This window comes from Staurois parvus, unplaced genomic scaffold (assembly GCF_062004578.1).
Source record: "Staurois parvus isolate SC_StPar_1 unplaced genomic scaffold, SC_StPar_1.0 ptg000001l, whole genome shotgun sequence".
Lineage (NCBI taxonomy): Eukaryota > Metazoa > Chordata > Amphibia > Anura > Ranidae > Staurois > Staurois parvus.
The window spans coordinates 6,915,196-7,059,374 of record NW_028317797.1 but is presented as its reverse complement, the minus strand read 5'-3'; positions in this window follow the sequence as shown (position 1 = coordinate 7,059,374).

Genomic DNA, 144,179 nt, shown 5'->3' with positions numbered 1-144,179 from the left:
CACATTTGCAAATACATACATAAGCCACAGTCCCGCATCAAGCATCCTCTGTATACTGTGAACCTAACTCTAAAATTTCCAAAGCCTCCATAGTAGGAGCATATATATCAATGGATAGGTTAAGGGCAGGTTTTGCACAAGGATGCATAAGACCTTGTTTGCCTGGACAGCCTGGTGGAAGCCTGGGAATGAGCATATCTTCTGGGAGTGTGCCTGCCTGGGCAGAGCTATGTAATGGACATTGGAAAGAGACTTTTATACTAATGAGAGCACCTTGATCTCCCCTCACCCTCAGCTGTGAGTCCTGTGACTTGGTGATGGAAACTAAATGCTGTGGACTTAGTATGCATGGGGAAGTGGTCTTAGCTCTGTGGTGCTCCCAAGAAGAGGAATGGAGGTATAGAGGAAAGATGGCTTAAAAGATGTGTATTTGGACTGTGTACTGAAATGACTACTATAGAATGTCTAACATTGCATGTGGCATTCTGTGCCGAAAATTCTGCTAGTATGTCAATGTGATATGTCATGGAAGATTAACAGTAAAGTGTGGAAAATGCATTCATGTGTGGACATTCCTTTATTCTCGAATATTAAGGCCTCTGATGTTGTAATATGGCAGAGAGTTTAACTCAACAACAGGTGGGTGGTTGTCCTGTCTGAGAAGAAGTGGGGGGGGAGACATTTAAAATTTGGCACCACCACCTGTCCAATCGTAGACTCCCTGTGCATGGTTGAGTAAAGGAGTAGAGACTTTTTACAGCAATATTGGTCACTTTGGAAACTCAAAAATCCACTCAGGAATCAAAGGGGAGGGACAACTGTCATTGGCTACTGAAAGATGGGTCCAACTTTCGGGAAAAGTGAAAAACTATTTATTTTTGGAATTCATTTTTTTTACAAGCTGACCATTTCTGTTATATAAATAACAAAAGAAATTTGAGTGATGAATCTGTCAGAGATTTCCTAATCTTTTATATTATAAGGCAGCTTTACTCCAGATGCAGATGCTTTTTAACCATTTGTAATTCAGTAATTGTTTTTTAGATTTTGCCAGCTTCCACAATATGTGCTGCTCTTCTACTTAAAAAGTTAACAGATAAATATTATATTGGATAAAATAATTTTAGGTTTCAGGTGAAACGGAATAGCTGTTTGTTAACTGTGATAATTGCAAGCTTGGTGTTTTTACCTGTCAGCTAACAGACAATAAATTACCACTAGGAAAATCACATATCTGACTTTGATGAATTATTTAGATTTACTTCTTTTAGCAGATTAATCATAAACCTATATTTAGTTTTTTTATTCAGGAGCTAATCATGTTTTATGTGTTTCTGTGGTTGGTTTTTACTATAATAGTTATTATAATATTGTATGTAATATTGTGATTGTAGTGTTCCAGCTAATGCAAGGATTTATTGATGCACTGAAAATATAAATACAAATCCTGATGCTTCTTGTATGGTTTACTATTCCCTGTTATTGGCTATTATATCCAGTTTAATTTTTTATGAACAGTGTTTAGAGTACTTTGTGTTCTCTTGGGCTGTCTTAATAACTGTACAAAATGTCAGACAATCTCACATTTATTAATATTACAATGAAAAGTCTTCCCAGATTACATACTCATGGTGTGCCAATTTAAACATTGTGATTAATAAATAGGGCATCCCTTTGACCCTTCCAACCAAAGTAGATACATATCAAAGTCTTCAGTGGTAGCCAACTCTGGTCTGCAAGGGTTGCCAACAGTGCATGGTAACCTCAATATCATAAAGAAAAAATAATAATCTCATCCTAACTATCCTCCCCATTCTAAACATGAAGACCTGGATGGATTGTACTGGAACCTTTTGTTGGTTTTGACAGTCAGTAACCTGACATTTTTCCTTAGCATACATACCAACCTTGTCTATGGCCAAAACAAACATTCCCTATGCATCAAAACTGATTCTTATAGTATAATGATAGCTGTAACATGACAGGCTGTTGTTGGCAGCACATAATTATTCCTCTAGTTCAGAAGTCTCAAACTTTCTAAAAAAGGGCAAGTTTACTATCCTTAAGACTTTAGGGGGGCTGGAGTCTGGCCATTGGGAATAGAAAAGGTCCCGATCTCAGTGGGAAAAAACAATGCCCCATCTTTGGTGTCAGTGCGAAGAATTATGCTCCATCGTTAGTGTTACTGGGAGGAATTGTGCCCCATTGTTGGTGTTATTGGGAGGAATTTTGCCCCATTATTGGTGTCATTGGGAGGAATTTTGTCCCATTATTGATGTCATTGAGCCCCATTGTTAGTGTCATTGGGAGAAATTGTTCCCTATCATTGGTGTCTTTGGGAGGAATTGTACCCCTTCATTGGTGTTAGTGGGGGGAATATTGCCCCATAGTTAGTATCAGTGGAGAAAATAGTGCCCCAAAAGCCAGATAAAAGCAAGCAATCTGGCCCCTTGGATGTAGTTTGGAGACCATTGCTCTAGTTGAATCACCTCCTCTATTTTTATACCACTCTCAGCACAGTAACTGGTGGGTACCAGAAAGCTCCCAATGCATACTTGTGATCGTGAGCTTTCTGATCATGTGTCTACTGTGACTGCCAATCACAGTGGTCATATGATCAAAATGCCCGTTTCCACCGCCCGGCATTTAGAACCTCATAAGGGGCTGAGAAGCGGTTAATTTTGCTTTTAGTGCCCCTTTAAGCTGAAATCTTATCTCAATAAATATCTAAAATGATTAGCAAATGCCATATGTACAGTCCATTTAGTGTTTGTGCTCCTGGATTTTCATAGCTTTATCTAAAAATCCAGAGCAAGGAATAAATGCTTGCAATCAAAATCTTAAACAAAATATTTCAGAATATTTTCTTGTATCCAGTGTTCTCTTGGTGTGTCAATCAAGTCTTTGACTGCAAGAAGAAAGCCTGAGAACAGGCACGATTTGAATGCCCCATCATTAGCTTGGACTCATGCTGATTCCAGAAAACCTTCTGTTCAGATAATACGCAGTGATCTAATATTTGACTGATCATTTGACCACCCAAACCTGACTTCAAAGGTTCAGGTGAGTCAGCTCTATTTAATGTAAATGTCAAACAAATTAATCTGAGCTGAGAACTTTAAAGGTGGCATTTTCCTTTGGTGGTGCAGCTGATGTATGAGAGGTTGTAATTTTCACTTCCTGACTCTTTCACAAGAATATGGGCTCAGCTCATGGACAAACACAAAATAAATGATGCAGTACAATATTGGGAAATGAGTAAAAGGGAAAAAAATGTATGATGGGTGCAGCTATGATCCTGTTTCCCATAAAAATATGTTTGCATTCAAAAGAGTGTATATTGTTCAACCTGCGCATGGTCTTCTTCAGGTACAGCTGATATTCTCCATTTTTTAATCTTTCATAAAGTGAATGTATAATTGTTTTCCAGGTTATCAACAGTTTTGCTAGAAAAAAACTTCTGCAGAGCTTAGTAGCTGAAGCAGAAATTGATGTACCAAACTGAATGAACCAGCACATTGATTACATGCTCTTTGGCAAGTCTCTTTACAGCAGACCTCAGACTGGGAGAGGGAGAGGCAGCACAAGCTAATCGGTTGTGCTGAAGTGATCATGTGCTAACAAGGAATAAGTTGATGGAAAGAGAAAGTACAGTGACACAGGTGAGCTCTTCAGTGTTCTGCTTCTCCTTCACTCTCCAGTCACAGGCTGGTAGTGGAGACAAGACCTAGTTGCATTACTGCAGGGCAGTGCTGTGTTATGGAAATCTCGGAACTGGATAGATAGAGATACAAATCCTTTGGCAGGTAAGACATCTCCCTTATATGTATACCATCTGTGTATTTAGTTATTTATCTGAAGTTGTAACATTTTAGATTAAAATAAAATACCATAAACTAAAGCCAGGCCCCATCCAAGATGCTTTTTTTTTTAATTGCAAATATAAAAGAAATGTTTATATTGTTGTGTTTTGTGCATTGGAGATTTCCCCTCAGTTCATGTCCCAATTACCAACAATCTGTCACACCCTACCACACAAGACAAGTGAGGGCAGAGGAGACAGCAATAATAATCCTATAAATAGAGAAAGGCCTGCCATACCAAAATCCAAGATCATTTTAATTGTTGGTAAAAAAAAAAGTCATACAAATACAACCAATGCATTCAGGGGCAACACAACTCAGCAGTTGCTTAATTGCTGCTCAGCAACTGCTGTCAAGTTGTTACTCCATGTGGCTAGTTCAATGCTGGATCTAATGTTGATCTGTGATGTCACTGGTTTCTCTCCATCCAAGTTTTAAACTATGTTGAGCCCTGATTAAGCAGGAGAGATGTTGCCCTTGAAACATGTTGGGGTTCTTATTTGACTTTTTGCAAACACCTAAAATTTTATTGGACGCTCTTATACAGTTTCGGCTTTCCTGTCTGTATTTCTATGGTTTGAGTTACTGTTGTGCCCACTGAGGGAAGTCTTGATGTGTGGGAACCATCTATTGAGCTTGCCTTAAAATAAATTAAAAAAAAACACTTACATGCTCATTTGTCTTTGAAGTTTGTAAATCATAAGCGCTGCTGGTGCCGACTCCAGACAGGCATGGGTGACATCAGCACAATCTCCGCCCAACTCCGACCTACGTTTTATCTTAATAGACGTTGTCAAGGCATCTGTCTGAAGCCAGCATCAGCTGCATTTATGACATACATGCTTATTTGTCTTTGAAGTTTGTAAGTGGTTTTTTATTTACTTTAATAAATCATTTGTACCTTATCACACTATCTAGAGTATTATCCTTTTTGACCGAGCACTCAGCATTTCACAATAAGGGAAGAAGAGAGGAGGAGAAATCCTGAAATCTGTGACATCTCTTTTCCATATAGGATGTTACAAGCAAGATATATTCAGCATCATGCTCTGTTAGAACACCTATAATCTGAGGTCTAACTATTCCGTAAGAAGCAGTGTATTTTTTGTGCTGGTGGGCACGAAAGTCTGTTTCACTACACACATGGAGGGTTATTGTGGACACAGCTGTTCATCATAATTGGGATTTTGTCATCGAAAGTCTTTTTCATTGTTTGGTGCTTCATGCATGTTGACCTAATAATATTAATGGTAGGAGCACATTTAAAGTACAAGTGACTCCCTATTAGCATATTTTTTTTATCAATAGCACAACAACAAAGTAATTAACTGTAAATCTCTTTCTTAAAGCCACAAGAGAAGATTTCCTTTAAATAGAATATTAGATGGACAAAGCTCTTCAGGACACCAGCTGGTGTCCTCTTTCACTAGAACCACAGCTGACTCTCTAGCACCAGAGGGGTGGCAAAAACAAAAACGTTCAGAAGATGTCTTAGAAGTGTCTGTACTCACACAAGACCCAAGGGAATGCTGGTTGCCTCCTTAGAATTGCCAAGCTACACCTTACTCGGGTGATACCAGACCAGATCTTCAGCAGACAGCCCCCCTCAGTCAGCTCTCTTAAGTTCCAGGACCTCAGCATCTAGGCCCTTGGGTCCCCACCTAAGGCCTCATGACAACAGATGGAGCAGCACTACCTGCAAGAGCAGCATGCCCCCTCTAGACTGGACTAATCCTACCCAGGAAAAGACCCTGAGCTCAGTGTGATCACTGAATATACAGTATACAGTCTCCCAGCTGCCTCTCTGAGATAGGCTGGGGCTGTATCAATATTCATGCTGCCGTCTGCATAACTCCACACCTATAATCCAGAAAGTTCTCAAATTCTCTGGATGCAGAGGGAGCTGTTGAACTGGTGGCAGCTGAACAGAGGGAGCAGACCTGACTAGCTGAATACAGCTTCACTCATTACAGTGAGCAAACTATGTTTTTACCTAACAAACAATCACAGTCACATTGACTACAGTGTGGGAACTAAATGTACCTATCAAAACATATTCTAAATCTATCTAAACCCAGCAGCTATCTAGGAGGGTGCTACAGTAATATATATTATTTTCATGATAAATTTCATCAAGGGCAATTGATCAACTGATTCTGTAAAGACTGAACCACTCAACTACAACAGCCACAAAAATATGAATGTGTATGTTGTATAATCAACATTATAATTATAATCAACATTCAGACTGATAGAAAAATCAGGCAGACAATGTCTAAAATAATTTTAATTGTTGGTAAAAAAAAAAGTCAATTAAATACAACCAACGCATTTCGGGGAAACACCATTCAGCAGTTGCTCAGTTGCTGCTCAGCAACTGCTGTAAAAACTGCAAAAAATGATTTTGCTGCTCTTTTACAAATTTTTTTTTAAAAAAGCATTCTGGCTTGATTTTTAACTTTCTGCAGGTGAAAACCCCAATACGGTAACACCTACTATCGCCTACCTGTGTTTTTCACTGGACATACACATGTTTGGCAGAAAAATTACAAAACGGTAATCTACAGTATATTCTTTTCATCATAAACTTCTCAAGGACAATTGATCAATTGATTCTCTATAGACTGAACCACTCAACTGTAACAGGCAAAAAAAAAAGAATGCAAAATCTAATTCACAGTTCAAAAACCAGTTTTCCAGCTACTAACACATATTTTCCCACAGAGTGTATGTTGTATAATTAACATTACAAGTATACACTGCTGGAAATATCAGGCAGGCCTATATTATTTCATGGCAATGTAAAATCTCCACTTTATTAAATTTAATAGATTCAATAAAGAGGGAAAAGTGAGTCAGAGTGACACTGGACAAAGGGCATAGCGTGCAGTCATCATAAATCACATTTTTTGCATCTTATGAATAATACATTTGTAAATATGTTTTTATATTTGTTGAATTTTTATCCTTGAGTGTTTTCCTTGAACTGTGGCCCCCAAACTGTGGACTGCAGGCTGGATGCAGCTCTTTGCTTGCCTTAATCCAGCCCTTGCAGTACTATGCCTCTCACTGATATGAGGCACTATTCATGCTACTGACAATAATGATGAAGCACCATTCCTTACGCTGACAACAACAATGAAGCATAGTTCCTCCCACTGATACCAACAATGGAGTACAATTCCTCCCACAGACACCAGTGACGGAGCACTATTCCTCCCACTAATACTAATGATGGGATACTATTCCTCTCACTAACACCAGTGATGGGGCACAATTCCTCCCACTTATACCAATAATGGAGTACTATTTCTCCCACTGACACAAATGATGGGGCATGATTCCTCTCACTAATACTAATGATGGGGTACTATTCCTCCCACTGACACCAGTGATGGGGTACGGTGCCTCTGACTGACACCAATGATGGGGCACTATTCCTTCTACTAACACTAGTCATAGGGTACTATTCCTCCCACTGACACCAATGATGAGGCACTATTCCTCCCACTAATACCAATGATGGGGTACTATTCCTCTTACTGTCACCAGTGATGGGGCACTATTCCTCCCATTGACACCAATGATGAGGCACTATTCCTCCCACTAATACCAATTATGGGACACTATTTCTCTTCCTACTGACCACAGGCACTTTGTCATTTTTATTACTCCCACTGACCACCATTTAACTTTACATTGGCTCTGGGGCATTTTCTACTCCCAATGGCAACAGTCCAGCCTCCAAATATCTGAGCGATGGTAAACTGGCCTTTTGCTTGAAAAGTTTGAAGACCTCTGTCCTAGAAAGGACCTGGTTTTTATCTTGTTGTAGTCAATCTATTAAATTTGTTCATGAATATCTACCCAAATATAAGCCTGAAAAAGACACATTAATAGTTCACAGATAAGAAAAACGAAGAGTTAGAAAAAATTATTTGTCTCACAGCCTCAAGATAAAGTACACTGTATTGTTTGTTTCTTTCTGAATCCCCTTTGCAACTGTCCTGCATAAATTATCATTTTTATTTTAGAGAGACAGGATGGAAACCACTCTATACATAGAAAAATTTACAAATTATTCTTCCAAACCTAGATTTTTTTTTATAATATGCAATCTTTACAAACAAGTCAAGCATTATACCATTGCTTTAAGATGACCAGCTGGTACTGCAATGAACAACTGCACAAGTCATGAGCTGATTTTATATTATTTGTGCTTCATACCTGAGTCTAAAATAAAATAGGAAGTCTGTTTTCATTTACCGAAGTCCTGCACATCACTCTCCTGCAATAGGAATTTGAAAAATGGTGAACGGGGAGGAGGATATGCTTGGAAATGAGATCCCACAACTTCCTGCATAGAAACACGGCAACAAGAGTGATGATAGAAAAGGACCAAGTGGTCCATCAAGTTTACCCCTTTAATCTACAGGACGGTTGAACAGAAATCGATTCACAGATCAACTCATGTGCAACTGCAGTGGCCACACATGGATTGAAATTCCCTGCTGAATTGGACGAACTTCAATTAGCCTATGACAGGGGTCGGCAACCCGGCAACCACAGTCTACCTGTCGACCGCTTGCAAGTGACAGGTAGACTGTGAACAGGTTCCTGCACAGCCAACCCCAGCCTTTTAGGTTGCCTAAGCAGCCTTATGCTGGCATCCAGCATAAGGCTACTTAGGCAGTTGCCTTAAAGCACCAGGGTGGGAGGGGGGTAGAAAAATTTCACTCCTCAGCCACTTGCTGGGAATTCAGGTTTTTAAAATACCTGCCTTCCGATGATCCCCTGTATTGTCTTCCTGGAGCAGCTGAAAGCTAGCATCTCCTCTTTGCCCTCCCACCAGTTTACAGCTGCTGCAGGAGGAAAATCCAAGGGATGAGTTCTAGTAAACACCTCCCCCGCTGCCCCTCCCATCCTTGTTCCTCCTTTTTTCTACTGCTCGGCCCCTCCCCCAATGCTCCCCTGTAAACAGGGCTCCTAAAAATAATTGTGCAAAATAATAAAAAATAACATTGTAAAAATAAAAACTACTGACACCATCTACTGCCCTACTGACACCAACCTCTGCCCTACTGACGCTATCTACTGCCCTACTGACTGACACCATCCGCTGCTCTACTGACACCATCCACTGCCCTACTGACTGACACTGTCCATTTTTAAGGTAGGCTAAGTTTCTATTAACATAGTGACATTTGTTTTATTATATTTTTCTACATTTTCCTTACTATTTAGTTAGGCCTTGCTAGTTAATTTCTGGGGTTTTCTCGTTTTTTTTGGCGCTGAACTGCGGTGACCTTTGGTCTCTTTCATGTTACTCAGATAGACCTCCACCTCTCAAAGGTTGCCTACCCCTGGTCTATGGCCACCTTTAAATGCAAGTGAGTGGGGTTGACTGTTTTTATGAAGTTTTTTTTTTTAAATTTAAATTATCTTGGACATTTTCATCTGGTTTGGCCTTGCTCTCCTTTCACTGTTTCTATGATTAGAGATACTATTGGGTGCCCACCAAGGGAAGCCTTCCTGTGTGGGAACTGCCTCACTAAAGCTATTGAGCTTGTTTGAAGTTTTCCTTCATGTGCTTACACGTGCAAGTCTAAAGTTCCCAGCAACCTTATTGAGTATGTAGTTCTGGAGGTCTTGTGTTTTGAATAGTACGTACAGTATAGTGCTCCCTCTACACACATATGCTTCATTCTAGTTATTTATACATTTATTGAGCAATTTGCCATTTTCCCTTTGCACATATCCCTGTTCATCCTGCAGCTTGCTGGACCTCACCTTTTCTTTCAGAATAACTGTGTTAAGTGGCAGATTTATGCTTCTCTATCTGCAGGGTTTATATACTTATTTATCTTTGTTACTTATGGGGTTTCGAAAGACTGGGTTCTCTAATGTAGGTGTTCTTTAAGTTTTTCAGTTACTGGAATCCATCTACCAGAAGTGCAGCCTCAAGGATGTTTAACAACACTGAAGTCAAGATTAAAGAAAATGAAAAAAGTACTGATGGATTAAATGAACAGCTTCCTGGGACATCTGATAAGGATATCATTTATACACAGCCTTAGATTTGGCTGTCTAAGCAGAATATTTTTGCTGGCTGGAAATATTGTGAATATGTTGTGCCAAAGAAAAATTAAAACATTATCACACATCTGCTTCAGGTGGATTTCTATTAAAGAAACAAAGATCTATGTTAACTATAATCCGTTTATGTTTAATATCCAGACAAATTGGCAGGAGGTAAAGTAGACTTTGCGATTCATTATTGGATCAGATTACTATGTTTTTTCTAGTAAAATATTTCCGAATATGGCATGACTCCTCATGTTACAATGTTGTCCTAGCTGTACTCTTCAATACAATTTGGTGCCTACAACATAGATGAGTGATGCATACACTCAGGACCGTAGATAAGGGGGTACCACCAGTCCTCCTGTAGGGGGCCCAGGCCAGCAGGGGGGCTCAGGCAGCTGGATGAACCAGATGTAGTCAGGGACGGTGATCAGAACAGCGGAGGGACAATTACTGATACTCCACCTGTATGGCTCTTTCTGCAGCAGCTGAAAGCTGACCTCTCCCTCTTGTTGGCTTTCAGCTTCTGCAGAGAGAGCCATACAGGGGATCAGTTCCAGTAATTGCCCCTCATCACCCTCCTTGTGCACCATATGTTTTCCCCTGCTACCCAGGCCCGTCACCCGCACAGTGCTGTAGGCTACCCTCCTCTCCTTCCCATCGGCAGATGCAGGCACTAGGACAATAGGACCCTTCAGGATGGAGAGTGGGGGAAGGTTCCAGTAAATATGTCACATTTACCAGCCCCTTCCTTTCCTAAATGAACACAATGAGTAATCGGTACTGATCACTTGCTCTGTTCATTCATAACTGAAGTATAGTAAACTGTGTTTTTTTGGAGGGGGGGCCTGTCAGGTTGGCTGTATAGGACCCCATGGTTTCCAACAGCAGCCCTGTATACACTTCAAACAAGAAATAATCAAAAAAGTCAATCTCTGCAAAAAAATAAAATAAATAAAAATCTGCTATACATCTGCTCATTAGTGATTGGTCAGTTTGATGAGGTACTTGAAGCCCACAGCAGATTCCCAACTTGCTTATCACTAGTAAACGAGTCATCTGGAATAGATTCCTTCTTTTAAATAGGATATATATATATATATATATATATATATATAGTGTGCAATGGCTTTCTTTATGCTACTTGCCACCCTAGGCCTACTGTACAGGGCTGCCCACTCCTTTCTTGCAGATGCCCCTATCTTGCACACTGATGGCTGAGAGAGATACTTTCAATTTCTCGAAAAGCATAACAAGCTGTCATTTGTGTTCACAGTTTGCTTCCTTTCAGAGACCAGATCCCCTGCCCATCAACTGAATGAATACACTAATGGGCAAGCCTGTATTTTATCCATGGATCAGCACATAACCTCATGGTGGTGTCATGATATAAATACCTCGGACTTCACAAGTTCACCATAAGGACTACACAAAGTCTGATTTCATGATGTCTGATATGTCATGATTATGAACCTGTTAACTACCAAAAGGTATGGGGAGAAGCCATTGTCCACAGCATGGATGGGAAGTAGTCCCACACTTTTTTCAGGATACAGAAATAGTATGCTGTTGGGGGCTTTACAGAAAACTATATAAATAAAAACATTTAGGGCAGCATTTTAATTGAAAGTCATTCATTGGGTTTATACAATACACCTAGGAAAATCTATAAATCTATAGAGGTAGAAAAAAATGTCTGTCCATATCAATCCAGACTTCAGCTCTAAACAGACATGTGAACATATCATAGTGAGCTTCCTTCAGTGGGAAAAGACTTGTGGACAGGCTAACTTCTCAAACTAATGAACACTAAAGCTGGACGAGAGTATTCGTACAAAAAGTCGTACGAAAATTCTTTGAACATTTGGTGAATGGTCGAATGTCGTTCGAAAATTGTCTTGTGCTTTTAACATTTGAGTTTAAAAGGAATGTAATTATTTGAAGGATAACCACATATACTGCTCGAAAATTAGTTTGCTCGGGAAAGGTTTCCTTCCTGCCCCTTCGAAATTTGTCACTGCGGTCGAAAACAAACATTGATTTGACCCCAGTAACGATTATAAAATCAAACGAATATTCTTGAAACTTAAATTCTTGAATGAAAATCTATACATGTATGGCAAGCGTAAGGGGGGGATTTACTATAACTGGTGCTCTCAGAATCTGGTGCAGCTGTACATGGTAGCCAATCAGCTTCTCACTTCATCTTGTTCAGTTAAGCTTTGGCAATAAAACCTGAAAGCTGATTGGTTTCTACGCAGAGCTGCACCAGATTTTGTACTCTCCACTTTTAGTAAATAACCCCAAAGAGTCATGCTACATATGTACCTAAAATCATACGGTGTGAACAAGCCCTTAAAGGATAAATTCACCTTTTGTTACATGTTACACCTATATTCAGGGTGTAACATGTAACATGGTACAATCAGACCCACCCCACCACCAACCCCCCCCCCCCCCCAATCAGTGTTGTGACAGCTAACAGGGGATCTTCTCCTCCCCGCTCCTTGATAGCTGTCACAATTTTTAAAGAACGCTGCCGTGCAGGAGTCAACCCACCCACCTGCATCTCTCATTCGCAGTATTCTGTGAATGGGAAAACTACGAGTTCCAACAGACTTGTCGGCTTGTAGTTTTCAATGAACTTCCACCGCGCTCCACAGCGCCATGGTAGTTCATTGAGTCTTCTTGTCAGGAAGTATCTGCTTGCTTTTATGGGATGTAAGCAAATATACTGACAGATCAGGGGGCGACCGGCATGGCACCAGTGATCTGCTGATCGCTGATGCAATGCTTTAGAGGCTCCACAAACAAAAAATAATAAATGCACATTTTTTTTAGCTGCAAAACAATATTAATTTATTATTTTTTGTTAAAAGGTGAACTTATCCTTTAAGACCTCAGGCACAATGGGTGTTTGGCCCTGGTGCATTTAGGTGTGAACAAAAGGCACAGATGCAATGGATGGTGCCGGCACCCAGGGACAAATACCTCGGAGGCAAGAGTTCTGCATTCTGGGCATTTGTCCCTGAAGGCTTACTGCCCTAAATATTAAAAGAGCTTGATGGACCATCCAACCTGCAGCTGCCAGCCTCTCATAGGATTTAACAGGCTGACAACAGCAGGGTTGGACGGTGCGCCTGTGCCTTTTGTCCACATCTAAACGCTGGAGCCTCATGCAACAGAGCTAAGTGACCAGTGTGCACGGATTTACCACATTTACAAGCATTTCATTGCATTAGCCACAATTAGAATGTTTAATCAGAACTTCTATGCACAGAATTCTAGTTTCTTTAAACGCAGCTAAACTGACCTCACCTAAAAGTAAGTAAAAGCACAGTGTGACTTGCACAATTGAAAAAAAAAATACATGCATTTATATATGTTTAGAAATGTAAAGCCACTCCCGTAGAAGCCATAGGAATACTGTAGAGGTCTTCCCTCCAAGCTCTTCCCCGCAACCAGGCACATAGGATCATTCACACATATCTTCAATGACCAATCTAGGAGTGTTGTTTTTACTGTTTTTATTTTTAGAGAACTTGGATAGGGATAAGGAAATGAGAAGAGATACTCCAAAAACAAAACTATGCGCAACGGGAGGACTTGGATATTCTTCAGAGCAAGCTATATTAAAGTATGTGCTTGTAGCAAACAGTAGACTTCAGCTTTAACCGGTTCCCACCCAGCCTATGGCCAAATGGCGGCCAGCAAAAACCCTCGTCCCTCCGGGTGGACTCCATATGGCGTCCTTTTAGGCATGTGCAGTTTGCATGCCAGCAGAGCCACGCAGCAATGACAGATCTGTCTACTGGCCCCGTTGCCAGTACCATGTGACCTGCTGTGACCAATCACATGACAGGTCACATGATAGTTGTATATAATGGATGGCTTCCTATCATGCCATCCATTGTATACAAGTGTGGCTAGCTGTGAATAGTCACAGCGATCACATGCACAAGCTGGGCCAATCACAGCCCAGCTGTGTCATGTGATTAGCTGTGGCCAAATCACAGTTAAAAAAAAAAATCCTGAATGAATCGATTTCATTCAGGTAAATGCTTGCCTATAGCAAAATAATTCTTTGCTATAAGCAAATTACTATTGTAAAATTATACTACTTTGGTCATAGTGAAATATGAAAAAATCTTAAAAAAAAAGAGATAAAAAGGTAATAAAAAATAATAAAAATGTAAAAAAAAAATATCATTTTTTTTTTCATACTGTCACCAGTCAGTGTCCCTGATCACCGCCATGCCAGTTATATGATGACGCTGTACTGCACTGGTGACAGTATGTAAAAAAAAATAGTGAAAATCATTTTTTTTATTTCTTCATTTATGAAAAATTATGCCAAAAAAATTACAACTTCAAAAAACTCGCCATGCCTGTTATGAAATATGTCAGACTGTCTACTTTGCAAAAAGGGGTCATTTGGGGGATATCTGTACTGTTCTGATATTCTTGGACCTCAAGAAATTAGATTGGCTGTCAGTACTTCAGGATTGATCAATATTCAGATATATCCCATAGTTTGTGAACTCGATAACTTTTTTACAGACTAAATATTAAATACTAATTTGGGTTATTTTCACCAAAGACATGTAGCAGAATACATTTTGGCCTAAATTTATTTATTTGCAAACTTTTATAACAGAAACAAAGAAAACGTGTTTTTTTTTTTTAATTTTTGGTCTTTTTTTGTTAATTTAGCAAAAAATAAAAACCCCAGTGGTGATTAAATACCACCAAAAGAAAGCTCAAGTTGTGTGAAGAAAATGATAAAATTTTAGTTTGGGTACAATGTTGTATAACCGCGCAATTGTCATTCAAAGTGTGAGAGCGCTGAAACCTGAAAATTGGCCTGGGCAGGAAGGGGGTAAAAGTACCCTGTATGGAAGTGGTTAAGATAGTAGTAGTAGGTAATTAAGGTGGTAATTAACTGTAAATCTCCTTCTTAGAGCCACAAGAAGAAGTAAAATATTAAATGGACAAAGCTCTTCAGGACGCCAGATGGTGTCCCCTTTAGTTAGACCCACAGCTGCCTCTCTAGCACCAGAGGAGTATTAGCAGCACAAAGTGTCTAAGATCCTTCAGAAATGTCTGTACACAAGGCCCAAGGACAGCTGATTGCCTTCCTCTGTGATACCAGACCAGATCTTCAGTAGTACTCTGTTAGCTCTTTGATGTATCCGGGTTTCAGCATTCAGGCCCTCAGGCCACCCATCTGAGGCCTTGTAATAGCAGATGTGTGGCAGCAATGCCTGGAAGGGCAGCATGTCCCCTCCAAGCTGGACTAATCCTCTCCAGGAAAAGAGTCAGAACTCAGTGTGCTCACTGAATATATACGATCTCCCAGCATGCCATAGGAGCCTGCCTCTCTGGTATAGGCCAGGGCTGTATCAATATTCATGCTGCATAACTCCACACTTATCATCCAGGAACTTCTCAAGCTCTCTGGATGCAGAGGGAGCTATCAAACTAGCATCAGCTGAACACACTGAGCAGATTTGGCAGCTGCACAATGCAGTACAGTACAGTACAGTGAGCAAACTAAGCTTTACCTAACGACAATCACAGTCACACTGACTACAGTGTGGTAACTAAATGTACCTATCAAAACACATTCTAATTTTATTTATCTAAACCTAGCACCTATCTAGGAGGGTGCTACATCAATGTCCTCTAAATTGATTTGAATTGGTTGAGTAAATGAGGCCTAAAGAATAGTTTGGACTGGCAGGTTTTGGTAGATTGTTGTTGTTTTCCTTTGATATGTGGGATGTTAGTGAATACCTTACCCACTAAACACATATTCATACATATATGCATTGATTCCATGTATCTAAGGTGACATGCTGGACCCTCAGACAATGTGTGTGCTTTATGTACTTTCCTACTTATAAATACATGAAAGCTTGCCTTTGACAAAAAAAGTTTTTTTAATTTTGTTAATAGCACTCTCAGAAGCTTATGCATGCTACTAAACATAAATTTGTGGTAAGGTTTCTCATACAAAACAAAAAAATAAATGTAAAACCTCTATATTAATAGTGTAAGCTCCAGTTACTTTATGACAAAATGACAAAGCCTCTCCACATAACACCAGCAGTAAGTGAAGAAAGAGGAGGAAGACAGTACTGTTTTAACCACTCTGGCTGAGAAAACAAGCTGTGAAGTAAAATACGATTTTAACAAACAGTTCCGAAGCTTGAAAATCCAACAAGTAAAATCATTCAGTACATCCACCTCCAGTAAAATTATTATTATGTATTTTGGTACATTAGAGTAGCTGGACAGTTTTATATTTGCAGATTATATTTACTGTGAATTGCAGGGATTTATGACAAAATATAAAAAAGGATTTGCCTGCCTGTAAATTTATTTAAAGTGAACCTGTGTTCAGTGGAAAGCTCTTAAAACTGGCAGCGCAAACATTAGTCATCCAGTTAGTGGATTGAACAAAATAAAATGACCTTATTCACCATCCACACATTACTGGTGGATAACGGAATCACTCCTGCTGAGCTATTTCATATTTCTATACGCTGATCAACATTGCAGGCTACAGTCCGCTGTGCGGATCAAGCTGCATTTATTTTACAGGCTGGTTGTACAGAAGTCCAAAGATAATTTAACTTCAACCACTGTCCTCATACATGGATTGAAATGTGATCTGTCCTACTGGACCAGCCAAATTTCGATCCCTGTATGGCCAGTTTTAGTCAAATATGTAATGCAGACATCCAAAGATCATCTCTCCCAACTGTCCCTCATTTTTGAGGGACTGTCCGTCTTTTGAGACCAAATTCCTCTGTCTCTCATATGTCCTGAATTCTCCCTCTTTTTGTTCTGATAAATACATCCTTATACAAAATGTATTTTCTACCCAACCTCTATATTACCGCATTTGTTATTTTGAAAAGTGAAAATAAAGGAAAAAGGCACTTATTCTGCATATTAGATCTTGGCCATGGCAGGGACATGTCATTTTTCTACTGTACATACTGTTTGTTAAAATTTCAGAAAGTTGGAAGGTATGAAAGATACATTCAGATATAGTATGTTTTTATACCTAATCAATCTGCCAGGGAACTTTGATATGTATTGTACACAGTCCCTGTAATTCATAACGGGTGTCATAGACACTCTTTAGAATTGTGTTGCGCCTCTGCATGATGAATGTTGGTGCTTGCAACAGATTTATGTATCTGTTGGAAAAAAGAACATGAACTTGTCACAAAAGGCATAGTGGGGGCAGCACCGAAGCCAGAGTGTCCATCCTCAGTGTAGCTCAGTAATGCTGGCTCACAATTTCTCCCTGGCCAGTCACTGTCTCTATCACATGGAGAGGCACATTGGTTATGGAGTTGGGTTGCTGGCTCACAATTTCTCCCTGGCCAGTCACTGTCTCTATCACATGGAGAGGCACATTGGTTATGGAGTTGGGTTGTTGGGTGAAGAGAGCTGATGGAGATACTGGGAGGTTAGTTCCCCATCATGCCCTTCTCCCTTGTAATTAACATCAGATGGCAGTAGGCTAATTCCATAGCCACTAGACAAACCAATAGTAGGCATGAGTTTTGACCTCTGTATGCTGTCAATCACAAGGGAGTTGGACCTGATGGGGAATTTTGAGAGAGTAGGCACATTTTAGCTGTCAGACAGAAAATTCTTATTCTAAATTGCTATTGTATTTGGATAGTGACATCAACTTTCATCTCTGACCCATGATGACCAGCTTCATTGACCAACAGTGAGTTTGGGGATAAACTCAAATGATCTCTCTATTGGTTTATTATAGCTACCCAGTGAGCTCTAAAAAGTAAGTGAGAGTGCTGTATATGTGGGCACCCTATGTGCCAGCTTAGCATGTCATCTGATGGTTTAGAAACATGTGAGAGCTTACACAGGGCTATGAACTCCTTCCCCTTCCCCCATTTAACAGAGCTGGATCAGTCACAAGATGCCAGCACCATTATATTAGAGAGGGAAAGTGATTTAGATACTCATCCATACCCAGAAGTGCCTTTTATACATCTTGTTTTTAGATGATTGTACAGAGCAGCAGATGAGTGAAGAAAAGGTAAGTGTATGCTGCTGAGGTGTGCAAGTGAACCTTTTATTGTGTCCTGCATGTATAATGGAAGAGTCACTTTAAGTGTTTATTCACAGTGATTTCCACATTAATTTGCTGGGACTGTAAATTTCAAACCTGTAGCATCCGGCAAGAACCCATGGCAGCAGTGAATCCAAACCTTATCCCTAGCTATGAGCAGCAATGAGTTGCCCTCATATCAAGTCTCTGACAGACATTAAAGGAAAAGTGCATAATGAAAAAAAAAAACAATATTCATATACTGTATACGGCTGCAGCATTGGTCCAATGCAGTTATTGCTGGCTCTAAGACCGAGAACCGAATTACCATATGACTACTGATTGCTCAGTTCCTGGTCTTCACTGAACAGGGCAGTAACTGTCAGTCACTGGCTGTCTGCTGTGACCCTCCTGTGGAGGACACGGGAGAAGCTGGCATAGGCTCTTAGCAGTGCACTGAGAGGCTGATCCTACTACCAGTCAGGCATCTGGGTGGATCCAGGCATTATTGTCAGTATACATCCAAAGATTGGAGTAGCTCTGTGATGTCAGCCAACAGTGGGCTTTAGCCTGCTGTCAGCAGAATCTAGGTAACTGGAGTACAGAAATAAGTGTACTCCTGTGACCCAAAAGAGAAGTACAGTATGGCCAAAAAAGTTTGGCCATACTTCTCTTTTAATACATTATTGCATTGTAAATGACTCCAGGTTGTTGTCCTGTTTGCTAGAGCTATAAATCTGGGTTCTTTGCACTTATGTAGCACAGCCTGTGTTTATTCCTTTGTGGAATATGCAAGCTAGTCAGCTGGAAAAGGAGGAACAGAGCAGGACATCCTAAAGGGCAGAAGGTACTTAGTATAAGAGTACAGTACATTGTGTCCTTATGCTGAATATTTCCCTGTGAATAGGGAAAAACTGTCTACTCTTCTACTTTGCTGGGCATAAAGAACAAATTCGATCCCAACTTCACTGGAAAGCAATTACTACATCAGCATACAGGGAACACCATCTACATTTTTTTATGTATCTTATATATCACCTCATAAACTCTGTTTGATTAAAATAACTTCAATAGCTTTCTGAAACGCAGAAACCTAGAAGTCAACCTTCAACGTAATTGACAGAATTGTCATTTTATAAAACTAGCAAAAATCTGCTGGGATCTTGAATGGGATGGAATTGGACATGCCACTGGTACAAATAACATAGAGCACAATTGGCAGAATAGTGCAGTGTGAAGTTCGTAATGTACTGCACAGGGGACAGAATCAGGCAGATTAAAGTTTACAATGAATGGCAAGGACATTCATCCATTCACCCCAGTACACTCAGCACACACCCACTATGTACCCTATAAATGGGCTACATGGTTCAGAAATAGAGGACGGAGGTTGAAAATTGTATCAAGGAAAGTAAAAATTCAGCCAAGAAAATCTTTCTTCAAAATAGATTCATACAGAACATCTGTCATCAGTAAACTGTATTTTGGAGTTTGGAAAAGTTTTATTTCCAAACAAAATTTGCATGTGAAACAGAAAGGAATGATTTGTTTAATTCAAGCCAACATATGTCTAATGAGTCAAATGGTCAATGATTGTTCTATTTTTGTTGTATATAAGAAAGATTTAGATTTTTCTAAATTCCTGTTCCCAATGTGCAGTCGTATCTCTCCATAATGGAGGAATCAGTGGTGGAGAAGGATCTGGGAGTTCTGGTAGATCACGAGCTTAATAATGGCATGCAATGCCAAGCTGCGGTTTCTAAAGCGAGCAAAATCCTCTCTTGTATTAAAAGAGGTATAGACTCCAGAGAGAGAGATATCATACTACCCCTGTACAAATCATTAGTAAGACCTCATCTGGAATATGCAGTTCAGTTTTGGGCACCAATAAACAAAAAGAACATTGGGGAACTGGAGAAAGTACAGAGAAGGGCAACCAAACTGATAAGAGGCATGGAGGAGCTCAGCTATGAGGAAAGATTAGAGGAACTGAATTTATTCTTTCTTGAGAAGAGGAGATTAAGGGGAGGGGATATGATAAACATGTATAAATGAAAGGGCGTACTCTCCTCGTACATTACCGTGATAAAAAGGAATTCAGCTCTGAAGAAGGGAGTACATCTGAAATGCGTTAGCATACCCTATTACTAGACTACCGTTTGCCCAGACTGTCACATTGGTTCCTAGCTTGTTTTATGAATCTTGGTTTGTGAGTATATACTTTTGTCATATTTAAATAAATTCCTTTTTATCACAGTAATGCACGAGGAGAGTGCGCCCCTTCTTTGCTTTCTTCTAGTATTATCAAGATTCCCCGATCTTTAGAGCGCTGCACCTCAGCGAGTGACTGTTACTGTGGTCCTGGGGTGCTCACAGAGTGCTCGCAAAGTGCTGTTTTTTTTCTCTCTCAACATGTGTAAATACACCAGTGGTTCATATAGTGAACTCGGTGTAGTTATTCACCCTGAGGTCATCACAGAGGACAAGAGGGCACTCTTTACGTCTGGAGGAAAAGAGATTTAATCTCCAAATACGGAAAAGTTTCTTCACAGTGAGAGTTGTGCAAATGTGGAATAGACTCCCTCAAGAGTTGGTTCTGGCCATCTCAGCTTTTGGTGTTTACTTCTAAGTGCTTTGCATCTCCTGCTGCTTAAAGGGGAACTACACTGTATCTGAGCACCACACACCAAAAGCACTATTTAATTAATTTGTAATATTCAAAGCAAACTCAATCAACCATCCATACCTCTATGCTTTATTTTGCTGAGAAATCACTTAGAAAAACACTCCTTAGCATTTCTGGCTGTGGCTATCTTGAGGGAGGGCAGACGATTTATGTAGCAGTTACTTCCTTGAATCCATCTGCCCTTAGCCCATGCATGCAGGAATGAGGGTCTTCTTAGGTGAGAAAACCCCTCCTGAGGATTCCTGGGATGTATGACATCATTTGCCTAGGCATAGAAACTGGGATTTAACTAAGGAAATTTAAAAAACAGTTTACACCAAGTAAGTATGACATACTTTCCTATCTACCTTCCAGTGCTAGCAGCATAAGAATTAAAAATAGTAAATGTTGATTGAGAAACTGAATCTTCACCTTAAGTCTATTTACAACACACAGGTGAATACGTTGCAGGAGGGAATTACACATTACACATTTGCTGGTCACATGGCCCCTATAATGATTTTCAAATACCGTGAAGTAGGTATCATTTGAGCTGATTGTTCTAGGTTTTCCTTTAAAACTATTTTTGTTATGTTTTTAGACATATTTAAGACATTTTTTAGACCAAGTGATTCTTTCATTTTAAAAAATTTGATTTATCCTAGGTCCAGATTTAATCTGAAGCAAATTGTAATACCAGGTATTTTCAAGTAGCAGTTTATTTCTAAATAGCTTAGGAAAATGCAATACATAAGATGTTTTGGAAGCAATGGTATCATAAGGTAGTTTACAGTGTCCTCTGAGTGCTCTTCTTCTCTGGGCTGGGAGTGCTTTCAGCAAAGGGTCAACATATCGATGGCAGGCAGAGCCTTAAAACCTGCAAGGATTTTAGTCAGTGAGTTTCTGGTGAGTGGCACTCTCCCTTTCCAGGCCCTTTCCAGGCCCGATCCCCTTGTAGAAAAATCCTGTACTCAGCTCCACAATATTCCCAGGTCTCTAGGCATTCCACAGCTGAGACCCTGCAGAACAGCAACTCAGTCAGGGGCAAGCACCCCCTCTGAGGCTCTTGGAACCTTCCCTGACAGGGAAAAGAACAGTCTCCCTAGGGCTGCAGACTATTTACCACCTCCCAGACCACCTTCTGGGCACACCTCTCCATGATAAATATTCAGCCCAGTTATTTGAATTTCCCACCCTAAGCTCTGGAAACTTCTTTCAGAGACAGGGGGAAATAATCAAACTCCCAGCTTGTGAAACTATGGGCAGACCAGAGCAAGTGATTACTGTTCCCTTCATTACAAAAGGAGTCAAAAACCAGATTTACCTAGCATCCTACTCTAGGAGGGTGCTACATCACCAAAGAGGAAGAGTCCTTTTCTCCATAACTAAATGCAATCTAATCTTTCAACTTCAGCCCAGCACAAATAATGGCAATGGCAGCCACCATACCTTAGTACATGTTTCTTTGAAATGGTTATATTTAGCTGCCACTGCTAAAGAGTCTACAAAGTAATTCTTCAATTTTCAACCTATATAGTTATTAATCAGTCGCTGCATTAGCATCTCTGATCAAGTATTCCATCTCTTATTTACAGGTATGTACTTGCTTTTTACATCTTGCTTATATGACAAATTCCCTTTAAAATAGCTTTTCAGCATTCTTCCTCCTATCCTAATCACATTTCCAAGCTATGTCCTTGACTTCTTCTGTCTGCTGCAATAGTTGGACGTGATAGCTGTTGTATAATTCGTCATTCCTTGTTATTATTCATAGCATATCATGTATAAAATACCTAATCTTGATCTTTCCAGGGAAAGATGTTGAAAGTGTTCCTTGAGAGCAGGAGAGTGTATACCTTCCTGTTGGTTTACCTTGACTTTCCCTTCTAATAAATGAATATGAATACGTTAAGGTTACAGGCATCCTGATGATTTAGAATTAGTTTTATTAATAGCTGAAACTCATTTTTATGTTATTGCCATGTAGCATGAGAATGTTACAGAAACCTATTAGGTATATTTTTATAGACGGTAACTGTGGTTACATTTAAGTGCCAACTAGACTTTGCAGAATGTTTACTACCTTTACCACATAAGGAGCATCAATGCAGCAACTAAAATTTATCTACAGCCCAGAGCAACTGTTCCACTTGGGGATATTATTGTACAATCGTAGCTGTTTCCAAGGACCTCTGTAAGATATAGTGCCTATTTGGGATCTTTTATTGCTAATTGACATTATTTTAGAGCCCCCCAGACAGCTGTAGTTCGTACTCGTTGGGAAACAGTAAAAAAGCATTTACAGCATCGACTTGTGCATGTTACCAGATGGGCTCATATATCTCAGGCACCCAAGTTAAAAAGTTAATGAAGAAAATAAACTTCTATAAATACGGCCAGAAAATCCAAATGTATTTACACGTACAAAGGAATTAATTAAATCGAGTGACTTGAAAGATGTTACACTCAAATGAATAATTAAATCTCAACCAACAATGTTCTAAATAACCATAAAATGGAGTAATGGGTTATAGCTGAATCAATGATGTGTTTGACTTGATATGTTAACTAAAATATTAATTATGTTGTAGAGAAGAAGCCTAAGCAGACTGCATGTTATAAAAAAAAAGGGGTGCCCTATATTAATTACAGACCTGAATTTTTGGAAAAGCAAACCAGTCTGGTGCGTAGGGTAGAAATATTTCAAGGGGCAACAGAATTTTTGGCTGCAATTAATTAAGCACCTTTTCATCAATTGTTCTCTTGTCTCTTATGGAAGCCTTCAAGGAGAAAGAAGAATATATTAGTTCACCAAGTATAGAATTTACTCTCTTACCAAGATTTGTGGTCACAGTGAGAGGTACAATAAAACTAGCCTACGGGAGTATATAATTGGATTCTGGCCCTGACTGCACTAGAAAGTGGCAATAACTACAGTAGAAATGTACGTAACATTATTTAATTTCACACTGTAAGGAAACATAGATTTCAACACTGCTGCTTACAAAGCTCCAAAACCTCTGATGCCATTGTCTATTTCCTTCTGTGTACTTTACATTTTCCTGAACCCCATACCAAAGATTGTTTTCTTCCCAGCTGTAAGCTTTGTTGACCTTATAGTTTTGGCCACGCAGTGGCGTATTTCATAGTAACTAATCAGAAAAAATACAATGGCTCTCTTATAAAGCTGATCTCCACACAGAAATAAAAGGCAAATACGCAAACTAATGCAACTCTATATTCAATGATACATAATTAAAGTATTTTAACCACGTTACCTTCAGAAGGTTTTATCTCCTGCACGACCAACCAGGGCATTTTATATTATTCAATACTGTGCTACTTTAATTAGCAATTTCATTTAACTGTCATAGAACATTGTACTCTAATGTATAAATGTATAAATGAAATTGATATAATTTTTTTCACAAAAATAGAGCTCTTTTTGGCAGCATTTAATCAACACTGGATTTTTTATTTTTTGCTATATAAACAAAAAAATACAGACAATTGTGAAAAAATCACATCTTTCTTAGTTCGAAAATGTTGCAAACAAATAATCTTTCCTCATAAATTTAGTCCAAATTGTAGTCTTCTACATTTCTTTTGGCAAAAATAACACAAATAAGTGTAGATTATTTACTCTATGTGGAAGTTATAGAGTCAACAAACTCTGGTATATATTGATGAATTCTGATGTACTGAAGGTATTTAGTAAGAGGCATGGTGAGTTTTTGAAGCTGTTATTTTTTGTCACTTTTTTTGAAAAATTAAGAAATTAAACAAAATTTTTTTTTTCACAAATTTTTTTATTACATATTGCCACAAGTGCAGTACAGCGTCATCATATGTGCGGTGATTAGGGATACTGACTGGTGGCAGTATGTATACAAAAATATAGTTTTTTGTTCAATTTTTTAAACTTTATTTTAACAATTTTTTCTTGTTTCCTTACTATTTGTTTCTACATACTGTCATCAGAGTAGTCACTACAATGACACTGTACTATTTGGAAGGGGGGTTGGAATTTTTTTGTATACACTGTTATTGCTTACAACAGTAATGTTCATTGTTATAAGCAATAGTCTTAATAGGCTTTCATTCATGACTTAGTTTTTACTATTATGATTGATCACAAGTGATCACATGGTACAGGGTGCTGTGATTGGCACAGGCACCATGTGATCACTTGTGACCAATCACAACATCACAATAGTAAGCAAAATGTCATGAATGAAGGTCATTCATGACAGTTTTGCTGACATTGTAATCATGGGATCGCTTTGATTGGTCATAGCGATCACATGATACCCTGGCTGATCACAGTGGCTGGGTACAGTGTACCAAGGTCCACTGTGTCCACTGGGCATAGTGATCACGGTATTGTGCCGCTGAGCTCCCCAGGGGACATGCCAGTGCGCATGTGCACCACGACGTACAAGTACATTGTGGTGTCTACAGCTGCCAGCCACTCACGGTAAAAGTACTGTGGTGGGCAGCAAGTGATTAAATGTGAAGAAGTGTAAATACCTGAATTTGACTTGGTATTGGTCTTGTGCAGTCCTTTTACAGCAAAACTCGAACTGGGAGAGGCACAAGAAGCAATCAGTTTTGCTGACACAGATCATGCTAATAGGAAGAGAAAGCAGAGTGACAGCGGTCATCAGTCTACTGCTTCTCTTTTCACTGTCCAGTCACACATAATGAGACAAGACCTGTAAGTGTTACCTAACTGCAGCAGAGAAAAGTCAGGTCTTCTGCAATACCAGATAGTCCTGTGCTGTGTGACAGATCTGTGTAAATCTCAGATGTGGATGGACAGAAATACAATTCCTTTGGCAGGCAAAACAGCTCCACATAAACTATATTGCCAAAAGTATTGGGACACACCTCTAAATCTTTAGATTCGGGTGTTCAAATCACCTCCATGGCCACAGTGCGCAAAAGTCACCAACTGTCTGCAGAGTCAATAGTTAGAGACCTCCAAACTTCATGTGGCCTTCAGATTAGCATAACAACAGTGGGTAGAGAGCTTCATAGAATGGATTTCCATGGTCGAGCAGCTGCATCCAAGCCTTACATCACCAAGTGCAATGCAAAGCGTCGGATGCAGTGGAGACGTGTTCTCTGGAGTGACGAATTATGCTTCTCTGTCTGGCAATCCGATGGATGTGTCTGGGTTTGGCAGTTGCCAGGAGAACGGTACTTGCCTGACTGCATTGTGCCAAGTGTAAGGTTTGGGGGAGGGGGGATTATGGTGTGGAGTTGTTCTTCAGGGGTTGGGCTTGGCCCCCTAGTTCCAGTCAGCATATCAAGACATTTTGGACAATTTCATGCTCCCAACTTTGTGGGAACAGTTTGGGGATGGCCCCTTCCAGTTCCAACATGACTGTGCACCAGTATTTAGGCCGTGTACTGGGGTGGGCTTCCCAGGATACAGTGAAGTCACGACCGAGGAAAGCAACCCCAACACCAGCTTTTGCCACAACAGAATTTTACTTAGATGTGGCAAATAAACACAACCACAAATGCTGGGAACATACAATAAATTTACATACACCCAGCCCAAAGGCTGAGACCCTTGTGCTGCACAGCACGGTGCCTTCTGATGATGAAGGTAGAAAGTGAAGTAATTTACCTACTGGCGGGCACAACTAAGCTGCCACACCTTACCTGTTATTACCCTAAATCAGTGTATGGGTGTATGGTATGGGCTAGCCTGCGGTGCAGCACAACAGCTTACAATCTTACACAAATCTACAGTATTCCTTCTCCCATAACTGGTCCTGTAGCACGTGCATGATTATTCCTTCTGAGCAAAACGCCAGTCTGGCTTGAGTTTGTAGGATTTTATCAGCTCTCCAATGTGAAATGTCACTTTAAGTTGTGGAGTCTTTCCAATGATCAGTAACAACACTTGTGGCCTGACACAAACTGTCAGGAATGGACTTGCCAGTAATGGTGGGACTCACCTGCCTTGTGGGCTGCAGTACCAGGGCTGGCCAGCGGGTGCTCTCAGCAATCAGAGACTCAACCCTGCAGTCAGCCAAACACCTGAAGCTGATTACGGAGGTGTATTTAAGAAACGGCCAGACCTGCAGTCTGGGCCTTGGTGTGTATTTTTCCATGGGCCCCTGTATCTTGTAACCTGCGTTCCTGTTCCTGTTCCTGTTCATGTTCCTGTTTCTGTTTCTGCCTCTGCCTGACTTGTTGCTGACCCTGCCTGATCCTGACCTCTGCTGACTTCTCCTGTTTGATCCCTGGCTTGTGACCCTGACCATTCTCTCCGCCTGCTCCTCCTGTGCCTACCTGCCTGATAGTTATCGACCCGGCCTGCCTGATTACGTTGTGCTCTATATGTGTATGTACCTGTGTATCTGTATCAGTTTAGGTTTGGGTTTGTTTCACCTTGTTGTATGTATTTGTGTTAGCTTGGGGTTTGGTGCACTGCGTTATGTTTGTATTGTTAGTCTTTAATAAATTATATTGTTTATAACATATCTGAAGCCTGCGTTTCCCTGCGTCAGTTCACATACCTCTGGTCACACCCGGAGCCCTGACACAAACAGAGACCTTAACTAACTAACTATAGGCCTGGGCTCAGTCTCAGGGCGCCAACACTGAAATGAGGCGCGATCTTACCGACCCTGGTCTGCTTTGCATCCGCTGGTGACTCTGAACAGAACAAATGTTTCTCCAACAAGCATGCGTTCTCGCCGTATATGTTGCTTAGTTCCTCTGGTTTCATCAGCATTCCTAGCAGCAATCTCATCAGCATTCCTGGCAGAAATCTCATCAGCTTCCTGGCAGCAATCTCATCAGCTTCACTTAGCTACAGCTCTGGTTATGGAGGGATGCTCTCACACCTGGATGTCATCAGATTCTCAGCTCACACGGCCCCCCTCATTCACCATTCTCCAGAACATGGTTGCTCTCTCTTCTTTCTGTTCCCTCTCAACTCTGTGTGAAAACTCCACCTCTTCATGAATATAGAAATATTTATGCAGTCTGAGGCTGTGTTAGGAAAACAGTGACATCTTGTGGCTAAACTGCAGAATGTCAGTCAAAACATTTAATTTACTCCACACAAGCAGTATTCAAACAATGAGAGCTGTTTCCCCATCTCACAAGTACACAAAGCAAGGTCCTCACCTCAACCCAATAGAACACATTTGGGATGAATTAGAGTGGAGACTGTGAGCTAGGCCTTCTCGTCCAACATCAGTGCCTGACCTCACAAATGCACTTCTGGAAGAATGGTCAAACCTTCTCGTAGACATACTCCTAAACCTTGTGGACAGCTTTCCCAGAAGAGTTGAAGCTGTTATAGTTGCAAAGGGTGGGCCAACTCAATACTGAACCCTATGGACTAAGACTAGGATACCATTAAATTTCATGTGCATGTAAAGGCAGGCGTCCCAATACTTTTGGCAATATAGTATATGTGGTTCAGCTGTATTTGGCTGTTTGAAGTTCAGACTCAAGTCAAATCACCTGAATGGCCCAAATCCAGCTTACCTGCAACTGGTACAGGGCCTTCCATTGTTCTGAGAAGACTATAGTAGCAAGGGAACATTTGGGAAATGGGAAACCCATCTATAATGTTGATGTTCTGGTTACTTTGAGTTTCATTGTAAGGATTTTAAACAAGTAACTTTTTGAATCCTTTAAAAGCTCTCCTGTACTATTAAATGATCCAATAATTGCAAAGCAATAAAAGCATTATATGTTTGTAACTCGTTACATTTTACTTCTAATAAGGCTTTTGCTCCAAAAGTGTGAACAGAGAGAATGACTAAGACAAACAAATTTAATTAAAATGCTTGTATAAATAAATGTGAATTTGCTTCATATTGTACAGGGATTAGTTTTTGTTCTGTTTCTAATAAGACTGAATTAATTTACACAAATCTGCATTAGGTCAGTTTCCATTAAATGTATAATATATATTTCAACACATGACCTTAAAACATAAATGCAGATGAATTCTGCTGTTTGTTAACTATTAAAATATTTCCTTTTTATTACATAAATGAGCTGTATGCTGTCAGACATGTACATAATAAGGTGATAAGGTCTCTGGCAGGTGTGTTCTGGATTGAGGGGACTCCATTCTTCTGCAGAATTCTACTCCAGTGTAGGCTGACAACTGGAGGCCCAGTGGGAGAAGCCTGGGACTACACTTGAAGTCTGTGTGTGTCCTGCCAAAAACAAACATATGAAGTGCCACAATGAGGTGGCTTATCATTCTAGTCTAGGAAGAAAGAGAAGGAGTGCCTATTTGCTAGGTTATCCAAGTAGCTAGGTGATTATGAAGAGTAAGAGCTCATTTCCACATTTGTTGCCCTCTGAAGAGTGATCAGTGGTGAACACTCTTCATTGAACAGGTAGTAATGTCCTTTACCACCTTTTTTAACCCCCCAAAAAACCACAGTTGCTGCACAGCCCCATTCATTTTAAAGATTGTCACAGTTGCCACAGCGTTGGGGATAAAATTGGACATAGTACAGTATGTACACCCCAGTTTACTGCCTTTGCAGCTTGAAGTGGTTGTAAACCCTTACATATACCTAGTGAAGTGATTGGCCTCAGGTGATACACAGAGATGAAACAAATCCTTCTACATAGATTGTACCTGTTTATCTGTAGTCTTCTCTCCTCTACATCTGTTCAAAGTGCCAAACATATACAGCTTGTCTGAGCTTCCAGAAAGCAGGGGGCAGAGAGATGAAAGTACACACTGCAGTGACTCATGCAGATAGCAGAGTATTGAGGCAGCACTTAGTGCTCTGGATTTAGATAAGTACACACTACAGAAGGATATGCTTTGTTCATATTTAATGTCTGAGGCTTGCAATCACTTTAGGGTGGAGTGATCGGGGGAAGGGGGGGAGGTGTCCTCATGTGCCCTTCTCACCAAAATATAAAGTTCATGGGTTAGATGACACAATTCTTTGTGGATCCACCTTCAATGAATAAGTCGCTGTACTTGAGTGTTTCTCCACCACACACTGCACTCACCAGATGGTATGCGACCACTTGTGTGTACAAGTAAGTCAAAATATGCTCTCCAGCCCTGAAGTGTTCCAACACTTGCCCAATGGCCTCCACTCTTCCAGGACCTCAGTACACGTGATCCTACCCTTTTAAGGTGTACTTTACTCTATCCAAGTACTCCGAGGGAGTCACAATGCAATTGGTCCATGGGAAAACAAAACCAAGGATCTCTCATAGTGTTTACCATTTTATTAATAAAACAATTTATAGGATACATTATGCACTCACAATTCTACATAGTAGACAAGCATGTTAAAGTTACCAGAAGCCACTGAACACCGCTTTGCTTTCCAGCATGCCTTCCAGGTGAAGCGGAAATGACGTGCCAGAAGTCTCAGCCAATGCATTTCGTCACTAGCTTGTGACATTCTCAAGAGCTCAGGAGCCCAGCATTCACCTCCACTAAAATGTACTTTTGACTACACCTACTACGCTTAATTCATAAACATTTATAGTGTATCCCGGGGTGCTGTTGAGAAGCTGAGTGTGATGTGCCTGGCTCTCCACCCACCAGGCACATTTCAGCCTATATCTTGGCCAGAGTTGAGCCCTATCATGGAGGTCCTCCTCCCTACCCCCTCTAGAAACCTCCAGAACCGGCTGGTCTGAACGGAGAGTGGTGATCGCAGAACTATCTGCCTCAATCCCTGAGGGAGCTCCGCGGCCTCATAGAAAAGCCATCTTCCTGTGGCTGGTGCTTGCCCCCTCAGCCAGGAGGTCAGCTGAATACACAGGCCACGACATCTGGCCTCACTGACTTCAGGCCCTAGCTGCCGCCCACTGAGATCAGCTGGATCCTTGGTGACAACTCCTATTTCACCTGTCGGATCGGTGCCCTGCTTCAGCTTCAGGCCTCCTGGCTCCCAGAGGCTTAGTAAGCCACACAACAACTCGGGCCTGGATCCAGCTGCAGTTGGGGGCAGAGGTAGGGGTACGCGGCCCTTCCTGAACCCCTATTTGGCCCTGACCCTATTACTTGGCCACCGTGGTGACCACGAGCGCTATCCAGATCATAGCAACACCACCATTAGGAGGCAGTATACCCTTCATCTTCATTACCTACATATACTCTGCATATCAGAAGATCTGCCATCTTGTGCACACGGATGCCCCCCTCTTGATCCAGAGGATGGATGGATGATGCCATACTAGTAATTGACAACTATGAACAAGAACTTGATGTGATGAAACTAGACCTTTCTTCCGCTTTGCTAAAACTTGAAGATCTGGAAAATCGTAGCAGAAGAGGCAATTTTTGAATCAATGGCCTCCCAGAATCCATAAAGGACTTAAACTCAACAGTTACGGCACTGCTGCATGAACTCATTCCTGGTACTCCAATTGAAAGATTGGAATTTGATAGGATCCACGGAGCCCTGGTCCCCAAAAAACCTGAGGGTTTTTTGGGGATAATGATATCCTGAGGGATATCATTATCAAACCCACCTTCTACAAAACCAAGGAGGCTGTTATGCAAGCTGCCTGGTCTAAGAGAGACTTGACTTTTCAATCCCACAAATATCAAATATACTCCGACCTTGCCCCGCAAATGCTTCAGAGGTGCAGAGAATTGAGGCCCTTTGTTCAGGTTCTACAAATTCAGCGCATCAAAAACCAATGGAGCTTCCCATTCAAATTAACTTTCTCCTTTCAAGGCCATCCATACACCTTTTCTTCACCAGACAAAGCCCAGGACATCCTCACCAACCTACAGCTTATGCTCCCCACTGCTGCTGGTTCACAGGCTTCGCAGACCTCGCCTCATAAATCTCCTCAGCTTACTCCTCTCTGGGAGAGGCACCTAGGCAGTCCAAGCAGACTCTTCGACCAGAGCTGCTAGAAGAGGACTGATGTCGGAAGATGCTTCCTCGCAGGAACATCTCAAGCTTGAGCGGTCTTGTTGGACCAAGAACCAGAACATTTTTAGTCAGAACGTTTCTAACTGAATCTCTGAACTCAAATGTACTAACTTTTCTGATTGTCTCCTAGGACCTCTTGTTCCCTTTCCCCTTTTGATAGGAATGGGGGCTCATCGCCACCATCTGGCTCTGGATAAAGCCTGTATGGTTGACCCTTGCTCCCCTTGGTCCGGGTCACGTGGTGGGCGATCCCCCACTTTCCTTTATAGTATTGGTATTTATCTGTATGTTTTTGTTCTCGGGGGGGGGGCAAAAGTTCTTTGATTATATATTTCAGAGTGTGCTTGTAGAGACCCAAGTGACCCCCAACCATATCCAACACTTTAAAAATGTATAGATAAAAAATATAACTATATAAATTATATACATTTATGGCTTTAAAGAACCATATTTTAATTCACACTGAAATCAGCAGCAACAAACAAGATAACATGCTAGGAGATTATCCCACAACCCAGGAAGCCGTTTTTAAAAATTTGGGTGAAATCAGGAACACTTTTTCTCAGAGACAGCCTCCTATAATTGGGAACATTCCCCGGAAACTGCAGATAATGTGTGAGATCCACATGGGCAGCAGAGAGGGTAGAGCCCTGTTTGACTTACTTGCCTGAAGAGTGAGCCAAAAGTGTCACATTGCTCAGTGACAATGTCCTTCTCAAGTAACAGCAGGAGAGACAGTGAAGCACCATCTGTAAATAGGTCTTGATATCAGAAAAAATTTCCCATCAGAGCTGGCCTGGCCAAATATTCTTTTCAATCTTTTCTATTATCTACTGCCACTCATATTTGACTGCACTCCCCATGCACCATGGAACACAGTGTAATGCAACTGTTACTATAAAAGATTCCCATAGGTGCCCCAGATCTTTTAGTGTTCTTTCAATGTCCCTGAAGCTATTTAGATATTAGAATATTTACAATATGACCGAATATATTGTCTGTAACCTGTACTGAGGAAGAATGCAATCTACAATTGTTGACCTTTTTCTCCAGATATTAGCTGCTTGGCAGTCATGCTGATCCAATGTCATCTGCATGCTTGTTCCAGGTCAGCATCTCAAAGTTTCAAAGCCAGCAACTGCAAGGCAGCCAGACATCTGGACAACCTCAGTGGCAGCGATTGTTATTTCCCACACAAAAATGCCAAAAAAATCTGAAACATGTGACTATAAAATTATATTTTCTCATCTAGCTTGTTTGTTACCATAATAAGGCATACTTTGATTATTATTTATTGTCTGTATTAAAATATCACCTTTTATGCACTGTTTTAACTTGACAGTGGCAATAAGAAAAGAAAAGGTCACTCTCATTGTTACATATACATATGTGTGCTGTGTTTTAGTTTTGACATTGATGCATGTACCTGCAAGCCTTTTGGGGTCAGACTCACATCAAAGAAGTTGATTAGGGAAAAATAATTGCAGCTTAAATTTAGCTTTTGAAATTAGATACTTTGGGATGTATTCGTCAAAAGGATAATGAGCTTTGGAGTTGTCATATAATTGACTAGACAGTGCATCCTGCTGTGTTCTGCAGAAATATTTGAGTGACATTACCATTATGGACTTAACGTCTGTGACAGTAATGTGACTACTTTCCGCTAGCAATCCCATAGACGATATTATCTCATTTTCAATACTGTTTGTGAGTTTTAAACCTTTCTAGATATAAATCTATGAAAAGACCAGCTCCAGACACAAAATTGGATTTTCAGTGGACTGTAGCTAAATACAACATGAAATTAAATTTATTTCATGTAGTGTATACATTGCATTTATTCATTCAGCAATATTTGACCACCAGTCGATAGCATATTTAAACAGCTACCTAATCATTTGACATACATACAGGTAAAACAAAAGAAACAGTACATATGCACAAAACTTTATTCGATTAAAAAAGATGATCCCTATATAGATTAATTACTCAGCAGTTGTTATCTAATGCATCACTGTCAGTGTGCAACAATATTCAGAGGTGGTGTAAATGAAGGTCATTGGACCCTTGAAGCAAAGTTTTTAAAGTTTATATATAATATTTGCAAATTAATAGGTTCACTTTATTGTTACTTTAATGTCATTCCTCTTTCCTTTCCCCCAGCTGCAAATATTCGCCTACCAAAGGGAATGGTAACTGGGCAGCATGGTGGCTTATTGATTAACATTAGAAATGAGCGAATCGAACATGACGAAGTGGAATTCGTTTTGAAGATTAGGAAATATTCGATTCGCGCCGAATCCGAAAATTAGCAAACTTCGGATGCACGAATCGAATTTTCCCAAAAATGGCGGCAACATGTGTGGCGACGGAGCGGGGATCTCTGGGAAGGCGCGCAGACAAGGCGCGCTGACCCATAATGCATTCATTCATGACATGTGATCGCATTAGCCAATCAGCAGCCAGCCAGCCAGCACTGTGTAATGGTGGAGCTATAAATCGCGGCCATCTTAGAATTCTCCATTAGCCTCCGGTCATTCAAGAGAGACAGACCTCTGTGTATTAGGGACAGAGTTAGGGCCACAGAGACTTTAGGGCCACAGAATCGTTACTTAGGGACACAGAATCGTTACTTAGGGACACAGAATCGTTACTCAGGGACACAGAATTGTTACTCAGGGACACAGAATTGTTACTCAGGGACACAGAATCGTTACTCAGGGACAGACACAGAATTGTTACTCAGGGACACAGAATTGTTACTGAGGGACACAGAATTGTTACTGAGGGACACAGAATCATTACTCAGGGACACAGAATCGTTACTCAGGGACACAGAATCGTTACTCAGGGACACAGAATTGTTACTCAGGGACACAGAATTGTTACTCAGGGACAGACACAGAATTGTTACTCAGGGACACAGAATTGTTACTGAGGGACACAGAATCGTTACTCAGGGACACAGAATTGTTACTCAGGGACACAGAATTGTTACTCAGGGACAGACACAGAATTGTTACTCAGGGACACAGAATTGTTACTGAGGGACACAGAATCGTTACTCAGGGACACAGAATTGTTACTCAGGGACACAGAATTGTTACTCAGGGACACAGAATTGTTACTGAGGGACACAGAATCGTTACTCAGGGACACAGAATTGTTACTCAGGGACACAGAATTGTTACTCAGGGACACAGAATCGTTACTGAGGGACACAGAATCGTTACTCAGGGACACAGAATTGTTACTCAGGGACACAGAATTGTTACTCAGGGACACAGAATCATTACTCAGGGACACAGAATTGTTACTCAGGGACACAGAATTGTTACTCAGGGACACAGAATTGTTACAAAGAGACAGACACAGAATTGTTACTCAGGGACACAGAATTGTTACTCAGGGACACAGAATTGTTACTGAGGGACACAGAATCGTTACTGAGGGACACAGAATCGTTACTCAGGGACACAGAATTGTTACTCAGGGACACAGAATTGTTACTCAGGGACACAGAATTGTTACACAGGGACAGACACAGAATTGTTACTCAGGGACACAGAATTGTTACTCAGGGACACAGAATTGTTACTGAGGGACACAGAATCGTTACTCAGGGACACAGAATTGTTACTCAGGGACACAGAATCGTTGCTGAGGGACACAGAATCGTTACTGAGGGACACAGAATTGTTACTCAGGGACACAGAATTGTTACTCAGGGACAGACACAGAATTGTTACTCAGGGACAGACACAGAATTGTTACTCAGGGACACAGAATTGTTACTCAGGGACACAGAATTTTTACTCAGGGACACAGAATTGTTACTCAGGGACACAGAATCGTTACTCAGGGACACAGAATCGTTACTCAGGGACACAGAATCGTTACTGAGGGACACAGAATCGTTACTCAGGGACACAGAATCGTTACTCAGGGACACAGAATCGTTACTCAGGGACACAGAATCGTTACTGAGGGACACAGAATCGTTACTGAGGGACACAGAATCGTTACTCAGGGACACAGAATCGTTACTCAGGGACACAGAATCGTTACTCAGGGACACAGAATCGTTACTGAGGGACACAGAATCGTTACTCAGGGACACAGAATTGTTACTGAGGGACACAGAATCGTTACTGAGGGACACAGAATCGTTACTCAGGGACACAGAATCGTTACTCAGGGACACAGAATCGTTACTCAGGGACACAGAATCGTTACTGAGGGACACAGAATCGTTACTCAGGGACACAGAATCGTTACTCAGGGACACAGAATCGTTACTGAGGGACACAGAATCGTTACTCAGGGACACAGAATCGTTACTCAGGGACACAGAATCGTTACTCAGGGACACAGAATCGTTACTCAGGGACACAGAATCGTTACTGAGGGACACAGAATTGTTACTCAGGGACACAGAATCGTTACTCAGGGACACAGAATCGTTGAATTAAAGAGTATGCCAGACAACACGCAGAGGAGTGGCAGAAGAGGCAATGTTTCAGGAGCGAGCAGACGTGGCAGCAGAGGAAGGGGTCGAGGCAGCACTAGTCGCAGCCAGAGGCCAGTGCTCCCGGTGTCATCCAGCGGTCGTGTCTCCACCGACAACCCTGCCGTCATCGATTGGTTGGCTCGGTCGTCTTCCTCTTCCCAGGTCACCTCTGACACCTACAGCCAACGGTCGGTGGGTACGTCAGACACAACCGTTAGTTGGCATGGCCCGGGAGCAAGCCCACTGAAATCACGTGTCCTCTACCTGCCCCTGTCCTTTGGTGTTCCCTCACCAAGCGAAGTATCGCATGCTGTGGGCTCAGCCCCACTGTACAGTGAGGAAGAGCTAACAGAGGGTGGTCAGGAACGGGGGGAGACATCCGCCTCTTCAGCAGCCAGGCGAAGAAGTACTGGCGAGGAGAGTGGCTCGGTAGCCGGTCTAGAGACAGGTCTGTCTCCTGACCCACACGCAGCCGAGGGGGCTAGTAGTGAGGCGGAGACCCTAATTGATGATGATGAGGCTGATCGCACTTGGCAGCCTCGTCGTCATCAGGCTATTGCTTCCGCATCATCAGGAGAAGAGGGTGCCAGCTTGGCAGCGAGCAAAACAGTCGGTGGGTTGCCCAGGAGGCAGCAGGGTCGCAGCAGTGTCAGTGGAGGCAAACGGCCACGGAGTAGAGCACCAGCTCCACTGCAGCCTACCACCACGGCCAGTAGTGGTGCCGGTGTGCACGGAGGAAGTAGCAGTCAGCCAGTGAGGAGTAGCGGGGGCAAAGTTTCCTACTCGGCGGTGTGGCAATTTTTCGTCAAGCCGCCCGAGGAAGTAAACGTAGCCGTATGTCAGGGGGCCCATGTTGCGTGGCCAGGGGGCCCATGTTGGGACTACAGCGTTGCGTCAGCATATGCAGCGTCACCATTCGGTGGCCTGGGAAAACCGTGATAAAGATACGCGGTTCTGCCCGCCCCAGCCCCCGCTCCATCACCCGCTCCGTTACTTGCTCCGTCACCCGACGTCAATCGCCCTCTATCAGCCAGTCAAGGCTCCAACACCTCTGCTGAGGGGAGTTGTCGCTCGTTGGCATCTTCCGCTTGTTCAGATGCTCCTTCTCCTGCTACTCCTCTTCACGGATTCCGTCAGCAGTCTTTCTTGGAATCCGTTTCCAAGAGACAACAGTTTGCGAGCACGCACCCGACGGTGCAGAAGCTGAATGTCCTCCTGTCCAAGTTGCTGGTGCTGCAGTCCCTCCCTTTCCAAGTGGTGGACTCAGCACCTTTCCGAGAAATGATGGCTTGTACCGCGCCGCGGTGGAGAGTGCCAAGCCAGCATTTCTTCGCCAAAAAGGCAGTGCCAGCCCTGCATTCACATGTAGAAGAGATGGTGGGCCAGTCTTTGAGCATGTCGGTCTCTGCCAAAGTGCACGGCAGCGCCGACGTGTGGAGCTGTAACTACGGTCAGGGACAGTACATGTCATTTACGGCCCACTGGGTGAACGTGGTGCCGGCACAGCCGCACCAGCAACTTGGACAGGTCACGCCGCTTTTGCCTCCACGTTTGCACGTCCTTGGTCCAGCAAAGATGTCCGCCTCTACCACCTCTTCTTCCGCCATGTCCTCAGCCGCCACCCCCATGCCAAGTCCCATTACCCGACCGGCATATCACATGTGCAGGGCGCAACGGTGTCACGCTGTGCTGCACCTGGTATGCCTTGGCGAACGTAGTCACACAGGGGAGGAACTTCTGAGTGTAATGAACAGAGAAATCGACAGATGGCTGTCTCCGCGCAAACTGAAAATCGGAACTGAAAATGTTGACCGACAACGGAAAGAACATGGTGTCTGCTCTGCGTCAAGGAAGGTTGTGCCATGCGCCATTCATGGCTCACGTGTTCAATCTGGTTGTCAAGCGGTTCCTAAAATCCACCATCCCACTGCAAGACATCCTTAAAATGTCACGTAAACTTTGCATGCATTTCAGCCATTCCTACACCGCAAAGCACACCCTCCTTGAGCTGCAGCGGCAGAACGGAATTCCACAGCATCGCCTGATCTGCGACGTTGCAACAAGGTGGAATTCAACCCTACATATGTTAGACCGCCTTTACGAACAGCGAAAGGCCATCACCGATTTCCTGATGTTACAAGCGGATAAAGGTACTCCCCTGTGTAACTTAGATGTCAGCCATTGGCAGCTCATGCGTGACACCTGCCGCTTGCTCAGGCCCTTTGAGGAGGCCACGCTATTCGTGAGTCGGCAGGACTATGGGATGAACGACGTCATTCCTCTGTTGCACGTCCTGGAACAAATGCTGTTAACAATGGCTGGTCAGGGTGCGGTAGACGTGGCGCACAGATCTCAACGCCACATGACCCCTGTGGGGGCAGGACAGGAAGAAGAGGAGGAGGTAGAGGAGGACATTGGTGCTCAGGAATTATTGAGTGAAATGGGTGGTTTTTCCACTCAGCGGACAGGAGTGGAGGAGCAGGAGCATCTGGTAGAGGAGGAGGAGGAGACAGAGGACCCAGACGCACCGTGGCAGTATGCTGTGGAGATGGAGGCAGGGAGTCCCTCGCATTCCTTGGCACAAATGGCCCATAGCATGCTCGGTTGCTTGCGTAGCGACAGCCGAATAATAACCATCAGACAGAGGGATGACTTTTGGCTGTCCACCTTGTTGGACCCTCGCTACCGTTCAAAAATGGTGGCCTTTTTCACACCTGCTGAGAGGGAGGCCAAAATAACGTACTATAAAAACCACCTATGTAGTCAGTTGGTCTCTGCCTTTCTGCGCCAACGTCCATCCTCAGACACTGTGGGCCCTGTGCGCAGTGAGGAAACTACTAACCAGCCACAGCAGCAGCAGCATCAGGTGGACCTGGAGCAGGACCTCAAACAACAGGCTTGGGCCTACTTGGACAGCACCCTGCCAACCGAGGTAGACAATCCCCTTGACTACTGGGCAACGAAACTTGACCTTTGGCCCCAACTAGCTGAATTTGCCCTTGAAAGGCTGTCATGCCCGGCCAGTAGCGTGGCATCGGAGCGCGTGTTTAGTGCGGCAGGAGGTATTGTAACTCCACGGAGGACACGACTGTCCACCCAAAGTGTGGAGAGACTCACGTTTGTGAAAATGAATCAGGCGTGGATTAGTCTGGATTTCAAACCACCAGTTCCTGACACAACTGACTAAATCCGCCATGAATCATGCCCCAAACATGTTATTATTTTTAACATAGGCCTCTGTATGGCCTTCAATTTAAGCTGCTTACGCTTCGCCACTCTGCCATGGGCCCCTGTACCGCCTCCTCTTGCTGCTGCCAGGTCCAGAGTGTGTCATGGGTCCCTGTACGGCCTCCCATTGCTGCTGTCTCCATCGCCACACTCTGCCATGTGCCACTTTCAGGTCTCCTCACACTGCTGGTGGGTTCCATTTTGTCATAGGGTGCTGGCAGATTACGGGCCTCCCATTGCTGCTGCCAGGCCCGTAATCTGCCATGGGCCCCCGTACCGACTCCTCATGCTGCTGCCAGGCCCGTAATCTGTCATGGGCCCCTGTACCGCCTCCTCATGCTGCTGCCAGGTCCAGAGTGTGTCACGGGTCCCTGTACGGCCTCCCATTGCTGCTGCCAGGCCCGTAATCTGCCATGGGCCCCCGTACCGACTCCTCATGCTGCTGCCAGGCCCGTAATCTGTCATGGGCCCCTGTACCGCCTCCTCATGCTGCTGCCAGGTCCAGAGTGTGTCATGGGTCCCTGTACGGCCTCCCATTGCTGCTGTCTCCATCGCCACACTCTGCCATGTGCCACTTTCAGGTCTCCTCACACTGCTGGTGGGTTCCATTTTGTCATAGGGTGCTGTATGGCCTCCCATTGCTGCTGCCAGGCCCGTAATCTGCCATGTGCCCCCGTACCGACTCCTCATGCTGCTGCCAGGCCCGTAATCTGTCATGGGCCCCTGTACCGCCTCCTCATGCTGCTGCCAGGTCCAGAGTGTGTCATGGGTCCCTGTACGGCCTCCCATTGCTGCTGTCTCCATCGCCACACTCTGCCATGTGCCACTTTCAGGTCTCCTCACACTGCTGGTGGGTTCCATTTTGTCATAGGGTGCTAGCAGATTACGGGCCTCCCATTGCTGCTGCTAGGCCCGTAATCTGCCATGGGCCCCCGTACAGACTCCTCATGCTGCTGCCAGGCCCGTAATCTGTCATGGGCCCCTGTACCGCCTCCTCATGCTGCTGCCAGGTCCAGAGTGTGTCATGGGTCCCTGTACGGCCTCCCATTGCTGCTGCCAGGCCCGTAATCTGTCATGGGCCCCTGTACCGCCTCCTCATGCTGCTGCCAGGTCCAGAGTGTGTCATGGGTCCCTGTACGGCCTCCCATTGCTGCTGTCTCCATCGCCACACTCTGCCATGTGCCACTTTCAGGTCTCCTCACACTGCTGGTGGGTTCCATTTTGTCATAGGGTGCTGGCAGATTACGGGCCTCCCATTGCTGCTGCCAGGCCCGTAATCTGCCATGGGCCCCCGTACCGACTCCTCATGCTGCTGCCAGGCCCGTAATCTGTCATGGGCCCCTGTACCGCCTCCTCATGCTGCTGCCAGGTCCAGAGTGTGTCATGGGTCCCTGTACGGCCTCCCATTGCTGCTGTCTCCATCGCCACACTCTGCATGTGCCACTTTCAGGTCTCCTCACACTGCTGGTGGGTTCCATTTTGTCATAGGGTGCTGTATGGCCTCCCATTGCTGCTGCCAGGCCCGTAATCTGCCATGGGCCCCCGTACCGACTCCTCATGCTGCTGCCAGGCCCGTAATCTGTCATGGGCCCCTGTACCGCCTCCTCATGCTGATGCCAGGTCCAGAGTGTGTCATGGGTCCCTGTACGGCCTCCCATTGCTGCTGTCTCCATCGCCACACTCTGCCATGTGCCACTTTCAGGTCTCCTCACACTGCTGGTGGGTTCCATTTTGTCATAGGGTGCTGTATGGCCTCCCATTGCTGCTGCCAGGCCCGTAATCTCCCATGGGCCTCCGTACCGACTCCTCATGCTGCTGCCAGGCCCGTAATCTGTCATGGGCCCCTGTACCGCCTCCTCATGCTGCTGCCAGGTCCAGAGTGTGTCATGGGTCCCTGTACGGTCTCCCATTGCTACTGTCTCCATCGCCACACTCTGCCATGTGCCACTTTCAGGTCTCCTCACACTGCTGGTGGGTTCCATTTTGTCATAGGGTGCTGGCAGATTACGGGCCTCCCATTGCTGCTGCCAGGCCCGTAATCTGCCATGGGCCCCCGTACCGACTCCTCATGCTGCTGCCAGGCCCGTAATCTGTCATGGGCCCCTGTACCGCCTCCTCATGCTGCTGCCAGGTCCAGAGTGTGTCATGGGTCCCTGTACGGCCTCCCATTGCTGCTGTCTCCATCGCCACACTCTGCCATGTGCCACTTTCAGGTCTCCTCACACTGCTGGTGGGTTCCATTTTGTCATAGGGTGCTGTATGGCCTCCCATTGCTGCTGCTAGGCCCGTAATCTGCCATGGGCCCCCGTACCGACTCCTCATGCTGCTGCCAGGCCCGTAATCTGTCATGGGCCCCTGTACCGTCTCCTCATGCTGCTGCCAGGTCCAGAGTGTGTCATGGGTCCCTGTACGGCCTCCCATTGCTGCTGTCTCCATCGCCACACTCTGCCATGTGCCACTGTCAGGTCTCCTCACACTGCTGGTGGGTTCCATTTTGTCATAGGGTGCTGGCAGATTACGGGCCTCCCATTGCTGCTGCCAGGCCTGTAATCTGCCATGGGCCCCCGTACCGACTCCTCATGCTGCTGCCAGGCTCGTAATCTGTCATGGGCCCCTGTACCGCCTCCTCATTCTGCTGCCAGGTCCAGAGTGTGTCATGGGTCCCTGTACGGCCTCCCATTGCTGCTGTCTCCATCGCCACACTCTGCCATGTGCCACTTTCAGGTCTCCTCACACTGCTGGTGGGTTCCATTTTGTCATAGGGTGCTGTATGGCCTCCCATTGCTGCTGCCAGGCCCGTAATCTGCCATGGGCCCCCGTACCGACTCCTCATGCTGCTGCCAGGCCCGTAATCTGTCATGGGCCCCTGTACCGCCTCCTCATGCTGCTGCCAGGTCCAGAGTGTGTCATGGGTCCCTGTACGGCCTCCCATTGCTGCTGTCTCCATCGCCACACTCTGCCATGTGCCACTTTCAGGTCTCCTCACACTGCTGGTGGGTTCCATTTTTTCATAGGGTGCTGTATGGCCTCCCATTGCTGCTGCCTCCACCGCCACACTGTGGCTCCACACTCTGGTTTTGGCCCCGTGACTGCCCAAATGAGTGAAGTGTGCGGCGATTCTAAGATCGACGGCACTCATCTGCATGTCATACTGACTGACAGTATTATTTCTCTTCCCCAGCAGACTCCAAGGGCATTTAAATTAAAGGTACAGTGTTCTGCACTAATATAAAGGCTCTCTGAAGCCTAGAAACACCCTTTTTATAAGTTAAATTCGCAGCGAATATATTCGACTCGAATCGAATTTATTCCGCGAATTCGCCGAATCAGCCGAATCAAATTTTTGAATAATTCGCTCATCTCTAATTAACATCTTTGTCTTTTGTGATTTTATTTACTAAAATTGGACAGTGCAAAATCTGGTGCAGCTCTGCATAGAAATCAATCAGTTTCAAAGTTTATTGTGAAATAGTTTTAATAGAACAAGCTGAAGTTAGAAGCTGATTGGCTACCATGCACAGCTGCACCAGATTCTGAGTTCTCCAGTTTTAGTAAATCCCCCCCATAGGAACCTGATAAATGGTTTTTATTTACTAAAAGTGTTGGAAATCGGTTGCTTTGGGCTGCTGTTTTAGTAAACAAAACCTTTTTAGTGATTTGTGTTTTTTAGGCATTTTTTGTTGATGGTAGTTATAAATATGTCTGTGCAAGCAGCAGGGCTTGTTTACACTATTCAATATGCATTTTTGTGCACTGAAATTTTAAAACAAAGTGTACTTATGCTTTTTATCTCTCTCCCCTGACCTAACCTCACCCACCCTCCCCTCCACTGATGCATACTTGCTTTGTTCAAGTGGCCATGGCCATGGTGTTTGCTTATATTTAACTCCACAAGTCTCGCTTTTTTGGCTGAGCCTGCACATTACAGCCCCGTAGACTTCTATGAGCTTGTAATTTGCTGTTGTGGCCAAACAATGATATTTGAGGCTGTTGGTCACAACCCCTCCAGGTGCGCTAAACATCAATTTTTTTCAAAACAGCAGGAGAGGACACCACATCTAGCACATGTTCTGCAAGTTCCAGCTACTGGTCCATCCTTCATTTCTGGGGTCATCCTTCACTTCTAAGGTTGGGCACAATTACATGTTTATCATTGTGAACAAACCATACATATGAGTGCTAAAGCTATTCATAACACTGCCCCAAACTACCTCACCGACCTGATATCCAAATACCACCCAACCCGTACTCTTCACTCCTCACAAGACCTCCTACTTTCTAGCTCCCTGGTCTCCTCCTCCCATGCCCGACTACAGGACCTCTCCAGGACTTCCCCCATCCTCTGGAACTCACTACCCCAATCCATCAGACTGTCACCTACCCTGCTCACCTTTAGGCGCACCCTGAAAACCCATCTCTTCAGGGAAGCCTACCCCACCCTCAGCTAACAGCCGATCTCCTCCACTCTTCCTACCACTCCACCCCCCCACAGCCACTTCCTCCAGTACCACTATCCCCTCCCTCCTAGATTGTAAGCTCAAAAGAGCAGGGCCCTCGAACCCCTCGTGTATTGTTTTGTTACTGTATTGTCTCATGTACTGTCCCCCAATATATTGTACAGCGCTGAGCAAACCTTTTGGCGCTATATAAATACTGTATAATAATAATAATCTTGGGCCAGGACACTCCACTGCTGCCTGCAAAAAGTTTGCAATACCTCTTTTAGACATCCTCTGCTGGTGGAGCTGCTACTATTGCTGCCTGCTTGTCCTCAGTTAGTAGTGCAGCTATGGTGGGTAGCAGAGGCATCCCTTCCTTCATTGGGAAAGTCTTTGTACAGTAGTAAAAAGTAGCTCCTCATGGTGACACATTTTGTTTTCCCTCACGTGTGGTGGGATGCACCAGATATTTTGGTCTTTGTAGTATTCATATCCCTGGTCTTTAGATGACATTATTTACAGTTTGTACATGTATAATACTTCCTGTCCCCATTATGAGATATTCAGAAGCCTGCACATGTATTTTGGACCCCTGAATTTTAATAAACCACTGTATGACTACAATGCCTCTCTACTACAGGACACAGCTTGACTGGCAAAGAGGACGTCTTTTCTATCTATACTGCAGCCTGAACATTTTCCTCCACATTTTGGTGAGCCTTCAATGCTTACTGCTTGGATTGGTATGTTGGAGAATGACAAACTTGTTGCTAATCAAGGGGACTTACGTAGAGCAAGAAAGTGTGCCTTATTTATTCACTGTCTGGGAGCACAAGGACAGCGTAATCTCTATACTCTACCATTAGCAAAATGACCCTTATGGTGTGAGCATTAACCTCTTGAGTTCCTAGAACTTTTCCTTCCCAGACCTTCTTGAGTCTTGGAGGGTTTTTTTTTTTCATTTTGGTGATGTCACGGTTCAAGATAGAGAGGGAGAAAGGGAGAGAGCATGGGGGGAGAGCTTATTTATTTAATTATTGTACACTTTTTTCACAGGGGGTATGGATCTGGTCAGTGGAAATCAGATCCAGGCCCACCCATGCAGCAATGTAACAGCAGATCACCTCCAAAAAGACTGGGGACTAAAGGGGGTAAAGATCTTCTTTCTGCCTTTAGTAAACTTTATTGCAGAACAATATACATTTTGGCAACATGGATGGCATAATGAAAAACTCACAGGACAATATATAATAGCCTTGAGAAAATCAGTTGTTACCTTTGGGTTTGGTGGTCTATGGGTCTGTTCACACCAAAAGTGTGTGGGCATGGTGCATTGAAGTGCAATGTGTTGTGTTGCTTTTAAAATACATTTTTTCCTCACTTCCTTGGCCATGTAAATGATCTACGGCATGGCACAGGAGCCAAGCTTGTGTTGGTCTGCTGTTTTCCTGTGTGTTGAGGTGCATTGCACTGACATGCGTTGCTATGCGTTGCATTATGAAAAAATAGTGCCTATCTACACAAAACACCAGTGAGAACTCCCACTCACATACCTTCTTTTCTTCAGGTACTTGCATTGGCATGCATTGAAAACAAATGTGCCCATGCATCTGATGTGAATGGACTCCAAAATGACATGAACTAGTAGAAAAAACAAATTCAGTCCACATTACATTAAGATTGAGCTTGGAACAATATTTAACTCTAGCAAAGGCTATTACAATTTCAAGCCAAAGTTAAACCCTCAGGTGGCCTCTGGCACCATAAAGACTGTCGATTCAGAGTTTGCTTCTGCCTGTATACTCAAGCCGAATACAAATGTACAAGAGATACATCTAAACTGCAAAGCAAAGCTCCACATACACAGAACAAGTACTGCTTCCAGTGTGGTTCAACATAGCACATTGCAAACTATGCAACATGACCTGAAAAAAAAAAAGCAGCAGTGCCGTAAATGCAAGAAAATGAAAATAATCTGCTGTACTTCCACAACAAGTTTGTGAAGTTACTGCCCAAAAGGTTGCAGTCTTAACTGTAGATAAATATGACACTTCTGTTCCAGATAAACTCTTATGCCATGTAACTATTACTACTGCCCCTACTAATAATTCATACAATAAGAACACATGGCCATATTAGGTCAATGTCACTGACCTAATATGGCCATGCATCCATAGTAAGTTGATGATGTAACAAGCATCCCTGCCCCTATGTGTCTGAGCAGTTGCAGGGCCAGATATAGCCCAGCCATAGGTGATTGGGCTGGCGCTGCCATCTTCCTTCCGGGTTCAGCCAAACATGGGTTCAGACCAAACCCAAGCTCCCTAGTGACCTACTGACTGTGGTGACAGCTCTGCTGCTACCTTTACTTGATTTAGAAAAACTTTTTGTTAAGTTTGTTGATCGTAGGAAGGTCACTGAGGGCCCCATCTAAATTTTACTATGGGGCCCCATGATCTGAAGTTACACCCATGTACTGTATATACACACCCATGGTCTGACTTTCACAGCAACATTTCTACAATAAGAATTGGGCCATCTCAGTGTTTCTACACTGATATGGACACTTCTCTCTTCTCAGATCCAAGAGAGGGCAGGAAACAGAAAGATGAAAGGATGATTCCCGCACTTGAAGTTTATATTTTCTTCTAAATTTTGTAAATGGAGCGAACTACTGTCGTGTATACTTCACCTGATTCTGTGTATTTCTTAAATGAATTCTCTTTCTTCTTTCTACCTGATGTATATATCTAGAAGATGAACAGCTTTCTTATAAATTATCCTTGCTCCAATTTTCCTGCCTTTGGCGACAGCAACACTTGGTAAAACAGATCTTGGGAAAAATACATTTGTATTCTACAGATAGTTTCCCAAAAATGTCCAGTTTAGGCATTTCAAATTAAAAAGTCTGCACTAAGTTACAGAGTCCGTAACGTCCTGAAGAATTTTCAAAACAAACCATTATAGAATAGTTTTTCGTGGAAGGAATAAATCACTCTGTTCTGGCTTCAATGAATATTGAAAAATGACCTAATAGGAGATTAAACTGTCCCTCTGATATAAAACTTTACTGTAGCAACTTGAGCAGTAATATATTTATGTGTGTATGTATTTCTTTATGGCTCCACTGAGTAAGCAGGGTTTGCAATTTCAAGCAACACTTTAATATACAAAGACAGATTGCTTCTATCCCAGCCTGTAGAACTTTGCATTAAAAACTTTAGAAAATTAAAACTGGGAAAAATATGGCTGACAGGCACCAGAAGTTGTCAATAAGATCGGAATCTCAGTTGTCTGTGTTTGGACAGTATGCTGACTTAGTGAAAAGGACTGTAGATTTGGAGGACTGACGTCTCGTATTCAATCTATACATATATATTACATGAACTGTCTACATAGATGTGTATGCTTTTCCCCTTAATGTAATGTAAGTTAAAGTAGAACTAAAAGCAAAACTTTTTTTTTTCATTTCAAACAGTGTAAGGGAGGGTCAGATTTGTTTTTTTGTTTTTTTTTTTGCTATCTGTTTCACATTTGGAAGATTTCTTTTTCCTTTCTGTCCCATAGCCAAAACAGGAAGTGAGAAGAAATTCCTCCAAAGTGAGGGAATCCCTGTTTGCACCAGGGTCACCAGAACTAATCTCCTTATTGGAAGATTTCCCCTCTATTCCTGTTCTAGGGACAGCCCCAAATTTGAGATTTACTTTCATTTTTTGTAATAATGGTAAACAAGCAAATGGTGAGGGTGACACACACAGCATTATAAATTTGACAGGTATTCTAATCCCTCTCTCCTCTATACAAAACTAGAAAGTTTGGATACCCTCTGCTTTAAAATATATCTAAAGGCATTGTTTAAAAAAAAGGCTGATTTACTATCCTTCAGTGTTTAGAGGGGCCAAACTGTGGCCAGTGGGATTAGAAAATGTCCTAGCGCTGGTAAGATCATTGGTGTCAGTGGGAGGAATAGTGCCCCATTGTTGGTGCCATTGGCAGTAATTATGCCCCATTGCTAATGTCAGTGGGATGTATAATGCCCCAAGGGGCAGATATGCAAAAGGCTGCATCTGGGCCAGCCCAGTGACTAAATGCTTAGCACTTCCACCTGGCAGTACTAGGGACAGTGGTTCAAATCCCAGCCATGGTTCCACCAGTATGAAGTTTGCATGCTCTCCCTGTGCCTGTGTGGGTTTCCTCCCACACACCAAAGACATTCTGGTAGGTAAATTGGATCCTGTTTAAATTGGCCCTAGTATGTGTAACTGCATGCACACACCACTATTCCACTTGCCCCTCTTATTTTTGACCACCAGAAAAATTTTATTTTTGCTACAGCCTTTCTCACAAGCAGGGTATGAAAAATGGGACACATGCACACAGTAGGCATGCAAGCCTGGTTAGTCCAAGAACAGATCTCACACATTGGTTTACACTGAGTAATAGTGAAATGATTGTCTATGTCACCTCATTGCTTTGACATCCTCTCAGTGAAGTCTTACAGAAAATCATTAAATATGCATTAGAGGGGTGGACTATAAAACCCTCAAGGTAAGGTCCCTGCACATTCTTTTCAGTATAACTGCAAGTTATATGATCCATCCAAGAATTTTACATTTTTCCATTGTGTGGCCTTGAGTTCTGCTTTAACTTACCCAGAATTCAAATGTCCCTTCTTTGAAGCCATGGTAACATTGAACGCATTCTGTATATTGTACAAGCTAATTTCCTACTTGTGTAATTGGTTCAACAGAACTTGAAATCAAAATGCAACCATTCGCTGCAAAAAGGCTGTTCTTTTTATGAAGAGCTACTCTCATAGAGTCTTGCAGAGTGGTGGGATACAGAGATTTCCCATTTTCATATCAGAACTGTAACTTATTAGATTGGTATTATAGCAAATCTTCCAACTTAGAAAGTAGTTTGATAAATGCACTTTCAAGATTTACCTCGGTACTCCAGAACAGAAAAATATAAGAATATTTTCAAATCCTGCCAATATGCAGATTTCATTACTAGGGATTTTATTTACTTAGCAGGAATAGAAGCTTAAAGTGGACCTTCCCCTTTTATTCTTTAAACAGCATTGTTTCCCCACCACCGCCATTACTACCCTTTCAAGAAACTGAAAATATCAACATTATTTTTTATAGGAGGTTTACTTTTTTGGGGAGATGCTCATGCCTCCACCGTTCAAGCCTAAGAAAGAAAATCCTGAACTGGCCAAAGCCTCCAGGGATATCCAAGCATCTCAGGAACCTTCAGGGCAATCTAGAACACACTGTGCATGGGCAGCAGCACGTCATCAGGGGCCTGGCTGCAAGGACTCAGAAGAAAGAGCCAGCTCCCGATGATGTAATAAGGAAAGACAGATGGAGACCCAGATTACAGCAGGACAACACTGGATTATCTAGATGTGTTTTTTTAGGAATAAGAAACAGGTAGGAGGGGAAATAAAAATACAAAGTACGGGGGGGGGGGTAAAGTTGCTCTTTAACTGTAAATGGTGCTATTGTTTGTATCTGTTCAGTTATGGCAACGATATCTGATTGTAAATAAAACAATTTTTGAAATAACTTAGTTCTGGACCATCGAGACAGCACAAAAATATATTTTTATTTACTCTTTATTTTTGCTTTCTTAGTACCTCTGTCTAAAAGGAATTTGTAAATTATGTATAAAATTATATTCTATTTTGTATGCTGTGCCTATGTAGTGTGCACTGCACTCATTGTGCACATGGCACTAATAATGTTTTCATTAAATGTATGCATTCTTTCAAGTCCTGATTGGAAATTAGCCTGCCTATGTAACATCCCTTATTACCATAAAGGTACAATTGTAATATTAATGTGGTACCAACGTAATCATGTGTATTAAAAACTGTAAATGCGCCAAATAAACAGAACAGTTATTTGGAAAGATGCTGAGTGTCTTTTTGTGTTTGCTCCCTGCTGCAGTAGTTATTATTAATTTGGAACCACTAATCAATATGAGGATAAGAGTCGCCTATCTATAAAATGTTCTGTATTAATGTCCAGAACAGATGGTGAGCCAGCCAGGAGGGGATTTACAGGTGACCCTGATAATCCAAAATGAGGAGCCTAAGACGATCTGGGAATTCCTGACAATCAGCCAGCTGAGGTAAGCCCTTTGCTTACATATTGAGATATCGGAATTTCTTGATTGGTAAGGTATTTTCGTGACAAAGGGTACCTATTTTACTCCCCTTAATCGAACTGTATCTATTGCTGGTTATATGTTATGTTGTCACTGTCTACTGTCCACTGGAATGTTATAGATAAGAAAAGGAAGGATAGTGCTGGATAACAGCTTATATGAAGCACACATCTGCTGTAATAGTAGATCTAGAGGCAAGAGGGTATAGGCACATGTAGAGAAGAGAGAAGACTGGCCAGTCATTATGTGCATTAAAGAAAGTAGGTAAGGGATTGAAAGGTAAAAGAGTACCCTGAGAAAATGCCTAGCGTAAGAGGAGCACTAGAGAATATGAACCAAAGCTGCGGTTCCACCTATACTGAGCCCCTAGATCAGCAATGCGCAAACTACGGCCCGGCGGACCTTTTAATCCGGCCCGCGGAGCGTGGCAAACATTGGCTGTCAGGATGTAGGCGGGGAAGCGTGACAAACTCCTCTCCTCTCACGGTCCGCCCTGAAGACCGGAACGGCGCGGGAACACGGCGAGAGGAACGCGCGGAGCAAAGGTAAGTGAATTGACACAATATGGGGAATGAATTACTATAGGGGGGATGAATTACTATAGGGGGGATGAATTACTATGGGGGATGAATTACTATGGGGGGTGAATTACTATATGGGGGATTAATTACTATAGGGGATGAATTACTATGGGGATGAATTACTATATGGGGGATGAATTACTATGGGGGATGAATTACTATGGGGGATGAATTACTATATGGGGGATGAATTACTATGGGGGATGAATTACTATGGGGGATGAATTACTATATGGGGGATTAATTACTATAGGGGGGATGAATTACTATATGGGGGATGAATTACTATAGGGGGGATTAATTACTATAGGGGGGATGAATTACTATATGGGGGATGAATTACTATAGGGGGGATGAATTACTATGGGGGATGAATTACTATATGGGGGATGAATTACTATGGGGGATGAATTACTATGGGGGATGAATTACTATATGGGGGATGAATTACTATATGGGGGATGAATTACTATGGGGGATGAATTACTATATGGGGGATTAATTACTATAGGGGGGATGAATTACTATATGGTGGATGATTTAATATGGGGGATGAATTACTATATGGGGGATGAATTACTATATGGGGGATGAATTACTATGGGGGATGAATTACTATATGGGGGATGAATTACTATGGGGGATGAATTACTATGGGGATGAATTACTATATGGGGGATTAATTACTATGCTTACTATGGGGGAATATTACTATACTTACTATGGATGGCATGGTAGTGGCTTGGCCGGCCAGCAGCTAGTCCGGCCCCCGGGTCCAATATATGAACCCATTGCGGCCCTCAAGTCAAAAAGTTTGCCCACCCCTGCCCTAGATAAATGGTTAAAGTGGACAGAGATCCACAATGGGTAACAGGGTTACCAAGTCCACAGGAACTAAGAATCATGCAGCTTAAATAGCTAAAGGGACAGCTATCTATTTCAGCAGGATGGATGAAGGGTAACAGACAATCTTACATTAGACATAAGGGGAAATTTTGATGTTAAATTGTGGAATGAATTTAGAGTGAGGCACCACAGCTAGTAAACTCTAAAACATGGGAAAAAAACAAAACAGAGAAATGAGAGTCAAATTGTAAAGAAGTAATTCTTGGCCCTGGCCCAAACAGAATATTTTACTGTATGTGGCCAGTGAAGGCAGATGGGATGAGCACTATGGCTGCCCATCTGATCATGGAAGCTGGAGTAAGTTAAGCACGGAATTACAGGACAATAGATAATGGGATATCAGAGAACAAAAAAAGGAAAACTAACTTGGGCAGGAAAATTTTGAAGAGAGTTAAAAGAAAGTGAAAGATTGATATGCATGTGTTGTGTAAAAAATTGGAAAATGTAAGCGATTTTTGAGAGATAATTGTATATGTGTATGAATGGGAGTGCTGGGCCTTTTGGTTCTACAATCCTTTGTGTGTCTTGTAGGTCTGTGCAGATTTCCAATCCGCATATACAGTATGTGAACCGGCACTTATTTGGAAAGATGCTGAATGTTTCTTTTTGTGTCTGTTCCCTACTGCGGTAGTTCTTATTGAATTGAAAACGCTAATCAATATAAGGATATGAGTTGCCTATCTAAAAAGTTTTCAGTATTATTGTCCAGAACATATGAAAACAAATGTGAATACGGCATCAAAGCATTGGGGCTGGATGTTTAGAACTACTTTGAGAAGTCACGAGTCACTACTTTAGAAAATAAGCCACAACATCAGGACAAGCTATAAAATGGCAAGCAATGGAAGCTCTTTTCAAAAGCTTCTGACTTCAAGTTTCACATTATAAATATGCAATGCCATAAATATGCAACATAGTGAGGAAAAGGGGTGTAAAACTCATGTGTAACTAGGGCAGTAGGAATGATAACTATGGCCCCAGGACAGGAGCTAAAGTGAATAGCTTAACTCAACCTAATTATATCTGAAGGGCTGCTTAAGTGCTGTGCTACATACATAGATAACTTAAATAAATGTATGTGTAACCCACTTAAATGGTATTACTTGCAATACATTAAATTGAACATTAGATGGTGGTGACCTGCTATTCAGGGTTGCTCACATGGACAGAACAGCCCTCTGGCACTTGCATGCTGAACAGCAGGACTCAGCTGGTGAGCAGAGCAATTTTGGACTACATTTCCCAAGAAAGGTAGTGTGTGGGTGGGGGCATATAAATATTAAAGCCTAGGAGATTGGCCAGGAGAGTGCAGGGACACTGAAGGAGAAGGAGGTGTGCTGACAGATGAAGTGCTGAACTAAGCTGCGGAGCTAGGGTTGAAGAGAGAGGACAAGCAGAAAGAGCCTACTGACCACCCAGGCAGACTCAGCAGGCCAATCTGACAGCAGGAGACCAGACAGAACGCAGAGTCTGAACCGAAGAGTCCATGGACTGACCCCATCTGCAGGGAAAAACAGACCGCTACATTCTGCCGGATCGCTTTGATTGTGTGAGAATGACCCATGAAACCACTAACCAAGTAGATAATGACAGTTTGCAACCTCAGCTATCTACCTACACATAGTTGTGAACATTACATATTGATGCCCCAGTTTGCGGTATAGTTCTTCCAGCTGCCTTCGTTGGGATACACCTGTATTACAGTTTATCATACAAGCTAACCGTAGGACATACAGTTGCAGGCCAGGATGCAGCCGTGCCAACTGAAATAACATTTTTTCCTTTGTTTCCTTTTTCAACAAAGCAGGATTCCTACCACTGTTCATTTTTCTTTTGATATTCAGAAGTTGTCTTTGTTCATAAACACTTATGACAATTGTTGCTATTCATTACTTCAAGCCCATCCTATGTTTAGTTCTTTAAAGGGAACCTTTAAAACACTATCTTTGTGTTATCTTTGTGTGACCATCCTGAGGAACTATATTCCACACATCAACTCAACTTCATACCAACTGGGCCCCAACAAGCGTGCAGAAGACACTATAGTGCTCTTAAAAGGACTTTGCTTAATTTCAAATAGATATCTCTTTACTTCACATTTAATCCTTGTCATCTAGTTCTGAGGACCTGCAGTGACTTCACCTGTTTCTTGATAAGTGTTCCTGCTCACTGGAGATTCAGCAATCCCCTCAGATTGGAAGCAGAGTATTTCTGAAAGCAGGCTTGCTAACAGTTATTGTTGCTTCACTGTGAATGTTTTTACTCTTGCTCACAATTGCCAAGAGTGATTATATTTGCTGCATATATCAGTGTCAGTTGGTTCTTTTTGACCAAGTTACCTTTATTTCCAATATAAACTTCATATCAGTTAATAGTAACCTGTGTGTGAGTCCATTTCACAGTTGTGATTTATTTGGGTCACAAGAGCACTGTGGTGTCAGCAGAGGCTGGGCTTTCAACAAGAAGTCCAGATTGACAGGGAACCCAAACATTACTAAGCCACCCTTAATTGGGTAGTGCTATATATGATAAAATCTGCATAAATGTTCATTGTATGCATTATGAAGCACTGGATGGCAGGATTTTGGATGATGTATATGTGTTACCAAGGACTCTTATAGTGAGGGGCTCCAGGGTTTGTATCGTCATCTGGTCTGAGGCTCGGAGCCCGGAGCATTTTTAGAACTTTTCCACCATTCCCAGCTCCACGTTTTATCTAATTGCCACAGGCATTTTTATATCTGAGCTAACTTACACTAGAGGTTTTCTACCACTTATTCTGCTACATGAGAGCCTGTTGCTGGGTAAAAAGTCCTTTAATAATAATTTCATGTTCAGATGCAGGTAGGACTTTAAGGAGACAGATACATATAATTGAACAAAATGCAATAGCTGTAAAACAGCTCATATTGGCAAATCCTAATCAGAGACTGTCGCCCAACCACCCCACAACTACAACAGCTGACTGAAGCCCACCAAGCCTTCATAATGGAACAGCAGGAAGTGGGCCTGTTTCTACAACAGGAGCAGATAGTGGCACAGGGGTCAACATCTACATCTGTGTCTTCCTGTGTCACTGGAAGATGGCATGAAAGCCTACCTCAGCATCTCTGAGAGAGTTCTTGCAGAGCACTGGGCAGATGTGCTAGCACAATTTTTTAATGGGCGAGCTCCAAAAGGCGTGCAAACTCATGATGCCAGGAAGTATCCTAAACTCAAAGAATACATTCTAGCCAGGCTTACCATGGCAGCCCAATCACAGTATGTATTTTCATGAGAATATGACTCTGGAATATCTGTGAGATTCCAAATGAATGATTTACTCCACCTTTCAAAAAAAATGTTGCAACTAGAGATGCTCAATCCTGCTCTGACTGTGGAACACGTTGGTTGTAACCGTTACATCATAGCCTTGCTGCTTAAGTTACAACAGTACATTAGGCACACTAAATAAGGGAGTAGATGAGCTGGTGTCCTATGAGGAGCAACTTATTACTACCAAGAACTATCTCCTGGATCTTCCCTCCAAGCCCAAGAAGTGCAAGATAGAATGTATTAATGCTTTTCTATAATCATAGCTTACAGAGAAAATCAGTGATGTCTACTACCAGGTATACCAGCCCGAAAAGAGAAAGCCATTCCAAATATACTATGTTATCTTAATAAAAACCATGAAGAATTGGGAGTCTCTTTCAATAGAAAACATCCCTTAAGTATTACCAGTCAAAGGTTAGGATCTTAGAAACGCTTTCTGTTACTCAGACTTACCTGGCTGATCAAAGACAGTTTACCATGACATTGTGATAGAGCCTCACATCAAAGTAAAGTTAAAACCATATTGGGTTTTAACTTTACCGATCCCCAGGAGTCAAACAGAAAACGATGTGAGCTCTAGCTGGCCTCAGCCATCACTCCGGCTACTCCCTCTGATGCATTTCACCCTGTCCATCGGGGGCTTGGTCAGAGAGGCTGGAGTGACAGCTGAGGCCAGATAGAGCTCACATCATGTTCTGTTTGACTCCTGGAGATCGGTAGAGCAGTGTTCACCCCTCTTCACATTCAGTATGTTTCTGTTATGACTCGGGACGCTGCTCCCCTCTCTTTCTCTGCTAACGGGGTGATTGTACCTTTTGTCCAGCTTCGAGCAGTGCCACAAGCTTACTACTAGGTCTTATTGGGTACCTGAAGCTCAAACAAAAGCCATTTCAAAGGACGTACATACAATTTTAGCCCTCGGAGTTAGAGCAGAATCTAATAGCAACTCCCATGGTGCTCATTCCTAAGCTGGGTGGCAGCCTAGGTTTATGCAATTATTTCAAAAGACTAAATTATATATTCAAATGTGTTGATTTTCCCATGCCATAGAGGAATTGATAGAAAAAGTTGGTACTGCCAGATACAGTAGCATCCCTGATCTTACTAAGGGGTATTGGCAGGTTCTCTCAACAGACATGGCAAACTATTATAGGAAATTTCATAAGCCCCACAAAGCATATGCTTTAGTATAGTTAGATGATGTTGACTGGGATTCACACCTAAAATAAATCCAAACAGTTTTAGATTCCATGTGTAAGGCTGAGTTAATAGTCAGTCCTCATAAAAAGTGCAATAGCCTTGAAATATGCCTGGTGTGCGGTCCACAGCTTTGAGAAGGTGGGTCATAAAGCCTCAGATGCATAAGATTGAAGCAATTCACAGTTGGCTTTGCCAGTCTAAAAAATAGACTGTTAGAAAGAAAAAAAGAATAGTTAAAACATTTCTGAGAATTCTACAACACTCCCATAAGTTTCTGCTTCACTTTGCTATGTTAGAATCTCCACCTACTGATTTCATCAAAAAGAGTAAGTCCACCATGGTGAAGAAACAGAAAAAGCTTTCCAAAAGTTGATGGCATTATTGTGTGAGGGACCCCCTACTTCAGTCAAGAATTTATTGTGCAATCAGATGACTCTGGTGTTGGCCTTGGAGTAGTCTTATCCAAGGAAATAAATGGGCAAAATAATGGGCCAGAGGCATACTTCAGGTGGAAACTAACCCCTACAGACAGGTACTATTCAGTAGTGAAAGGGGATTGTCTGGCTATAAAGGGGGCACTGATTAGTTAAGGCATTACCTTTTGGACATATAGTTCTGTTCGGTTATAGACTATTCTCCTGTACAGTGATATGCATGGAACAAAGGGAACCGTGTACTGGTCACACAGTGTTTTCTGCTCTCTAGCAGAAGCTGGACTACACATTTTATGTTGAATACAAGCCAGAGCCCTAGCAAGGGAACACTGAAGGGCTGTCATGCATGCCCTGTCTGGTGGGAAACTTTGCTCGTTCCCAGAGGTCTGAGCGGAGGGGTAGGGTATGAGGGTATGTGAGTCACTTACTGTCAGAATTATGGACAGTGTATATGTGTCACCCAAGTTTCCTACCTACACATGGTGGCTTCAAGGTTCATAGCTGCTAAGAAAGAAACAAATTTTGTTCTTTTCTCAGATATTAATAAGTTCTCACATGGGATTTGAAGCCCAGAGGATTTGTAGAGCTTTGAGTGGGATAAAGACTGCAGTCCTAAGTCCACATTTTACCAGTTAGCCAGACCCCATTTACTATTCATCTCTACACAGGCCTTTTTATATCTGATCTCTGCAATATGACAGCCTGCTGATGGATGATTGCTATAATACCACTAAAAAGGCACTTGTGGTGCCAGTTTACTTGGGGAACCCATTATGGGGCACCCTGTCTTCCAGGAAGTGACATAACTTTAGTTAGTGGCTCGGAAAAGCAGATTTTTTTGTTTATTTATACTATGGACTTGCTGTACAAAGCTCTCCAGCATTGAACTTTGTTTTCTGCCTTACTGAATAAAAGTGCAGGGCAAACCTGCTTAGATTGTTCCTGGGTGTCAATGTCTCTTGAATAGTTACCACTGTCAATACCATTTGAGCCTCTTCCCCTTACAGTATATACTGGCTTATTTATATAGTGCAAAATGTTAAACGTAAGAATACACAGGAACCAAAAACTACTCCTTTATGAATGATTGTTTGCTACATATTACTTTGCAATACTTCTTTGTTTTTTTTACTGCTATGCCAAACAGCTCTGATAATGGCTGGGAGCTCCTACAATTTTTTTGTGTGACTGAGTCTTTTCAAAGGGGTTCCATTTTAAGCAAAAAGTGGTTCCTTTCTGCCCTCTGTTAACAGAGACTGGCCCACCCCTCATCCACTCATTGTATGATCTGCCTTAAAGCAGAACTAAAGCCTGCAAATGCTCACCTACCCAGCAATGGTCTAACAACCCTGGGGTCTCTTGCTGGTCCTCTTCCTGGCTTCTTCCTGGGCTGATCACGATTACCCAGAACAGAATAACATAAAACTCATGCAAAGACAGGTGTTTAGTCATCCCAGGGCACAGGCAGACATGTAAAGTAATCTGCACATCCACAGCTCAACGAGCAGGCAGGTAAGTTTATTTATTGCAGAAAATACTTTTTTTAATCTCTTCTGCAATAATAATCCTGTCTGCTGGTAAGCTTTTTAATTTTGACTTTGGATTAGTTCCACTTTAAAGGACTGCATTCTTAGAGCTAAATTATATCTGAGTAGACAATCCCAATCCCAGTTTTAACATCCAGCTGCTCTGGATCTAGCGCTGTTCACTGCAACTATTTCAAGCAGGCAAGCTGAACCCAACACCCCTGTAGCACCCTCCTAGTTAAGGTTTAGGATGCTAGTTAAATTTAGTGTGGCTCCCCTGTAGCCAATGGAGAAGTTGTTGATTGCTTTAGCCTGCTCAGTGTTTCACAGGCTGCTGGTCTGATTATTTCCCCAGGCATTCTAGAGGGTTCTGGGATCACAATGGGAGGAAAGGCAGTAGAGCAGTCAGAATGTACAGAGGGACCCAGCCAATTCCTGAGGAGGTGTGCCCAGAAGGAGCTAGAGAGCCCATAAATAGTTTTCAGTCAGGAGCAGGAGTTAAGTGGGTCTTGTGTCCCATTCTGCAGGAAGATAGCCCAGCCTAAGGGCCTGTTCCCCTAAGGGCGGTCAGCTGCAACACTGCTTGAAGGTCATAAAAGTCCTAACTGTAGCATAGCTGAGGGGCCTATTTCATGTCTGGTCTGGGATTTTGGTCTGGAGAACCTGGGGGAAGTTGGAGGAGAATGTCCAGCTGTCCTATGGTATTGTGCGCTGATTCTCCTTCACTGAGTGCTGGTGGATATCAGAAGGAGGCAACCAATGATCCAATGGTATTGTAAGTATTGACCTGACTCAGAGTACTAGTAACTATGTGCAGATCTCTTATCTTCATGAAGGCCTTTGTTGTTACTCAGTTTAAGGAGGCCTTTCATTGTGATTTGTTTCAGTAGCAACTCTTGCCCTAGTGAAAAGAAACTATATAAAGAGAAGGAGAAGTGTCCTTGGGGTATCCCTTGCTCTCCTCTCTCTCCTCCCAAGTTCTATATAAAGTTCTTCATAAACAGCAAAGACATCCTCATCCTGTTGTTTACAACTTAATGATGGACTATGTTTATCTAGATATATTTGTAACCTTAAAGCATTGTTATATGTGAATGAGAAGGTATCAGTAGAGGCTGTGACCTTAAGGAATGGCTCTGAGATCCAGAGTAACCAGAAGTCAACCAGAAATCCTTCAATGCTATTATATAGGGTAGATTTAGAGAGGGCATGTTTTGAAATACATCCATTACAAATCCAAAACCTGTTTTGTGAGGTATAGGGGTGGCTGGGATTTTGTTTTGAAGGGCCAACATGGCATAGGACATAATAATGACTAGGCTTTTGTTTCTAAGAACCAACATGGCATGAGACAGAGAAATGACAGCCTTTGTTGATAAGCATTTACATAATATAAGGCATGGTGACAATTTGACCATTGTTGATAAAGTAATAAATACTCTGTTTTTTTTCTCAACAAAATGTCTTATTAATAACATTCAACAGACTTCATGAATATATATTCTTGGTATGCCTACAATCTTTCAATTGTCTATGGGAAACATGTTCAGCAGGCAGTTCCATGATGCCTTAGAAATCCCCCAGGTGACAATAGACATCCAAGCATGCCATTAATACCTCACACATTAAATGTCATCTGCAAGAATTATAGGGACTTTACATGCAGCAGGATTGAAAGCTTCAGGGATGAAGAGGTCACATATAACATCATAAATGTTCCCGCTGATGAATTCATTCCTTTCTAGGCAATCAAAGAAGCAAGACAGCAAGACTTTGGCAGTAACTTCTTCTCAAATACAGAATTGTATGACCCAGAGAGAACTCTGTAGGTGGAAAATTTCCTGTGTTGTAAACTAAAATGACAATTGCTTCCATTTTCTTGTTGCAGATGTTTTATACAGGGACAGGCAATTGAAGTCCAGTATTAATTTTGTATGCTCAGCACATGCAGAGAAGCTGTGATGGTTAGAAATGCTGAAATTAAAGGAACTGTAAAATGTTTTGTATATATTTTCTTAATCTGTGATATTCAGAACTAAAATACACATTTGTTTAGTCAGGTATATATTAAATATTGTATATCTGCATTGGATATACTGGCATTCACAGTTTGAGCGCTCCTTTTCATTTGTGACTTTTTGTAACTTGAGGTCACTATGCCTATACAATAAGACAGCACTGCACAGTACTCTTCACAGGGTCACAAGACAGGCAACAGTCACAGGTGGGACCGTAAAATCCTTTTACAGAAGCACGGGCTTAGTAATGATAAATCATACTACTCTTATAGCAATAGAACTGACTTCACAGTATTAACCCTTTCACAGCCAGGCCCTGCATGCCACTTTTAAACTCAAGTGGCCAGACCATTTTTGCAATTTTTCCATTGCTTTTTTATTTTTCCCTTACAGCTTTTAGAGTTTGTAAAAGACCCTCCAAACCATATATTTTCTGAAAGCACATGACCAGTAGAATAAAAAGAAGATGCTAATGATTTTTAGGGCCCCATTATATTTGTGAAAATGTTTATCAAATCATTATTTTTTCTAAAATACAATAAAATCATTATTAGTAGATACAAACACAGCACATTTTACAAAATTCCTGCTAAATATAAAAGCTTAACCTGTATTGAGTTGAAATGTAAGTGTGAAATGTGAGTGTCGGAGAAATTATCTCATCGGCAAGTGCAAGTGTCCAAATGTCAGTCCAGTAGCTTACGATAGGGAGAGGAGAAGAAACACCACTCTCACCACCTGTGTAGTCCTGTGTATAGGGGATGGAGTGAGTAGTAGGAGATGGTTGAAAATCATTGCATGATTTTCATTGCATGCATGATAACTGCATGATCATTGCATGCATGATAACTTTGAGTTCAATACATATGATTAAGAGCACAGAAAACTCCTGATTAACAACAGTTGGAAGGAGTGCTCCCACTCCCTATATTGGTGAAAATGTTTCAAGACTCTATGTAACCAAAGAATATATTTAAATGTATAAAAAGTGATGACAGAACACAATGAGTAATGATGATGACCAGTGAAAGATTAATGCATGAAAAATTAGCATATAAAAATAAGTGCATGAGAAATAGGTGCATAAGAAAGCAACCTAATGTGTAGAATAATACAATGGACAAAAGGAGAAAAGGAACATAAAAATTTAACTATAACAGTAAGTAAAATTAATGTGTGAATAGTTGTTTCTGCAACATGCTAATATAATGAATGGCACAAGGCCAAATATGTAATGGTGAACTATCTCTTCTGTCCCGGAATATAAAACTAACAATTGGAGGTGATAATATCATAGACTTTAAATAAACTAATGTGCAACGTGAGTAAATAATAATGAGACTGAAGTGATATATTGAAACTGAAGTGATATACAGATCTCAGAGGTAATATGCAGATTTGAAAAAACATTCTATGGCTGTCAAATGCAAGACATATCAATCATGCTGATGCTGGAAAATGCATGCAGATAAATAGATAGCCAGTCCACAGTTCTGCTAATCCATGTATATATATGTTTAATACTTACAGCTCCCAAAGGGAATTATCAATGCTGGTACTGGAATGCTCTGTGATGAGGCTAAATTATTAACTCATTTGCAGGGAGAGAAAAAAGAGGGCATGACAGTGATCAGTATAGAGGAGTATGTGATCAAGCCCCGGTGGGCAGGGCAAAATGCATGTGGCTGGCGTGATGGCTGAGGCCATCCCCTTAACCTGTATTGAGCTAATAAATAACAAATATTTCTAAATTTTAAATTTTTTGTGAAATGGTGAAAATCGAAATGTATGCAGAATTGTAAATAACTATATTTCTCTAGAAATCTAGAGGTTTTTAATTTTTCACTTACAGCTTTCATACTTTGTAAAAGACCCCGCAAACCAAATATTTTCTGAAAGCATGTGAATAAAAGTAAAACATTGAGTAAAAAAAAAAAGTAAAAAATGAAGGTAGAATAAAAAGGTGCTACTGATTTTTAAGGCCCCGCGGTGTCTCGGCAAATGTTTATCAAAGTGATATTTTCGCTAAAAATACACTAAAATCATTATTAGCAGATACCAACACAGCAAATTTTACAAAACTCCAACTAAATTCCTACTTAATATAAAAGCTTAACCTGTATTGAGTTATTAAATAACAAATATTTGTAAATTTTAAACTGCTCTTTTTTGCAAAATAATGAAAATTGAACGTACGCAAAAAAGTCTCTAAAAATCCAGAGGTTTTTATTTTTCAGAGTTTGTAAAAGACCGTACAAACCATATATTTTCTGAAAGCACATGACCAGTAGAAAAAAAAGAAGTTGCTACTAATTTTTTTAGGCACCACAATAGTTGCTCAAATGTTTATCAAATCGCTATTTTCACTAAACAAAACCCCACTAAAATCCTTATTTGCACACAAAACCACGACATAAATTACAAAATTCCTGCTAAATTCCTACTAAGGCCTTATTCAATGGGGTGTGGTAAAGCATACCCCCATGGAGGGCCGTGTTTACCTGCATGGTAATGCAGAGGTTTTCTGTACATTCCTGTGCAGGCAGTCCATTTCATGTCAACTGGGACATAGCAGCTGCAAGGACAGATCTGACATCTATGCTGGTGTAGGTGCATGGCCCCAAATGCAGACAGTGTGAGTTAGGGACATTCACCCACATGGATGTCAAGTTGGGAGCAGTGGCTGTGTAAATGCAGCCACTGCATCCCAATTGATATGGATGGGACTGCCTGCACAGGAAGGCACGGAACACAGCTGCTGTGTCCCAAATTACATCAAGGGACTTCCTATATAGGGATGCATGGAAAACATGTGCATCCCTGTGCAGATAAACATGGCCTCACTGTGTTATGCCATGTGTGAACAAGGCCTTAGGACTTGGTTTGGGGTGGCAAAATGAGCAGTTGAGCTGTTTTTGCCACCTACCAAATGCCCCCCCCCCCCCACTTAAGCTGTAATAGGCAATGGAGTTACAACAGGATGTGAGGAGGCATTCTTCCGGCTACTAACAGCTTCAGAGAGGGGGCAGGTGGGGTGGCATTAGGGAGGTGGGGGGGCACTGAAGGGGGGTCAGAGCAGGAGGAGCAATCTATTTCGGCTGATGGATCGCTCTGTGTCTGCCTTGCAGTACCAAAGGTTGGCAGGAGGGCAGAGGAGGGAAGCCGACAGCTGCAGGGAAGCTACAAGGGGATTGGGAGATTGGGATTTATGAGGGGGGGGGTTGGTGCTGGGGGGATCAGAGTAGGGGAGGTGAAGCACGGGGTAAGAGTTGGGGGGCGGGGGGACATTTTAGGTGCCAGCACAGGTAAGTAGAGGGGTGGGATACATAGCGGCAGAGAAGTGGCGGGGGGAGGGGGGTCACATTTCAGGTAAATAGCTCTGATCAGTGGCTTGTGAGCCACTGATCAGAGCTATCAGTTTGTTCAGCAGCCACTGAAGTGACCATGAGCTTACAGCAGAGGAGGAATGCAGGTCTGTATGGTGTACGGACCTGGCCAGCTAGAAGCAGTGCTGTAGGTCCATACAGTGGCAGGGAAAGGGGTAATTCCATGAACTATTTAAGGAGCAGGGGGTTGATAGATGTTGTGTTTCATGTAGGACTGCAAGGACTGGTACTGATTCATTTTGCTTGGATAAGGTAAGTTTAGCATTTATGAGGTTAAAGGTAAGGATTAGGTTCTAGATAGGCTGAGGGTAGATTTTCAGGTTAAGATAAAGGATTAGAGCATTACAGTGAGTATTAAGGTTAAGTTTAAAAATTAGGAGCTACAGTATATTTTAGGGTTAGATTAAAGGGAGATCGGTAATTAGATGTTTATTATTGTGAAAAAACATTAAAGTCAGGTCATTGGAGCCACAAATGGTGCACCAAACACCCAAAGCTAGATTTTTGGTGAGCTTTCTATTACCAGTTGGTACTTGGGACATATTTGATAGCATAGGGAAGCTCCGCAGACCCACCAGTTATATAAGCAGTCAAAGGGCATCTATCACTTAGCATTTCTAGCGCTTACCCCCCCAAGACCTGCTTAGTCAGATGGGTTCGCAATGATTTCGCAAACCACTCTGTCCCCTTTGACACACCTGGATATATATATATATAATTTGAAGGCTGCACACACCTGTATGACTTGTATACTACCACACTATATTAGCATCTAGGAAATAGACCACAGACAACTAGATGGTAGATAAAGTAAGTATATTATAGCAAGGTAGAATAAACACAATACACAAACCAATAAACAGGTCAGAGAATGTGTTAGGATGCATTAGACTAACTCATGGGAATATTAGGCTCAACTATGATAATAAGGCTGAACCAAATTAAACTGGTATACACAGCATTGATATAAACCGCATCAATTGTGAAAAGCAGAAATGGCACAAAGAAAAGTCTCACTTTAATTCTTGGCAATAACTATTTAAATTGTGTCCTCGAGTGCAAACACACACCCCTAAGAGTGGGAGGATGTACATGTTCCTAATAGGGGTACCCTGGGGATGGCTGTAAAATACCTGGCACCTAATTAAAATATTATAAATACCTTTTCTCATCAGCAGTTATAGCAGTCTTGTGACTTCAGCAGAGCACTGGTTAAAGCTTGTAGGAGGAGTTTTATTTCTGCTCTAGGAGGAATTGAAACCTCTGACCCTCTGTCTGGATAGTGCAGATTGGCCCCGTGCTGATCACATGCACTCTCCCAAGAAAAAAAAAACCTCTCTAGCAATTCACACCAAACTGAGCATGTGCATGTGACTATGGATTCAGTCCGTATCAGGTGGACATTTCTACAAGAGGAGGGGCAGAGAAGTCAGGATCAAACAGCCTTTTTAAACAATGCAGAGGATTAACCCCTTAGGTTCCACAATGAGTATAACAAGCATACTTTACTGCATATACAGACTGATTATACTGTTGTGGGTTTAGTAACACTTTACGGCTCGATTCACACTATTGTGGGCCGTACGGCCTGTGTTTCCTCTGGCACAGCAGCACATGCATGCACCTTTTTGAAAAAGCAGCCACAGGGAAACTACATGGTTTTTTTGACCATGCAATTTCCTTGCAGTTCCCACACCCTCAATCACGCTGCAGTCTGTGATGCCTCGGAGTGCCATTCAGAATGAATGGCATTCCCGTGTGTCTCGTGAGAGCACTGCGATTCGGCTGTGGGTGGTTGTGCGTGTGGAAACAGGTGCGATTCCTGCACCCGAAACCAGCCCACAAGTGTGAACCTAGCCTCAAGGTCAAATATGGTGTAGTATAGGCAGGGGCGGACTGACCATTTGGAAACTCGGGCACTGCCCGAGGGCCCGAGGTCAGTAGGGGGCCCCATGAGATGCCACTGGTACCTTTTTCATAGTCTTTTTTTAGTTTTGGCAAGGACACAGGGGCCCCATGATCCCCTATTGCCCGGGGACCCCATGAGTTGTCAGTCCACCCCTGAGTATAGGTCATTCTTTCTGCTGCTCATTATGTTAGCATCCTCCCCACAGGACCTCTTGAATGCTATGGTGCTGATTTTCAATCAAGCACTATATTTCAGGTAATAAGAACAATCAATCTGATTTGCTCATCACATATAGAAGAAGTGAACAGACAGAGAAATGTATAGCACAGGGCAGCATCCCCATTTAATAGATGACCTAGTTTAAGAGCTTGTTAACTCAGCCAGACGCAAATAAAAAAAAAAGCGTGAATATTTTAAACAATGTTCTGAAATCAAAACAGTTTAAATGATCATAAATCTAAGAGTTAACACTAATACAGTCAGATTTATTACACAGGTAGGAGTTTAAAAATACATATGAAAATTATTATAATTTATCACACTAAGCTTTGCAATGAAACATCATGATATAGTAGTCCTTCTTAATCATTTTCAGTTCTATTTATGTGAAAGTCTTTTATTTTATTTTAGAACCATTTCTGTTATCAATTTTAAAAAATACTCAACATGGTAGGCTAAGAAAAAGACTATAATCATAATATCAGAACATACCTGCTTTAGACTGCAAGCCCTGGGTACCAGCCAAGCCTGGGCGATGACCATATGTAAGTTCATACATCACTCCCATGCTCTTCGGGGGAAGGTTGGCCTTTTGCCCCTCTACACCTGACCTTTTTCTTACCCACTTGGCTTCATTGGGTAAGTTTTGAATATTCCATCCTTCCCAGCAGTTTTGCATTATAATAGTAATGATATATTGGTATGTATATTATAATTGTATTTCTGCAGAAGTGTGTCATCCGAGAAACATGTTGAGATTGCCTGACTATGTATTTGTTACTATCATGTATTAACATCAATATGTCATTGGAATATACTGCTATGGGAACAATGGTTTAGTCGTGAGGGAACTATTGGAGCAAATTTTGTAAGCTTTTAAGGAAGCTTTAATGACAATACAGCCTCTGGCAAAAAATATGGAATCACCACTCTTGGAAAATGTTCATTCAATTGTTTACTTTTGTAGAAAAAAAACTAATCAAAGACATGCCTCAAAACTATTTTTATTTAACGTTCCAACCTTCTGGCTTTAAGAAACACTTAAAAAAATAAAGTAAACTGTCGTCAGTTGCAACTGTTTTTGCAGATCAAGCAGAGGAAAAAAAGACATTTGGCTTTTACATTTATATTGTGTTGTAATATCCTTGATGGTAAAAAGAAAGTCCATTTACCTCGCAATAGTTTATTATTTAGCAAACCGTATTTAGTGAAAAAACTGGTCAGAACCTCATAAAAGAAACTTGCACTAAGAGCCGCGTGGGTATCAATAACTACAACTTACAACTTACAGTATGAGTGCAATGTTAAGTGGGGAGGGGGGCATTAGTGGTAAGATGAGGGGAAAGGGAAGATATTGGTGCTAAGTTGGAGTGGGGATTGGTGCTTAAGTGGAGGGGGGTAATGTGTCAATTGGGGGGAGAGGGGAAACAATGGTACTAAGTGGGGGGGGGGCACTGCTGCTCAGTGGGGGTGAGAGTGACACTAGTGCTAAGTGAGGGGAGGGGGAAATTGGTGCTAAGTGTTGGGAGACAAGGAACCTTTATGCTACTTGGGGATGGGGAGGGCCATCAGTGCTAATTAGGGGGATGGGGGGACATTTAGGATAAGTGGGGAAGAAGGGAGACCTTTGTGCTAAGTGGGGGGCATTAGTGCTAAGTGGGGGGCACTGTTGCTAAATTGTGGCAGAGGGGGGACATTGGTGCTAAGTGAGGGAGTGGGGGTCTTTGGTGCTAAATGGGAGAAGAGGGGGGAATTGGTGCTAAGTGTGCAAAGAGTGGGGCCATTGGTGCTAAATGGTAGGTGGAGACATTGGGGATAGGTGTGGAGAGAGGGAGGCCATTGGTGCTAAGGGGGGGGGGGAAAGGTATTTGTACTAAGTGGGGCTGTTGATGCTCTATGTATGTGTGCAGTGTACATTGTGTGAGTATAGTGTGCTTTCTGTGACTGTACTGTGCACACTGAGTGTCACATACCATGGTGCACTTTGGTATCCCCAGAGTACTTGATAAGGTTGAGAAGATCCTGGAGATGTCCATTACAGGCAAGCTACAGCAGTACACCCATCTCTAGAACAGCAGGGGAGAAGAGATCTGAGCAGCATACTGCATGAACTGGACATGGAAGCGGCTCAGTGTCCCAGGACCGACAGCCAATAGAATGCCAGGGAAGTGTGTGCTGACTTTACACTGCCAGAGATGGCTAATGGTAGTGCAGGGCTATGGTAGGCCATAATATGACACATTAGTAGCTAAGAACAGCAATCACACTGTAGGATATACCACTATTCCACCCTCTCCTCTTCTGTCATGTGCAGGGAGGGTTTTGCATACTGCCAGCGCTGGGAGAGTGCTATCACTCATAAATTCAGAAGCAGGGCTTCTCTGTTTATAAGTGACAGTAGTGAGCAGCAGAGTGAGGGGCCTGCACCAGAGATTCTGGCTGAAAAAAAAAGCTATGCACCTCTCTGCCATTCTTGCTGGGCACTGTTGACAAGCGGTGCAGCAGCACTTGGTACATGAACAGGATGCTCTGGGGGGGGGGGTTGAACCCCCCTGACCCCCCTTCCTTATCTACGTCCCTGGGTAAATATCAATATTTATTTAGTTTAGTTTGGTTGTTCTATCAAAGTATTGTTATTGACTTGAAAGAAAAGAGATTGAGGCAGTATTAACCCCCTTGGCGGTATTCCCGAGTGTAGCTCGGGGTTAACTTTCAGTACCAGAAGCGGTAACCCTGAGCTACACTTGGGATTACCATGCAGCATTGCTCAGGGATTCCCTCCAGCACTTACCTTATCCTGCGCTCACGTGATGTCCCCCCTGCAGCGTCCCCGGCCATCTCCTCTGGCCGATGCTAGCATCCGTCTTCCAGGTTACGTTCCCTGCAAGCGTTGTGACATATGGGGGACGGAACCAGTGGGAAATTCGAAAATTTTAAAAGTGACATTCACTCAATACGCTAAAATCTCATAGTATAACATTACTGTATCAAACCATTTCACATTTTGTCCCTAGTACTTTGTCCTGTGCCCTGCCTGCATTTTTACTGTTCTTTCTGCCTGGAAACTAAGAAAAGTCCATGGCGTCCAAAAAGCGTCCCTTTAGGTCAAAAGAGGTTTTAGACCAGCTAGAGAACAGCGATAGTAAATCAGAACTACTTGCAGAATTGAGTGATAATGATTTGTGGGGAAATTTGTCATCAGACACTGAAAACGATTTTGCGACTAAGCTCAGTGATGTGCGAACTTGGCGCTCTATTTCAAATTTCAGTGTCTTTGGTTTGAATTAAATTTATTATTATTATTATATTATTATTTTTTATGATTATTTATTATATTATAATTTATGATTTCGTGTTTCAAATTTTATCATACCCGGGATGTTTACTAGACCTATACGGGGTTAACTGATCATACAACCTATAGTGATCCGCTGGATCAGCTTCAGCGGTTTGCAGCCTGTAAGGGGTTAACTGTGGTAGCTCTGTGCTAAAGTCGGAGATTGGCGATCGGTTTCTTCGGCCTGAAACCAGCACATGCGCAGTTGCTTCAGGGGATGCATATCTTCACGTGTTGGGGATACTCATTTTACCACTACACCGGGGGGGCAGCTGTCACTGTGCCGGGAATCCAGGATCACCCCAATAACTGGCCAGAACCTTCACAGAGCTCAGAAACTCTGCTGGCATCCTGCTCCTGCACCCCCTGTGATGGTGTCACCCGGAGCGGCTCGCACCCCCGAACCCCCCTTGGGACACCACTGAGCTGAAGTTAGAAGCTGATTGGCTACCATGCACTGTTGTACCAGATTACGAGTGCTCCAGTGTTAGTAAATCTACCCCTCTGTGTTATTGAGATAAGGAAAGATACAGTACGGTGAGTTTTGTCATTGTAGGACAGGAAGTGTGGATCACAGAATGAGAATATAGGAAAAAAAGCCTGAAAAAAATAAAACAAATTCAACCCCTAACATCTAATGAGTGGTAAACTGCAATGTATTCAATTTTGTTCTTGAATTTAGATGCACTGACATATTTATAGCTTGGGAGATCGATATGTATATATAAGCTACACATATACCAACACCCCCATATTTCCCATGGTGGTCATATCACAGGCAAACAAGCAGTAAGTGGCTTCTTATGTTTCCAGGCAGCTCAGAACACCCTAGCCTTCTATCACTATGAGAGACAAGCACATTATCAATGCATAGGCTTTGCCCGCTAGACATCTGAGCAAAACGCTAAGTAGTGGCAGACACAGTAAAACAAAGAGGGAAATTGTTAAAATAAAGGACCCTATAAATATTTAATGACATTAGTGACATTATGAGACCCGGGCTCAAAATATTTGTAATAGCGCAATTAACTAAAGGCACATTATCTGGCTAGTATCGGTTCAGTATTTACTTACAAATGATCCCGCAGGGGATTAATACTGTCCTATCTAGAGAGGAAAAGATGCAATCCACTTCTAAATTTTTAATTTTTTAATTTAAATGCCGTATTCTAAGCAGAGCAAGTCATTAAAAGTGTATGAAGCACAAAAAACCCAGTGCATCTAGTTATAGCACTATTGATGTATGTTGTAATTACACTGCTGTACAAAATACATTGCTTTCATGGTAAACTATTGTTATGAGCAGGGGATTTTAATGTTTCCGCACATAACTTATGATTGGTATTGCTTAAGCAGTGTAAAATCATTTATACAGCGCATGTAAATCTCTCTAGGGAATGCAGGTGCGGAATACATAATTTACTTTTTGAGCATTAAAATTTTTATGTAAAATACCAGAGTTATATAATCATAAAGTGTTGTGCTGGAAAGACAGATTTACAGAGTTATAAGCTGTGAATGTTGTGATAGCGCCATATTTTACTGCACCTTCAAAGGAAGGATTGCTGAAATGGACTTTTTATCTTCAGTGCGTTATCTTTAAGACATATGAAAATAATAATCTTGGATGGTTTATACTGTATTTTACACGACATTACAGTTTTCATGCCGGAAGATTACAGAAGACAGAGACTTTTTTTTTCACCAGAGGTTTAACGCTGTGTTAAGATGCAGAGTGCTTCCAATTACTGTATAGTCAGCCAAGCGATAATGGTAACGCACATTCATCAGGAAAATGATACATGAAAATCAGAAAAAATGCAAAGAAAAACAAAAGATTTGGATTGTTGCAGGCAAAAATCAAATTAGTAGAATGGTGGTATTATATTCTGAATTGTTATTTACTTATCTATACTCATTGAACTTCCTTTGCAGTGCCTCCACAATTGGTAAACAGCCACCATGATTCAATAGCAAGGTTGCTGTCTCAGTGTTTTTCAAGCTCGCCTAGAGTTTGCAAGATTGAGCTCTTTTGACCTCCCTCACCTTACATTTGGTCACTAAGACTACCAATAAGAAGGCACAGGAGGCAAGGGAAGACCAGAGCTTGACCTTTCTAGCCCTGGTCTGTGTTTTCATGAAATAAAACCTTAGTTCTCAGTTCTCGGTTGCTTTAGAATCGACCTAAAATAACCTATATGTGCCCATAGGTTCTGCTATTGCATTGAGTCGACAGTTTACCAAGAAAGTACTACAGTGTTCCGTTAAAGGATTTTGCAGAATTGAAATCAAAATTTTAAAAAACACTTATGCAGAGGTACAATTTATTGTGTGAGTCTAGCCACAGCCTTGTTGGGTAAGGATTAGATCCTCTGTTTTTTTTATTGAAATTTCCTCACATGCTGTTAGGAATTCCCCCTTTCCTGGAATCCTTATATTCTTATTTCTTATATTTTCTTTGTGCTGCGCAGCGTCTGGGTGTGGCACGGGCTCGATCGCGATCGGGCAATCAACATAACCAACACTCAAGTAGGATACAGGAAGATTGCAAAGTTTATTACGTACACAACAGTTTATAAAGGCAAAAACCACAAACCCAAATTATCCAATAGTAAGACAAACTTAAATTATCCAATAGTATAGCGTACCTTTAACTTCTACCCAGATACTAGACAAGGTGCACCTTTTCTTAAACTGTTAAAATGTTAAACCTCAGTCAGTACATCCTGCCATTTTTGGCTGTGTTCCCAGATCTCTTATCTGAACATCTATCTATGTTTGCTACGATATTTTGAAGACACCTGCAGTCTAGCGTTCTTCCTGTAACATTTTGCGGTTGTACTTGTTACAATTAAAATTTTCCATATAAGCTCGACAATAATGCTGACATTTCTTTACTTAAGACATAATAATTTCATCTACTTAAAGCATCACTCTAACTCTTATCACAATGCAAGCATAATGAATACAAAATGGTATACCTGAATCAATAGCCCTAGCGCATATTCCCACAACCCCCTCTTTGATCATATTGAACCTTTGTTCAACATGATCACTCAGAATACCACACCTCCTCTCTGGATTGTCCAAACAAAGCAAGTGTGGAGCCGCCTGTTGGAGAGGTGGAGTCTGGGCTCTTGTGCTTAACTGCTAGCTTCATAGTTTTACCCACTCCCCATATAGCAAATTTTAAATAAATAAAAATTGCAAAAAGAAGTGCTAGTGTATAAAGTGCAATTAATTATTTTATAAATCTTTGGAATACCCCGGTACCACTTCCGAATATTATGGCACCTTCCATTATTTGATTGGTTGTCAGACGAAAGGGGGTCCTCTGTTATCTTGGAATCCCCTTTGTCCTGAGATTCATCTTCCTCCGGGTCTTGTGGCCTTTGGGATGTAAGCTGTCTATGTCTTATAGGATTCTTTCATTTGTCATCAGTAAGTCTCATTTGGAACTGAAAATGTGCACTAAGTGGATGAGGTTCATTCAGTGTCTTAATAGATGGATCTTCTAGCATACTGATCATATGTATGTTAACAGTCTCGGTTATGTATAACCCAATGTCTGTGGGTCAGTGGGATGCAATGGGGTGGGGTATCCATTCATCTAACAGGTAAAAGTGTGCTGTTGTGCTGGGGGTATCAGTATCAGGAGTTCTGGGGTGGGATGTCGGGGGGCATAGAAACTGTGTTCTCTTGTTCTGGCGAACCTCTTGGGGAGTCCTTCATCTCCAGGTATTTCTTCAACCTCGATGCATGTATCCATTGTGGAGTCTGGTCAGTTAGAACTGCTGTTTTGGCGACTTTAAGGACTTCAAATGGGCCTTGACAAATGGGTCCCGTCTTTTTCCTTGCAGCCAGTTGTTTGATCAGGACTTTGTCACCAGGCAGGAATGGATGAGTGGGATCTGTGGAAAGAGGAGGACAGGTGACAGACACCTTTTCTTGGTTTTCAGATAACACACTTACCAGATGTTTTACGTATTCCTCCTGTAAAGCAGAAAAGTTAGTTTCGTCACCTGGGGTTTGGCAGTCATTTGGTGGTCTACCTATCAGTATTTCATATGGGGAAAGTCCAGTCTTTTTATTAGGGGTGGTCTTTTTGGTAAAGAACTGCGGGGAGATATAACAGCCAGTTCTTTAAATTTCCCCCTGTGGCTTTCTTCAGTCTGTCTTTTATTGTCCTGCTCATGAGTTCTTGAAATCGTGCATAAACAATGCCATGTTGTGTGTGGGTGTGGATGACTCGGCTGCTTCCTTTGCTGCTCTGTCTGCTAAATTGTTACCTCTGGCTAACGGATCATGTTATAATCATGTACTACCCCAAATGCATATCTGCTGTCAGTGTAAATGTTCACTCTTTGGTCAGCAAAAAGTTGACAGGCGCGCGTTAGTGCGACTAACTCAGCTTGCTGGGCTGAATTAGCATGAAGCGGTTTGGCTTCAATGATTATGTCTGGTAGCATCACTACAGCATAACCCGTTTGGTAGGTATGATCATCTGGTCTGACACAGCTGCCATCAACAAAAACATCTATACTGCCCGATTGGGGTATGTCCTTTGGATCATCTCTGGGTGAAGTATTGTCTAACACCATTTCCTCACAGTCATGTAGAGTGGGTATAGTCACCATTTCTCCTCCCGTCTCACCCAAATTTAGCAGCATGTGTAGCAACCTAAGCACCGGAGCCGTTTCCGGACAAGTCTTAAACTGCAAGTTGGCAGTGCTAAGATTACTTCATATCCACTCGGTCTCTGTGCTGTCATGTGCTGTGTCGTCATATTGTGCACTAGCGCTGCTATTGAATGTGTAGTGTATAACACAGTCGGTGATCCCTGTGTCAGTTTACTTGCATCCTTTACAGCCATTGCACAAGCAGCCATCGCTTGAAGGCAATGAGGCATGCCCAAAACCACACAAGGCAACTTCTTGGAAAGGTAAGCCACTGGTCTATTTTTCCCACCGTGTTCCTGTGTGAGTACGGCTGCAAATGCGTCCGCTGACACTACACTGTAAAGCTGAAACTCCTTCTCATAGTCCGGTAGTGCTAAGGCTGGGGCATTAGTCAGTGATCTGATCAGTCTACCAAAAGCTTCCTTCCTCTCCGGGGTCCACTCTATCTGTTGTGGGGCCTCTTGTTTTGTTGTATCCCTGAGGATCGAATCATAGTGGGAACAGTCAGGTATCCACTGCCTGCAATACACTATTGACCCAAGGAAGGACATCATTGCAGCCTTGGTTGTTGGTAGTGTGAGGGACATTAGGGCTTTTACCCTGGCTGGGGAGACAGACCTGTCTCCTCCTGAAATCAGGCAACCCAGGTATTCCACCTGTTCCTGTACCCATTGTATCTTCTTTCTTGAGGCCAAATGGCCCTTTCCGGCTAGGTAATCTAGCAAGTGTCTTGAGTCTACCTCACAGTCTTCATGGCTGACCATTAGGTCGTCTGCGTATTGGAGTAAGGTGGATCCCCTCTTTGGCTCCCAACTGTCTAAAGATGCTTTCAATACCATTGAGAAAGCAGCAGGACTATCCCCATAGCCTTGAGGAAGACAAGACCAGGTCAACTGACCACCGTCCCATTGAAAAGAAAACATGTTCTGGGCAATTACTTCAACCGGAATGCTAAAGGAAGCATTGGAAAGGTCTATTACAGTGTAGAATCGCGAGCTGCTGGGAATAGCCCCAAAAATTGCCGTGATATCTGCTACCAATGGAGGTAGGGGAATAATTGTTCCTTCCTGAGATCCTGGACTAGCCTCAATGAACTATCTGCTTAATTAATAGGTGTGTTCCAGGGACTTATTGTCGGTCTGAGAACACCCATGTCAGATAAATTTGTATGGCTGGTCTTATACCCTCTATCTTTTCTTCAGACAGGGGATACTGTTTTTGAAAACAAGGGACCGCGTCCTGTTTTAAGTTTGGCTTGTAAGGGGTGCAATTTACAAAGTCTATTGCAGTTTTGTCCTCCGCCCAAATTGGGTGGGAGGTCAGGTCATTTGGTAGAAGTATGTAAAGTCCTATATGAACCTTTCTCTTTGGATTAGTCAGTTCACTCATCTTAGTCTTAGCTGTCAGTCTTCCTTGATTGTCAAATGTTATGCTGATCATGAGCTCAGACATTAATTCTCTACCCATCAACGCAACCGAGCACATGGGCAGGACTGCAAAGGTTAATTTTGCTGAGTATGTCATCTGGGGTTAGGACACAAGAATTTAAGATCCTTAATCCCACTGGTAAGGGTACCTGTACCTTTGTGTCCCCTACTGTAATCAGTGGAAGTGTTATGTTTGATTTCTGTTCTTTTTTTGTTTTCTGTTCAACCATTGCAAGTTTGTCTTCTGCTGCTATCTGTTCTACTGTTTCATCTGCCTTCCTTTGATCAGTCAAACTTTTCTCCTTTCTGCTAGATTCATCTAATGCTTTCTGGCGTTCGGCTTCCCTTTCTTCTATTTGTTCCCTCTCCCTCTCCTTCTTCTCTCTCCACCTTTGATACTCTTCCTCATCCTCCTTTCTCTGTCCGTCTTTCTCTACTGCTGTCCCGATAACCACTGCAGTTGTCAGTGAACCCAGATCCGGATAAATATTCAACGGATCATTTGTTTTAGGCTTTTCATGGTCTGTCTCCTTCTCCGCTGAGTATAATACATAGGGCGGGGGTGCAGTCGGAGTAGGTGGGGGTGGCAGGTCAGGTATGAGGACACTATTGTCATAGGCTGGAGGTACTGTCTTTTTCACATATATGTGGGAAGTCACAGGAAATGTAAGTGCCTTTTCCCATTTTTTAAAACATTTTATCATATAATTTTCCCAGACACCGGGGGGGGGGGGGGTAATTATGTTTTGGATGTACCCCACAAATTTTCTTTACCTCCTCCCACTGTTGCTCTGAGCCAGGACCCGCCGGGGCCAAACAACTTATTTCAAGTTGGCTTGCTCTTTTCCTCACCAATTCCCAAAATGGGTCTACATAATATTCCCCACAGGTGCCTGCTATATACATGTAAGGACATGGTTTTGTCTGCTCACCTTCAGACTCATCCTTGCCCAACTTATTTCCCATGTCTACTTATCAATTAGAAAACAATTCGATAGAAAATGAATACAATAGATCTGATCATCAATATACACATAGACAGTGAAATCAACATTCATTAACACGGGGTAATTATATAGCTTCTATATACAATATATCAGTAAAAATCATGAGACTGCAGACAATATGGACACCAGTAACGCGTTACTCTTGCAATACGCTTAATTTCTTACTTCAAACATTTAACAAACAATTATCCACAATACAACGTTGCTTTTATATACAATTAGCACCGGCACACCTCAGACATTTCCCTAAAAACGGAACTTAGCTCCGTTTTGTATTTCCCTGCCTCTTTTATCTCTTTTCCTTTATATTTCCTGTACAGTCTGTACAGTCTAAACTGTCACAGAACTGATAAACCAGCGGAGAACGAGCCTTCCCGCAGTTAAAAATAAAAACCTTTATATACGGCGCGAGACAGAACTCCGCCTTTATGTAACACTAAACTCATAAAAATAAAAACCTTTATATACGGCGCGAGACAGGACTCCGCCCTTATGTAACTCATAAAAATAAAAACCTTTATATACGGCGCGAGATAGGACTCCGCCTTTATGTAACTCATAGAGATAAAAACCTCTTTACGGCGCGAGACAGAACTCCGCCCTTATGTAACTCATAAAAATAAAAACCTTTAGTTACCTTTACAATACACTAAACTACTACTTCAGTTTCACTATACATGAGACGTCACCGTATCCAGAGCAGGCAATATCATAATATATCAAAGGTATATTGAAACGATATTACTCACCCGGATTAGCGGGACCCCACTTCTGGTACCAGCTGTTAGGAATTCCCCCTTTCCTGGAATCCTTATATTCTTATTTCTTATATTTTCTTTGTGCTGCGCAGCGTCTGGGTGTGGCACGGGCTCGATCGCGATCGGGCAATCAACATAACCAACACTCAAGTAGGATACAGGAAGATTGCAAAGTTTATTACGTACACAACAGTTTATAAAGGCAAAAACCACAAACCCAAATTATCCAATAGTAAGACAAACTTAAATTATCCAATAGTAAAGCGTACCTTTAACTTCTACCCAGATACTAGACAAGGTGCACCTTTTCTTAAACTGTTAAAATGTTAAATCTCAGTCAGTACATCCTGCCATTTTTGGCTGTGTTCCCAGATCTCTTATCTGAACATCTATCTATGTTTGCTACGATATTTTGAAGACACCTGCAGTCTAGCGTTCTTCCTGTAACATTTTGCGGTTGTACTTGTTACAATTAAAATTTTCCATATAAGCTCGACAATAATGCTGACATTTCTTTACTTAAGACATAATAATTTCATCTACTTAAAGCATCACTCTAACTCTTATCACAATGCAAGCATAATGAATACAAAATGGTATACCTGAATCAATAGCCCTAGCGCATATTCCCACACATACTATCACAGAAACAACAGTTCCGTCAGACAGAAAATGCGCTAAACTCTCTGACTGCAGATATTTCCCCTGACTGAGCTAAGGACAGCAGTAAAACCCAACATGGGTTGTTATCATTTGCCATCTATCCAAACCTAAAAAAAATCTGGACAGAACAATTAATAGCTTCTACACCACATCAGACCAGCTAAAAAGCTTGGCCAAAGAGCAAAATGTAGATCTGGCCCTGAACTTGCCTGATCTGCCCAGTGCAGTTTGTGTTACCAAAGCAGTGTAGAGGAAAGCTGTCACACAGCAACCAGAGAACCTGTGCAGAAATGCATCTGTCCTCACATAGTAAAGCAATTCTTTACAAGGACAAAGAAGCATGGTGAGGCTCTACTATCATTTACCCTAGCTATATTGCAAGACATGACACATTCTTTTGGAAAAGGAAGCAAGGAACCTGGAAAAAGAAGACATATTAATTATGCACCTATTCTTTCTGATCTAGGAAGTGTACCCCTTACCCAGAATCAGAATATCGTCTGATATCCCACCCAGAAAATATTTTTTAGTATAGTAAATAAAACAATTTTAAAGGGTGCAATAGAAACAGTATGATATCAGTACTTTTCCACACCCATGACACAGAACAGGGTGGCTGTCTCCCCATCTGTCTCAAAAGCAAATAAAGTCCCCAGAGAGAAAATGTTTTAGAAATATAAATTTAATTTTTTTGAAAAAATAAAAAGTTTTAACTGAAAATGGACAACTATTGTAACAGGTTTTGAGTGACTGCCAAGGGCCTAGGACCTTAAAAGGTGGTATATTTCTCCAACAAAGCACTTAGCTAAGGAACCTTTTCATCCTCCAGTGATTAAGTGCCCTTGATTTATTAGTTTCAGGTCACTCATGGAAGTCCCTTCACCACCAAACTCTACATCTACTGCTATGAAGAATGGACTACAAAGCCTCACTACTTTACCAGTGTTCTTTTTATGGTAAACAGAATTGTGTCCTCTAACATGATAATATGAAATATGAGTTGTTAATCATTAATTTGAGTCAAGGGAACTAAATTTGCATGGGTCTCTGAGACAGGCTAGAGAAAAGTGTAAAAAAAACATTGCAGGCTATTCACTCTCCTTGCACAGGGCATATTTGTAGGAGGTATAACTGAAACCCTTTCCTCTGATTGTAGGAGACCTGCCTACAAGCTAGAGAAAGGACACTTGCTGGGTGTCCGTCAGCCGTAGTCAGAGAGAAGACATGTCCTCTGACCTGTGAGAAAACTGAGCCTTGTGATGTGACCAAGATGTTAGTTCCCTACCCTGCTATGAAAAGAATATGTGCAGGATGATGAAATGTAAGGTGGGATAGTTTAGTAGATTTATTGGGTACCGCATTTCACATTTATATGCCATGGTGAAATACCTACCTAGAAGGAGGTAAGAGGAAAGACCCCTTGTGTTCCACAGGCTAGTGAATTCAGGTGCACTTCAGTGACCATTACTCTTCTCCTACATTAATGACTTTCTGAGCAAAGGTATCTTTTTTAGGTTACAGGCTAACAAAGCAGCCAACTAGCTACTTCTAAAGCTCCCCCTCCCCAACTTGTTTAAAAACTGTAAATAAAATAAAAATTAAATACTGTAACTCCTTTCCATCACAGGATGTTCTCAGTCTTCCCAGCGTCATTCCACCCAGAAGACTGAAGACATCTTGTGAGTGCATGGCATCATGTTCCCACCCCTGAGGGGACATCATCCCGCTTTAATATACATTCATGAAGATTGCAGTGCGGATGTTATCACAGAAAAGGCATAGAACGCGTGTGTGTGTGAGGGGGGGGGGGGGAGGTAGTTGGGGAAAAGGGGTTGAGCCTTAGAGGGACCAGTGATCTGGTCTACATTGTGCAAACACAAGGAAATGTGGAAATGTCTGAATTATCTTCATACAATTTTTGTGTGATTTTATATAATAATTTCAAAAGCATTACCTCAGTAACAGTGACATGTTTATTTCTACAGGCATAACATGTCAAAACATTTTGATTTTTACTGACGTCTTCTATAAAGAACCCAATGGATGGGTCCATTTAAATTTTTACCGACAACTTCTATAAAGGACCTGAAGTATGGCACATCATAAAACACCATTTATGATTTCAAAAACAAAAACCTGCTTGCTCCTGCAATATTTCTGCATTTCCATAAATATTACATCACTATTTTATAGAAAAGAAGATTAGGCAGTAAATTGCTTTTTGCAACAGAATAGTTCCAGTTTCTTTTGATACAGAAAGATATGTCATATTAATTGTATATCAAGTTATAAGAGGAATCTATTTCTCTTGTTTTTTTGTTCATATATTTTCACCAAGTGAATTTATATTTCCCTTCGGTTTTATTCCCCTTTTATGAGCCATCTGCTTTCTGATTGGTTTAAGTAAAATCTGCATTATAATAAGCCTCAACCAGCTGTTTTTGGCTAGTAAAGGATAGCTTTATCTGTAAATAAAAGGCTGCAATTTAGCAATTGCTTGAGTGACGCATACGCACTTTGTTATGTTGAAAAGGACTTAACTTGTTTACACCGCTGGCACATAGTTTTATCACCAGCTTTTCGTTCATTTACATTATACTGTGCCTAGCAGCAAAATACGAATTTGAATACATAAAACATGGATGGAAATCGCTTTGTCTCAGTTTGCAGATAGCTTTCCTAAAGAAGAACAGTGAAAATAATGAAAATATGTCACCGGTGTAATAAAACACATCAGTTTCTGTACATTATAAAATGAAGTAGCTTGTATTAAAGTACATTTGTCATGAAAAACCATGAAGGCTCCTAGTCCTCGTCTTCTGAAAATGCTAGTTGTTTTGCTGTCATGCTAATCCTCTTTTTTGAATGATTTCTGAATTACAGGTTCAGAAGCATGTAGATCAGGAACAACAGGGGAAAGTCTGAAATCCACATCTGCATACTTGTTTTGGTTCTCTGAGTGTTAAAGTGGGAGGATCTGTGTGAAAGCCAGATAGCTAACATTTTCAGAAGAGGAGGTTAGAAAAAAAAAAGAACCAGAATAAACATGCAGATAAGGAATTCTATGTTTCCTCTGCTCTTCCTGATCTACATGCTTTTAGTTAAATGATTCATTGTATTAAAGTCAACATTACAGCAATTCAACTGGTATTTTCAGAAGGGAGACAAGAATTGCGCTCAATGTATTTATCTCATAATAAGTCTACTTTAACACTTAAGGTGTTATTAAACCCACAACAGTAAAATCAGTCTGTATATGCAGTAAAGCATGCTTGTTATACTCACTGTGGAACCTAAGGGGTAACTCCTCTGTATTGTGTAAAAATTATGTTTGATCCTGACTTCTCTGATCCTCCCCTTCTTCCAATGCTTCCCTCTTATCTCCTGATAAGACATATCATGTGGAGACACTGCACATGCTCAGTTTGGTGTGTATTGCTAGAGAGTTTTTTTTTCTTATGAGAGTGCATGTGATCAACACTGCCCAGAGGTCAGGGGTTCTGCATCCTCCTAGAGAAAACTCCTCCTACAAGCTTTAACCAGTGCTCTACTGAACACGGATAGAAGTCACAAGACTGCTCTAACTGCTGATGAGAAAAGGTATTTAGTAGTTTACCTTTACTAAAATAATTGCATTTCCATGTTCTGTGTACTCTTGGAGACCAGATATAGTGAATGCAGGGTCCTGGGTTTAGTAACACTTTAACCATTCTATTTGACATTCCTTAACCACTTGGCAACTGAGCTATAGCAGAATGACATCCTCCCAGAACGCGCCCTCCCGTGCACCGCCAGCGATCTTCATGATCGCTGTGTCCTACGGACACAGCTGACCATGTGATGTGGTAAAAGGCCAATCACGCTGTCACTGCATGCAGAAAAGTACTGCCGATAACCAGCAATTGTCAGAGAAATGAGTGGCACTGATCATCAGGGCACTGATGATCAGTGCCCAGCAGTGGGGCGCACCAGTGCTGCCCACCAGTGCCCAGCAGTTCCATTCATTAGTGCCCAGCAGTGCAACCCACTTGTTCTCATCAGTGCCCAACAGTGCCACCCACCTGTGCCCAGCAGTGTCACCCACCAGTGCCCAGCAGTGCCCCCATCAGTGCTGTCCAGTAGTGTAGTTCATCAATGCCCAACAGAGCCACCCAGCAGTGCTGCCCAGCCATGCCACTAATCAGTGCCCAGCAGTGCCATCAGTCAGTTCCATCAGTCAGTGCCACCCATCAGTGCTGTCCATCAGCACTGGCTAGCAGTGCCCATCAGTGCTGCCTATCAGTGTCCATCATTGCTGCATATCAATGCAGCATCATCAGTGCAGCATCATCAGTGCTGCCTGATCAGTGCTGCCTATCAGTGCCCATCAGTGCTGCCTATCCATGCCACCTCATCAGTGCTGCCTATCCCTGCCACTTCATCAGTGCCCATCAGTGCTGCCTATCCGTGCCACTTCATCAGTGCTGCCTATCACTGCCCATCAGTGTTACGTATCAGTGCAGCCTCATCAACACACATCAGTGAAGGAGAAAAATTACCTGTTTGCAAAATTTTATAATAGAAACAAAGAAAAACATTTTTTTTTCAAATTTCTTGCTCTTTTTTTGTTTATAGTACAAAAAATAAAACACCCAGCGGTGATTAAGTACCACCAAAAGAAAGCTCTATTTGTGTGAAAAAAAATTATAAAAATTTCATATGGGTACAATATTGCATGACTGCGCAATTGTCATTCAAAGTGTGACAGCGCTGAAAGCCAAAAATTGGCCTGGGCAAGAAGGGGGTATAAGTGCCCTGTAGGCAAGTGGTTAATTATATTGCCAATTAGATGACTGGATGGTGTACCCATTACTTTCAAACTTAAAGTGAATCTAAACTTTGCCAATGCAGGTTAACTTTAATGCAGACCTCCCCTGCAACTCATACTCATTTACACAGGCGTACTTAAAGTGTCATTAAACCCAGTCTCATTACATGCTATATAACAGAGTCTGCATACTCACAAAACCACTAAAGCATTTGTTTTGTATAGAGTGAAATATACCTGCCTTCAACTGTCCTTCCCATCTTCTTTGTGTCGCAATTGCAGGCTGAGATTGTGTAGACCAGCTGGTGTCCTCTACTGAGCATGCTCATATTTCATTTCCCTTCTAAACTCTTAATTTCCTCCTTTTTCTTATCTGCACAGCCCACGACTATAGAGTCACACAAATGGGGGTATATACATAGTGGTAAATGACACTCCCCTCCCTCCCTCCTCTTCAGCGTCCTCCAATTTCTAAACAATATTGGGGCAGGATATAAATGCTGATTGATTACATTCACTAAATGACTCACAAAAAGGATTAATTTTAACATAAATCAGTATTAAATATATCAAATGTAATGGTCAATACCAGTAAAGTTAAAAAAGCAGGTGTTGTCTGAACAAAATGAAAGCATGAGGCAATCATCTTTGACTCTGCCTCTAAATATTAAAACTTGCCTTCAAGAAGATTTACTCCCCTTCCTGACCAGGCCATTTATTGCGATACGGCGCTGCATTAGTTTAACTGACAGTTGCACAGTCATGCAATGCTGTACCCAAATGACATTTATGTCCTTTTTCCCCACAAATATAGCTTTTTTTTGGTGGTATTTGATCACCTCTGTGGTGTTTACTTTTTGCGCTATAAACAAAAAAAGACCAACAATTTTGAAAAAAAAAACATAACATTTTTTATTTTCTGCTATAAAACATATCCAATAAAAACATTTTAAAAATCATATTTCTTCATAAATTTCGTCCAAAATGTATTTTGATACATCATTTTGGTTAAAAAAATCCTAGTAATTGTATATTGATTAGTTTTTGCAAAAGTTATAGTGTCTGATACAGTGATCAGTGCTAAAAATATGCACTGACACTGTACTAATGATACTGACTGGGAAGGGGTTAACATCTAGGGCAGGGGTAGACAACCTGTGGCTCTCTAGCTGTCGTGGAACTACATTTCCCATGAGGTATTGCAACATTACATAAGTGACAGTTACAGCTATGACTTGCAGAGCCATGATGGAACTTGGAGTCCTGCAACAGCTGGAGAGCCACAAGTTGCCTACTGCTGATCTAGGGTGATCAACGGGTTAAGTGTGTGCCTAGCTATGTGCTTGGTATACACTAGGTCAGTGATGGCGAACCTTTTTGAGCCCGAGTGCCCAAACTGCAACCCAAAACCAACTTATTTCTTTCAAAGTGCCAACACTGCAATGAAACCTGAATATCGAGCTTTTGGTTTAGAAAAAACAACTCGTACAGTAGTGCAAACTAATTAACAGTACAGGGATGACCAGAGACTGCGGACAGTACAGGGATGACCAGAGACTGCAGACACAGTACAGGGATGACCAGAGACTGCGGACAGTACAGGGATGACCAGAGACTGCAGACACAGTACAGGGATGACCAGAGACTGCAGACACAGTACAGGGATGACCAGAGACTGCGGACACAGTACAGGGATGACCAGAGACTGCGGACAGTACAGGGATGACCAGAGACTGCAGACACAGTACAGGGATGACCAGAGACTGCAGACACAGTACAGGGATGACCAGAGACTGCGGACACAGTACAGGGATGACCAGAGACTGCAGACACAGTACAGGGATGACCAGAGACTGCAGACACAGTACAGGGATGACCAGAGACTGCGGACACAGTACAGGGATGACCAGAGACTGCGGACAGTACAGGGATGACTAGAGACTGCGGACAGTACAGGGATGACCAGAGACTGCGGACACAGTACAGGGATGACCAGAGACTGCGGACAGTACAGGGATGACCAGAGACTGCGGACAGTACAGGAGATGACCAGAGACTGCGGACAGCACAGGGATGACCAGAGACTGCAGACAGTACAGGGATGACCAGAGACTGCGGACAGTACAGATGACTGCTGACCTTTGGGGAGGGAGGGGGAGCGGGTACCTGAATTTGACAGGTACCCGCTCTTACTTCCGCAGAGTTTTTTTTTTTATCTTACCTGTTCCTTTATCCAGCCGCGCGCTGTCTTCCCGGCTTCTGTAGTGTGAGCGCTCGTCGGACAGCCGGATGCCCAGTGCGCATGCGCGAGAAGCGCTGCGCTTTGTGATTGGTCCGGCGGCTTCTGGGATCTGTCATGTGTCCCAGGTACCGCCTTACCATTCACAAAGAGGACTGCTTCTTGCGCATGCGCACTTGGGACCCGGCTGTCACGCACACTACAGAAGCCGGGAAGACAGCGCGCCGCTGGATAGAGGGACAGGTACGGTCCCACTGCAGAGCTGAGCGGCCGGCCCGGTATTCTGACACGGCGGCGGTGGAAATACCGGACCGGCCGCTCTATATTCGCTCCATAAGACGCACTGACATTTTCCCCCCTTTTTTTGGGGAAAAAAAGTGCGTCTTATGGAGCGAAAAATACGGTATTCTCCTGGCGTGCCCACAGATAAGGCTCGGCGTGCCGGCTGTGGCACGCGTGCCACGGGTTCGCCATCACTGCACTAGGTGATACTTTTATTATGGGAAGCGATGGATCGTGTTCTCAGCTCTACAGAGAGAAATGATTCATGACTTTCCCCTGTCACAACAGTGCTATTGTCAGAGATCCCGGTCTTCGCCGCGGCATATGAATCTGCGCATGCGCGGATTACCCAGGCACATCAACATGTGGGCATTAGGACCTGGGCGTCCGCTGTGGCAATTGCGGCCGCACATGCGCACTCGCGCATGCGGGCGCGCACCTGGCACCAATGACGGTGCAGGGCGCGGTATTTAAACTGGCCAGGCAATGTCCTCATTGCCACAAGGTCTTGTTCCTGTTCCTGTGTTCCTGTAAGTGCGTTCCTTGTTGCAGACCCTGCCTGTTCTGATCTATGCTGACCTTCTCCTGCTCTGACCCCCGGCTCGTCCCTGACCATTCCTCTGCCTGTCATTACTATTATTTGGACCCTCTGTTACTGAACCCGGCGTGTGACCTGACTACTCTTTGTCTGCTGCTTCGTACCGCACCTGTCCCCACTGTTACCGACCCGGCTAGTCTGACCATGCTCACTCCTGGCAGTCATCCATCCATCCCGCTTGGACCTGGACCTGTCAGCCCCTTCACAGCAGGCTCATCCTGCGTACATACCCTCAGCGGGACCCCTCTACCATAGTTGGGGGCTCCCAGGGGTCGCCACCTGGTTCCAGTCTTGCACCAAGTCCATCCCCACCATCAGGGGCTCTGGTGAAAAGGCAGACTGGGACTTAGACTCCGCCTCCTGGGGAATCCCGTTCTGTGGACCACTCGAGATCCCGTTGGGCGGAGCCTGACAGCTATGACTATAGTGCTATGTAAAACATAGCCATGGTTCTGTTCTTCCTCCCTGATCAACGATCTGCAGGTGTCTCCGTCGGCATGCACATGCTCCAGTGTGGCAGAAGTGCAAAATGAAGTGCAAAATAATGTTTATATACATGATTTCACACAGGAATGCCACCCTGTAGCAGTAAAACTGCTATAGGGTGGAGGGAAAGTGGTTAATGTACAAAAAAAAGTACACATCAGAGGTTCAATGAGATGTATGAAGGGCTATAAAACCGTTTTTTTTATATTTATAATTTAATTTGAATTGCTCTTCTGAAACTGTTAGTCATGTGACTGGCACAGCACCAATCAGGGCTGCAGACACAGACTCATAGTGTAGAGAGCATACATCATCAGAGTAATAGAAACTCCTCCTGAAGATCAACATGCTGGCAGTCCCATTCATGTTAATTTGGACAAAGATGCTGCTTCCAATGTCACATCCATGTGTGTGGGTGTGTGTTCCCGCACTCACTGTTTTTGTTTGGGAATGTGCGCTCGCACACACCCGCATCTACAGCGATGTCAAATTGGGAGCAGCGGCTGTGTCAAAAATGACATGATTGGAACTGCCAGCATGCAGATGCACATGCAGATGTAGCACCCTCCTAGATAGATGCTAGTAATAAGTTAGATTTAGTGCTGGCTCACTGTGTTCAGTGGATCTGTGTGTATTTTTGTCAGGTAAATTACCTTGCTGTAATCATTGCGGCTGTAAATGATTAGTTGGTGTGTTCAGTGTTCCCAGTTGATGTCAGTCTGGTAACTCCATTTCCTTTCCAGAAATCAGTAGAACCGTCTGGGTTATAGGGTTATAGGTGTGGGGCTATGCAGAATGCAGCCTGAATACATATACAGCCCTGGCAATGCCAGGGAGCTGGGCCCTGAAGGATGCTGGGTAACTGTATATATCCCCTGAGCACATTGAGCTCTGGGTGTTTTCCAGTAGGAGAGAAACACAACTTGGGGGGGCCTGAATGCTGAAGCTACTGAGAGCTGACTGTGGGGCTGTCTACTGAAGATCTAGTCTGGTATCATTGAGGGAAAGTGTCTCTTGAAAGTTGGAAGGCGGCAAACAGCTCTCCCTGGATCTTTTGTACAGACTGCTGAGAGAGCTTGGAAACTTTTGGGCTGCTGCCACCCTACCCCTCAAGTGCTAGAGAGTCAGCTGTGTGTTTGCTACAGTCTACATCGCCTAATCTGCCTAGTTTTCTTGAAGGGACTCTACTCTTGCTTACTCTGAAGAGAGAATCCTGTGTGCTTTTACTGTCCTACAACAAGCCAAGTCCACAATTTAAAAAAGGTGTAAAAAGCTAGCTTTTCTGAGGTTCCAGGGGATATGTGGATAACCACAGCATGGGAAGATCCAACAACTCATCCAACCAGCAATGAGGCATGAACACAAAACAACAAATAAAGGAGTGCTTCCAACCCTGTGGAAGTCAATAGAATCACAAGCCCAGGAACAGATAAAATTGAAATTCACTTTAATATTGGGTTAAAAAGCATGACATGTAGGAGTGCCCAGACTGATACATCACCAAGCCAGCAGAGAGGAGAAACACATATTTCCATAAGCTAGAGGATGACATATGAACCTGGACCCAACAGTTAGCCCATGAGCCTCAGGACAATGGGAGGAGTGTGGGATCACTAAGATGGTGCCTCCACCGAAAGTCACGTGTCCCAGATCCAGTTGCAATGTCATACACCTGGCGAGAGACAAGGGCTGGTGAGGGCAAACTGATAGCATAGAGGAGCTCTCAAACCATGTCAAACAAAGGGGAGAAGCCTGTCATCACGATAACATGTTTCAGGGACTTGTATCTTCCTCAGATCATGATCCTATCCAAGTTCTACAAACATAAAAACAACAAAAATAACACCCCTAGACTGGTGTTTGAGGAAACAAGTGACTGTGTTCATGTGCCTGGCTGCGGGGCAATGCAATGGGAAAGAACCTGGGTAACTTTCCAGCGGCTCCTATGGGAGTAAGCACCACACCCAGAACACCTGTGCATCCCAATGAGGCAAAACATGGTCCTCCATGTGGATGAGGCCGCATTTACAAGTCCCTGGAGTCCTGACTTACCGAGGGCTATGGTCTCAACATGTGACAGTGCAGATCAGCCCAACCTTGTCAGTGAGTGAGAAACAATGTTCCTCTGTACTTGGAAGTATCAGGTTTTTCGTTTGGCCCCCAGCTCTGAACAGAGTAGTGGGGGAAAAAAGATTTATGCTGCTGGGGATAAAAGGGATTTGTAAAAATGTACAGGTTTGTTTTAATGAAACTTTATCCCTGAAATAAAATATTAAAAACAAAAAGGTTACGTGAAAGATCGGGCTTACCTTTCCCAGCACCCAAATCTAGAATCTTCGCTCTGTTACTGAGTATAGGCACTCTAAGTTTCTTCACATCCATCACCATCTTTACATTATGTGTTGGATGCCCGTGTCCCCTTCTGCACTATGTAGTTTCTTACCCTGCCTCCTTTATCACTGTTGTGTCCTGTAGTGATGTAGTGGCTGGTAGAAGGAACAAGTTCTTCTTAGAGTTGCTGACAAAGGGACCCATAATGAATCTGCTATGAGGTCCCCGACGTTTATTGAAGTGATAGACATCCAGCAGATCTCCAGCTGATGAGGGTTTACTAACTGTTGCTGACCTTGAAACTAAATATATTGAAGTTGTTTGTTCCTTTATAGACGGATTTGAAAATGACTTATGAAAATATTTCATAAATGTCCTTGAAGAAGCTCTAGAGTATAATGAATGGAAATTTCTATATAGTTTTATGTAGAAATGAAGAAATAAATAGCTCGGGGACACACTCTGGGAAGCAGACCAATTACACTGACATTGCATGGAGATAATGCGCACAAATAATTCTCAATTCAATCAGTGAGTTTTTCTAAAAAGGCATGTCATGTTTATATCACTCTGTGTGCTCGCTGCTTACTTATCTGCACTTGTTATACAGTTCCCCCAAGGGAAGGAGAGGGGTTAAAAGAAGTCTTGCTGAAATATACATAGATCAGCTAGAAAAGAAGTACTTTAAGTGGTTATAAAGTCAAATCATTTTTTACCGTAATGCATTCCCCGCTTTAAGGTACAAAATGTCCCACTACCTGTTCCTTAGACCCTCTCCTTAACACTTACCTGGCTCCTCTTTCCATCCAGCACAGTGCTGCTCTGTCTTCCTCTTCCCACAGGACAGATTGAGAGCAGTGGGAGCCATTGGCTCCTGCTGCTGTCAATTAAATGCTGTAAGCAGTGTTGTATTTAGATTTCGTGTTGCCCTAGGCAACACAAAAATTGGCTTCCCCCCACAGACATTGACCAATAACACCACAGCCCCCCACGCCCGAAAGAGCCTTCCACTACCACCAGGCAACCCCCCACCCCGGCAAGAGATAAGACACACACTTTCGTAGCTCCGGACATCCCCGGGAACAAGAGTCAGGCTCTGCATACACCATCAAGCAGCCTACAGCCTCTCTCAGATCCAGCCTCATCCCTGTGCTGTGTGTCCCTTCTTCCATCCCTTCTTTCAGAGGACAGCTCTGCCCCCCTGAAAAGTGCTGCTGCCCCCCTGAAAAATGCCACCCTAGGCAAATGCCTTGTTTGCCTAGTGGTAAATACACCCCTGGCTGTAAGGAGGGAATGGCAAAGGGGCTGTTCCATGCTATGTTTGTGTCTATGGACACATACAAAAAGTATGTGCACAAACAATAAATTATAAGTCTATTAATGTGCAAAAACAGCAGCACCCACTGACACCAGGATACATAAATATTAAAACTATTTATACAAAAAGGAGAACCAATAAAAGTTACAATCATTAAAAAATCCTAAATAGATATATAAACACACAAATGCAATAAAGCACCACCCTCTCTGATGTCCGCGGACAATGTACCTTGTGATGAAATGCATCGGATGGAGCCTAGCAGTGAAAGCACTGCTATTGCGATTTATCTGAATTTAGCTTGTGATTTGTGAGTACCTGTCTTTATTTGAAAAAAATGTTGTCTAGATTTACTGCACTATGGAGTTCCTCTTATATTTATTCCATGTGTGATACTGAATTTTGCTGGAAACTACTATTTAGAAATGTTGTGAATGACAGAAGCATCCATCCATTGCATGGAGCAGATAAGTGTAAATCTAATTTTTATTTCGGGAAATCAAGGTTGATTTTATAACCACTTTAAAGTATGTCTAAAACCAAAATTCAGGTTTTTGTAGGTTAATATCTCTATCAGGTTTTATTATTGCATGCTCTTACCCTTTACTGTTGTGTCTACAGGACAGGAAATGGGAGAAATCTCCCCAATGGGACATGGACAGCAAAAGCAAAAACAAATCGTGGTGTTATCCATCTTATACTCAAAACTATATAAAAAGCATGGACTAGATATATTTAACTTCTGTCACAAGCAAGATCATTAATGTTCTCTTACAAGCAGGGGCGGACTGACAACTCATGGGGCCCCAGGCAATAGGGGATTATGGGGCCCCTGTGTCCTTGCCCAAACTCAAAAAAAGCCTATGAAAAAGGTACCAGGGGCATCTCATGGGGCCCCCTACTGACCCCGAGCCCTCGGGCCGAGCCCGAGTTTCCAAATGGTCAGACCGCCCCTGCTTACAAGAGTTACTAATTAGAGCAGTTGCACCTCTATGTACAGGTTACCATGGGGGGGGCTGAGGCCTGGAGAAGACCACCACTAGCATATACTAATACATGCATAATTATATATATATATTTTTATAAGAATCTAATAATATAAAAATCTAGTTGCTTGTCAAAAAGCTGGAGACCCTTATGAGCATTTTCTAATTTTTGGCAGAATAGGTGCCCTGTATACATCTGATAACCTATTACAGTAAATTGATTCTTCAGAGTTTTGAGCAAAATAAGCATTTTCTTCTTACATATACAGTACACAGCATTGCAAAGACAACAGGTGGCTACCATTCAGGCTGCATTTTAATTTGATCCTCTAAAATACCTAGATTATGATTCTTTTCTGAGAAACACTGCCAAAGCTTTGTAAGTGACTTTATTTCATTAGGTATAGCAATTCCCAGAACAGGAACCAGTAGAAGGATACGTGTATACATATATCATTTGTAGATTTGTTATATTTAGTGCAATGTGAGCTGAACAGTTATTAGATACTTATGTAGGCATGTGTATGAGGATGGTAAGAGACTTACTACCTTGGTTTTGAATGTAGGCAACTCTCCTAAAACATCTACAGTATATCTGAGTAGTAAGTCACCTTACCCCCACCAATAATCCAGCCCAGTTCAACACCAGTGTTTGGTGGGTGCATAAACCACCATGACATATACATTAAAAAGTGTTAGAAGTTCACCTTAATTCCTTTTTCATATATCTCTGATAGGTCATTGAACTCTCTGAGAATGTGCAAGGTGGTTTAAATGGGTCTTCAGAAGCCAACCAGTGTCTTTCTGTTATCTCCCTGGAGTCAACACAAAACGGAATGCAATGAAGCATGTTCCTCTATGGTTGGGAGAACATTCCTTCTTCAAAATAAGAAATGGAATTTAAGTGTGATTGGTCATCAGTGTATAACTTAAAGCAAACCTGCAGTACATTTCCCATTCAAGGCAAAATCAATATCTGTTTGAGAGCCCACCTCTCTGTAGCTGATATTTATTATCCCTGCACTTCACCTCCACATTGTGTACCTAACAATATGCTGAGAAAAAGCCCTTTGACCCTATTGGGTTATTCTGGGTCAGACACAGAGCCTACAATGGGCTAAGGATCCTCCTCCAGCCCCTACAAGACAGTACTTAGGCCAGGCTATTGCCCACTTAGCCATCTCTTCATTGTTGGAGGATAGGGTCACATAATCCTCTATACCAAAAAGCATGTGTTTTTTATGGGACTACAGCAATCAAACAGGGCAGTAATGAAGTGCTGTGAATGTTAATATCAGAGCAGAGTGGGCAAGCTGTCAAGCAAACATAAGCAAAAGAGAGGTTTAATTTAAAGAAAACATATTCACTTGATCAGCAGCTTTGATTAGGGTTCTGCTGCACAGGACCCCATCGATGGGTCCTGGATTGATTGGTATATCTCCCTCCTATTATATAGGCTATGAGCTTTTCACAAAAGGTTTAATTGCAGCAGGAGAAGTATGTAATAAGAAGTTGTAGAAGTCGAAGGGACGTGTTTGTTGACCTGGGTGTTCTCTGCATAGTTGTGAGTACAGGATGCCATATTGATTTCCCCTCAGAAGGTTGGTCAATGATGTCCTGTTTTACTCTTTTTTTTTTCAAAAATTCATAATTCAGTGACCAAATCAGCTGCTCTGCTTTTTCCTGGTGATCTGGCCAGTAACACACCTCCTGTATTAGAGCATGAATGCATGAATGAGCACAAGGGGAACAGCAGACAGCAACATTGTCAGTTTTGGGGGGAGGGTAGTGTTAAAAATACTAGCAGATTTAAAGTGTCATTAAAACCAGGCTATGGACTCTCATTACATGTTATATAGTGTGCATACTCACAAAGCCACTAAAGCATTTGTTTTGTGTAGAGTGAAATATACTCGGTTGATCCTGCTTTCAGCTGTCTCTCCCTTCTGTGTCCTCACTGCAGCCTAAGATTGTGTAGACCAGCTGTTGTCATCTACTGAGCATGTTCCAGTTTCAGTTCTCTCCTAAGCTCTTCATTACCTCCTCCATGTCCTCCTATTGCTAAACACTAGGGGGCAGGATATAGTATGCTGATTGATCATATTCACTAAGAAACTCACAAAAAAGCTTAGTTTTATTATAAATCAGAATTAAATATATCAAATGTAACTGCTAAAACGTGTGAAGTAAAAAAAGAGCTTTGGATGCAGTTACCGTTTTAACGAAATGTAAAGCAAGTAATCATCTTTGACTTTGCCTACACCATATTAATGCACAAAAAATATACATTTAATTTTTAATAAAGCTTTATAGTGAGCTAGAAAACTGTTTTTGATATTTATAATATAATTTGAATTGTTTTTCTGAAACTGTTTGTTTTTTAGTCATGCTGTAGAGACACAGACACATACTTTACTTTCAGTGGCATGATAGACATGATTTACTGTATGTAACTGAATTATGTTAATTAACCGGTTTCCCACCACACTATAGCAGAAATATTGCTTCAGGGTAGCAGGGCTGCACAAAATCAAATATATATATATATATATATATATATATATTTATATATATATATATATACACATGATTTTGCATTTCTGGGTAGGGGGCGCCATTGGTGGCCTCAGTTGTTGATCACCGGGTCCCGGCCGGTGATTCCCTGCTGGCACCCAGCGATCGCCGAGTATCACTGATGGGGAGAGGTCTATATGTAAAAAATACAGATCTCTACCCTGTCAGCTCTTACACACTGCTTTGTATTGCTCTGCATAGCAGAGCAATACAAAGCAGTGCGCTTACACAGTGAAACACACACACAGCACACAGTAAAACAGAACACAGGTTAACCCTTTGATTGCCCTGGATGTTAACCCCTTCCTTCCCAGTGTCATTTGTACACTGTCCGTGCTTTTTAATAGCACTGGTCTCTGGGGATGTCAGTGACAGTTAGTCAGTTCCCCCAGTGTCAGAATACTGCCACAGTCCCGCAATAAGTCGTGATCGCTACCTTTACTAGTATTAAAAAAAAAATCCCAGTATACTGTATATACACCACCATTTATAAACTCTATAACTTTCACGTAAACCAATTAATTCACACGTATTGGGATTTTCTTTTAGCAAAGACATGTAGCAGAATACATTTTGGCCTAAATGTATGAAGAAATATGATTTTTCAAAATCTTTTTACTGGACATGTTTAATAGCAAAAAGTCAAATATATTGTTTTTTTTCTCAAAATTGTCGGGTTTTTTTGTTTATAGCACAAAAAATAAAAAATGCAGAGGCGATCAAATGCCACCAAAAGAAAGCTCCATTTGTGGGAAAAAAGGACATACATTTCATTTGGGTACAGTGTTGCATGACTGCGCAATTGTCAGGTAAAGTAATGCAGTGCTGTATAGCAAAAAATGGCCTGGTCAGGAAGGGGGGTAAATTCTCTGAAGGGCAAGTGGTTATCACTTCACTGTTTAGTATCACTTTAAATACACTAACAAATTGAAGCCAAACTCCAGCAAATACTTTATAAGCAGTTACAGCAAACAGTTTTTTCTTTTTGGGATGAAGGTTTTAAATAAAAGCTGTATGATGGACCGCTTGGCACCCCGCCTGGGTGATTCCATCAAAGAACTGCTTCTTTGCCTCTGGGATACAGGACCAAGGTATTATAGCTGGGCCTTGCACCCAAGAACTAGATGACACTAGCTTAGGTGCAACTGGAACTTTTTATTGATCAGAAATACAGGTTTTTTAAATTTTTCACAACAATAGGGGCAGCCCCCACATGAACAATAAAAACAAATATTACACATTGGGATAAACATCACACACTGATTAGATGACGAGGTAAAGTTGGCAGCAGACTAATCCTATCATGTAGGAACCTCCAGGAGGACTAGCCAACAGACAGAAACAATAGGTTACTCAATTAACTCAATTAACATACTCTTTCCATTTTCAGATGATGGAATGAACAGTGCTCCATGAGATGTTCAAAGCTTGGGATATTTTTTCTAACCCTGCTTTAAACTTCTCCACAACTTCCCTGAGCTGCCTGGTGTGTTCCTTGGCCTTCATGATGCTGTTTGTTCACTAATGTTCTCTAACAAACCTCTGAGGGCTTCACAGAATAGCTGTATTTATACTGAGATTAAATTACACACAGGTGGACTCTATTTACTAATCAGGTGACTTCTGAAGGCAATTCGTTCCACTAGATTTTAGTTAGGGGTAATCGAGTAAAGGGTGCTGAATACAAATGCACGCCACACTTTTCAGATATTTATTTCTAAAAATTTTGAAAACAATTTATCTTGTTCCTTCCACTTCACAATTATGTACTAACTTTGTGTTGGTCTATCACATAACAATCCAATAATATACATTTACATTTTTGGTTGTAACATGACAAAATGTGGAAAATTTCAATTTTACTCTTTCAAGGCACTGTAGAGGGGAAAAAAAGTTAGAAAAAAAAGTGTTTTAGTAGTGTTTAGTGTTTTTTTTCTGCTGGAAAAATGCTCCAAAAAACTCTACAAAAACATTTTTTCTGCTCTGAGATGATGAAGCTCAAAAACTAGTCTAAAGTAGTGTGCATGGACACATAACAAAAGGATAACACTACAGTATTTATCTTCTAGGAGCAGAAAAAAATACTAGTAACAGCTTCTAGGAGCTTACAAAAATGCTAGTGTGCATGGAGCCTTAATAAACAGATTGCAGCAAGAGACCTCAGCATCAGGTTGTTTTGAGGTGATTATATTAACCACCTGCCCTCCAGAGGATTTACCCCCTTCATGATCAGGCCATTCGTGCTGTTAGGCACTGCGTTATTTCAACTGGTAATTGCACGGTCGTGCAATGCTGTACCAAAACAAAATTTATGTTCTTTTTTTCACACAAATAAAGCTTTCTTTTGGTGGTATTTGATCACCTCTGCGGTTTTTATTTTTTGTGCTATAAACAAAAAAACCTGAAATTTGTGAAAAAAAAAATATATTTTTCAATTTTGGTTATAAAAAATATCCAATAAACTCAAATTTAGTCATAAATTTAGGCCAAAATATATTCTGCTACTTGTCTTTGGTAAAAACAAATCTCAATGCATGTATATTAATTGGTTTGTGTGAAAGTTATAGCATCTACAAACTATGGTATATATATTGGAATTTACGTAGCTTTTACTTTCTGCCTGCCTATCACATTTCTTGAGGTGCTAAAATGCCCTGGCAGTACAACCCCCCCAAATGATCCCTTCTTGGAAAGTAGACACCCCAGGTATTTTGCAGAGAGGCATGTTGAGTCCATGAAACATTTTATTTTTTGCCACAAATTTTTTGAAAATGACAATTTTGTTTTTACACAAAGTTGTCACTTTAATCATGTATTGCTCATGCATGCCACGGGCATAAGTGGAATAACTCCCCAAAACACATTCTTTTACTTCTCTCAAGTATGGGGATATCAAATGTGAGAAACTTTTTGGCATCCTAGCTACATACAGGCCCTCAAAATCCAATGATCACCTCCAGGCTTTCAAAGGGCATATTTCCTCATATCACTTCCCCACTACCTATCAGTTTCAGAGGCCCTAAAATGCCAGGATAGTGCAAACACCCCTTTCCCCAAATGACCCCTTTGTGGAAAGTAGACACCCCAAGGAATTTGATAATAGGCATGGTGAGTATTTTACAGATATCATTTTTGTCATAGAGTTTTGAAAAAGAAAAATAGAAAAGAAAGAATACATCTTTGTTTTCTTTCTTCATTTTCCAAAAACATGTGGCAACAAATGAGATCTGCAAAATACTCACCATGCCTCTTAGCAAATACCTTGGAGTGTCTACTTTCCAAAAAGGGGTCATTTGCAGAGGTTGCTTCTACTATCCTGGCATTTCAGGGCCAACATTAGAAGTTTATGTCACACATCACAAATTCTTGAAGACCAAGCCTTTTCTGACACTTTTTGTTCACATGGAAAGCTGTTTTTTTGCTAGAAAATTACTTTGAACCCCCAAACATTATATATATTTTTAAATCAGAGGCCCTAGAGAATAAAACGGTGGGTGTTGAAATTTTTTACATCACACAGTATTTGTGCAGCGATCTTTTGGGAAAAATACACTATTTAGAATTGTAATGCACAAAAACACAACATATTGTCAAATTGTTTGATAAAATATAAAAGATGATGTTACGCTGAGTGTATAGATACCAAACATGACATGCTTTAAAATTGTGCATGTCCGTGCAATGGCAACAAATTACTTACATTTTTATTATCGATATGCAATGCTTTAAAAGCCTTTACAGGTCACTAATTTATATTTACACATGAGTTCTGATGCTGGAATTACTGCCTTCAATCTGATGTTCATGACGATACCTCACATGCATGGTGCAACTGCTGTTTACATACCGACACGGGGTCAAAGCTTGCTCACGCAAGTGCATGCGCACAGGGAGGCAAGGGTACTTCTTTTTAGTTATTTTGATTTTTTTTATTATTTGTACACTGTCCCTTTGTTTTCATTTAATCACTTTTATTGCTATCACAGGGAATGTAAATATCCCCTTTGACTGCAATAGGCATTGACAGGTATTCTTTTTTGGGAAATCTGGGGTCTATTAGACTCTAGATATCTCCTCTGCCATTACATCATCTGATCTCACAAAGATCGGTGTTATCAGATGCTTTCCCAATTTATAAATGGCGCTGTTTATATCCTGCAAAACTGAAGCGATGAAATGCTTGTAGCTTCTGATTTCTTAGACTATAGAGATGATTGGAGCCATTCTGGTCTCTGATCTGCTCTATGGTAAGCCAGTGGATCAGCCGGCTGCATTCTCGGATTCCCCTGTGGGACAAGAAAACTGTGGAAGGTGGCAGGAGGGGGGGATGACCCTTCCCGCTGTTCATAAAAACAATTCAGCAGCTAATTGGCCACTAGGAATGCATTTACATGAAAGCCGCAAGCTGAAAAAAACTATCCCAGAATGATGCCTGTAGCTGCAGGCATCATCCTGGTATAACCATTCAAAGTCCAGCGACGTACCAGTACATTGCTGGTCAATGTTGGGCATATATGTAACAGCAGAGAACATGGGCATATGATGAATCAGGTCTGTGGACCAATATGACCACAATTCATTCTTTTTTGTAATGCCCATGTTGGGGCTTAGACCCAGCAGAGTTTTAAATTCAAAAACTGTGATAGGTTTCCATGCAAATTGTCTGGAAAAAGCGGAATTTGGGTGGGCGGCGATGTATTGTTATGCGTATAAATTGCTTTGTCCCACAATCAATTGGTACAAATCTTCCATAAAAAATAGCAGAGGGGCTAAATGCTGTTGCTGGCAGCAAATGGGGCTGATCCTGCTAACACTTCATTTTTGGGGACACTATACTAAGCAGGCACTAGTATAGTTCTGTTCATGATCATTATATTGATCTGTACAAACACTATACTAGTAATGATGGTGATCAGCGACCTATAGCGTGAGTGCGATAGTGTGCGGGCAATCTAACGCTAGCTGACCCTGGCTGGGTGGGGCGCTTACTGGCCCTGACGTTATCTGATATTGCTAGTAGTAGTAAGAATGCAGTGATCAGTGAAAAATGTTATATACTGGCACTGTACTAATGGCACTGGCTGGGTGACTGGGCAATGAAAGGGTTAATAGGGGCAATTAAAGGGTTAAATGTGCTAATCTAATGTGTGTGTAAAATGTAGTGCTTTTACTCGGTGCCATGTTCTCTCTTCTCTCCCTGGACTGACGGAGGGGGCAGCAGGGGGCGCAGGCACTTTCACACCCCAAAACATGAAGCGATGCAAGATTACTTCGCTTTGCCAAGAGCTGCTGCTCGCCCACAAAGTGCGGTTGGCAAGTAGCTTAAAATAAAAAACCTGAAGAAAAAATTCTCAATATGGTATTTTAAATTTTGATTTTCTTAACATGTTTTAAAAATACTTTTAGCAGAATAGTACACAGTTGCCATAGTAACATTGTACTACGGTGTGTGTGGGTGGGGGGGGTTGATCAGGGATGCTTGTAGCTGTCGCCCGGCCGCAGTACATTGTGGGCGGGAAGCGGTTAACCTCTACTGTGAGTCTCGGAGGGGGGTTGAAGCAGTCAATGCTGGTTTGGGCACAGAGGCCCCAAATATGTAAGCGAGTCCTCCAGTCCTCAGAGTCTGTGTGTTTCGGGGAGAAACAGACTTGAATCTGAAGTAAAACTACTCCAAAAGGTTCCCCAGGAACGCACTTGCCAAGGAATACAGCCCACCCATATGACAGGGCCTATGGTCAGTAGGCAAGAGGCTAGCCTGCAGTGTCCTCCAAAAGCCTCCACCCCGGTTGGGTCTGTCAAAAGCTGGTCATTGTAAGCAACCCTGTCAGTGGTAAATGATTTGTCTAATCCCTGTAAACTGATATATTTGCAGGAGAGCTTGCACTTTAAAAAACAACAGACTTACAGGCTGGATCACCAGGCGAAAAAAGGGAAAGAAAGTCTAAAATAAGAAAACAAATGCAGCCATCACATTTACAAACTGTTAAGCTGCAATATAATAAATGTTTGCCTTTAGGTTTAATACTGCTGCACTGAGGAAAATAGAACATAGAAACGGGACTACTTGATTTTCATGAAAATGAGGAACTTTCCTGCTAATAAAGGATCATTGATAGCATTAAGTTCTACTACTTTGTATTCAGGTCTGCATCTGGAAGGTAGTCTGGACTTTCTACAACACTCCTGGCAGAGCTCATAGGGCACAACAAGTTCACTGACATAGCCAATGACAACTACAACTCAGACTCATAGGGCACAGTGCCCTGTATTTTACAAAAAAGGGAATCCATGGACAAAGGAATGTTGTGGCAGGTTGTGGGAAATGATGGGAAAAGTGACCTTTGGGAGTGTTCTCCTGTGTATGTATTACACAGCCCTTAGACTACCTCATGTGCATCATTATTGTGCCATAAGTGTAATCCTATTTATTTGCGTATACTGTAGCATGGCAAAAGATCCACTCCAAAAGACAGATTCTTATTCTGTGATTTATAGTTTTGATATGGGCAACGCAACCACATAACATCTCTCTCCTAGCTAGGCATGGCTCTATTGTTTGGCATATTTTCTTGTAATGCGTCCATATTGGTCAATAAATCTACATTAAGTCAATGGACACCAGAGGTCACAATCTAAATCATCATGAAATGCAGACAAATGGAAACAAAAAGCATGAAAAAAAATCTATTTGACCAATGTAGTGTAGGCAATAATCAAATGTTAACTGTGACCTATTTTCACATGTGCCATAGGCATCCCTGTGACTGTATAGTCATCATGTCTTATTCATTACATTTATGTGAATCCTCTATGAATTCTCTATGTTTCATATTGCAGATATTTAATGTGTATGTAAGAAGGAAAAGGCAGCACATTCCTGTAGTACATACAACTTTACCAACATGTTATTTTAAAATGTGCAAGTACAGAAAAGATCTGTTGACCAGCCAGACATACTATAGCATTCTCCTATGTCCCTTTTTAGGCTGACAGAGTGTCTTTGTTTCATTGAAATCCCAACCAATATTGTTAACCCTACCTGCTGGAGTACATGACTATATCTATATTCTACCCCTCTTTGTCCCACTCCACCTGCATACATACACTTCTGCACTGTTACACTGTTAAGCAAATTTAGTTTGGCTCCCCTGTAATTAGAGGAGATGGGGCTACTGCTCTGTTACTTCCCCATGTCTTCTAGAGGATTCTAGAATTATAGTTGGAGGAAGGACAGGACATGCCACTGAATATTTATGGGACTCAAGCCAATCCCTGGGGAGGAGTTCCCAGTAGGTGGTGAGATAGTCCATAAATAGTCTGAGGCCTGAACAGCACAGTGCATTGTTCCTGGGCCCAGTCTAGCAGGAGGAGAGCCCTGTGTAGGGGCTTTACCCCTGGGGCAGAAGTATTGGAGGAAGCCTTTAGGAAGACACTGAAATCCCAGCTAGGCTTAGCTAGGGGCTTATTCACTAGCTCGAGTTGAGGAATCATGTTGGGTCTGGAGAAGCTCACTGGAGGGAGCCAAGAGGAAGTTGGTGGGAAAGAGTTCAGCTGTCCTACGAAGGTGTGAGTTTACATCTCCCTCACTAGGAAATATCTGCTGGATATCGGCAGGAGGTAACTGGGGAAAAATAGGACCAAATTCACCCGAGGCTCTTCTGGGGGTGTGCTACACATTGATTTTTTCCTAGAAATCCATTCTGCTTTCTTGAATCCCAAGAGTCTATCCCCCAACACTGAAGGTAGGGAAAAGTCTCTGCAGAGATGTAATTCTGGTTGTGCGCCTAAATCAACAGGAACTGAGCTCCAAACTGTTGCCTTTACAGGAAATGTATTTTTAGGGCCTTTCAAACTGTGATAGGTAGTGGGAAAAGTGACATGAGGAAATATGCCCTTTGAAACCCTGAAGGTGGTCATTGGATTTTGGGGGGGCTGTATGTGGCTAGGCTGCCAGAATCTCTCACATGTGATATCCCCATACTCGGGAGAAGTAGAAGAATGTGTTTTGGGGTGTTATTCCACATACACCCATGCCATGTGTGAGCAATATATCAGTTAAGTGACATCTTTGTGTAAAAAAAAAAATATATATATATATATATGTTTTATCATTTTTCAAAAATGGTTGGCAAAATATAAAATGTTCCATGGACTCACCATGCCTCTCAGCAAATTCATTTGTGGGGTTTGTACTGCATTGGCATTTTAGTATCTCAAGAAATATGATAGGCCGTCATAAAGTAAAACTGCATAAATTCCAGTATACCATAGTTCGTAGACATTATAACTTTCACACAAACCAATAACTATATACGTATTGGGATTTTTTTTTTTAACCAAAGACATGTAGCAGAACACATTTTGGCCTAAATGTATGACTAAATTTGAGTTTATTGGATATTCTTTCTAATAGAAAGTAGAAAATGTTGGGTTTTTTTCACAATTTTGGATATTTTTTTATTTATATTGCAAAAATTAAAAATCCCAGTGGTGATCAAATACCACCAAAAGAAAGCTCTATTTGTGTCAAAAAAGGTCATAAATTTAGTTTGGGTACAACATTGGATGACCGCGCAATTACCAGTTAAAATAGTGCTGCGCCAAATAGCAAAAAATGGCCTGGTCAGGAGGGGGGGTAAAGTAAATCTTCCAGAGCGCTAAGTGGCTAATTCAGTTATGTATTCAGTTTAAAAACAAACAAACGTTAAACTATTGTAGTGAGTGTAAGTTCTTTTTTTTCTTGTTACCTGCCTCTTGTAATCTCACAGAGCTGGAAGTATGAGAGGCAGAGCTAGAAGGCAATCAGGCATTGTTGCGGTATAATGTGCTGACAGGAGGAGAGAGCAGAGTGAGCAGATTACAGAGAACACAGGTCACGGTAAACTATGTAGACTTTTTGATATCAGCTAGATAGCATTAGCAACTGCCTGATTGGTCTCACTTGTATCCTCAAAGTGATCTTTAAGTCACATTCTATTGAAGGATAAACTATAAAAAGCTGAGAGGTTTGATGACTTTTGAATTCTACTTTAAATGTAAAACAAATCAAATTGCAATTCAGCACACAGGGATCTTTGATAAGTAACCTTATCATCTTTCAAAGAACCAAATATTCCCCATGTCCCATGTGTAAATCACTGGTGAATCTGATTTAAATACACTGGCCCTCTGATTAATTCTTTCAAAGGATTCCTCTTATGCATCAAGTCTATTTTTAATCTAGCTGTATAATCCATTATCTTTCTCTTTGAGAAAAGATAAAAGACATTCCCATCATTTATTAGATAATAGAAACTGAATTAAGTCTGCCTGTGAAGAGTTTAAGTATTAAAATTGTAACATGTGTAAGTTTATTGTTCATTTGCATCCCCAAGGACTAAGATTTAAATTTGAGGTCAGTGACAGTCTGGTAAGGGAAGCATATTTGCAGTCCCATATACAAACATTACTTGTAAACTTTGTAAAAGGTAAATTTGGGTGCCACTATATATTTTCTTTATTAAAAAAAAAAAAAAAAAAAAATATATATATATATATACATACATACATACATACATACACAGTATATGCATTCTGGGTATAGGTGGATCTTGGGAAGTTTCTACCTTAAGTCCCCGGTCACACCGATCCGACTGTGATATTGTGAGACTTCCTGTGAAGTTGCACGATTTCAGAGTCGGATGTCATTTTGACTTGAGGTGCAACTTGCAAGGTATCTGCGGCTTGCAAGACACAGCTGTCTAAGCAAGTCATGCCTTAAGTAGTGCATGATACTAGAAATTGGTGCAGCTCCGACCCAAGTCGGAATCACACTGATATGACTGCTTGAGCTCCAACCTCACTGACAACAACCTTCTTGACCCTCTACAGTCCAGCTTTCACTGACTACACTCCACTGAAACTGCCCTACTAAAACTCACTAATGATTTACTAATTGCTAAAACCAAGGGCCACTGCTCTATATTCTTACTACTTGACTTCTCTGCGGCTTTTGATACTGTTGAGCATTCCATCCTCTTAAAAAAATCCAATCTCTTGGCCTCTGAGACTCTCTCCTGGTTCTCCTCCTACCTATCAAAGCACTCTTTCAGTATTACCTATAACTCTGTCTCCTCTCCACTTCCTCTTTCTGTAGGGGTCCCTCAAGGTTCTGTCCTTGGACCCCTTCTCTTCTCCATCTACACCTCCTCCCTTGGTCACTTGATAAACTCCCATGGCTTTAAGTACCATCTCCATGCTGATGACACACAAATCTAACTTTCTACTCCTCACCTCACCCCTTTGGTTTCATCGCGCATTACTAACCTACTAAGTGACACATCGGCATGGATGTCACTCCACTTCCTCAAACTCAATCTTTCTAAAATTGAGCTCATAATATTCCCTCCAGCCCGTGCCCCCTCCCCTGACTTCTCCATAAAGATCAATAAAACAACCATCAGTCCCTCCTCTCTGCTAGGGTACTAGGTGTAATCCTGGACTCCCATCTGTCCTTTCAGAACCAAATCCAATCACTGTCCAAATCTTGTAGACTTCACCTCCGTAACATCTCCAAGACACACTGGTTTTTAACCACCGAAACCACTAAGCAACTTATTCACTCCCTTGTTATCTCTCACCTTGACTATTGTAACTCCCTCCTCATTGACCTACCTAATTGCAGGCTATCTCCTCTTCAGTCTATCATGAATGCTGCTGCTAGACTTGTCCACCTTATCAACCGTTCCATGTCTGCCAATCCCTCCACTGGTTTCCCATTGCCCAACAAATAAAATTCAAAACAATAACATATAAAGCCATTTATAACTCTGCTCCAAATTCCATCACCAATCTTTCTCCAAATATCACCCAAACTGTCCTCTCCACTCCTCCAACAACCTCCTGCTCTCTAGCTCCCTTGTCTCCTCCTCCCATGCGCATCTCCAGGACTTCTCCAGTGCCTCTCCCATCCTCTGGAACTCTCTACCACAATCTATCTGACTATTGCCTACTCTGCTCACTTTTAGGCGATCTCTGAAAACCTGTCTCTTCAGGGAAGCCTATCCTGCCTTCAGCTAATAATCAAATCTTCTATTTCTCCCATCAGTTTGCCCCCACAGTTATTACCTTTTGTACCACTAGTCTCTCCCTCTTAGATTGTAAGCTCCAAGGAGCAGGGCTCTCCTAACCCTCTTGTATTGAAATGCATCGCCTCCCTTTATATTCTAAAGTGCTGAGCAAACTGTTGGTGCTATATAAATCCTGTATAATAATAATAATTGTGGACAACAGAGTGAGACTTACCATGCGATTTGAAGCTTGCATGGCATGGCAAATTGCATGGCAAGTTGCACCCGGTGTGACTGTGCTCTTATTGTCTTGGCTTGTTCTGGCTTATTTCCTGCCCAATGATGGCTACAGTATGCTGTGCAGTAGCACCCATAAACATTGTTTATTGTACAAATTGTATTTACTGTACAAATATGAAGGCCATATTTAGACTATTGTGGCATCTTACCTGTTTCTTTTTACTTGGCTGCCAGGGCACTACAGTACGGTTTTAATGGACCTGCACCATTACTTCCTGATGCATTGCTCTAAAATGCACAGATGGATATGCTGGCTAGGAGTGTTGGGGTGCCATTTTAAACTAATTGCATCACAATACGTTGCACCTAATTGTATGTTCCACAATTAAAAGGTTCGAATTGGCCTTAAAATCATAAAAGCTTTTTGGTGTAATGGACTGTTTGTCAAAACTGTATGTCTGTAGTCATACTGTGATCCCTACAGAAAACAACTGGGTGAGCAAGAATGGGGTAAAACAGATTAATTGGAATCGTAATGGGAACTATTACTATTCATTTTCTGAGAAAAAACTGAAGGCAGGGGTGCATTAGGATACATAAAAAAAAATCCTAAACTATCTTTCTGGAAAGATGTTTCAATAGTTGGGTCTCCTGATCACCATCTCATATCTCTGTCACACACTGGAAGAAATAACATTAAAAGTTCAGCTCACTTCAAGTCCATTCACATCATGTTCAATCAAGCCCTGATGAAGGGGGTGCTTTTTGGACCCTGAAAATGCATTGGCTACTCTTTGTACTGTCTCCCTGACTACTATTGGAATAAAGTTGTATCTAGACCTCTCAGTAATGATGCGGCTCTTCAATTTCCATTTTTGTTACATTATACTATAAGCCATGGAGACGATGGAGATCCTCTGAGGTGTAGAAGCCACCTTCTTGGGAACCAGATTATTTACATCAACATCAATACATTAAGATGTCAATACCAATTACATAATCTTATGGGTCCACGCAATTTTTCTACTTTTCTCAGCTAACATAAGTGGTTAAGATACTATTTACTGTACTACTAATAATTTGTTCCCAACTACTTTGGAGGTAGTGTTCCCTCTTCTCTTGCACTTGTCTAAATGTAAAATAACCACAAAATCCAAAAGGAATTGTGGGGGTCCATTAAAATGACCTCAGCAGATGAGCATACCAAGTAATTCAAATACAGATTTACTTTTAGAGTTCCTGAGAAATGTAAGAAACATTTAGGTGGCTTAGGTGGTAATGAGGAGTAATTAAAACAATATGCAGATCTAAACAGTAATGAGTATACTCTGGAGGTACAAACTAAAATAATATGACTTTTTAGAAGTATTCATAAACACTGTAATGTTATGGTGCAATCTCTGATTTGTTATAGGAAGAAATCAGGGAATCCCCTTTACAATGTGAGTTTATGTCGACATACTGATTTAAGAGCAACATTCCATATGGCTCATATCATTGATCGACACACATGTAGAATTAACCAAAATACTGTTGGAGGTTGCCATTGCTTACCTATCCTTCTGAAAATGCTAGCTTCTTGGCTGTCAGAGTAGAACTGAACTTAAAAAGTGAAGATATACTATGTCTTGATAACATCTAAAAGTGTTACTTGTGCATAAGAAGCATCAACCTATTGCCCTGAATTCCTCCTAAAATAATAGCATACATGTTATGTGAGTGTGCCTAGTCAATGTGTATGAAGCCTGCTAACTGTATATACTGTATGCTGTGTGAGATTTAAGGCACCACTGGCTCTGAGTGCTATTTTCAGGACATTCAAAGTTAGAGCCTACAGTGAGTGGCACCGTAGTGACATCACCAAATCTGGGGGTTAGTCCTTTGCTCTCTGCTTGCCTTTTCAGGTACAACTTCCAGTGTTCAGTTTTTATTTTAATTTTGGAGTCACTGACCTACAACAAGAATACAGATAAGGCATTATGACTTTCCTTCACGTACTGTAATTGCTGCTTGCTGGTTCTGGGACCTTGATTCAAAAGAATGCAACCCAGGCACAGCTAGAACACTTACATGTTTACCAGGAGGTCAGCAATGGTACCGCCTATATTTCTCTCATTATACTGTAGGTATATTTTAAGAAACAAACAACTACACTGTTCTGTATATCATCATTGTGTTGAGTAGGGAGCCATCTATTGGGCATTCACTGCAATTGCTTCTGAAACAGGAAACAGGAGGTTTCACTCACATATCAGTCCAGTTCCAGTCTAGCTTCCAGAAGCGCACACCAGGGAAGGTCTCCTTCTCCCTTTGATACACATATGCCTGTAAGGTTATCCATCGTGTTTGTTAAAGTCCCATACATAGCTAGATCACATTTCAATATCTTTAATGTGATTTGTAGGCGGCTGTTTGAAAGAAATGTGTTCATTGTATGCATTTGTAAAGAGCCATTTACAAGCATATTGTAAACTGTAAGTTTATGTCAGTCAGTCAGTTTTGTTAGCTAGCTATCGGCTAACCGTTAGTAGGACAGCATAGAAAAAAGGCATCCGTATACAGGGAAAGATAGGAGCTTCACAGTAAAAAGGCATCTGTACACAGGCAAAGATAGGAGCTTCACAGTAAAAAGGCATCTGTATACAGGCAAAGATAGGAACTTCACAGTAAAAAGGCATCTGTATACAGGCAAAGATAAGGAGCTTCACAGTAAAAAGGCATCTGTATATAGGCAAAGATAGGAGCTTCACAGTAAAAAGGCATCTGTATACAGGCAAAGATAGGAGCTTCACAGTAAAAAGGCATCTGTATATAGGCAAAGATAGGAGCTTCACAGTAAAAAGGCATCTGTATACAGGCAAAGATAGGAGCTTCACAGTAAAAAGGCATCTGTATACAGGCAAAGATAAGGAGCTTCATAGTAAAAAGGCATCTGTATACAGGCAAAGATAAGGAGCTTCATAGTAAAAAGGCATCTGTATACAGGTGAAGATAAGGAGCTTCATTTGAAAGTGAAAGAATCCACACAAAAACTTTACTTGAGACTGTACACTACTTTAATTCATACAGCATGGATCCAGATAGTAGTACAGACATTCCGCATCAGACTTCAGAGACCAGTTCTCACATGTCCGGTTCCACATATTCAGTGTGTTTCAGCAGATCATAAGCCAGTTGTGTAGGCCTCAGAGCAAGAGCAAAGGCAGAAGTAGAGTGAGCAGAGGCCTTACACATTTAAAAAGAAGCTGACTTGATGAGCCAGAAAGCAAAGTTAGAAGCCACCTCCTTGTGGTAGATAGCAGAGCTAGATGATAGTATGCATGTACTGCAGACTCAAAGGGCAGCAGCATCGGCAGAAGCTGTAGTTTACAAAAGTGAGACTGATTCAGAAGGAGAGCCGCTCCAAGATCTTGAGGAAATAGCAACTCACAATTCCGTGCAAAGGACTCAGGAATATGTAAAAAACCATGCTCCAGACTAAGTTATGACTAAGTATGCTTCTATCAAACCTATCTCCAACATATTCTCCCAGTTCCTTGACTTGACATACTGAAAGCCCTCTCTAGATAATCCTGTACTGTCCCCCACTTTTCACATTACCCTGAAACTGTCCCAGCACTGAGGGTGCATGTTCAAGAAAGCAAAAACGATGTTAACCCTCAGCATCCATCACGCGACATTGGTTATCATGTATCCTCCTTTAGAAATGCCTCGTTAGGATCCTTAGGGACAACTGACCTAGCAAAGCACCTAATTCGAAAAGAATTAGTGAGCACCAGGCTACTAACAGTTGATGATCACCCCGAGAACTATTGGACATGGAAGACATCTTTCCAAAGCATCATCAGAGATCTCAGTCTTGTGGCTAGAGAACGACTAACTCTGGCGCACAGGAGTAAAGTAGTGTAAGGGTGATAATGATAAAAAATATAAAGTAAAAGATGATAATGGCAATGCTGGCATACAAGTACTTTAAAACAGGGTATGTAAATGCATTGGTGTACAATAAGTCCTAATAATAGTCTCTTATTAGCACAAAAATGGTGGCAGCCATGCTCGGAGCAAGCCAGCTCTGTATGTAGGGACAGAAGAAAAGAGACAGGAGGAGCCTGTCTGAGTGGAGTAATAACACTGTATTTAATAGCAAAGGATTAAAAACACTCACAAAGGAAGTAATAAAATAAGCTCATCTGTGTATAGGAGAGATGATCGTTCCTCAAAACGTCCTGCAGGCGCCACCGGTGGATCATGAAATAGCAGCTGGGCTGATGGAGATGGTAAGAGACACTGTAGTGGTCAATCCTGCAGAGTGGTGGTGTTATTGAGCCGATCCAGCGGCGTTTGTGTAGGACTGACTGTCCCACGTCTGTGCTCTTCCTCCCAACTGACTCTCTGCATCTTTCTGTGATGTCACATCCTGCCAGAGTGTTCCAGGCGGGTTACTAGTCTCCTTCCTGCACAAACGCCATTGGATTGGCTCTACAACACCACTCTGCAGGATTCACCACTACAGTGTCTCTTACCATCTCCATCAGCCCAGCTGCTATTGCATGATCTACTAATGGTGCCCACAGGGTGTTTTAAGGAATGGTCATCTCTCATATACACACATGAGCTTACTTTATTACTTCCTTTGTGAGTGTTTTTAATCCTTTGCTATTAAATATAGTGTTATTACTACATTCAGACGGGTGCCTCCTGTCTCTTTTCTTCTTGTGGCTAGAGAGGAGCTAGATTTGCTTACAAAGTGGCTTGGACCAGAGTCATCTCGACAGGCCAAGAGAATCAGGTCTGTACATGCTCATGATCCAGCTGTTGGGGTTGGAATGGTATGGCAGAGATTAGAGGACTGTTATAGCAGCCTTGAAGTTATTGAGAATGCTCTATTGAAGAAACACGAAACACGTCCCTAAAATCTCTAACAAAGACAACCTAAAGTTAAGAGAACTTGGTGACATGTTGTTGGAGGTCAATGCAGCCAAGACCGAAGGCCACTTACCAGGATTGGGATACCTAGACACAGCATGTGGGATTAAACCAGTAATTGAAAAGCTCCCATACAGTCTGCAGGATAAATGGATTTCTCAAGGCTCTAAGTATAAGGAAGATCATCATGTCTCCTTCCCATCATTCAGTTTCTTCACCAAGTTTGTTAACCAAGCAAAGACTATAAATGACCCAAGCTTCATATTCTTGACGTGCAGTAACCAGATGTCAGCAAACACAGAGAATAAAGGACCAAAGCATGGCAACAGACCATCAGTGTCAGTCAGAAAGACAGAGGTGTCAGCCAGTGATACAGCTTTACATCTTAACAAGTCTGAAAACAAGTCCATGGACCGAAACAGTTCATGTCAAATTCATACAAAACTACACCCACTGTCAAAGTGTCATGGATTCAGAAGCAAGCACATTAGTGAATGTAAAACTTACTTGAAAGAAAATGCTATCTGCTTTAGATGATGTGCAACCACCAAACACATTGCTAAAGATTGCAAGGTCAACATAAAATGCATAGCAGTGACCAGCATACCTCGGCACTGCATCCAGGTCTAGCCCCAGGCAACAGAAACTCCAGTAGCCAACAAAGAGCAAGGCGGGGAAGAAGTTGACCCTACCCCATCAACTGTTGTTGTAAGGGACCACCTGACACCACCTCTAGCAACCCACTGGTCGGGCTTCCCCAGAGCGCGGAGTCTAAGTTCTGGAGCACTTGTTCACCAGAGCCCCTGATGGTGGGGATGGACTTGGAGTGCTCCGAGACCAGGTCACGACTACTGGATATACCCACCAGTGGTAGAGGAGTCCGCCAGGGGCTCCCGCAGGGTGAGAGTCTGATGTGAGGGGACCAGGGGGTCCTAGAGGGATGGATGGATGGAGGAGCGAAAGCTAAGTCAAACAAGCTGAGTCATTAGCCGGGGGGGTCGGTGCGGTACAAAACAGTAGGCAAAGAATGATCGGGTCACACGCCAGGTCAATAACAGGAGATCAGATCTAAAGGGGAACATCCAGGCAAGCCAGGGGGTCAGGATAGGAGAAGGCAGCAAGGTTAGACAATCCGGATCAATAGTACTCACAACACAGGTATCAGATAACAGGAATCGCAGAAACACCATTCGGCAACAAGTGTCTGTTGCAGGGCTGGTTTAAGTAACCCGCCCTGCACCTGACAGGTGCAGCCTAGGTCCTAGTGCCTGCCCAGCACTGTCATAGACAACCGGTGCGCCTGGGTCCTAGTGCCCTGCTGCCTGCATGTCTTGACAGACACCTACGCATGTGCAGACCCATGCGTCGCGATGGTCCCTGACAGTTGTATCCAAGTGTATGGAGGTATGTGCAGAAGGGACGAGCCCCAGGTCATATTTAGTGACTGTTTAGTCACTGAATACCCTTCTAACAAACCTGACTGTTCTGTGAAAATGTACGCAGTGTTAGATGATCAAAGTAATTGCTCATTATCCGAGTAAGAGTTCTTTAACATGTTTAACATTAGTGGTGAAATGTTTTCTTACACACTAAAAACATGCTCAGGTACCATGGAAACAACAGGGCATAGGACATCTAACTTCACTGTTCAGTCTATTGATGGGAAAACACACATATAACTTCCCACTCTCATTGAATGTGACATGATGCCTGATGACAAGTCAGAAATACCAACCCCTGAGATTACACAGCATTTCCCTTAATTGAATTCCTGAATGGATAGGATTCAAACAATTGACCCTAAAGCCCAAATGCCCCTCTTGCTAGGAAGAGATATTCTCAGGGTGCACAAGGTGTGGGCAGATTACCAGACCCAATAAGGCTCCTTATGATCAACATTTAGATTTACATAGTTGGAGAAGTATGCTTAGGAGGGACTCACACCCGAGCAGATGTTAACTCATTTAGTAAAAACATGCTGCCTAATGGGCGCCCTTCTCTATTCAGCCCATGCACCAGCTATATGCGAGTAAAAAGAGACCTTTAATGCTTGTGAAGTACAGTCATGCATTACCTTATTACGCCATTCAGGGACCACAACTCATATCATGGACAGTTTAGGTGACAACATGTTCACTAGAACTTCAAATGATGAAAAACCTGCTATGTCCATTGAAGATTATATGTTCCTTGCTGTAGTTGAAAAGGAGATGTTTGTGGATGAAGCATACCAATGGGTAGCACCTCTACCATTTTATTTACCACACCCTAGACTACCAAACAACAGGGAGCAAGCACAGAAGAGACTCCTTTTTCTACAGCACTCCTTTGCAAGAAAACCTGAATTGAAAGTACGTTTTGTTAACTTTATGCTAACCAAGCAGAACCTGTCCCACCACTGAAACCGGGTGAAGAGGGTTGGTACCTACCAATCTTTGGTGTCCATACCCCTTGAAAACCAGAGCAGATCAGAGTAGTTTTTGATTCTAGTACTCGGTATGATGGCATCTCATTGAATGATGCACTTCTCTGTGGCCCTGATTTGAATAATATGCTGCTGGGTGTCATTATACTGTAGGTTTCTGCAAAGATCAAGTTGCAGTTACTGCTGATGTGTAGCAAATATTTTACTGTTTCACGGTTAGAGAAGATCACCGCTACTACCGCCACTACTTGATGTTCCTTTGGTTTCAAGATAATGACCTCAACAAAGAAATTACAGAGTTCAGGATGAAAGTACATGTCTTTGTAAATAGTCCTTCGCCTTCTATAGCCATTTATGGTTTAAGACGAGCTAAGCAGGGAGCGAATGAGTATGGAGAAGATGTAAAACTGTTCACCTTAAGAAATTTCTACGTAGATGACAGGCTTACATTTGTGCTTACTGAAGCCAAAGTCAGTCTCCTGCAGAGAGCTAGGGAGATGCCATGTAGGCTTTATTATGGGTAAATCTAAACTAGTTCCAACATTAGCCCACACAGTGGCATGTATAGAGTTATATGCAGCTGTTTTGTCAGCTGAGCTAGCAGAACTCATTCTTGCAGAAATGGACTAAATACTACACTGAGAGCAAAATTGTGTTAGGTTATATTCACAATACCAGCTTGTTCTCAGGCCCATATTTCTTACGTCATGCAGATATGAGTGAGCCACCAAAAGCCAAGGTATTTGGCCTTATTGAACCAAATTCTGACAGTAAAATCAGACCTGGCATGACAGAATTGACAACTAAAGTGCATAAACACCAGTTAGGCTCACATAGATTTCTCAGATTCTCGTGTTGGAAGTCTTGGTGAGAGGCATAGCTAGATGTATTCTAGACTCAATGTTGATGCAAATCAAAAATACTCGATTGTCACATTAAGTCCTTACTACACTGTTGGCTGAAGTTGCAGCCATAATGAAGGCTAGTCCATTGGTTTCAATTTCAACAGACCCTGAGAGACCTGAAATACTTACACAAGTAATGCTCTTGACTCAGAAAGCTTGTGCAGAATTAGCATCACCTGGTGAGTTCACTCTTAAAAGATCTTTACAAGTGCCATTGGAAGCAGGTTCAGAACCTTGCTGATACCTTTTGGAAACGCTGGAAGCTGGAAGTATTTGGCATCCCTCCAAACAAGAAGAAAGTGTAAGTCAAACCAAATGTTCAAGTAGGAGATCTTGTTTTGTTGACAGACAATCAAGCAAAGCGCAATGTAAGCCAACAGTTCTCATTATGAAAGCCTTTCCCAGTGGTGCTGTTAAAGTTTGCAAATTTGAGGTTAAAATCATCAATCAGGGGACTGCTAAAGTATACCTCCAACTGTCTCAGATTTAGATGTCCTTCTCCAGAATAAAGAGTTGTCTAGTTAAATGTTACAGTAATTAAAAGATATAGTAGTGGTATATATTTATACCAGGCGGGGAGTGTTCTGTATATCATCATTGTGTTGAGTAGGGAGCCATCTATTGGGCATTCACTGCAATTGCTTCACACATCAGTACAGTTCCAGTGTAGCTTCTAGAAGAACACACCAGCCAAGGCTTCCCTATCCCTTTAACAAACACAATGAATGAACTTACAGGCATATATGTATCAAAGTCCCATACAAAGCTAGATCCCATTTCTATATACAGCACTTAAAGTGGTTGTAACGGCTTTAGTTTTTTTTATCTTCATGCATTCTAGGCATGAAGGTAAAAAACCTTCTGTGTACATCAGTGCCCCCAGCCCTCCAATACTTACCTGAGTTCCATCGAGATCCAGCGATGTGCATGACAGCCTTAGACACTGCCTCCTCATTGGCTGAGACAGCAAGCGGGAGCCATTGGCTTCCACTTCTATCAATCACAGCCAGTCAGCCAATGAGGAGAGAGAGGGGGTGGGGCCAGGCCATGGCTCTGTGTGTGAATGTACACATGGAGCAGTGGGTGCCCCCATTGCAAGCTGCTTGCTGTGGGGGCACCTGACAGAAAGGAGGAGCCAGGAGAGCCTGCGGGGGACCCGAGAAGAGGAGGATCCAGGTTGCTCTGTGCAAAACCACTGCACAGAGCAGGTAAGTACAGACATGTTTGTTATTTTACAAAAAAAAATAAAAAGAACCCTTCGTATTGCTTTAATGTGATTTGTAGGTTTGTAAGAAATGTGTTCATTGTAAGCATTTTTAAAAAGACATATACAAGCATATTGTAACTTCAGTTCATGTGAAGTTTTACAGCACTATTCATAGAAGTAAATTTGGAATGAAACATAATGCTGCTTCTGCCATCTTTGTTAGCTAGCTTTTGGCTAATCGTTAATAGGACTGCATACACTGTATACTATATTAACAACTGAGAAAAGGTTTGATATATTCTACATATTTGTATGTATTTGTACTGCAACCTCAGAGGCAGCCAGGCACACAGCAACAGTCCACTCATTGACTCATGAACAGTCTAGAGCAGGGGTGGGCAAACTTTTTGACTTGAGGGCCGCAATGGGTTCATATATTGGACCCGGGGGCCAGACCAAGAGTAGATGAATGATATGTATGTGTCATCCATAGTAAGTATAGTAATATTCCCCCATAGTAAGCATAGTAATTCATCCCCCATATAGTAATTCATCCCCCATAGTAATTCATCCCCCATATAGTAATTCATCCCCCCTATAGTAATTCATCCCCCCTATAGTAATTCATCCCCCATAGTAATTCATCCCCCATATAGTAATTCATCCCCCCTATAGTAATTCATCCCCCATAGTAATTCATCCCCCATATAGTAATTCATCCCCCATATAGTAATTCATCCCCCCTATAGTAATTCATTCCCCATATTAATTCATCCCCCCTATAGTAAGTCCCCCATATAGTAATTCATCCCCCCTATAGTAAGTCCCCCATATAGTAATTCATCCCCCCTATAGTAATTCATCCCCCATATTAATTCATCCCCCATATTAAGTCCCCAAGTCCCCCCTGTGTCAATTCACTTACCTTTGCTCCGCGCATTCCTCTCGCCGTGTTCTCGCGCCATTCCGGTGTAGCATGAAAATCTGTCTCCTATGAGGATCTGTCCCCCTCGACGTATCTGCGCATGTGCCAGTTTCCGGCATTAGCAGCCGATCGCCGATCTCCGGCACATGCGCAGATACGTCGAGGGGGACAGATCCTCATAGGAGACAGATTTTCATGCTACACCGGTCTTCAGGGCGGACTGTGAGAGGAGCCTAGCGGGAGCCTAGCTCCGCGGGCTGGATTAAAAGGTCCGCCGGGCCGTATATGGCCCGCGGGCCGTAGTTTGCCCATTGCTGGTCTAGAGGGTTGTTCTTTTAAAGTTTATTTCCTTGTAGAAACTTCTAACAGGAGGGGATTTGGGGTGATGTGGGATCCTCCAAAGCATTTAGGTATTGTTAGCAGTGGATACTTCTCAGTAACAGAAGCACAAGTACAGGTAGACTAGAACAGTCTATGGGTTCACAGCTGGGAACCATCAAGCAGCTTTAGGTAAAGGTAGACTGGAACAGTCTACAAGTTCACAGCTGAGGACAATGAAGTAGGTTAGAGAACAGGGAAAGGTAGACTGGAACAATCTACAGGTTCACGGCTGGGAATCATGAAGTAGGTTTGAAGAATGGGTAAAGGCAGACTGGAACAATCCACAGGTGCATGACTGGGGACGATGAAGTAGGTTTGAGAACAGGTTGGAGGCTCTGTTCACAGAATCCTGGAGCAGGATAAGTGCATAGGTGCAGCCTCTTGTAGAGTAGTCCAGCATCCAGTCCACAGAGCTCCAGGGGCAAGCGCCCCTCCTCCATTCAGCTGAAAAATCCATTTTACTCAGCACTCCAGACTTCTTAACAGCATTCCAACCACCATCTGTAAGGAACCACCTGGTGGGACCCTTAGCAACCCACAGGATAGGATTCCCCAGAGTGCGGAGTCTAAGTCCCACTCTGCTTGTTCACCAGGGCCCCTGATGGTGGGGATGGACTTGGAGCAGACCGATACCAGGTCGCGGCCCCTGAGTACACCCACCTGTGGTAGAGGGGTCCGCCAGAGGTATCTGCAAGAGGAGAGCCTGATGTGAAGAGGCGGATGGGCCCGAGCAGGACGGATGGATGAGCAGAAGCGTCATCAGACAGGTCGAGACGGTAACCGTGGGAGCAGCGAGGTACAAGGCAGCGGGCAGAGAATAGTCGGGTCACACGCCGGGTCAGTAACAGAAGATCAGATCCAATGGGGGGCATCCAAGAGAGAGGTCAGGCAAGCCAGGGGTCAAAGCAGGAGAATACAGCACAGTTAGGGACAATCCGGGTCAGCAATGATCAAATAGCAAGGAATACAGGAGCAGGAACACAGGATAGACCAAACCGCAATCAGTGTCAGCGCACGGCGGATTTAAATGCCGTGCCCTGCCCTGTCATTGGTGCCAGGCGTGCACCCGCGGCCCCGAGTGTGCATGCGCGAGTTCTGTCTCCGCCGCGGCCGGCCAGGACCTAGTGCCCGCACACCAGCGCGAGCCGGCACACTGCGCCTGCGCCGAGCCACAAGCCGTGGCGGCCCCTGACACCATCTGGGCACACCTCCCTAGGGATTGGCTAGGCTCTGCTCAATATTCAGGCAGATCATTTGAATTCTCCCTCCCTAAGCTTTAGAAACCTCTTCCACAGGCAGCAGTCAAACTCTAAGCGCGTAAAGCCCTGATTAGATCAGACCAGACAATCACCGCTCCCCTGAGTACAGCAGAAGGCAAGAACTAAATTTATCTAGCAGCCTAACTAGGATGGTGCTACATATTTGTTAGGGTGTATTTTTCATACATTTTATATGGATCATATGTAATATCAAGAGTGACCTGAGGGTCTCTTTCTTTCTTGCTCCTTTACCAGGCCTTGGAGGAAGGTCCCAGCCATACCCAAGTTCTAGTGTCAAATGTTTCTATAACTTTTTCTCATTTTCTCTTTTGTGCAATGGACGTTTAATTGGAAACAAAACAATACTGATTGCCGCATGGTAAAAATAAAACACAATAGCTTTTGCTCTTCTATAAATACAAATTAAACTAGACGCTATAAAACAGGAAGATATTGTATGTTTAAAAATGACCCTCTGGATTTTGACAATAGAAAACAATAGATAATCAATGTTGGCTTTGTCTCCGATTTATTTATATGCAAGACAAATACATACATATCCATTCTGTGTCTAGCTGAGCCACAGCAGTTTCTCTTGTTAAAAAACTAACTAGCAGAAGGTGAAAATCACATAATTTTGTATATTTAAGAAAAACTTGTAAGATATATCGTACTGTATAACTATTCATTGAATATGTGTGCATAGCGTATATTACAGAATAGCGTACAGCAATATATATGACCTTATGACCTTTGCTAGTGGAAGCAGCTTTTAATTGCTTTCAGTTTGAGTCTATCAGGTTGATTTACTAAAGGCAAATAGACTTTTCTCTTTGCAAGGGCAGTTGCACTTTGCATAAAAAATGAATTATGCTCTCCTCCAATTATCAGACTCCTGCTGACATGCCCCCTCTGCATAGCCAGTCACTGGGAAGATCAGTATGCTGCTGTTTCTCCTCCCCCACTTCCCTATACAGCTGAGAACAGAAGGTATGTAATCACTAATGTTTTTTATATCTATACACAAATGTTTTGCCTTTCATTTCTATTTTAAACATAATAGGTTGTTTTGCAAGGTGAGGGTTTACAATCACTTTAAGCCCCCAAATGCCAGCATAAGAAATACTGTTCCTCATACGTTAGTTATATCATTAGAATTATTGAAAAGAGAGGCTATATTCTAATTAACATATGTCCTTTACCTCCAGTGTGCATAGAGAAGGCCTTAAAGGGTATCTACAGTGTAGTCAAAGCTTTTGTTTAATTTTGAATAGTGAAGGGTCCTGTTGGGGAGATTTGCTTCTTCTTCTTATCACATAGACACAACAGGAAGTGAGAATTAATCTCTCCAAATGAGAGAAATTGCTCTTGTTGTCACCTGAAAAGATGTCCATGTTGGTAGGTTATACCTCACTTCATTGGTTACATCCATAGCATTTCTGATTTCCCCTCCATCCCCATCATCATGTATGGCCAGTTTAATCCTTTTACAAAACCAGCAAAGCATTTAGGTTCCTTAAATAGCCAGTTCTCAATGGTGTGGTTTGTTCAGCATAAATAATGATTTTATTAAGGCTTCAGAAACAAGAGACTCAACAGAGCAAGACTGTGGTTGCAACAGAGTCACAATGCTGTCCCCCTAAACAGCAACATACAGTAGAGGCTCTGGTAATATGGTGATGTTAGCGCTAGGCTCACTGAAAATAGCTTTAAAGTGCCCCTGTCCCCAGACTACAGACATTCAAATATTTCCATGTTCTTAAAGTGTTACTAAACCCAGGACCCTGCATTTACTACATCCGGTCTTCCACAGTACACGGAAATGCAATTATAATAGTAAATATAACCTGCTAAATACCTTTGCTCATCAGCAGTGTAACGCAGTCTTGTGACTTTTATCAGTGTCCAGAAAAGCACTGGTTAATCTTATAGGAGGAGTTTTCATTCTCTTCTTACTGTCCTATGAGGTTGCATGACCCTTGACCCTCTGGACAGCACTGATTGGTCCTGTGCCGATCACATGCATCCTCCCCAAAAGAAAAAACTATCTAGCAATACACACCAAACAGAGCATGTGCAGACTTGCCACACTATGATAGATGAATTGGGGACATTAGAAGAAAGGGAGGATCAGAGAAGACAGGATCAAACAGCCTTTTTACACAATGCAGAGGGATTACCCCACAGTGAGTATAACAAGCATGCTTTAATGTAAGCTCCAAGGAGCAGGGCCCTCGAACCCCTTGTGTATTGTATTGTTACTGTACTGTCTTGTGTAGTGTCTCCCATTATAATGTACAGCGCTGAGTAAACCGTTGGCGCTATATAAATACTGTATAATAATAATAATACTGCATATACAGACTCATTTGACTGTTGTGGGCTTAGTATTACTTTAAATTGTATTTAAACCTAACATCTATTTTTCAGAATATTTCACATCATGCCTCATTATTCATTTAGTTTTATTAACCAAATTATTTTTTGTGAATCTGTTGCAATGTTTCCTAACTGGAGGTCCTGCCAGTAACAGCACTTCCAGTTGCAGGGTGACAACACTAAGCCACTGTTACACAATTCGCAGCAGTGTTCTTAACCTGCCATGCATGTGTCTTAAGTTGACCACTAGGCTGCCTATCAGGGATGCCCAAATATCTGCAATAGGGAGTGTAGACATCCAATAGCCTGACGCGTTTCGAGGACGTGCCTCTTCCTCAGAGCCAACTGACCAAATGTCTGCTCCCTCTTTTATATGCTCACTACTAGTTGAACCAAAGGTCACATGGGCCGTCCTGGACACTCCCCTATCCAGGTGGAGGGGTCACAGGGGCAATTGACATAGTATAAGTAAGCACAAAAGATCTATAAAAATATATATTTATAAATAAAATCGTTGAAACTAGTGACAATCACAAAATCATAAGAACCATAAGAAGTGTGCAAATAAAAAATAAGTAAAAAAACTACACAAACATATATATATATATTTCGTAGTGTCGTTCATCCATCCATCCATCCATCCATTTATTTATATGCGAGCAGTGCAGTGCATCACCAGGGTAGGATTTTTAAATATATATACAGTATGTGTAATTTTTTACTTATTTTTTTATTGCAGACTTCTTATGGTTCTTATGATTTTATGATTGTCACTAGTTTCAATGATTTTATTTATACATATATATTTTTATAGATCTTTTGTGTTTACTTATACTATGTCAATTGCCCCTGTGACCCCTCCACCTGCATATGGGAGTGTCTAGGACGGCCCATGTGACTTTTGGTTCAACTAGTAGTGAGCATACACTCCCTATTGCAGACTTTTACTCAGCGCGGTGCTGACCCAGCTGTTCTTTATGACGTGCCTTGACTGTATTGTCGTTTGTGAGTACAACACCTACTTTATTTTTTATTAAACATTTTTTATGGTAATGCACTAGGCCTGTGCGCCCTCTGTTTGTTCTTTACTCATTCAGTATATTTGGATTCCCCAGGTCTATTGAGGGCAGCAAGGTGTGCATGTTCCAGGACATTCTTAATGTGGTTGTAGCCTGCATCGAGTCCATCCCCAAGCGTAGGAGCATTTGTGTATGTCCAAATATCTGACAGGCCTTCTTCAAGCTACCTTCATTGCAATTTGTATACCTTCTAGGTGAGTTGCCATTTTATTTCTCGTTCACAGTGACATTAATTTGACATTCTCCTATAAAAATGAAAATATTGAGCATCTGGGCGACAGTTTTATACATAGTAACCCCTTCAAAAAAAGAATATATATGTCTCTTGGTGGCCTCCCACCCTAGTCTTGCCCATTTATTCCCTTTAGACAGGCAGTCTTTGCTTGGCAATTTTTCATGTACTCCCTACACCTTCCATTTCTGAATTAACTGATTTAACAGTACTCTAACTCCAAGGTGACAAAAATTCAGTGACCTGGAATTTTTGTATTCACCCCCTATGCTTTTTAATTAACTTTTCAAATTACTGATTTTTTTCATTGTGTAGAACGGGTCTTTCTAAACAAAGGGCCAGTTTACCATTCTTCAGACTTAAGAGGGACCAGGCTATGGCAAGTGGCAGTAGAAAAAAATCCTAAAAAAACAATGCCCTATCTTTGGTGTCTGTGGAATAGTGACCCATTGTTGGTGTCACTGGACCCAATTGTTGGTAGGAGAATTAAGCCCTATCATTGTTTTTGGGAGATATTGTGCCCCATTGTTGGTGTCATTGGGAGGAATTGTGCCATATTATTGGTGTCATTGGGAGGAATTGTGCCCCACCTTTTGTATATTTGGGAGGAATAGTGTTCCATCATTGGTGTCCTCGGGAGGAATTGTGCCCTATCATTGGTGTCTGTGGAATAGTACCCCATTGTTAGGATCATTGAACCTAATTGTTGGTTGGAGAATTGTGCCCTATCAGTAGTGTCTTTGGGAGAAATTGTGGCCCATTTTGGTGTCATTAGGAGGAATTGTGCCCTATTATTGGTGTCATTGGTAGGAATTGTGCCCCACCATTGGCATCAATGGGAGGAATAGTGACCCATCATTGGTGTCCTTGGGAGAAACTGTGCCCCATCATTGGTGTCATTTGGGAGGAATTGGGGCCCAGCGTTGGCGTCATTGGGAGAAATTGTGCCCAATCGTTGTTGTCAGTGGGGGGGAATTATGCTCCGTTGTGGTATCAGTGAATGAAATTGTGCCCCAAGGGCCAGATAAATGTAAGCAAAGGGCTGCAGTTTGGAGACCCAAGGGTCTCCAAACTTTCCAAAGAAAGGGCCAATTTACTGTCCTTCACGCTTTAGTAGGCCTGTGTGTAGTGGGATTAGAAAATGCCCCGGTGTCCGTGGGAGTAAAGAATACCCCATAGTCGGTGTCATTTTGAGAAATTGTGTCTCATCAATGGTGTCTGTGGAAGGAATCATGCTCCAAAGTCCAGAGAAAGGCAGGCAGAGGGCTGCATCTGGCCCCCAGGCCTCAGTGTGGAGACCACTGCCCTAGACCTAAATGAGCATTTAACCCTTGCATTGTGGTGGCATTTTTACTTTTCTGGCAGTTAGCATTTAACAAAACAATGAATTGCAGCCGTTAGTAGCAGACCTGAGTCATACATTATGGAAAACCTTGTTAATGGTGGAGTTTTTCTTCAAGTGGCCTAATTAAATAAAGGTCATTCCTGCAGTGCTCTCAGTGCACATGAAGCTCTCAGTAAAAACCAAATCACATCAAGAAACAAATGTTTTATATTCAGTGAAAACAGATTCATACAAATGATTACATTTTGCATATAAATTAAAGTATACAATGATAGTGATGTCATGTATATACAATACATTATTACAAAATTTAACATGGTGTTCTTACAAATGTTGTTACATGCCCCAAAATGGCCACTTGCCAATAGACAGAAAGTACATGCATTTACATTTTAATTGCACTGCAATTAACATGATGTGCATTTTTATTAAGAAAACAGAAACTTGCAAAATATTAATGTTCATTTATTCAGTGCATTATGTGCTAAAATTTGAGGTAACAATCAAAATCTTGCTTGACATATACATATATATAAAACCTATAGAAAAGCTTCATAACTACATAGCATGATTGTGCACAAACAGTTTAGTTGTATAAAACACATACAACACAGACGTACACAACTGAAAGTCCTTTTATGATTATCACATTAAGTGCTAATATGTGTAAGTTAAAGTAGTAATAATATGATGAGAAATTCAACGTCTGGAAGAAATATCTGTGCTTTATTAAGTCCTTCCATTGAACATGTGCTAAGGGTAAGAATAGCTACACTTTAAAGGGCCTTCCATCTTCAAATAACAAATTGTAATTGCTTGTGTTCATCTTTCTACAACTTTCGCTTTCTAGCTAAGCAAAGGAAAGAAGTGTTATGATCCCCAAAGCAACCAATAAGATATGTACTTTTTTGACCTCTCCTCAAACATGACTTGAATCTTTTTGCTGAGGGCACCTTTTTCTCTTCAATTATTTAAAATAAATGAACCAAGATGCTACTCCCTACATGAATATCAAATCCATAGACAACAAAAGAATAGTGCCATGCACTACTGCCATTTCGAAAACCAATTCTCAGTCCTGCCTTAAATGTATGCCACAAGACAGCTGTCAATGTTTGTCAGACACTTATCTGTAAAAAGAAACAGAGCTTGTACATGTTCAAGTTTAGATGTGGGACTTGCACATGGCCACATTTAGAGGCTGGCCTTGCAGTTGGCCAAATTTAGAGGCCGGGGTTGCACTTGCCCAAGTTTAGAGGCTGGGCTTGCACTTGGCCACGTCTAGAGGCTGAGCTTGCATCTGGGCAAGTTTAGAGGCTGAGCTTGCATCTGGGCAAGTTTAGAGGCTGGGCTTGCATTTGGCCAAGTTTAGATGCTAGCCTTGCAGTTGGCCAAATTTAGAGGCAGGGGTTGCGCTTGCCCAAGTTTAGAGGCTGGCCTTGCGCTTGGCCACGTTTAGAGGCTGGGCTTGCGCTTGGCCATGTCTAGAGGCTGGGCTTAAACTTGGCCACGTCTAGAGGCTGGGCTTGCATTTGGCCAAGTTTAGAGGCTGGGCTTGCATTTGGCCAAGTTTAGAGGCTGGGCTTGCATTTGGCCAAGTTTAGAGGATGGGCTTGCATTTGGCCAAGTTTAGTGGCTGGGCTTCCACTTGGCCATTTTTAAAGTCAAATCTTGCATATGGCTAAGTTTAGAGGCGGGAGTTTCATTTGGTTAAGTTTAGAGGCTGGGCTTGCACTTGGCCAAGCTTATGGAGAGGGCTTGCACATGGCCAAGCTTAGAGGGAGGCTTGCACATGGCCAAGCTTAGAGGGAGGCTTGCACTTGGCTAATTTAGAGGTGAGAGTTGCATTTGGTTAAGTTTAGAGGCTGGGCTTGCACTTGGCCAAGCTTATGGAGAGGTCTTGCACTTGGCCAAGCTTATGGAGAGGTCTTGCACTTGGCCAAGCTTATGGAGAGGTCTTGCACTTGGCCAAGCTTATGGAGAGGTCTTGCACTTGGCCAAGCTTATGGAGAGGTCTTGCACTTGGCCAAGCTTATGGAGAGGGCTTGCATATGGCCAAGCTTAGAGGGAGGCTTGCACATGGCTAAGTTTAGAAGCAAATCTTGCACATAATTGAGTTTAGAGGAAGGGCTTAAACATGACTGAGTTTAGAAGCAGGGCCTGCACTTAGCCAATGTTAGAGGCATGGCTACCACGGCACCTTCTATAGGGAAGATCTCAGGACTGTAAGAAGTTGCTGCTTTGATTCAACACTGGAAGTAAAGACACAGAACTTCAATATACCAGTAATGTGGCTTGACCTATACAAAAAGCTCAGCTGGAAGATCTAACACTGTATATGAACTATTTAATAAAAGGCACTTGCAAGAATGTAAATTCATCCAAATGTGGACATCCCCCTTTAATGATATAGAGTGGAGATTTCATATTTAGAGAAAGCTTTACACTATATTAAATTGGATACACATCTTGTCATCATTGACTGCTCATGAATTGTCCTATAATTCTTTACAATAAATTTCTGCAGGGTTCTACTAGACCAGTGTCACCCCCAAATGTGAATAACATTTAAATATACCAAAGTTTTATTTTTCACATAATTGTTCTCTAAAAATGAACATTATTATACCATTCCAACTTATTTTGGGTTACTGTATTCGTCTGGCAGTGTACATCTACCCACATCTAGAAATAAATGGCAACATTAACAATATGCCAGCAACTAGACAATTTGCATAGCAAACATCTTTAACTTGCTACATTTCAGTGTCCAGATCTGTTGGCTGGTGACACCTATGCAGTCTTGGTTACAAGGAACACTTGTCTCAGGAAAACAGATGTGGTCTTGAAAATGAATGGATGCTTACAGTGCTAGATTGGATTGATGATCTGATCCCCCTAAACGCTTAAAAACATGTTAAAGTGCCCCCTGGAAAGAAGTTAATAGTCACCTCCCTTGCAACCCACATGTTTGACACTTCCAGGAGTGTTAATTTACTGGTCCCATGCTGTACTATGTGCTTTCTCCAGATAACCTCGAAGTCACTGTAGGACACAATAGGATTGAAGGGATTGGAGCAGGGGTCTCCAAACTATGGCCCTCTAGGTGTTGAGGAACTGCAAGTCCCATGAGGCTTTTCAAGACTGTGACAGCCACAGGCAAGACTCGCAGAGGCAGAGGCATGCTGGGACTTGTAGTACTTCAACAGCTGGAGGGCCATAGTTTGTAGACCCCTGGATTGGGGGAAGGAACCACGGTGCAGGGATGGGGACCAGGAAATCAACAATTCTGGAAGTGTTGGATTCTGGAGATTCTATACGCAGTGGTTTATCTGTAATACAATGGAAATCAAACACAAGGGCATTAGAAAAGGTGAGGTCTTTGCAGAGAACATAAGTAAACAGTTTTGTTTTAGCAAGACATTTACTTTAAGGGACACCTCTAGTGATGATGAAAGAAGGCTGCTATTGCTGATATTACCTTCTGAAAATGCTAGTTGTCTGGAAGTCCCCCAAACGTTTACTTCAATAGTTTGAGTCAGTGACCTAGAACAAGTATGCAGATAATGGCTCAAATACAAAGGCCCTGTATTTCTCTCAGGACACTTCTCTAGATATTAAAGTGGTAATAAACCCAAAAATATAATATATTGCAGTTTACCAATCCTTAGATGTGGCGGCTGCATTAGTTTTCCTTTCTTGGGCTTTCCACTCTGTTTTTACCTGGTTATCTGGACAGTATCACGCCTCCTGTATTAGAGTGCCCCACTCTGGATAAATGAGCACAGGGGCACCTTTGAACAACATCATTGTCATTCTGGGAGGAGGGGAGCGTTAGATGAATTAGCAGATCTAGATAGACTAACAAATTGAAACCAGACTCCAGCTAATAATGCAGTTAAGTTAGCCTATCTTTTGGGATAAAGGTTCTACATAAATAAAAGCTGAACATTGTAAGCATTCCTACCAGTGGTTAATGGTTTGTCTCGACAATCTAACTGCTACATTTGTTTTGTTGAAAAACAACATTGGCTTCAATGCCAAGTCATTGACTTGTATGCAGATTAAGAGTGCTTAAGCTAAAGCCAGTAAGGCATCTAGCATTTTCAGTAAGAGTTCAAAGGAAATATGGCTAGCGATTGCGCTAGCATCAATTGTAGCTTGAGTCCAATGGCCGGCTTGCAAACTGTAAAAGCCAATCTTGGATTCAAAATATGGTTAACAGCTCCAAAAATCTTTAATAGGAGTATTAAAAACAAACAGATACAATGTTGCACTTACATTTTTGGTGCTTAAATGGGCACAACAAAAAGAAACAAAAAAGAAACCAACTCTTTTCACTGTTAACAAATCACTGGTGTGGGGGGTTTCAACCCCTAGAGGTGTCAGTGTAACTGGACAGTGGAGGACAGCACAAGGTGTCAGCAGCTCGGCGCCCATGAGTGGCTCGTCTTCCCTTCTCTAGAATGCCAACCTTAGAGCAAGGTCATCCCCGGTGGACATTTATCCCGGAAACACTAACTTTAACACTATGAACCAGGCTCATACATCCACTGGCGTTCAACTGATAGGAGGATTGGGACTAGCGGTGTTTCTTTTTGATGTGCCCGTTTAAGCACCAAAAATGTGATTGCAACATTGTATCTGTTTATTTTTAATACTCCTATTAAAGGTTATGGCACCAGAGCTGGCGAGCTCTCTTTCTTTGTTATCTAGCATTTTCAGCAAAGGCAGACTCCATATTCTCTCAATATAGGTTTCCTTTAACAGCATCAGTAATGACTAAGTATCATCTATATAGCTTTGAGACCTAAGCTAGATATGCTTGAATGCACCGAATAATTTTTACAGCTATGTATATATACATGTTTGCTTTCAATAGCTAAAGCGTAGTTAAAAGCACATTTAGTGACTTGTTATTTTCAGATTTGGTGAAGAATATTGTTAGGCTGCATATCATTACATAAAAAGATCTATACAGTTCAGTGCCATGGAAGGAGACAGGCTGAAAAGGACCAGTATACTGTATAAATAAACCTAAATGGGAAAATCATGATCCGGTATACAGCGAGGTTCATACATTTTAATATTGTGAAGGCAATATAACCTGCACGGGAAGAGCAAATCCTTCACGACTTTGTTATTTAAATTCTGCAATAAATAGCAAAGTAAGTAATCATTTATAGGGAAAATTTCACATTTTTAACTCAATGGGTGTCTGTGCAAAATACAAGTGACTGAGACTGAAAGATATTCATAATTTATGAAGATTTAAAGGAACGCGGTTGCTTTTTTTTAAAAGTGGAAAACAACAGCTCCTTACAAGCAAGCAAATAATACTCACTTGTCCCACCCAGATCCATAGATTGGAAAGATAATCTGCCTTAAAGATATTCTATATTCAACATGTCCAGGACATCCCCACAAGTTTAGCAGAGTATGTAGCAGGATGGGTGAAAATGAATCGCTCGCTTTGTAGAGCACCTGGTTTCCAATTTTAAAAAGGCAACAGAGTCACTTTAAAGGGGACCAACTGCAAATGGCCTTTTTAAGAATACAAATATTTAGCCTTACAAACTATTACGAAGTTAGTAAAGCTAAATAAGGGAGGGAAAACAAATATTGTATAGGTAACCTATACAGGCATATTAATGTAAGACTAAATAATCAGATCCTTATCCAACTGTGGTTGGTTCTTTTTGGGATAGGGTTGCCCACAGCAATCAATACGATATAATACTATTGCTGTCACATTGAGATAAGGCCATTACCTGTTATGTTATCTGTTTCAGACCATGACTTATAACAGAAACCTCTGATGCAATAGTCCATCCTGAGACTCACTGGCCATATATTAGTTCAGAAACAGTGACCAGACCCTCATAACATGTGCATTCAATATTCCCAGAACTGCTGTGGCATGCAGGACAGAAATCAGAAAATGCCAGCTTCAATCTGAGGTTTTTCATGCAGTTTTTTTTAAACTTTGAGGCAAATTTGATTTGTAGAAAACATAGGGGTTGATTTACTGAAACTGGAGAGTGCAAAACCAGGTGCAGCTCTGCATAGAAACCAATCAGATTCCAGATTTTTTGTGTCGCAGCTTAAGTTGGAAGCAGATTGGCTACCATGTACAGGGGCACCAGATTTTTCACTTACCAGTTTTAGTAAATGAACCCTATAGTCACAGTAGGGCATCAATAACCAAAGCTAACACACCAAGATTATCAAAAAAAGTGACATTAATTTCAACAAATTAGATTTATAAATGACAAATGAATTAAATAAATATCCTTATTCTTGGATTAAAACTTGTGAACTGAATCTGTTATGTGTTGACGAGACCCATTATGCTCAAATATGTCTATGACACAACAAAGCTGGCAGCATGATCATTACGAAGATCAAAACAGGCATGGATGGTTGCTAAACATTAGAACATACTTTTGTCTAATAAATAACCTTGATGGTATTTGTAGATATAATTCACTTATACGTGTTTGCTTAGATATGCCATTTTCTTTTTTTTATTTGAAAGCCTTCAGGTTTAAAGCCCAACAGCCAAAACTGTTTTTTTTAAGTGTAGGCACAGGGGTAAAGGGAGATAACCTCTGTCTGGATTTGGGGCCATCTTGGGTCACCACTGTGGAGATGTCCCCTTGTCCTTAGCTGAGACAGAAAGTGATAGAAAATCTTTCCAATGAGGACACCGATTACAACCAGACATTTCGGTTCAGTAAAATGGTGGAGAGTTAGAACCTCTGCAAGGTTATTACTGCCTGTGGTGTCCGAACCCAGAGAAAACCGCTCCCCATTTCTTGGTTTGAAATCTACCCAAATGAGTCACAGAAAATAAAAACATACTTACTCTTTTCAAGTCGATCCAATACTAGAAAAATAAATTGTCTGGATTTGTGTTTTAACGTTTTTTCCAGAAATAATAAATATTAAATGACAGCTCTGCAGCATATCTTTTTACATGTCCTATGACAACAGTAGCTGATATTAAATACAGAAAGCTTACTTATTTCTGAAAATGCTAGCAGCCTGGCTTTCATGCTGATCTAATGACACTTTCCAAGTCCCTGATCCAGAGCACATGTGTATCTAGGTCAAAAAGTCTCCGTTTGCTTAAACCAGGTCAATGACTCTGCATATTGATGGAAAAAGACCAGGTAACTAGCATTTTTAGAAAGATAGGTCAGGAATGTGAGCCTCCATATTCTTCTGATACACTTGTTAAGACACAAGAAACAAGTCTGGCTTGGTTTGTGACACATTGGTGGGCAATATGGCTGTTCGAGAGCTGCAGTCCCATGATCCTTAGCACAACAAACCATCATGTTTGTCCCAATTCATTAGCAAGGATAACCACAAGAATCTGAACCTTCTGTACATGATGGGTGTAAAGAAGAGGTGAACAATATTGTGCTGAGGAGGTGATCATTTGGTTCTGGCCATTTGAAAAATGAAACACAAGTGCAGTATAGTCATTTTAGCCATGAGATTCAGGATGGTTGTGTTGCTTGATGTACGTATACATTTAATCTGCAGTCTTTACATAAAAGGCACTTTTTTCTCTCATTGTGGTATAAGTTCTTATCCGGTTCCATGGCTGCTATAGTCAAAGACTCCTTTCTTGAAGAACGGGGAGAACTCGCAGATTGTGTGCTTGGACAGGGTCAGACTGACCTTATCAATGTGCAATGGAGATGTAGGAGACTTCAGCATGACAGAGAAGAAGTTCCGCAGGTATTTCTACAAAGGAAAATGAGAAAAGATCAGACATTATATGGTGTTTGCACCCTCTGTATAAAATATGGACGTAAACTTTATCTCAGAACTTAGAGAAACAAGTAGTCATTAGAGAAGATAGATTCAGCTCAATTCTGCTGAAGACAGTAACTAAACAGATGCCAAAATAACACCAGGGAGCCTATCTTGTTAATGTAGGAGTTGTAAACAGCCAGAATATGTTCCTAAGGTCCCTTTCCTGTTTTTCAGGTGAACCCGAATGGAACCTTCATTCTCCTCTATGGAGTGATTGTTGTAAACGGACATCCAATCCGATCCGATAAAAAGAGACAGATGGGGATTCGTTCCCCTTCCATCCATTAAATCGGATTAGATGGCAGTTGGATGGAAAGGGACAGGCGGTCCGCTTCCATCTGATCGTCGGATGGAAATGGACAGAGAGACAGGGAGCTGTGTCCGCTTTGCACAAGCGGAGCAAACTCAGACCTGTCATTCGCTTGCCAAGCGGGAATCAGCAGACAGATCTCCCACTGAGCAAATGGATCCGCTGATGGGTCTGCTGAGCAAGCGGATCCACTGATGGGTCCGCTCCGTGTGAAAGGGGCCTAAAAGTAAACATTGGCAGAAATCCCCCTACAGAGGTTTGATATACAGCAGACTCTTGTAACATTATACCTAACAGAAGTTAAAGCCCAACTGCAGCTAGATTATTTTTATTTTGGTTTGGCTGTACAAGGATTAGAGCCTCCGTTAGGTTTTGATTACTACCTGTGTCTCCATTGTGGAGCCATCCCCTGATTTTTCAAAATTTCCTGTATGGAAGGCACATGTACAGACAGATAGGGAAAACAACTTCAACAGAGTCACAGGACTGAGATGAAAACCTGACTGAAAGTGTAACTCTCCCCAATTAATCTAACCAATTGTGAATGAAAATTGTTGGCGGGAGTTAGGCATTAACCAATGTTCTACAGTCAGTCATCCTGAACCACTGGGCTGAATAATGTATCCAACTGCCACTTAGCATGTACAGTAGGCCCTTCCGGGTGCTTCTAAGTTCTTTTTGATGTCCTGTAGAACACCTGGGGAGCTCAGTCATTCAAAATAGTCACCATCTTTTGTGTTGTTCACTACATCTTCCTACTTCTAACCCTCACCTTCCTGTTGGGTAAGCAAGGTTAACAATTACAAAGATGGCCCAAAAGTGAGGTTCAGAAAGTGGAACATATCTGTGACCACAGGACCTCCTTGTAACTCTCTAATTCAGGGAGAATGTGCAGGCACCTGTACAGTGTTATTGACAATTAAACACTTAATTATTCCACAGGTCTACATTAAAACATATGACTATCAAAAAATATTTTTTTGTGTTTCAACAGGTTTTTAATGAAAACAAAATCCAGTGGTAATACATGTAAACACAATGTAAATTAATGGTATAGAGCACTGTGCAACAAATACAATCCAACCTTATGGCAGAAATAATGCTGTATAGTTATAATATAATCCTTAGGCTGTTTACAATCCTGCCCCAATTATTGGTTATACGTGAGGAGAGTAAGGGTCCTTGCACACACGGTGCTGCATTCCATTCAGCAAGGATTCCATGAGCAGATCTCCTGCAGAATTGGAATAGCATGGGACTGATGTAGTTTTTTTTAACATCTGGGCCCATTCAGTTTGTGTCTGCAATTTTTCAGTTTGTCGTCGGACTGTGGTAGACCCATGATAGTTCTATGAATGAGCGGGAATTGTATCTATTTACATCAGGCTGCCTCCAGTCTGTCATGTTTAGGTCCATAAAAATGGAAAAGGATGTAGTCCTTTCCCCCTTTTTTTTTCTGACCTGGAGGTGGATGCAAATTTACATAAGTCTGTTTACATCCACCTGCCCATAGAGCTGCATGGAGCTTCCGATCGGGTCTGCCTGAAAAGTTGACCAAAAGACCTGATCAGAAAGTCCCCGTGAAAGGGGCCTAAGACCATTCATAAAAAGGGCAAGAAAGAAAGAAAAAAAAAAAAGCTGGAAGGGTGGGGGGAAGGGAAGGCATGAGACTGTTAGCAAAAACATTTTTTAAAGTTAGTTTTGAATGGTATAGGATAAGAACCCCGGTTGCAGAGTTTTTTTTTATAATTTACTGATCCGCTGACAACAAACAGGAAGAAAGAGAAAACCTTCAACAGCAACACGAGCAGAAAAAAAAAGCAGTAGAGTAGGGGAAGGCTAGAACTCCTCTTGGTATTTTATTGCTGTCTGTGTCCCTGTTGCAGATTTTCGCTCACTTCTTGTTAGATTTCAACAGATGTTCCTAGAACAGTTGGTGAAATTTCTCAAACTGCACCTTGGTAAGCAACCACCCTTCCCCACTCTATACCATTTTTAAAAAAAACCCCAGGAAGAATAGTTTAGGCTGGACACTAGGTATAAATGTTCATATGCAGTTCATAATCCATCAAAACTGAAAACAGTTATCAGGTTTGGTCACACCTGTATATTAATTGGCAGTGAAAGACCTGGATAGAATTCAGAATATAATAACCTGAAATATTAGGATTTCCAAAATAAATGCTGAAAATGAGCATGCCAACAGTTCTGTGCCACAAAACAACCTCCAGGCATATGGTTTACACTGGGCATTGTCTTTCTTTTCCAAATCACAATTTACTTACTTTCTGGCTATTATACCTCTATCTAGAATGTAGTTAGAGAGTTTAATGGATTTTTGAGGGTCAAGAACATTTTCAGATAGACATCCTGCTGTTGAGACAGCACAGGTCAGTAGTCAGGAGCTAACACTCTATTAGTTTATCTTATTTAACTGGTCTGTGTGTTCTGCATACTGATCGGCACAGTCTGTTCAGCAAAATAACAAGAGGATACAGCTCTAAAAATGGATAGATGCATTTTTATAATTAAAAGTGCTAACGTCTCTGCCTTTTGCCTCTGACAGTGATTCTCTTCAGTCAAACTTGTTATTTGAATATTCCTGTTAGGCAGCACAACTGTACCTACCTGTAGACTACATTGTAGATAGGCAATACATCCTGGTTTAGGACTCACAGCAACCAGCTCATTCCTCCTGCCAGGAAGTGTCTACTGTTAGACTGACACTAAGCATTAGAGCTTGTTTGGGTTACAGCAGGGGTAGGCAACCTTTGAGAGTTGGAGATCTACCTGGACAACAAGGAAGAATCAAAAGGTCCCTGGAGTGCAGCACCCTTTTTTGACTAGCAAGCCCCCAATGAAAAGTTAAAAAAAAAACAACGTCCTTGTTGCATAGAGAAAACTTAGAAAATAAAACTATTGTCCCTGTAAAAATATAAATATAGTCTACTTTAAAAGTTAGCTTCAGCCAGAAACTGCGCCTTCACTTTCATTCACAATTTTTTTCATGTCTGGGGAGTAATTGGCCGCCCCCTCAAGCCAGATGCCAGAGTCCAATATGAAAGCAGAACATCTGGTACTGCAAGCTTGGTCAGTTTCAGGCCTGGCTTTCCGTTCTAAGTTCTGACCAGTGTAAGTAGTAGGTAGGTCAGTGTACAGAGGTCCATAGTAGATAGGTCAGTGTGCAGAGGTCAGTAGTAGGTAGGGCAGTGTGCAGAGGTCAGTAGTAGGTAGGGCAGTGTGCAGAGGTCAGTAGTAGGTAGGGCAGTGTACAGAGGTCAGTAGTAGAGAGGTCTGTGTGCAGAGGTCAGTAGTAGGTAGGGCAGTATGTAGAGGTCAAGAGTAGGTAGGTCAGTGTGCAGAGGTTAGTAGCAGGTATTTCATGGTGGCTGTGATGAAGAAAGAAAGGAAGGCAAGTATGAATGTATTGAGGTGTGGGCTTTAAAGAGACTATCACGTTGGCCTATTATCCTTTTACTGAAAACAGTATACTCTCTAGGAGATGTCATCTGTAGTATTTTGAAGATGCGGTTTAGCAAGGATGTCCACTGCACTGACTGCATACAGGCATCCACTAAAGGAAGAACAGACAAATCTGTGCAGACAAGATCCCAAAATATGAAAACAATGATAATTTCAGGTAAACTTCTCACTAAAACCTAAAAAAAATATTTCCTGAAAATGTGGGATTGTTTCTGTTGAAGGCCATGGACATTAAATACTGATAAGCCAGTGCTGGGCTGCATGTGGCAGATGCTTTCCTTTATTATGAGCTCCAGCACAACTGTTAATTCACGCTTCAGGCTGAAATGATTCAGTCTTCCCATGTGAATTTCCCATTGACTCCTATGGAGTATTCAGATGGTGGAGTCTATATATTACATTTGGCCTGAAGACAAAAGCGATAGAATAGATCTCCTGAGGTAATATAAAACAGCTGGCATCTGATCTAAATCACCAGAATCCATCCAACACTGAATTTTTTTAAACCTGTATGAATACTTGTTATTTTTAACAGTCATGAGAATCTTTGCAGACGAACAAAATGGTTTTCAAACATTTTTCAAAATGGTAGGGCCAAGTAACTTACATGGAAATCTTCCAGGAAGGCTGTAGCAGGAGTCATGTTCCATGCTTTCCTTGAAGGCATGTCCAACTAGCAAATCTTAGGACAGATCCAGCAGATGATTTCCCATTTGGACAGGGTTTGGTTTGAAATCCCAATAGAGATCTCAGTGCATGGTTAAGTAAAATATGCCACTGTCAATATCACATTCAGAATCGAAACCTATTACTGTACTACACATTTTTAAGTAGATTTAAGAATTGTTACAATATCTGTCAGGTATTAGTAGTCCCTGGTGAGACGTCTGTTCATTGTTTGGCACAGTGGCGTCCTTTGCATCAGAGTGTGAAAATGCGGCACTAAAGGGAAAGAAATCTACCCTGCAAGGAGAGAGAGAGGGAGGGAGGGAAGTGAAGGAAGGGAAGAGAAGAGAAGGGAAGGGAAGAAAGAAAGATCAAAAGTATCACCAGCTTATTAACAAGTAGAGAAGTTTAAAAACAAGCTCACTGCCTCACAAACTCCTGTAGCTGCAGGCACTACAGAGCAAGTCACTAGGAGTACTGACATTTTTTAAGTGGTTCTCTCAGCAGCTCAATGTACCCTGCTCTCCCCTCTCAGAAGTGATTCAGCAGCCTTCTATTTTGCGTGGCGGGAGGAGGTGGAATTGAGTTGCTGAAGGAATGACCTGAACAACTTCACTACCTCTGTTGTAAATATTGAAGGCCCCAGGGCAGAGACAAAGCAATCTGCTTTGTTGCTACTGGTGTTAGTTCACACCACTGGTGTTGTGGTGGTGTGCACTGAACAATATAATGCATGCAATATTTTTTTTTTTTCAGCAAAGCAGGTTGCCACATAAACCACTGCTGCCATGGCCAAAGAAAGTGCATTGGCACTGTTCACTTTCACTGCACACCAGTGTCCATATATGATCAGCCAGCTGCTAGTGTGGAAGGGCCCTGAGGATGAATTACTCCACAATATCTACATAGGTTGGTGAGAGCATACAGTATATTAAAGCTTATTTACTGCTTTGTTTAGGTGGCCGTAAATTCTAGTTTTAAAAAAATCTATTCAAATTGTATTCCTAACTAAAAAAGAACCTTCTAGTGCTCTCAGCCTCCTCCACATTCCTTTTCTTTTTTTTTGTTACTGCTGTGATCTGACTACCTGTTAGAGGGTGGCTATGTTCATTCTCCATAGTTCCACTGTATGTAGGAATGTAGCCATCCTTTCTTGCTTGTTCCTGAGATGGACTATGGGATTTGTAGTGTGACTAGTAGTAGTGCACAAAACTGTAATTAATGCACATTGTTTGGTCCAAACAAACTGAAGTGAGGGAAGGAAAGGAGAGGTTTGGGAGCTCACGGAGTGAATGTCCATAGCCTGACCAAATCTTCAAATTAAAAATAGAATTCTCTGTTTTATGCCTATATTGCAACAAAATGTATTAGGATAATGCAAAAAAGGAGTATGCTTGGTTCTCCACTGACACTTTCCAGACCTCGGCCATATGGTCTTGCACTGATTTATCTGGGGTAAAGACAATTCTGAGCAGTTTCATTCATTCTCCTGCCCCCACCACAATCCTACTAGAGTGTACACACTAAACATTATTCTGATAGCTCTAATGTATGACAGTTTTTTTATCTGTCGTTCTACTTATTTCACACATTCTGAACAACTGCTCACAGCTCCATTCTGCAATAAACAGTAAACAAAAGGATAATTACATCTAATGTCTCAATTACTATAAGAAAAGTCATATCTGTCTTCACAGTTATGTAAAAAAAAATTATCACAAACTGTTACTAAATTAGAAAATTTGGTTCACTTACATATTCTGTCATCACCATGTAATATAACAACAACATAGCATTTCATCTTCTCATTATACAAGGAATATTGCCTATTTTACTGAATATACCATGGAATAAAAACTATCTGCACTTTTTATATGATGTGGAAACAAATTAAAGTTATCGTGCTTTGGCTTTCTTCCATCCGTTTTTACAGAATGTCTCTCCTCACTTGAGGTAACGTTTCTGATTGCGGAGGGCATTGTGTGCGATGGTAAGTATGCTGCCCACAACACATGTCACTTTCTGTAGCTGGTTCAAAAAGATATGGAACATTATATTGTCTTCCAAATGGTGCAACCCAACCACAAAGCAAATAAGTGAACAGCTTGTCATTTTGCATGTCTAGGACTGCATTTCACCATGGACAGGAGTTTCCCTTTAAGTCTTTGCACTGACAGTTAGTGAGTGAAGGGAAGGAGAAGGGATGGAATTTGTCAGAAATGTGACTCCCCCCTTTTTTTTTCTTTTCTTTTTTTGTTTTTAAGTAAAAGGCTGCAATAAATATCCCAGCTAGTGATGGAGATCAATCCTGTGCAGCACAAATCAAAACAAGTCATGTCACTGCTATTCACAAATGACAACAAAGGAATTGAATTTACCACGGAGCCTGGGCCAGTAGCGACAGCTTGTCATCTTTTGGAATGGCCTTGGCAAGCAGCTACCAAAGTGTTTGACATGAATCATCCTCAAAACCCTTTGCCCAGATCAGGGGAAAAAAAAATGGAGAGTGACAGTGTTTGCAATAAAAAGTATAAAGCGAGCCGGCTCATCAGCGGCATGTTCACTAGCAGGTACAATATGTTTCTTTTTCGTACTAGAGTATGGTAAAGCTTCATGCTGTGGAATGTTTGAGGGAAAAAAAGAAAGAATAAAAGCTTAACTAGCACTATCTGCATCTAAAATGAGAATACAAAGTAACACCAAAAAAACCTCTAACCTCCTTCTGTCTCAAGCCTGGTGATGCCGTCTGGAAGGAGTGAATAGATTACAGAAATGGTGGATGACCATTCCCCATGTATGTGCTGCAACTGTGAATTAAACTATTGCCTGGAATCTAGTGTGCGACCAACCTCTGCAGTTACTCTCCATTTACAACAATGTAATTTAACTCCCACAAATAACCTCTGGGCACCGTTATATGTGTAAACCAACCCCAGTCACCCCTCTTCCTTTTAGATGCAGTTGTTATATTCTTTAACCACTTAACCTCCATAAGGTTTTACCAGGACATGTTTTGCCATTCAGTACTGTGCTACTTTAATTGGCAATTGCTTGGTCATGCAACACTGTACCCAAATGGTACAGTTCACACAGATAGAGCTTTATTTTGGTGGTATTTAATCACTACTGTTTTTTTTAATTTTTTGCTATAAAAGAAAAATGAAAGACTTGAAAATCTGAACACAAATAAATCTTCAGGACCAGACGGTTTACACCCGAGAGTCCTCAAAGAACTCAGTTTGGCTATAGCCAGACCGCTATTCCTAATTTTTAAGAACAGCATACTGACAGGAATGGTACCAACTGATTGGTGAAGGTCCAATGTGGTACCAATATTTAAAAAAAAAAGTGCAGAGATATATTTCTGGAAATTATAGGCCAGTCAGTCTCACATCGATAGTATGTAAACTATTGGAGGGGATGATAAGGGACTATATCCAAGATTTTGCAGATGAAAAAAGATTCATTAGTTGTAATCAGCATGGCTTTACAAAAGGTTGTTATTGCCAAACCAAACTGTTAAAATTCTTTGAGGATGTGAGTTGCCATCTACATAAGGGAAGGCCTGTGGATGTGGTGTACCTAGAGTTTGTGAAAGTATTCCATACTGTTCCTCATAAGGTCTTAAAGCGGAGCTCCACCCAAAAGGGGAAGTTCCACTTTAAAGACTGGTCCCCCCGCTCCCCATTAAGGATTGGCACCTTTGGGAAGCGAAGTTGTCCTCCTACCCTCCCTCCCTGTAGTCTTCTGGGACACGTGACAGGTCCCAGAAGACTAAGGGCCATTCAGGAAGAGCAGCACTACTTGCACATGCGCAATGGGCACCCGGCTGTGAAGCCACAAGCTGTCACAGCCAGGTGCCCACACTGAAGATGCCGGCACCTGGAACACCAGACGGCTGGTAAAACGGGCTGCGGGGACGACACTGTGGGATCGTGGCACAGGTGAGTGGCTGTTTTTTAAAAGTCAGCAGCTACAGTTTTTGTAGCTGCTGACTTTTATTTTTTTTACAGTGTGAGTGGAACTCCTCTTTAATTTACAAATGGAGGACTGCAGGCATGGACCATAGGGTTTGTAAATGGATGGAAAACTGGTTACAGGGGTGTGTCCACAGGGTGCTGATAAATAGCGTGTATTCAGACTGGGGTACTCCAGGGCTCTGTGTTGGGACCAATTCTATTTAATGTATTCATAAAAGATACAGAGGTTGGTATAAATAACAGTCTTAGTTTTTGTGGATGATACAAAGCTAAACAGGGCAATAGCTTCACAGCAGGATATAGAAACTTTACAAGAAGACCTCAATAAAATAAAGGAGTGGGCAAATACATGGCAAATGAGGTTTAATTGCTAAATACCTTGGACTGTCTATTTTCCAAAAATGAGTAATTTCAGGGGTATTTGTACCTGTTTTTTTTGGGCCTCAAGAATTTAGAGTGGCCATGAGTACATCATGATTGATAGTTTGTCATATATACAGTCAGGTCCATAAATATTGGGACATCGACACAATTCTAACATTTTTATCTCTATACACCACCACAATGGTTTTGAAATGAAACAAACAAGATGTGCTTTAACTGCAGACTGTCAGCTTTAATTTGAGGGTATTTACATCCAAATCAGGTGAACGGTGTAAGAATTAAAACAGTTTGCATATGTGCCTCCTACTTGTTAAGGGACCAAAAGTAATGGGACAATTGGGTTCTCAGCTGTTCCATGGCCAGGTGTGTGTTATTACCTCATTATCCCAATTACAATGAGCAGATAAAAGGTCCAGAGTTCATTTCAAGTGTGCTATTTGCATTTGGGATCTGTTGCTGTCAACTCTCAAGATGAGATCCAAAGAGCTGTCACTATCAGTGATGCAAGCAATCATTAGGCTGAAAAAACAAAACAAACCCATCAGAGAAATAGCAAAAACATTAGGTGTGGCCAAAACAACTGTTTGGAACATTCTTAAAAAGGAGGAACGCACCGGTGAGCTCAGCAACACCAAAAGACCCGGAAGACCACGGAAAACAACTGTGGTGGATGACCGAAGAATTCTTTCCCTGGTGAGGAAAACACCCTTCACAACAGTTGGCCACATCAAGAACACTCTCCAGGAGGTAGGTGTATGTGTGTCAAAGTCAACAATCAAGAGAAGACTTCACCAGAGTGAATACAGAGGGTTCACCACAAGATGGAAACCATTGGTGAGCCTCAAAAACAGGAAGGCCAGATTAGAGTTTGCCAAACGACATCTAAAAAAGCCTTCACAGTTCTGGAACAACATCCTATGGACAGATGAGACCAAGATCAACTTGTACCAGAGTGATGGGAAGAGAAGAGTATGGAGAAGGAAAGGAACTGCTCATGATCCTAAGCATACCACCTCATCAGGGAAGCATGATGGTGGTAGTGTCATGGCGTGGGCATGTATGGCTGCCAATGGAACTGGTTCTCTTATATTTATTGATGATGTGACTGCTGACAAAAGCAGCAGGATGAATTCTGAAGTGTTTCGGCAATATTATCTGTTCATATTCAGCCAAACGCTTCAGAACTCATTGGACGCTTCACAGTGCAGATGGACAATGACCCAAAGCATACTGCAAAAGCAACCAAAGTGTCTTTTAAGGGAAAGAAGTGGAATGTTATGCAATGGCCAAGTCAATCACCTGACCTGAATCCGATTGAGCATTCATTTCACTTGCTGAAGACAAAACTGAAGGGAAAATGCCCCAAGAACAAGCAGGAACTGAAGACAGTTGCAGTAGAGGCCTGGCAGAGCATCACCAGGGATGAAACCTAGCATCTCGTGATGTCTATGCGTTCCAGACTTCAGGCTGTAATTGGCTGCAAAGGATTTGCAACCAAGTATTAAACTGTGAAAGTTTGATTTATGATTATTATTCTGTCCCATTACTTTTGGTCCCTTAACAAGTGGGAGGCACATATGCAAACTGTTGTAATTCCTACACCGTTCACCTGATTTGGATGTAAATACCCTCAAATTAAAGCTGACAGTCTGCAGTTAAAGCACATCTTTTCATCATCGTTTCATTCCAAGTCCATTGTGGTGGTGTATAGAGCCAAAAATGTTAGAATTGTGTCGATGTCCCAATATTTATAGACCTGACTGTATATACACACACACACACACACACACACCATGATTTGTGGATTCAATAACTTTTCTACAGACTAAATAATATACACCAATTTGGGGTATATTCACTAAAGAAATGTAGCAGAATACATTTTGACCTAAATTTATGAAGAAAAGTTATTGATTTGCAATATTTTATAGCAGAAATGAAGAAAAACACTTTTTCAAAAAATGTCAGGGTTTATTTTGTTTACTTAGCAAAAAATAAAAAACTCAGTGGTGATTAAATAGCACCAAAGAAAGCTTGTAGTACTTCAACAGCTGGAGGGCCATAGTTTGGAGACCCCTGCCTTAGAAGAAGAGCTGCTTTCCAACTCTATTCCATATATCGTTGCTCACAAAGGCTTGGGCAAAATTTCTAAATGAAATTGTCCATCTATTTGTATGGCTACTTGGCTTAGGGATAGGGGATACAAAGCAAATTAACAGTTCCCCAAATCCCAAGTCCTTGACAGATTTACTGTGTGCCACTGTCCTCGTGAGTTAGGGTGACCAACAGCAGCTTGATGAAGCAGAGCAAAAAGCAAAAAAGCCTATGGTTTGTAAAATTTGGCATCAATAGGATCCCTGCTATACATAACATATCTGCCAATATTTGATGGAGTTTAAGCTGCCAGAGTAGTAAAATAAAAGTGAGTTAACTTTAGATAGCATATGTTACTGGAAAGATTTGCAGCTCTTACAGCTCTGTGCACCTCTAAAGGAGTGTGAAGATGCAGAATTTAGGAATTATGTAGCCATTATATTTGTAAATACATGTAGATCACAGAAATCAGCCAAGGTTTGCTAACGAAAGTCACATTTAAGCTAGCACATATGTGCTGGTCTTAAAGTGGTTCTTAAAGGACAAGTTCACCTTTCAGAACATGTTACATATTAAACCCATATGCAGGGTGTAATATATTATGAATGGACCACCTCCCCCATTTTGACAGCAAGTGGGTGATCTTCTCCCCGCGCTAGCGGTCGAAATAAAAAAAACCGCGGCTGTGCGGGCTCCTCCCACCCGGCCACATCACTCATTCATAGTCCTCTGCGAATAAGAAACTAAAAGTCCTAAAAGACTTAGCGGCTGTCAGCTTTTAGTTCTCAATGAACTACCATGGTGCCGTGCAGTGCTGTGGTAGTTCATCAATTCGACCTGTCAGTATATCTGCTTGCCCGTACATCCTGTATGGGCAAACAGATATATTGACAGTCTGCAAGAGACCTGCATGCAATGGCTTACAGGATCTTGTAACAAAAAATAATAAATGCATATTTTTTCACCTGCAAAAAAATGTGCATTTATTATTTTTTAGCAAAAGGTGAACTTATCCTTTAAGGTGGAGGAGTTTTTTTTTACCTTTATGCATTCTATGCATGAAGGTAAAAAGCCTTCTGTGTGCTGTTCCCCCACAGAACCCCCTAATACACACCTGAGCCCCCTCTGGATTCAACGATGTGCACGTGAGCCTCAGCTGTCCCGGGACTCCCTGTCCTCATGGACTGAGGCAGCAGTGGGAACCATTGGCTCCCACTGCTTTCAATCACAGTCAGTGAGCCAATGAGGAAAGATTGGAGCACTGCAGCTGTGTGTCTTATAGACACACAGAGCTAGGCTCAAGAGAGATTGCAAGAGCTTGCTGTTAGAGGCACTGGTTAAGGGGGAGGAGCCAGAAGTGCTGGTGGGGGATCCGAGAAGATGAGGATTGAGGCTACTCAGTGCAAAACCACTGCACAGAGCTGGAAAGTAGAACATATTTGTCACGGAGCAGGTTCTTCCTCCCCCATCTTCCAGGTTTGCTGCCTGTCACCCCCCACTCCTCAGCAGCCCCTCACTCTTCTGTCCCGTCCATGCTGGGACTTCTAGTCCTCCGTGTTGCTCACACAGGCAGCCCTCAGCAGCCCCTCACCTCCCTGTCCCTGGCAGTCTGGCCCCCTACTGAGGGAATCCACAAACAGGCCCCCCTCCTCCACATCTTCCCAGGCTCCATGCCGGAGGCCGTGTTCCCTGGGCGGGTCTGGAGACCTGTGAGACAGGACCCATTGCCATGGTAACCCGACAGGAAGTATCGGGTTACCACTGCAGCAGCAAGCAGCCCAGCTCCCTACTTAAGAAAGAGCAAGGAAACCCCCCCTTCTGTTCTCCTGGCTGCGTGTGTGAGGGAAGACTGTGCTGCATGCCAGCTTCTCTCATACGACCATTCCCCGTCCTCCTGCTCATCTCCCTGACTGACCAGACTGTCCGTCTGCTGCTTGATCCTCTCCGGTGTGGGGTGAACTCTCTGCTGCCTTGAACCTTTTCCCTGCCTGGACTTACCTCTTGTTCCCTGTGAGCCTGCAGGCTGGACATCTTCCCTGACTGGATTTAACTCTTTGTTGCCCGTGAGCTGAACGGACTTAACCCTTCCCTGCCTGGAGCTGCCTGTGTGGACTGTAACCCTCTGTGTACGGCTCCCCGCATTCAGTAAGTGGACTAACCCCATGCTGACCAAAAGACTGAACCCTGTGGATTACCATACCCCTGTTGTTTCATATTGCCTTCCAGAGAACGGTACTGTGTTATTGTGTCTGGTGTGGATCTGTGGATTAAAGGAACTGTTATCTGTGCCCCAAAAACCTCCCCAATAGAAGCCCGCACATTGGGTTCCATGCAATTTGTCTCTGTGTGCTCTCTGGTTCTCTTGACAATATTTATTAAAAAAAAAAAACAACAAACCTGTAATACCACTTTAAACTTCAAATAAACCACAGCAACAATTTAACAACTGACTTTTATTAATCTGGGTTCTCGGACTGTCCCCATTCTTGCAAAAGCACACCAACATTCTACCCCTAACAGAACTAGAATAAACAAATGTGTTTTTCCAAATTGGTGGAGTTTGAGCAAATTAGGAGTTGGCCAATTGTTGTGCAAAGAAGCAGCAATTAACATGGTCAATACTTTTTTTTTCTTCTCACTGAGGGTCAGACAGGTCATTCAGAGATCTTTCACTGTTCGATATAACCCTATAGGTGCACCCCTAAAATACCAGAGGTCTACGAATGTTTGGTTAATTTTCTTTAGATTCAAGCAAGCAAGTTCATCAAATCTGGAACTTTTGTTTTGACTGGGCATGCAATTCTGTGTTTTTTTGTTAAATAAAATTAAAAAATACATATAAAATAATGTATGAAAAAATAGCAATCAGAACACATTAACTCTCTACATCTAGAAATTATCCAGTCGATTTTGTAACCAATTTAAAAAACAAAATCAACCAATGGAAATAATACAACTATTTTTAGAATTTAAATTAGGCAAAATGTTTAAAATAGATTGTTTATAAGTATTACAAAATTAACTGATTATACTAAAACACATAGGCTTCGCATACTAGTTGCACTTTGGCTATTTCCACTGTATCTTCCTCACATTGCTCAAACCATACACCATTCAAAAAGATTTCTACCTATAAACTTTGCTTTCGTAAAGGTTGGAGTTCATGTACAGGTAGGAAAACAGATCTAGAAAGCATGGCCATTTTGCTTTATTAAAGCGGTAGTAAAGTCTGCTTTTTCACTATAATAAGGCTTACCTGTAGGTACAGTAAATATATCTGCAACTTTTAGGAGATATTCACATTCACAGCAGCCAGTGACGTCACCAGCGCATGTGCACTGTGCCATTCATTCAGAGCACTGTGCCATGACTCCAGTGCAAATGCACACTGGTGTGGTCATCTCAGCTTGGCCATTCAAATGGATGGAGCATGAGAACCTGGATGAAGATGGAAGCCCTGCCAGTGGTTAGCGTGCGCTACTGGAGTGATCCACTTTACAGGTAAGTCTGTCATAATGTGGTAGTATGCACTGCATACTAGCACACTATGACATTAGCTTGCAAGGGGAACTTTTTTTTTTGCAAGTTTGCTACCGCTTTAAAGAATGCCAGAGTTTCATTTTCCGAATGTGTCTGTTTTATAATGTACTTGTGTTTAAACGTGTGTGTATATATATATATATATATATATATATATATATATATATATATACCGTATTTGCCGGCGTATAAGACGACTGGGCGTATAAGACGACCCCCCTACTTTTCCTGCTAAAATGTAGTGTTTGGGCTATACTCGCCGTATAAGACTACCCCTCTTTCAATGCACACCAGTGGGAGGAATAGTGCCCCATCATTGATGTCAGTGGGAGGAATAGTGCCCCATCATTGGCATTAGTGGCAGGAATAGTGCCCTATCATTAGTATCAGTGGAGGAATAGTGCTCCATCATTGGTGTCAGTGGGAGGAACAGTGCCCCATCATTGGTGTCAGTGGGAGGAATAGTGCCCCATCATTGGTATCAGTGGCAGGAATAGTGCCCCATCATTGGTATCAGTGGGAGAAATAGTGCCCCATCATTGGTATCAGTGGGGGGAATAGGTGCCCCATCATTG